The sequence below is a fragment of the Sphaerodactylus townsendi genome, linkage group LG08 (genome assembly GCF_021028975.2).
Source record: "Sphaerodactylus townsendi isolate TG3544 linkage group LG08, MPM_Stown_v2.3, whole genome shotgun sequence".
Taxonomy (NCBI): domain Eukaryota; kingdom Metazoa; phylum Chordata; class Lepidosauria; order Squamata; family Sphaerodactylidae; genus Sphaerodactylus; species Sphaerodactylus townsendi.
Genome location: NC_059432.1, coordinates 28,291,395 through 28,413,290, shown reverse-complemented (window position 1 = coordinate 28,413,290; position 121,896 = coordinate 28,291,395). Strand labels below are relative to the sequence as shown.

The 121,896-nt window shown below is 45.6% G+C and overlaps 1 protein-coding gene and 1 long non-coding RNA gene across 3 annotated transcripts; both read left to right on the top strand.

Annotated features, from left to right (window-relative positions):
* Nucleotides 1-413: 413 nt before the first annotated feature.
* LOC125437376 lies at nt 414-3,400 on the top strand. Its single transcript, XR_007245201.1, has 2 exons — nt 414-2,058; nt 2,109-3,400. It is a non-coding gene; the product is annotated as an uncharacterized LOC125437376 (long non-coding RNA).
* Nucleotides 3,401-10,843: 7,443 nt separating this feature from the next.
* Nucleotides 10,844-101,409, top strand: SPOCK2 (SPARC (osteonectin), cwcv and kazal like domains proteoglycan 2). 2 transcript variants are annotated; one of them, XM_048505011.1, is made up of 11 exons: nt 10,844-11,263; nt 65,705-65,713; nt 70,305-70,350; nt 72,773-72,887; nt 74,834-74,948; nt 81,987-82,101; nt 82,595-82,717; nt 90,006-90,224; nt 92,673-92,735; nt 93,717-93,854; nt 94,592-101,409. In XM_048505011.1, exons 1-11 carry the CDS (start codon nt 11,078-11,080, stop codon nt 94,735-94,737), a joined length of 1,275 nt encoding a protein of 424 aa, XP_048360968.1. In that variant the 5' UTR covers nt 10,844-11,077; the 3' UTR covers nt 94,738-101,409. The 2 variants fall into 2 exon arrangements, with proteins under 2 accessions (XP_048360968.1, XP_048360969.1); XM_048505012.1 differs by lacking the exon at nt 65,705-65,713.
* The last annotated feature ends 20,487 nt before the right edge of the window (nt 101,410-121,896 follow it).

Below are 121,896 nucleotides of genomic sequence, written 5' to 3'. Positions count from 1 at the left end.
CCCCCAACAGAAGGTACATCCTGAACATTTTTTTGCCACTATGTGCATCATTTTACATTTGATACTGAACTTTGTCACATGGTCATCTAGTCACCCAGTTTGGGGAGTTCTTTTGGAAAACACCGCAATCCCTTTTGTTCTCCCCATCTGGAATAATTGGGTTTCATCTACAAACTTGGCCACTTCACTGCTCACCCTCAATCCTAGATTCATGAAGGAGGAGGAAGAGAAGGAGGAGGAGGAGGAGTTTGGATTTATATCCCCCCTTTCTCTCCTGTAAAGAGACTCAAAGGGGCTTACAAACTCCTTTCCCTTCCCCCCTCACAACAAACACCCTGTGAGGTGGGTGGGGCTGAGAGAGCTCCAAAAAGCTGTGACTAGCCCAAGGTCACCCGGCTGGCATGTGTGGGAGTGCACAGGCTAATCTGAATTCCCCAGATAAGCCTCCACAGCTCAAACGACAGAGCGGGGAATCAAACCCGGTTCCTCCAGATTAGAATACCCCTGCTCTTAACCATTACGCCAATGCTGGTGCTAGCAATAGCACCAGTCCTGACAATGATCTTTATGGAACCCCACTGCTTATCATCCTCCATTGCGAGAACTGTCTGCCTGCTCTCTGCTTCCTATCCAGGTGCTAAACCACAAGAGGCCCCATCCTCCTATCCCATGACTATTGTTTCTTGAGGAGCCTTTGGTGAGGGAATCAAGTACATAGTGGCTACCGGATCACCACCATGTGATTTAAAACCTTCTCCAAGAACTTGATCAGCTTGTTGAGGTGAAACTTCCCCTTACAGAAGCGGTTCTCATTATTCCTCAGTAAGACTTGTTCTTCAGTGTGACTATTAGTTCCATCTGCCTCTTCATATGTAAAGTGAGTGTGTGTTTATTTTTAGTAGAAAAATAGTGTATAGGGTAAGGGAAGCTGCCCTCTCCTTATTTTACCTCCTGCTGTTAGCTGGAGCACTTTCTTTCCAACCCAGCAGATTTTCTACATTGGAACCAAGCAGGGAAAGAGCATACTTCAAGCGTGAACTTGGATCCAGTGGACTGGGGCTACAGTGTGCCGGAGATGGAGTTTAATCCTTCCCACCTCCATGTGGGTTTGCCCCGTATGGTTGCTATTTCCATTTGTAATGAGCTGGGATCTTCCTGTGACTCCTCGGGTCCAACCTTGAGTTTGCAAGAGGAACTGATGCTTACTGCAGAGCCTTTTAGACAAGCAGGACGAAATTCCTGTTTTGGTGGAAATCTGCACAAGAAAATAGCAAAGAACAAGCACACCAGACACAGTTTGGCCAGTCATTGGATATGCAATACAATGTAGTTTAAAAATCACTGCATTGACAAATAGTTCTTATTACTGAGTCATTGGGTTGGGGACTGTGATATTCCCTGGCTGAAGCCTTTGGAGCCCTACACAAAAGACTGACATGCCGAGCAATCTTGGGGCTAGAAATATTAAGATCAGCAGTTATCGGAGTGTGATTGCGACTCCATCTCTTACAAGTTGCTCCAAGCAGGCAGTCTAAGCCCACCTCTTCTTGTGACCCGTTCCTACTGAAATGTCAGTGTGAAACATTCTGCCCTAAGACTTTGTTTTCTTTTCCAATGGACAGCTTGACATTGTGTATGACAAAGCCAGCTTTTGCTGTGAAATACGGCTGAATTGATTCTGGTGTTCATGTTGCCCGGCATTATCCACCCCTCGAGATTCAAGCTGGAAATTACAGGGTTATTCTTACTGTAAAGGCTTTCATCTCGATCGCCACTTTGAAATTGCATCCTTGACTTGAAAATGATAGTGTGAAATGTTGGAAATGTAAAAAAGAAGATGGCTCATTTTACCATTTGTGGGGGACTTGTAGACATTTTTAAAAAAAATTGGAAAGAAATTCATGTAGAAATTCAGAAAAAAATCAAAATCAAATTTGCAGTGGATGTTTGCCCGCCATAAGGCTAGCCGTCATAGGCAGTATAACTTGTGAATTTACTAAGTCTACAATATATACACTTGTGGGATTCTGTCTCAGTAGTGCCCCAGTGCACCTTCAAGTATTTTATTTTGTCTTTTAGTTTTACTAGAACAGAATATCTATGTTTAGGTAGGCACTTGCTCATGTGTAGGTATTCAATTTCAGATTTTTGTATGAACACTCTTAAATGTGATTTATTGACCAACACTGAAAGTAAGCAGAATGGAAGCCCTTCCATACAATTTGGAACTGTAATATTAGTGTGAATAGTAATACACATATTTACAACACACTCATGAGCCTCCGAAGATTTGTCGAAGCCAGAACATATCCAGAAGCTGGCCACTCGCATTTAGTTTTCAATATAAAGTCAATAGCTATCCCTGTGAAGATTGTGGAAGCAATTGAAGAAGTGTTGACTAGTACTTATGAATACTATATAAGAGAGAGATACTTGAAGGTGCATTGGGGCACTGCTGAGACACAGCCCCACAAGTGTATATATTGTTGACTTAGTAAATTCACAAGTTATACAGTTCTATGACTGCTGGCTCAATTGTGTAAACAATTGCTTGCTTGAAGACTATGTTACTAGGCACATTGCCAAAAATATTCCAAAAATCTCAGATGAAATGTTTCAGGATTTGATAACAACAGCCGGAGTGATACTTGCAACAAAATGGAAGGTAGATTAATGTTGAAGCTGAATTAGGAAAATAAACTAGTAGAATATCCATAATGGCAAACTTAACAAACTTTGTGAATAAGCAACCAAAATATTTCAAGATAAATGGACAGCATATTATTTATTTTATTTCACACACACACACAAAAGAATAATGGCAAAATGTGAAGGGTATTGCTGAAATGATATCAGTAACCTTCATGATATATGTTATATTGAAAAGGGGTTAAAGGGAAATAGATAAATGATTCATCACACTATGTAACATGGTAATTATATGGCAATACAAATGTTATTTTGTGAGAAAAATTCTAGAAATGTATAATAGTAACCATTCATCAGAGCTTTTTAAAACCTATTTTGGATTACTAGAATTTAATCAACAATGGTCATTATTGATAATTGTTTTTTATTTTTAAATAATGCTATGCGTATAATTTTGTTTCCCTTCTTTGTCTACAGAAGTAATTGTAACAATGATGTCATTCCATCTTTTTCTGTCTGTTAATTTAATTCTTATCTATAATTTATTATTATAGTGTGAACCAGGCAGAGATCCAATTGGCTTTTGCTGATTTATTTCCTCTTAATTTTGCAAAAAAACCCAAACCCTACTTGCATACAATCCTCTTTGACTCATCTTTAGATACCAAAATATGGCTAGATTGATGTCTGGATGCTGGTACCATTGACATTTTTTTGCTGAATACATTGGGATCCTTTTGAGTCTTGCTGACATTTGAGTTTCAGTCTATAATCCGTGTTGCTTAAAAGAAGGCTGTGGGCCATGCCATCTGCACATAGCAAATAAATAAAATGGATGGAGTAGCTTTAGGGCGGGCTGGTTTTGATCAGCTTATGTGTGCCGTGCCTTTTAGTTGATCAAGTTCCTGAACGTCTCATAGGATGATGCAAATATGATTTGCAGGCATTAAATGTGTACCGTTGGATGGCTCCAAATGCGAAACCCAGTCTCAGCCTCCCAGGGGTGCTTTTTCAATCCGTAATATTAAAAAAAGGTCCTTTATTGTAATCACCATCCAAATTCCTAGAAAACTACAAAACCCAGGATATTTGGTCTGCTTGGAGACCACCACCACCCCTACCCCATGAGCACAACTTGCAATTAGTCATGATTTGTCAGAAATGAATTCCAACTGAGCTCCAAAAAGGCTTATTGTAAAGCAAATGTGCTCAGGATTTCTGACCCGTTTTCCCCAAAACAGTGACAGAGGAAAACAGGCCAGGAACCTTTTCTCTCCCACATTGATTTTGTCTTCTCTGCTGAACACTGCAGGTGTGTAAGTGTGAATAACAGTAACCTACAAGTGGAACTTGCAAGAAACCCGTGGGGAGGGTATATCCCAGGGGTAGGGAACCTGCGGCTCTCCAGATGTTCAGGAACTACAATTCCCATCAGCCTCTGTCAGCATGGCCAATTGGCCATGCTGGTAGGGGCTGATTATTATTATTATTATTATTATTTATTCCACTTTTATACCGCCCTCCCCCAGAGGGCTCAGGGCGGTTCACATCATAATACAACAAGTGGGTAACAAATAAAATACTAAAAATTCATCAGTTAAAAACAGCGCTCCTAATTCAGAAACAATTAAAACAGATGGCGTTCAGCTATTAGCTCCCCAACTCCTCTAAGAGGGGGACAGGGGATCTTAGTTGTTAATGTTAATGGGCACCTATCAGCAGCCGGCCTCCCCAAAAGCCCGGCGGAATAACTCAGTCTTACAGGCCCTGCGGAACTCTTGTAGGTCCCGCAGGGCCCGGACAGCTGGAGGAAGAGTATTCCACCAGGCAGGGGCCAGGGCCGTAAAAGCCCTGGCCCTGGTGGAGGCCAGCCGCATCATAGAGGGGGCGGGGATCTCCAGTAGATTGGCCTCTGCCGAACGCAGAGACCGACGTGGGACATATGGGGCCAGACGGTCCCTAAGGTACGAGGGTCCCAGACCGCGTAAGGCCTTAAAGGTTAACACCAATACCTTGAAGACGATTCGGAATTCAACTGGGAGCCAGTGCAGACGGTGCAGCACGGGCGTGATGTGATCTCTAGAGGCACCACCCGTGAGCAGACGAGCCGCCGCATGCTGGACCAGTTTCAATTTCCGGATCAGTCTCAAGGGTAGGCCCGCGTAGAGCGAGTTGCAATAGTCTAACCTGGAGGTGACCGTTGCATGAATCACTGTGGCCAGATCCGCCTGGGAGAGGAAGGGGGCCAGCCGCCGGGCCTGGCGAAGATGGAAAAACGCAACCCGGGTTACATGGGCCACCTGGGTCTCCATAGAAAGAGACGAATCCAGATGGACCCCCAGGCCATATCCCATCCCCCTCTGCATCCTTTCCCCTCTTCCCTTCTCTAACAACCTTCCCCCCCCTTTCTCATCCCTCCTGTCAATTTTTCCCTCCTGTCAATTTTTCCCTCCTGTCTTTCCCCTTCTCTGAGTCTTCCCACATCTATTTCTCCTACATCCCCCCCTCAATATCCCCCATCTCTCTTTCTCCTCCCTTGATTTCTCTCTTTCTCTCTTTCTCCTCCCTTGATTTCTACCCGTCCTCCTCTCCAAACCAAGACTTGCCAGAGGGGAATCCCATCTTCCCTGCCTCTGTTGCTGAGCCTGATGTGTCTCCAAGGTTCAGCAGTTGCCTCTGGGCCCGGCCACAGTAGCGGTGGTGTCTGGGAGCTGCCCTGGGGAAATTTGGGAGGGATGGATTTAATCTCCCTCCAATTAATTTTTTTAGATTTCAGATTTTGCTGCAAACCTGGGGATTCTCCAGGTCTGCAGGAAAATCTGCTTTGTGTCCACGTGGCCCTGATCCGCAGGATAGATATCCACAGAGGGAGGGCACGTGTTGCTATTATATATAGAGAGATGACTATGAATGAACTAGTAGTGTGAAATGATTCAGATCACATAAACTCTGATTCAATGGAAAACGTCCACATTCTGACTCATAATCCAGTATGCTAGGTAAATTACGTCAAAGAGTGGTAGTTTTGTTATAAACTTTATGGTTACAATAAGCTCCAGATCCATTTAAGACCCTCATCAGTTTCCTATCTGCAAGACTGTGGAGTGCAAATAGCAACATATTTGCATTGGTACAAGTATAAGTCACATGACACTTAATCATACCTCTTTTGCCAGAGGAACAGATGGCTGATGCATTTCTGTAATGAACATAAATGCCACACAGGCACTATCTGCAAACTTACAGCCACATGTGGCTTATTCATAAATCAAGGTTGAATGTGCCAGTGTATTAATTTTGTACTAATGGCATGGACCAAGATGTGGCAAACCTGTATTTTATTTGAGCACACTGCTGTGTGTTGCCTGTTAATGCTTCTCTTTATGAAGAATAACTCCACACAGAAAACCAGCACATCAGGGCTTGGATAGAATAACTGCTTTTCTGGATGCAGGGAATTACTTTTATGGAGCCCTCCAGAAGCAGTCAAAAGTAAGGCAACTTAAGACACTGGTTGGCCATTTCAAAAAGAGCTCTGCTTTCCTTACCTTTCATTGGGATGTATAGGGCATGCCAGACACCAGTTTTCAGATTCTGGATCCGGTCCCTTTCCCATGAGGAGTCTGCTGCCTTGGTGAGTGAATGTTACAAATGAGGGGTATACATGGAAGATATCGGTGCAGACTGTTGTGCCCCTGGGCTGTTCAATAACAAGAGTCTGTATTCAGTTGATTTCTTTATTATGAAACAACATCAGGAATAAGCATTTAGACTTCTATTGCCAGAACTAGCATAACCAGCAATGCGGCCTCCATTATACCCCTATGTCACGACACCCTATCCCCTGACTACCATTTCCCAAGGGGAGCTGGCACCCTTCAGTCTCACAGTCCAGAGATGAAAAAGCCTTCCTCGGGGCCAAAACAACCAATATTCCAGACTATTGACAGAGCTACAACAGCAGGTGTCTAATAAGCTGATATGGCATTGCCTGAGAAGCAAAGTGAAAAAAACATAAGCTCAAGAGGGAGGGGGAATGAAAAGAGAAAAGTTTCCACATCCTGAACAGGAGAAAGAAGACATGGCAGGATCAAACAGGGTCTGATCACGACACAGACTTGGTGAAAAGCACACCTAGCATTTTTAAAAAATATGATATTTATAGTCTGCCTTTCTTGTAGGGGCTCAAGGCAACCCAAATTGAGTCAGTCCAGTCAACAAAAATGGAACATCCAGTACATGCATTTGGATTTTAGAAGTCTGAAGCATAGCATAAGTATTAATGTGACACATTAAGCAGTACAGAAATTCCATAACAAGATCCTAAGATATGCACACCTGTATAGTCCAAATCTTTTTTCCAAGCAAGGTTGTGAACCATTTTGTAAGGGGCAGAAATGCTGTCTTGAATAGTTCAGTTTTGCACAGTTTGTGGAAAGCCAAGTGAGTGGGAACTTTCCTTATCACCTTGGGCAGATCAGTCGATGGAGCAGGAACCACAACTGAGAAAGCATGTGGACTGGAAGTTGTTGATCTTGCCCATTTGCAGGTTGTCACCTGCAGAAGACCCTGCAGATGTAAGCAAAGTTGTGGCATAGCATAGGGAGAGAGGTGGCCCCATAAATAAGGGAGGCCACGAAGTGCTTTATATATGATAGCCAGTATCTGCCTGATAACAAATGAGCAGCCGATGCAATGTCTGCAGAATGGGAGTAATGGAAGTAATGCTCCAGCCAGCTCCTGCTAATAGCCAAGTTGCAGTGTTTTGGACCAACTGGAGTTTCTGAGTTGATTTTGAGAGGAGACCTACGTACAGTGCATTACTGCAGTCTAGTCACAGTGTTACTGTGGTGTGGATCCAAGTGGCCAAATCAGTTGTATCAAGCTAAGGAGCCATTGTATGCGGTAGGCTGAGTTGGCAGGAGGCCTTTTTTTGCAGCTTGCTTCTCCAGTAATAAATTGGAACCAGTAATAAAGCTGAATTCAGTATGCCCCCAAAGCTTTCAACTGAGTCAGTGGAGAGAACAGTGTCCTTCAAGGCCTCCCCTTTCCCAATCAGCATTACCTCTGTTTTTTTGAGGTTCAGTTCCAATTTGCTCACTTTCAGCCAGTTAACCACTGCGGCCAGGTGATGATTCTACTGCATCACTAGGTGATTTAGACAAGGGTGTGTAGAGTCAAGTATCATCAACATATTGATGACAGCCAACCCCCAAACTACAAGTGATTTCTCCAAAGGGCTTTACATAAAGATGTAGTGATATGATGTCTTGGGATCAGGCTATAAAATCACAAAATGCACAAGAGCGAACTGTATTAGAATTGTGGCTATTGTACCGTGTGAGATTCCAAGGAATTAAAGTGATTAAGACACAACATTTAATACTGTGGGCCATTAAACACAAGCTAATTTACTTTCCATTTACATAACTCGACAAACTTTTCAATCTTAACAAAACACACTTAGCAGAGAAGATCAGACAGGTCCACAGATGGGTTACAAGTTTGCTGTTTGGCACCTCATGCTGAAAGGATCAGGCCACCACGGCAAGTATAGCATGGTCACTACAGGTCAAGAAAGTGAAGGGCCCACCCTGGCTCTGGATCGACTTCTCAGCTCCCCTGCACAATCTGGTTATTAAACATGATGATGCCCAGAAGCGGCTGCTGACAATTGTGATGCTGGACAGGACTCGCAAAAGTCTCATCTATCTTGTTTCAATGCTTGGCTAGGTAAAGGTGTCAGAGCATGGAAGGGCCTGTGTGCGTGCAATTGTGCGCTGTTCGGGAGAACATTCTCCAAAGAGACACCGTAGCGGCTCTCTGGCTTTTCTGTTCGGGCTGCTGTCAGCGTGACACCATGTTAGCAAAGTAAGATGTTTGAGTGGGAACATGCACTGTAGTTACTACTGTCCTTGTGGAAATAAACTGGTTATAGTTGTGAAGTTCTGAAGAAATAAACTGGTTACAGTTGTGAAGTTCTGAAGAAGGTATTTGATGAAAATGTGGTTGGAAGCCAGAGAACCATTGAAACCACAGAACACAACTTACAAAGGATTTGTTTTGCTTATGAATATATTTACTACATGAAATACTGGAGAATTGCTTTGGCAATCTTTATAATTATACACTGATCGCAGTAAACATGGTATGTTTCACACACTTGTGGTATTAACTGAGGAGCCCGTACAGAATTTCTCTTATTGTTTTGACTTTGATCTGCTTGCCCACTGTGACACTGAATTCCCACCCCACCACAAGAAACTCACTGAGTGACCTTGGGCCTGTCCCTCAACTTAGCCCACTTCATAGGATTGTTGTGAGAATAAAATGGAGGAGGGGAGAATGACGTTGTAAACCAGTTTGAGTTCCAAGTGCAGAGAAAAGTAGGATATATCTACAATAGAAATCTCCAAATATTAAACAGTGTGGGATAGAGTAGGGCTTGTGGGTTTCATTAAGAGTCCCTTTTTTGCCCTACCCACACAATCTGAGCTCAACCTGGAGAAAATATTTGAAAACACACTGAATTCATCTAGACCAGGGGCATCCAACTCTGGTCCTCCAGATGCTCATGGACTACAATTTCCATCAGCCCCTCCCAGCATGCTTTAAACCGAGGGCTCCTCAGTAAATACCACAAGTATGCAAAACATGCAATCAGTGAATAATTATAAATATCACCAAAGTGATTCTCTGGTATGCTGGCAGGGGCTGATGGGAATCGTAGTTCATTAACATCTGTATATTATACGATATATAGATTTAAGATATCATATTTTTTGTGTTTCTCTCCTTATATTTGTAACCATAAAAATCAATAAAGTTATAAAAACATCTGGAGAGCCAGAGTTGGACCCCGACCCCTGGTCTAGACACTTGCTGGGGAGGGATTCATAAGAACCACTGGAAAGATTCAGTATGGAAACATATGTGGCTGAAGGGGGGGCCTTGATTACAGTCATGGACAGGACTGGATTTGGACTCTGGGTTCTTCTGATGGGCAACCCTATGGGGTTTTTTCACCCTTAGAAGTGAATCCCACCGAGTTCAATAGGGCTTATTCCCAAAGCAAGTATGCAGCCCAAGACAGAGATAAATCTAAAGAATCCTGGCACAGTAGAAGGCAGGCTAGATTAGCTCAGTTGCGGCACATTTTTTTGCAGTCCGGCTTCACTGAACTGGTTGGCATTAGTGGAGCACTTGCAGAATTCAGCAAAAAGTGGTAAGAGTTTATATCTGACAGACTGTCAAGGAGTGTAATCGATCTTACTCCCTGCCTACCAGATTGTGATTCTGATTTTGTAGTGCCAAGATTTCACAGATTTTTGAAAATATTTTGGTATCAGCAAGTTGCTATGTAAGACCTTCTTGCAAGCCACGCCATGTGGATACATGGCAGGATTCAGGAGGAGGCCAGATTTTTTTTTGCCACAGGTGTCTTGCCTGGGTGGCTTCAATTGATAAACTGATTCATTAGGGCAGGCGGGAACCCCCCTCCCCCCAGGAACAATGGAAATCCTGCAAGGAGGTCCTGCTAAAAGCCACCCCACCCTGTGGGCACATTTGAATTCTGACCTGGCATGGTGAGCACAGTGACAAAAAGGCTGCCAAAAATGGCTGCCACAGGTGGCAGAGCCAGCCACAAAAGGACTGCCACCGCCTAACCTCAGTCACACAGTGCAGACCTTCGTGCCGGGGTGGCAGTCGATGCCAAACCAACTGCCCATCAAATCTCAAGGAGTCAATCCCTGCTGGACCAAAGCCCTACCTGGTGTTCCTAAAAAACACCTGGCAGGGGCTAGGAAAGGTGTTGGTGAACACCATGGCGCCCCCCGGGCACCAGGTTGGGGACCACAACAGCCCTTACCAGAGCTCGATGCTGCTCTGAAAGTTTGCGTGCCCCTCCACGCCCCAAGGGCTGCGCTCCAGTATAAGGACGAGCCTGGCCGGCTGTAGAGGTCAGCAAAGACCCCCCACCCGCCCCGTCCCAAGCGGCCGATCCCTGCCTGAGCAACACCCAGCCACCCTTCTTGGGCGCTGCACGCCAGGCACTGAAGGGACCCTTTGCAAAGCGAGCCCAGGGCCCCGCCCGGCCCCCTCCTCGGGGCGGCTTTCTTCTGCCTCTCCCAGGTGCGATGATGAGGATGATGTCAAAGGCGCCTCTGCCGAGGCTCCCGTGACTGAGCCGGCCTCTTTTGGCGCAGACTCCGTGCGGCCGCCGGTGCTGCCCGCCGCTGCCTTGCAGCCCAGCGCCTCTGCCGAGCCGGTCGCGTTTCAGCGGGGCTCCCTCCCAGCAGCCGCCCGGCTCTTCCCCGCCCAGGCAGCGGCAGCGGCAGCGGCAGCGGCCGTAGCGGCAGGGCAGCTCGGAAGGCGGCGGGTCGTCCCGATTTTGCAGCAAGCCACGAAGCGGAGCAGCAGGCCGACGATGCGAGCCGCGGGCGGGTGTCTGGTGCCGCCGCTGCTGCTGCTGCTGGCCCTGGCTTTGGCGGAGGGCGACGGCCGAGCGGGCAAAGAAGGCGAGAACCCGGGCAATTTCATGGAGGACGAGCAATGGCTGTCGTCCATCGCCCAGTACAGCGGCCAGATCAAGCACTGGAACCGCTTCCGAGACGTGAGTTTGCCCCGCCAGCCCCCCCCCCCCGATACTTAATGCCCCCCCTCCCACCAGGGTCCCGTCAGGGCTACGCCTGGGGGCGGGCGGGCGGGGGCCGGCGTGGTTGTTGCAGCGCGTTGCACCAGTTCAGCACGTGCCCCCCGCCGCCCGCTCCCGGGGTGGCCGCTTGCAGGCAGACTTGGCTGCCGCGCCTCGTGCCGGTGCCCCTTGCAAGACTGGCGACGCCCGCCCAGCCGCAGAGGCCGAAGCGGCCCGGGTCGCCGCTTGCAGTGCACCCCATTGCACCCGGGGCTGCGAAGGGAGGGAAGTCCGGGGCCGAATTTCGGGAGCGGGGGGGCGTATCCCAAACCTCCAGAGTTTGCAGGCTTGCAAGGGTCGGTTTGCAGGCGAGCGCGAGACGGATCCACCTTGCGAAGTCCCAGACGCTGGCGGGCGAAGGCTGCTGCACCAGCCGATTGCCTCGGGGGGCCCCGCTCGGCCCTCATTGCCTCCGGAATACCCAGTCGAAGTCCTCCCCACCCCCGCCAACATGTTTTGAAAAACTGTTAGCTTTTCCTAAAGGGAGGGACGGGTGTGTGTATATTTGTGTCTGTGCGAGTAGAGGGGTGCGGGGGGCGCAATAGTGCCACGTTTCCCCAAGTCTGGTTGCTTCAGAATTGGAGCCGGCGCGTTTGAAGCAGGATCTCTCTCTCTCTTTTTGCAACGGATGAATCAGCACACCGCAAAACCGGGTGTGTGTGTTGTGTGGGGGGGGGAGGGGGGGAGGACAATGGCGAGAGAGAAAAAGTCCCGGCAAGTGCAAAGCCGCGATGGCCAGGGGCAAAAGAGGGGAGCCTTCTGGCCTCTTCTCTCTCGGAAAGCGAGAGGGGGCAGATCCCCCGAGAGTGGCGATGCTCTGGGCCAGCCAGGCCGGGTAGGAGCAGAGGCAGGTCTGTTTCCCTTGGCTTCCAGCCCCGGGTGGTGGCTGGCCGGTGGATTAAAATGGAGGGCACCACTCGCAGGGAAGCGTGGAAGGGATTCGAGGAAAAATGGAGGGTGCTGCAGTCCCTTGAGAGAGAGAGAGTTCAGGCATGACTCCATTATGGGTTTTTGTTCATTGATGTGTATGGGAATGAGAATCCCTTTCAGCAGGTATGGCTGGCCGCTTCCTTGCCGTGCGGAGTGAGAAAAATGGCACCTGCCAAAGCCGTGGGCATGATGCGGGACAAGTTGCCCTCTCATTCTTTGCCCTCCGTTGCCCTCGGCTCAAGCCAGCCTGCAAGGGAGGCTCTCTGCCCAGGCAGCCCAATTCTAGGTGCTTTGGAAGCCGGCCCTAGTTGCAAAGTTAAAATGTATCCTGCAGATGTTTGGAGGTGGCCTCTTTTCTGTGGGTTTCTCTTCTCCCCCCCGGCATGCTCCGAGCCAGGATCTGCAACAAGCCTGGCAGAGAAGGGTGTTCAGTTTGAGGCGCTCTTCCCCCAGACTGGCAGCAAAGTGGTCTCTGGCACCCGCAATATATACCCAACAAATCTATCCAGTCTTTTTTGGTTTCACAAGATGCATTTTGTTCTTTCCCTGGCACTGCCTAGCACAGCTGAAATGTGTTTGTGGCCGCCTTAGGTTGTGAGTGTTTACTCAGGAGCAAATCGCTTGTGGTTACTCTCAAGTCAGGATTGCAGCCTCAGCCTTGAAGATGCCATAAAATAATCTGTAATGTTTTGTGCAGCTGGAGAGCAGAGCGTTTCTAAGCAGAATCATACCCTTCTTTGACTTCATTAGACTTAGTAGTTGCATCGGCTTGTATTATTACACAGTCGCTGCTCTGGAGCAAACGCCTCTTTCTTTGGAGATCTCCTCTTCTTGTTGCTGTTGGGATAATGGGTGGATGCTCATTATTGGGATTTTTTTTCTCCCTACCACCTGACCTCCCCTCAGAGATTTTTTCTATGGGGATCCACAGTAATTAAGATAGAAACCACACTTGAGAGACCTAAACCGGGGGAAAATCCTGGGAAATAGCAGTGTTGGTCTGTTGCAGCATAATTCAGCAAGCACCCAGCGACAGCTCGAAGATGAATGGAATTGGTTCCAGCGCGAGCTTTGGTGAGGCAGAGTTCATTTCATCAGATGCATGGAGTGTACATCTGTAAGTCAGATACGTTTATACTACAAATAACGTAGAGGCAGGATATTTTGCAAAGTGATGCTCTTGTCCAACAGCCTTTGATAAAGTTCTCTGACGTTTTCTTCTGTATTCAGACTAATTGCGGGAGATCAGGCCAAATCATCCATTCACTCCCCCGCTCCATTAGTTTGGGCTGTATTTTTCCGTTGACGCCTGATATTTACAGTTGTGCTAACAACAAAGCAGTGTCCATTTCAGTGAAAACTGGGGCTTCCGGGCAGGGGCTAGGTTTGCCATCCCTTGAAGCAGCCTTCCCTCTGTGCCCCATGCACGGAACTTTGGCAAAATGGCTCTGTTCTTGCCACCACACCTGGACAAGCTTCCCTTGTTTCATTTCTATATGTTGAGCTGCTGTTGAGCTGCACCGAAATGCAGCTGTTGAACCGGGGATGGTTATGGGGGGCGGGTCTCCATCCTCAGGCAGCACAAGGTATAAAGACCACACCTGTAGATCAAAGTGGAGAAGAATTCAAGGTCCTCTAAAACAGATTGGTTCCCTCAGACCCATTCCAACCCTCCCCTTTCTATGTAAGGTGGGAAATGGTGGGTTCTCCCCCATCAGTTGCTTTGAACCGATGTTAGTGATTTTGAATCTGTAATTGGGGAGGGAGAAGGGAGCCGACCCAGAGAAATTGGTCCCAAGGAAAAGGCTGTGAGCTTTTGGGGGGGGGGGGCACATCTGCTTTGATGCACCTAAAAAAAGTGCAGACAGGAAGGGGCATTAGGAAGCGGCTGTCCATTCAACCTAATGGCTGTTCCATCAGTAGGAAAAGTAATTTCATTAAGCAATAAAACTCCCGAGAGGCGGACTTTCACGTTCTTGACATTGTCTGAAGAGCCACTTAGTTCTGTCTACCTCCCCTTTGAAAGATTTACTGGCAAAGACATTAAGTAAAGAACAGGAGCTCCCCCCCCCCTAAAAAAACCCCCATCCCACCATCTGAGCAGATTGGCTGGCTCAGTGCAGGAACAGTGCACTCACAAAGGATTATGTTCTGCATGCTTGTTGCTGGAGTGAATAATGCAGAGGCCGCGAGTCTCCGCAAGTGTGGATTGTGTCTGTATATGTACCAACAGGAGAATTTGGGGCTCCCCAAATAATATTGATTGGCAGGTTGAAGGGAGACAAAAGGCGGTACTCCAAGCCCACTCATTCTTGCCTCAAGAGAATGTGGAGGATCACCAGGGCTTTAAATGCAGATTAGGAGATTTGTGGAGAACGGCTGCCAGTGATGATTAGGTGAGATAGCTAAGCGGAGCCTCTTTCGTATGGTGTTTGGGGGGGGAGGGGGCATTCCTGCATGCCCTGGTTGTGGGCATCTGACTCGCTGCGCTGGAGAACGGGGTGCCCACCCTGCAGGAGACGGTGGCCAGATTCAGCAGCGCTCTTCTTATGTTCTTGTACTCTACAGTGACTTGCATGAAAAATATATGCTATGGCAAAGTCTGGAACTGCTTTGAGTGCCGATTCTTTCTGGCATCCCTTCTGGGAGAGGCAGAATGCTAGTATGGAGAGTTTCTGTGACTGAGAGGCCAGAGTTGCAATCCTATATACGCTTACTTGGGAGTAAATCCTGTTAAGCTTAGTGGGAGTAACTTCAGCACAATAGGACAGTGTTGTGCAGTGAAAAGCATCTGTGGGTTTACAGTGGAGTGAATGTGCAATCAATTTACCAAGGAGGAAGTTCCATTGAACGTAGTGGGGCTTACATCTCTGGAGGCACGCGAAGGATTTCACTGGATCTCGGCATCAGATTGCGCTGTGATTGTGTACCAGATCAGTTTGTGAGAGGCGGCCTCAGGCATGGTGCCATCTCTCTCACACCCCCTCCCCCCAATAATACAGTGGAACTTTGGTTTTCATCGGTAATCAGTCCAAAAAGAATCGATGAAAACCGAAACGGATGAAAACCGAGGGAAACTTTTCCATAGGAATCAGTGTAAATCCAATTAATCCGTTCTAGGCACTCCAAAAAACATACCAAAAACACATTTTTGGTGAATAAACATAGTGTTTAATGCTGAAAACAGTAACAAACAATAACACTAGGACCAGCTTCAGAGCCAGTGGACCAATGTCGCACCAGAAAGCTGTCCAAAGAGGTCTGTTTCTGACCCCTCTTTAAGATTTGTCTGAAATGGGGCAAGACATTGTCATTTTAAAAGTTGCAGACACGGCCTGCAATAGCTTTGTCTGGGTGCTTTTTCTCCACAAACCCCTGCACCTTACTGCAAATCGATGAAAACCGAGGCAAATTTTTCACTGAAAAAATAGATGAAAACCAATGAAAACTGAAGACAATGAAAACCGAAGTTCTACTGTATAACTCTACCTTGCACAGTAGCAAGGTAAATTACAGAACTGTTGGCGTTATATTAATTCTAATTGAAAAAATTCACAATATATAAGACAATCCCGGAGAGTTACAAACCTTGGTCAAATCCTCAGTAGTATTCTAATGCCAGCAGCCTCAATTGGCTTATTTTTGCAGCATGTGGTTGTGTTACATTCTATGCCTTGAACATCTCTTTTTTTTTCTATACCTCCCTTTGCGCACATTCTTTTAGATGGATTTTACCGTTCAGTGCTTTGGGCAACCTGTGTTGTATTCCCCGCCCCATTTACTTTAATTTGAGTTTAAACAGAATCCATTGCTATTTTAATGAAACATTCAAAATGCACACAATTAGGGGTAGATGTGAAAGCTCCCAGAACAAGCAATGCCTTTTATTGCAGGGGAAAACAGGGACTGTGAAGCCAGCTGTGGAGGGTAGTAGACAGAAGTTTCACATTTTTTTTAAAAAAAAAGCTATTTGGTATCAATTACGACCCCCAAAGCAAAGCCAGATAAAGATGATTCAGATGTTATCCAGAGTCACGTTTAGATGCCTGCGTGTAGCAGCACCTGTAATTTGGATGATTGCTGTGACTCCAGGGAATGCATGCACACTCCCCATTGTGTGCCATGCTAACATAAGAGATGCTACTCTTGCTTTGCCATTAACTGGATGCAGTCTTTGGATTCAAGGATGCTGTCATTTTTGGTAGCTTGCCAGTAATTTTTTCACACTCTCAAAGGAATACAAAGGAAAATAGCCTTCTTTGAATATGAGCTCTGTGTCTCCGCCTTCTGCAGGATTGTAACAGTGGCACACATTTGAAGCAGCTACGTGTGTCTCTCTTTTCCTTTCGTAGGGAGCCCTGATAATCTGTGGCTCTACACTGCATATTACAGACAGGGAGATGTGCACACAGATGCTTGACATGCAACTGTTAACATATAGATGCATCTAAAAGCAGCCCTGAGGTGTGATAGATTTGGAAAGCAATTTTTTATATCAAAACTGGTAGAAAGTTTGTATTTTTTCTTCCAAACAAAGTGGGTAGGAAGAAATACTTTGAAAATACTTGAATGCCTGGAATGGAATGGTGGAAGGGTGACATTTGTAGCTGGCCAAATGAAAACTCCCAGCAACCAGATGAGTAATTCACATCCTATGTACTGTGAAAACAACTGCTAGAAGGCTATGACAAATCAGGACTCAAAGGCTACTGTAAGCACAGAAGGCCTGCCTACAGACTGCCCTGTGATTCTCTGTATGAGTTTGGGCTTAGCTTTTCCCTTCTGGACAGCCTCTGCTCAGAACCTCTTTTTTCTGTCCTAGGGACAGCAAAAACGCTGTCCCTAGGGAGCTGTTCGCATGGGAGGCGCTGCTGCAGTGCTGCCCTTGCTCCCCCCCAGCGGCGCAAAGACTGAGCGAGGTTTTTCGGAAGCAGCGTCTTCCAACCGCTGCCGTGCAAATGGCAGCGGTTGGAAGGCACCATTCCCCCCCTTTCCCAAATGCCTTACCATCCCCTCCAGCCTTTCGGTGCGTTGCACAGGCCAGGGGACACGCCTCCCCTGCCCTGCAACTCCAGAGCTGTTGCGCAGGGCAGGGGGGCGTGTCTCCTGGTCTGTGCGACGCGCCGGAAGGCCAGAGAGGACGGTAAGGCATTTGGGGGATGGCGCAGCCTCTGCGCAGGCTGTACCGTCTTCCTCACCCCTACCGGGACCGTCTGTGCGAACGGTCCCGAGGGGAGGGTTGCGTTGGCGTCGTTTATGCCGATGCACCCCCACAGTGTGGCCATACAGAAACGGCCTTGGAGACTGGATTATCCAGTCCTCCCCAATGCAAACACTCCCCCATTCTCAGAGGAGGCTTCCAGTAGTTAGTGGCTTTATCTTGGTTCATTTTTTAAAAAAAGAATTTGATTTTAATAAGGGATTGTTGTTTATATTATGTTTTAATTGCCTTTAAGATTTCTCAGGCTCCGTTGGTGGAGAGAGTGGGATAGAAATGATTAAAATCAATATATACATAAATACACTCTGCATGAGTCAGTGCTGTGGGCTTTTTTCCTTTATTTTAGTGAGCAGACTCATAACTTGCACAGAAAAACAAGGTTGAGATTCTCTGATAACATTTGCCTTCTCCTGCCTATTCCCTTTCCAGGATAAAGATGACAGGAGATTTGTGAATTCATCTGCCATTTCCTAGACTGTCCTTGTTCTAGAGTGCTCCGCTTGGATCCTCCTGCCTATCTAGTTCTATCCCCAAGGCACTGGGACCCAAGCAAAGCATTCTAGATGGTCCAGGAAATGGAGGATGAATTCACAAATCTCCCGTCGTCTTTATATTGAAAAGTGTATAAGCAGAAACTTTTTAATATGCCAAGCAAGATTCATAAGGTGGCTTACTGTGCAAATTAAAATTAAAGACAAATACATAACTGGTCATAAAACAGCTATACTCTGTTTCACATAAAGATGTTAGTTCTGTCATTGAAGTTCAGCGATATTGAGATAATAGTATGCTTTTACATTAGAATATAGTCCTGAACAAATATGAGAATTATAATGAACTGCCTTTGTCAAAACCATTATTGTGTGCATTATTGACCATAGTACTTTGATACAAGAGTATTTATGCCAAAATTTATTTTTGCTTTCAAACTGATGCAGCTAGGTAGTCACAAGAACTCAGGCGGAGCATTCTACAACAAAGAAGTTCCGGCATGCTTTGTTCTGTGTTGGAGGAGTATACAATCTACTGACGTCTTTATGTGAAGCAGAGTATAGCAGGAACAAAAAAAACCCTTAGGAAACAGCACATTTTAGAAGCAAGGAGTAAATCATCCCTCAAAGCACAAATGTTTTAAAACAGCAGGCTTTAGCAGCAAGAGTAGATAACAAGGGCAAGTATGTAAAACATCAAAGCCCAACTGAGTTCATCACGTCAGTGGAAAAATAAGAGCAGTGATTAAAAATTATCAAGTAAATAAAACATCTTCAGAAGGACCCACAACAGAGAACAGGGGACGAGGAAATGTAGGGGAGGAAGCAAGTACAAATTTGGAATGAGATGAGGTCTTCCCCAACAGATGCTGAGGGACCATCTCAGTTTCATCTGACTAAAGCACTGACAGGATTGCGATGAGACGTCTCTTACACCTGACACTGTGAATGGCACCTGGCTTGTCGTTTCGAAGGAAGGGGGCATCCCCTGTCAGCACAAATGTGGTCTCGAAAGAGTGAGGAATCGGCTTTCCAGATGGTTTTGTCATTTGCGTGGCATGAGGGCTACACTGGGGACCACTGGATTGATGTTACTTTTCCAGACATTTGGTGGGTGAAAAGGTTTGCTATCCGTGCCTGACTTCTTGGGCAGCTTCCTGCTCCCATCTGTCTGCTGCTATATTTATGAAACAGCAAAAGGACCTGGCAGCTCTGGAGTGGTCCGCACACCACTGCAGTAACTCTTCCTGCCTTCCAAGGCTTTCTGTTTTGTGTTCGCTGTCAAGAGCTTCTCTGCCTTTCGGGAAACCCTGTTGGTTCTGAGACAGGCACAGGCGAAAGCGAGCAGGTAACTGTCAGGTCTGGAGTCCAGAGTCTCTCCTGATTCGCCGCCTGAGGCTTTTCAGTGGTACAGGAACAAAGCTAGAAGAATTTCTTTGCGCCATGTTCTCAGAACACTGGAAAGCAGGCAGGTTTTAATTTTTTAAAAAAATACCATTTAGAGGTTCTTTTAAATGTACCACTCAAATGTACTTTGCCCTGGAAAGAAGACCTGATCTTTGATTGTAAATCTGATTGTTACCTCAACCAGCATTGGAGGAGTGAGCTCAGATGGTTTACACAACTCTCCTTTCCTCCATATTATCCTTACAGCAATCTTGTTAAAGTGAGAGAGAGAGAGAGAGAGAGAGAGAGAGGTGTCATCCAGTCAACTTCATAGGGTCACAGTGATTTGAATCTGGGCTTACCCAGTCCAGGTCTGATTCTTTTGTGAATATTTGGAAATCCAGTTTCAAGGTACCAGAATCTGGAATGTTCCAGACCAGGTTTTACTATTTAGGGCTGGGGTAAGGTGATTAGGCAAGCTGTTATGAAGGATTCTGTTAGGCTTTGAGTTCTATTATTCGTGTATTGTGAATAAAATCGTACTCTGTTTACTTAAGAAGACTGTTCACATATTTCTAAGTGATCTTCCACCAATGCCCACATCATTTCTTAATATTTGGGGACAGGCTGCTGTTCTTGACTGTTTGAGTAAAGGAACTCTGTGTATGCTCAGAGGAGTTTTTCTTTTGTTTATATGTGTGTGTGTATGTGTGTGTCTGTTCAAAGGAGGAACAGAGGGGTTGGCAGTATGCTAGCTGGCTGTGAGCTGAAGAAGGAGGCCTGTAAAACCAACATCGCTGAAAAGAGATTTCTTTTTCTTTTTACAATATACAGTGTTTGTTATGGAGGGAGATGGGGTTGTTGTACGCATTTAGACTGAGCATTGTGCTCCTACAAATACTGGTTTATAACAGACTCCGGAATAGATATGGACTATGTAGAAGTTTCGCATCAAAGCGGCTATTGGGGCATTTCTAACATTTCCGCAAAGGCAGCAGTCTGCAAAAGGTTAGTGAGTTCCTTCTGCCTCTGAAACAACTGAAATTGAATTTATTTAATGTCCATCGCCAGCTTAATTTATTCTCCTGCAGCTTAATCTTGAAAGCTGTCGGTGAATATACCAGTCTCCCGCCTCTCATTAGCTTGGTTCATGAAAGGGGTCTCAGGGCACACCCGGATGATTGCACAAATAAAACATCTCTAAGATGAAAACTCTACTTATTGAACCAGCATGACCTCAGTCAAAATAGTAATTTGTCATCCTATACTTCCTGTTGCACTTCTGTGACAGATCTAGGGTTGGGATCCAGAGATCACCTTCCATATTGCATCCATGTTATGGATCTTTTTATTCCCTATCACAGTGCTACAAGACAATACAGCAATTCATGAAATGGCACAGCCTTAAGTGACTATTGTTATTGTTTACATCACCTAGTGGAGAGGACCTTGGAAGATGAAACTTGGCTGGTGCATTGTCCTGAATTCAAGAAGCTGTCTTGTACCGACGCAAATCATTGGCCTGCTAGTGTGTCCAGTCTGCTGTGGTGGGTGGCAGCTCTCCAAGGTGTTACGTAGAAGTAGCTTTCCAAACCCTACTGGCTGATCCTTGTAACTGCTGAAGACTGAACCTTTTACATGCAAATCAGTAGCTCTGCCACTGAGCCACGACGCAACTCCTGTACTGCCATTGTCTCTGCTTCAGGGGCAGAGCGAGGGGGAACCATGCCCTGTGCCCCTGCCGCAGGACCGCCCACCCCAGAACACCCCAGCTACGCCCCCACCGTGGCGCGCACCTGGGGCATCACGCCCCACCCCGTTGGCGCTATGGCACTTCTCTGCTTCGCAGTACTGAAGAGACAGGCCACTTAACATTTCTCTTGAGAAGTATTCTACTTCTTTGGCATGTGGCAGACACTTCAAAGGGACCTCTAAGTCACCTGTGTTTCCTCCTCCTGGGTATTTTTCATTTTGTCTCAGCCTCCCTTCTCCCAGAAAGGCACCAGAAAAGGACCAATTGGTGGTTTTTGGACTTGAATTTAAGAACCACTGCTTTCTCAAGATCACAGCAGTGGGTTTCCAACACAGGCTGAGCATTGCTTCTTTCTTCCCTAGGATGATGTCTGCTGGCAGTCTGTCACTTTCCAAACAACAGCAGCGCTCACCAAAAAGTTTCCCTCTTCAAAAATGGGAAGGGAACTGAAACCTGCCACAGTTCCCAGCAGCCCAACGTGCTGCCACACCTCTCTGAAATATCCGTCCTGACAGCCAGCAGGCTCTGGGCTGGAGTGTGCCTTCATGAATATGGATGGACTGGAGCTGTCGAGAAGCTGCTGAGGGTGGGCTGTAATTCTTGCTGTTAAATAAACCAATTAGCTTAATAGATAAAGGGTGAGGATAAAAGCGAGAGGGATGGGGGAGTGGTCCTGTTTAATACTTCCCACTGGGGACCTATTATGAGTACCATAGAATGCCGACTTAGCAAATCTGGTTTGCGCTAAGAGTGCATCTTCTTTGCAGGGTTTCAGATGTTGATAGAAGTCCCAGTTGACTGGAAGGAAGAGAGAAAGAGCCGTAGCCCTTTCCGTAGCTGCGCGTGTGGGATTTTGGTGGGTGCTGCTGGCCGATTAAGAGGCAAGGAACTTCTCTCTCTGAGCAAGAGAGCCAGCCTTCTCTCTCCTCCTCACCTTAGGTTTGGCTGAACAGAATAGATAGTGAACAGAATAAATAGTATACATTGTGTCCTACTCCTGGGCAGTTCAGCCAAGGTTCATGTTCAGTACAAGGAAGATCAGGAACAAATACGAGAGGATTAGGATTTTTCTCTTCTTAGTGGAAAGGTGTGCTTTGGAGGAGCCAACCTTACTCTAGTTTGTTTATTTACAGTCCACTTTTCTCTCCAGGGGGAATCCTAAAGAGTTTTCATTGTTATATCTTCCTACATTTTACCCTCACAACAAGCATCCTGTGAGGTAGGTTTGGTCGAGAGACCAACTGGTCCAAAGTCACTCAGTGAATTACTGTGGCAAGATAGAGATTTGAAGCTGGGGCCGAATTCCCACTGAAAATTTAATCTAGATACAACCAAGTTTCAAAAGAATCGGCACCTTTTCATCCAGATTCCAACATCTTCACTGCAGCATGTTTCCAGTTAAGACATCTAGGTCTGCCCCTTGGGGGGCAGTGCCTGCTGTCAGGGGTGCAATTGTTAAGCTAGCAGCACCAAAATTTCAGAGTATCTTTAGAAGACCCTCCTGATGATACCACCCAGGTTTGGTGAAGTTTGGTTCATGGGGGCCAAAGCTATGGACCCTCAAATTTGTAGCTCCCATCTCCTATTAGCTCCCATTGGAAACATTTGGGGATGGGGGCACCTCCTTTGGGAGTCCATAGCTTTGGACCCCCTAGACCAAACTTTGCAAAACCTGGGTGGTATCAGTAGGAGATTCTCCTGATGATACCACCCAGACTTGGTGAAGTTTGGTTCATGGGGGTCAAAGTGTAGCCCTCATCTCCTATTAGCTCTTATTGGAAACAATGGGGGCACCCCCTTTGGGAGTCCATAGCTTTGGACCTCCTGGACCAAACTTCACAAAACTTGGATGGCATCAGTAGGAGACTCTGCTGATGATAACACCCAGGTTTGGTGAAGTTTGGTTCATGGGGACCAAAGTTATGGACCCTCAAATGTGTAGCCCCCATCTCCTATTAGCTCCCATTGGAGTGTTTTTTCAAAAAGGTGCATATACAAGCAGGTCCAGGAAAATCCTGTGATAAGGGAGGGGGGAGAGCCGGAAACGGGACTGATCTGTGTTCCGTGGTTTGGCAAAAGGGGAGATCGCGAGGAAACCTGGATATGTCGGGTGACTATCCCAGGATTAATCGCCAGATGGAAATCGCCCTGGGGCCCTTTCCGCACCGGCCATTTATGGTGCCCTGGGGACGGCAAAAACGCCATCCCCAGGGAGCCCGATTCATGCTTACACAGAAGCTGGCGCTGCTAAAACTGCAGCAAGCGCCAGAGCCTGGCTCCCTCTCCACCACTCCCCATGGCGGCATGCAGGCACGCTTCTCCCAAAAAACTCCTCCCTCCTGGAGGTTTTTTGGAAAAACAGTCCAATTCCCTTCAAGGGCGCTGCTGATGCGAACGGCACCGCCGGGAACATGCTGTTTTCCCCATCCCTTTCCCACTCACCTTGTCGCCTTCATCGCTCTGCAGGACTGCTGAGACCCTCCCTCGCTGTCCTCCGACCCCTGGAGGTCAGAGCGCAGCGTGGGCGGGTCTTAGGAGTCCGACAGGGCGACGAAAGCAACAAGGTGAGTGGGAGAGGGACGGGGAAGAGACGGCTCTGTGCGGAGCCGCCTCTCCCGCGCCGGCCTCACCAGGGGCCGCTCGCATGCTGCTGTGCGAACGGCCCCCTGGGTCTCCCAGATCTTAGTCTGACCTGAATCACTGCAGTACACTGATTCGCAGTGGGAACCCATTCAAAAGTGGAGCCTGTATCCTAACTCAGGGTTGCCAGCTTTTTAACAGGCCCTGGAATGTGTTCTTTCAGGCGCAGCCAGAGATGCAGCCAAGAAAAGTGTCACCCTTCACTGCCCCTGGAAGCTCATCCTGAGACATTTATTTGTGTCAAGCAGTTGCTGGAAGGCACAGGAACAGGCCTGTAAAAATACCCTGGCAGACTCCACTCTTCTGTTTCCCAAGCTGTGCTTCAGCTCCCCCCAGAAGCAGAGTCAAAACTTCGGGTGATTTATTGGCATGAAATAAATGTTTATGCAGGGGATGGACCTGGAGATGAGCGACATGATGATGTGTCAGGCAACACAAAAGTCAGATTGTCAGTTGGGACAAAGGGAGGGGTTTGACTGAGGGCCCCCCATGCCCCCGTCCACCTCCCTTTCCTAATGTCAGTGCAGTCTTTGAGCTGGCAGAAGGAGGGAAATCTGGTGGGAGCCGAGCCACATCCTGAAATGGGACTTACTAAATAGGAGCAGATTTTAGATATTTAGTAGGGTGTACTGGATTGGTTACTGAATTACTGAACTGGAGCAGAAAACGGAATAATAACAAAATGAGTCAAATGTCTGAGCAGATAAGTACAGCTTAACCCTGAGCCTGAAGCTGAGAGGGACGTGGCTTAACCCTGAGCCTGAAGCTGAGGGGGCGTGGCTTAACCCTGAGCCTGAAGCTGAGAAGTTCAGGCATCAAGCGAATACCTGAAGAAAGTCATTCCCCCACAGAGCAGGACCACTTGCTGGCAGGTACTGGCTAGGCTTCAGAAGATAGGATGGCAGTAGCAGGAGGAAAATGTAGTTTAAAGCGAAGCGTATTAAAAACTCTTTAGCTTGATGCTGTAAGAATTGGGTCTTATGGGAATAGGTTATGTGGATTTTTCTTGTCCAGTAATGTTTGTTGTGATTGGTAGCAGTTCTCCAAGGTTTCTCAGGTATTTGGGCAAATGCTTTGAACTGATCCTGGGTGTTCCACTGCTGTGCCCACTAAGAAAAGTCCCGTGAAGTCTATTCCTGTTGAGATAAGCTATTTTCACCCAGGCAGTTATTTAAAGTAAGAGATTTGGAGGTGGTTTTCCAAATTTTGCCATTGTCTATAATTTGCCATTGTCTATAAATAGGAAATTTTGCTATTTGTCTATAAACCATATTTATTTCTCAGGTCTTGACATAATTGAATTTATCTGGTGGGTTTTTAGAGCTGTAACTATCCTCAAAGTATAACTAATGATGTTGGAATAGCATGAGTGTTTATCCATTAGATATATTAGATAGTTTGTCCATTAGAATCCACTTGCAAACAATTGTGAAAGTGGATTGGAAGTGCATTATTCTGCATGTGCGGGAGGGGCCTAAGCCTGGGTAGAGCATATTATTTCATAAAGAAGGTTTTAGTTTCAATCATACATCAAGCTGCTTGCGACTGAACCGGACTCTGGGTCCATCCAGATTAGTATTGTCTACTCAGACTGGGGGCAGTCGCTCTCTGGGGTCGCTGGCAGAGTTCTTTCCCATCACCCGTTGGCTAGTGCTTTGAACTGGAGATGGTGAGGATTGAACCTGGGACTTTCTGCATGTGTTCTTATGGGACTGTCTTGTACGTTCACTCAAGAATGCTCAGATCTACAAACAATAACTTACTGGTGGTCCCTGGCCCAGAAGAAGTTTGGCTAGCCTCAGCCAGGGCTAGGGTAGAATGGTCTATCCCAGGGGTAGGGAACCTGCGGCTCTCCAGATGTTCAGGAACTATAATTCCCATCAGCCTCTGTCAGCATGGCCAATTGGCCATGCTGGTAGGGGCTGATGGGAATTGTAGTTCCTGAACATCTGGAGAGCCGCAGGTTCCCTACCCCTGGTCTATCCAATGAATGGTCTATCCAATGAAACCAGGGCTTTGTGGGAACTTAGAGGGTTCTGCAAGGCCTGTAAAACAGAGCTGTTCCACCAGGCATATAGTTGATGCAGCTATGATACCGTCTGGCCTCCCCTTTTCCCTCTTCCTTCTTTCTACCGTTTGCTATCAACAACTATATTGGATAGCATTTGTGACAAACAATACAATTCTCCTTTCCAGTGTCTGGAAATATGGTGGAACTGTTTTGAGCTCTGATATGTTTTCAGTATGTGAAAGGATGGGTGCATATTTCCATAGGCGATCCGGTATGCTGTTTTTTTTTTAGGAAGAGGGGGGAATTGATAAAGATACAAAGCCACAATACTCTGTCTCAGCAAGTCATTGCCGGTGAACATTTTTTTCCCCTAAGTTTCTGGTCCGGTGAAATGAATTAAACCAGAAGGGAGTCCATACCTGGCTTTGTGAATTTTGCATGCCTTTCATATCAGAACCAGTTGCAACTGGGAGTTTAGTACAGTGGTGCAAATAGAATGTCTCTCATCCTAACAGAGATTTCCTTCCACTGTATTTGTTCAGCAGCTAAAGGTGGATCAGAGCTATATCCAAAGTAGTAGAAAGTAGTAACCGGCTCACACCAAAATCATGATTTGTGTGCAGCCCGAACATAAAGCATTCATGCCTATTTTTATTTGTTAACTGTTGGACCTTCTTCAAATGCGAGCTGTTTTTCATTTTCCTCCTGGCAGCGTTTGCACTGCCCTGTCGCTTTCACAATGTGTTTGTGCTTCTCCCGCTGACAAGGGGAAAAGAAGTGAAATAATGCACCACTGCATCTCGTTTGATGTGTCAATTTTATGGCAGTCTGTTGCTATTGCAGCAGGTCAGAGAGCCCAGGAGGACCAGTCTGGCTCATCAGTTCTTCAGCGCATATGCGTGCCGGGGCGGGTGGGGGAGCATCGAATGTATCTGGTGTATACATTTCTGCCCCTTTTACGATCTCAGCAGCAGCAGGCTAAGCTCCTGCTGCAGCGTCAGGGCCTCAGGGCAGCCCCCGGAAACTCTCGCAGTAATGTGGGATTAATAAAGCAAGCCTTTTGGAACGTGTTTCTCCACTGAGAAGTGTACTGTGCTCAGTGAGTCACAATTAGCTGTGTCACCAAGAGCCATTTAAGTGGCATGGAAAAAAAATCCCAACTAAGCTGACTGGTGCTCTGAGCCCTTGTCCTCTGCAGTGCAGGATACGAATGCAGTGGGAGAAGAGGAATACACGAGCTCGGTCAGGGAACGCGGCGGCTCCAAAGCCCCTTCTTCCTTCCGCTCACTCGACATTCTGCTTACATGCCAATCCTGTTATTCCTGCAATTGCTGGGGTGGGGACATTTGTGTTTGTGTTGTTGTGTTAAGACAAAATCCAGAAACAAAACCAGGGGAGTATAAATTGCACTGATAGTGCAATTAATTAATTAATTAAATTTATAAGCCGCCTCATCCCCGAAGGGCTCGAGGCGGCTTACAACATGACTGTTTCCAGAACAGTAAATCAATATAACATAAAATCTAACTCATTAAAACTCAGCAGCAATTAATAACAATAAATACAGATTAACCAACAAAGGTTGTATAAAAACACACACACAGGCGCCCAGTCTAAAGGCCAAAGGAGAAGGGAGGAGAAGGCAGGGCCCAGGATGGAATTAGGGCCCTACCAAGATGGAAAAGGCAGCTTAGTTCCAGTTTCAATTATAAAGTGCAAAATTGTGCAAAAGTGCAAAGTTGATCTATGTACATACAAAATTCCTATATCATAATAATAATAATAGCAGCTCAGATAACATCCATATAAATTAGTCCACTTAAAGTATAAACAGAATACTTGTACTTTCAATCAGTGGCTGAGTGCAGTAGTGATACAGTATTAGTCATTGATGAAGGCTTCAGTTGAAAACACCAGCTTGTACCAGGGGGATTTTTTTGTGGATGGGGATTGGAATTCTTTGTTTTCATATAATCTGCTCTCAACTGAAGAGTCACTGCAAGAGTCTCCATTGAGAAGAACAGGTGCACCAGAATTGTGCTTTAGGAGACTCTACTGGTTGAATTAAAGGACAAGAGCAGTGGATATGTTGGAGAGGACTTCGCCACCGATTGAAAGAACACATATTCTGTTCATACCTTAAATGGACTAAATTATATATGTGTTAACTTTGCTGCGATTATTATTATGATATAGGATTTTTTTATGTATATATACCATCTTTTGCACAATTTTTGCACTTCATAATGATTTATTAAATTGCACTATCAACGCTTCAGTGCGTGGTTCAGACGCTTTAGTGTATGGCTTAGCAGTCAGAAGTACGGTGATTAGTCTTGTGGCTATGTTGGGCATCATACAGCTCTGACTCCACTCTTGCAGAGCCCCTCCCTTGATCTGGCTTGCTCTAAAAAGCTGCTGAGATGTCATACCATACCTTTCTGAAATGACCAAACACAGTACTGTGCCCCATTAGGGCTCTAGGGATGGGCAATATCTATTTGGTGGAAGGAGAAACTAAACTTGGTTCCATTGTCTGCAACCATCATTTTCTCTGCTTGGCTGCTCTGAATTTCCAGTCTCTCTGAATAGGCTTAGCTTATGATTCAGAAAGCGCTTAAGCTAGGATACTGATCCAGAAGCCACCTGTCTCTCATTGACTTTGGTAGGGCTAAATCTGATGCAGATTGGCGGAGGATCTGTGGCAGTCCTCTCCAAAGAGATGCAGAGTAAATTCTGGGATCTTGAAATAGGTGTACAGGGGAGGGAAATTTCAACAGGTGCAGCTTTTCTCAGTCTTTCCACATGCAAAAATGCATCTGCCAGGACTCCATCTTTTCGGCCATTGCTTAGTGCATGGGAGTCCCTGCCTCTATTGGATCCCTGAAATCAGATCTGTAACGACTTAAAACAGGGGTGTTCAACTCTGGCCCTCCAGATGTTTGTGGGCTACGATTCCCATCTGATGGGAATCGTAGACCACAAGCATCTGGAGGGCCAGGACTGAACACCCTTGACTTAAAGCCTTGCTGAGGAAGCCTGCAAGAAGAAAATCCACCCTGGGGTTTCTTAACACTTGAACTGATTGTGCAGTCCCTCTTGCAAGGCTGGACCAAGGTGTTGGCACTGTCCCAGAGTATGCTGACCAAAACGTCTCCTGAGGCTCCTGCCGTGCCACAGGGTCTCTTTGGCTTGAGCCTGGACCACAGCAACAGTAGTAACATAGAGCGGTCTTGCCCTGAGTACTGCAGTCTGGGGCTAAGCTGAGCAGACCCTGTGGCAGCAGCATCAAAGCAGGGATGCATGACAAAACTCCCTTCTGGATGCCAGGGGGCCTATAGGACTGCAACCTTTCCTGGTAAGTTAAAGGGTCAGCCCATCCCTACCTTTATGCACAGTGACATCTACAGTGTTCATGTTCTCTGTGCAGAGAAGGAGACATCTGAATCAGGAAATTGCCCTGTTTTCTACTGGAATGCACATTCACTCCTAACCCTCAATAGAATCTTCTAGATCAGGGGTAGGGAACCTGCGGCTCTCCAGATGTTCAGGAACTACAATTCCCATCAGCCTCTGTCAGCATGGCCAATTGGCCATGCTGGTAGGGGCTGATGGGAATTGTAGTTCCTGAACATCTGGAGAGCCGCAGGTTCCCTACCCCTGTTCTAGATAAAGGAACTTCAACAGCTAAGGTTGGAAGAGATCCTGGATTCATGTACCTCTGGAAGCTTTTGGTTTGGGAATTAGCTTCTATGTGTAGTGAAGGGAATGGGAGGAAATGCATGAGTTCAGGAACATCTCCCAATTTTGCAGTGTAAATGCAGGATGGATTAGCTGGTTGAAATGATAATGATGATGTTGGCAGTTGGGTTCGAATTCCTTGGGTCTAGAGCTCTGAGGGCAAACCCAGACAAGCTGCTGCACAGACCTAGCTGTGTCCATAAGCAAGAGCCAGGTGCATGTCACAGTTCATGTGCACTCACAGAGTTCTGCCTGCAGCCTCCCCATTTCTTTTCTTTTCCCTGCATCAACCCCAATACATGAATGTGCTGAGCTGATGCCAGAATCTTGTCATCATCACGTGTGCCAAAAAGTGCCAAATATTATTTTAAATCACCTGTTTCTCATGTCTGCAGCAGATGCTAAAATAGCTTTTGATTCCTCCTTCCACACATGTCCTCCAAAAACCAAAGTTTTTAGTGTAAAGTCAAGTGTCATAAAATCCTTTAAAATATACATTATTTTGTTCTTAGACATGATTGCGAGTTAACCTTCTTTTGAGGACAAATGCATCTTAAAAAAATTGATTCTTTGATAACAGTCCGGACATGGGTAAACAAGGCTTAATGGTGGTTTTAAAAGGCTAATTCCATTGTATAAATAACAAGAGCATCATTTTCAAGACCCAGCAAGCTGAATTCCACTTAGCACAATGTGACCTCATTTGAAGGACTGCGTTTAATGTTGCTTTCAGAAGGATGCTGGCAAGCTGCAACGAGTTAGAGTGGAGCCTTGAGTGTGATCCGTGCTCTAGAAGGACAATCATGCTGAGCTCTGTGGTATTTGAGTGTCACAGATAGGGTAATGTCACTTGCTGTGCCTTGTGTTACCTGGCCTGTCTTCATCTTGATTGTAAACATCTGTTGCTCACTCCGTTCTGTTTCAGCACAGTAGGCCAGATTGGGTTGTCCTTGATACCACTCTTGCCTGTAACGTTCCTTGGAGGATTTTATCGTTGGGTGCTGAGAGGGGAATAGCAGTGGCTTTAACCTTATAGTACTCTAGATACTCATGGATTACAATTGCTCCATCAGTCCCTGCCAGTATGTCCAATTGGCCATGCTGGCAGGGACTGATGGGAATTGTAGTCCGTGAACATCTGGAGTTCCATAGGTTCGCCACCACTAAAAAGTGGAAGAGGCAGAGAGGTCTGAGAAGGGAAGTGCCCACAGGAAGTGGTGGAGGCGAGATCAGAAAGAAGGGATGGAAGATGAGAAGGCTCCCTAGGAATGAGAGAAAGAGAACAAGGGCAGCAAAGGTGGGAGCCAGAGAGGGGACGTGCACCAGACCAGAAATGGTGAGATGGCTGGACTGGGATTTGAAATAATTTATGAGCCCTTCAGCTGAGGCCTCGAGCTCTCCTACTTTTGATGGATTCTGCATCCATAATCTTTTGCTGTTAGACCAGACTTTGCCCTCTAGTGCTGCGGTCCTTGACCTTTTTAAGCCTGTGGACACCTTTGGAATTCTGATGCAGGGTGGTGGGAGCAGCCGCAGAACAGATGAAGTCCCAAGTGCAGGGGAAGAACATCTCATGGCTAGCTGTGACATTCTCTGCCACCTGGTTGTGCATGGCTCCTGGTTTTAAAGGGCTGTAAAATGGAATGGGACAGGTTCCGGGACCCACAGTAGCAAAAGCTTGGCCTAAATCGGCTCTTTGTGTTCAGTGCTGTGGTGTGTTTTTCTTCTTTGTGGCATCTGTGACAGGAATACAGAAGCCAAAGTGCAGTGTAGGAGAAGTTGTGTCTCCATGTGAGGTGTTTTGGAGAATGACTGTTAGGTGTCCGCTGGTGGCTGAAAAGAGACATGTCAGCAGGAATGAATGTCTGTTGTTTTGTAGCCTGGGGCCTCAGAGTCCAGGCTCTGAAGAGGTTTGCCTTTGCAAATGTAATTTAACCGACCAAACAAGGAAGCCCGAGTTTTGCTGCCAGCATCTTGCTGGCACATTCCTGCTGTGAATGCGAAAAATTCTTCAGCAGGATTGAAAGGCGACTGCCCCTTTGTCCTCTCTTGTGAGGGCATCGTCCAGAGCTTCTGGAAGACGTCCAAAGCAGGCTGGATCTAATCCTGAGTTTCGCCATGGAGCAAAATCGCAACCTTGGAGTCTTTCTCCTCTGTTCCATACCTGCCACTGTGCTGTCAGTGTCTTCTGATGGTGGCCGTTTTTAGGTACCGATAATCCACTCTCCTGTGGTTTCCATGGGATAGAAGAGCAATAGAGGTCTTTATCTTTGTTTTGTATCTGAGGGGCATCCTTCGTCACTCCGGAGTCGCTCTCATTAAAGACAATGTTGACAACCAATGCCCTGTTTTCATCCATAAACTCTTATGTTTCTGGGAGAACTGTGAATGTGGTGCCAGGGTCATTAAAGCTGAAAGAGCCTCGGTCTACCAGTTCCCACCCCTAATTCCCAGGATTGTGTTTTCTTCCCCGAGACATTTGTGTCGCGGCTCTAAAAAAACGTAACGCAAAGACTTTGGAAGGGAACTTGTTTTTCACATGGTATACTCACTCGGCGGTTCATAACTCTCGCCTCTGCAGATCTGGGTAGATCATTAGAGATCCGATACTCCCTTCTGCTCAGTCATTACCAAAGATGCAAAGAGCAGGCCTCCCTCTGTCCTCCCTGACCCCTTTTTCTCTGCTTCCGTAATTCAATAGACTCCAATTTGCAGCCATTATTAACCTTTGTTTGTAGTTCTTTTCAGCGTGATGTAGGACTACTACATGTTTCTAAGTTGAGTATCACGCCAGTGAGTGCATGGCGAATATTACTAGCGGGGAAGGGAGAGTGCCAAAGTGAATCAGAGGGCAATTTTCCGTGGGATAGTTTCGGAAGGTGAAGAAATGTGTTTGCAACTGGGGGGCTGGATTAAAAATGAACTGTACTTTTTCCTGGGAGCTGAAGGTGATTTGAAGGCAAAAGAGCAGCTCCCACCTGTACACTCTATTCCGCTTTCCCTTCTGGTAAACAGGTGTTCAGGGTTATTGTACGGTTTCAAAAGCCTTTTGCAACCTGGTTGACCAGAGGCAACACTGATTCATAGAGTGGACTCCATAATGTTGCTAAAAACCCATTGCTCTTGTTTCCAGCCTGAGCCAGCAGTGTGCCTTTCTGAGAGCAGAGGGTGGGCTACGGGTCTTCATCCGTTTTGGCACTCCTGCCTTGAATCTGACTATGATACAGAGGCCTGGGAGAGATTTCTCTGCCGCTGGAGCTTTACTGTTGGTTCTAGTAAAAATGCTGTCAGGAACTTAGTCAACCATCCCTGGGGTTCACCAGGCATTGTTTTCCCTGGTGCAGAGGCCCTGCACATGGTCAGAAGGGAATAAACTGTGGTTTCCGTGCAGTGAAACAGTCTTTATTTGAAAGCACAGGGCAAGCAAGTAAGGCTAGCCCTGAAAGATGGTATTTTATACTAATTGGCTGCACTCTGGAAACAGGTATAAGCAGAGCAAAGTCGACTTTGCTCCTTCTCGAGTGCAGGTACAGCCTGTGAATCAGGTGATTGCCCCTCCCCCTTGCTTGTGGTGGGCTGTCCCATTTGTTTTGGTTTTCAAACACTTCTTGTGTTCATCTGCTCCAACACTCATTCAGCTCACCAGTCTTTTGCTAAAGTTATGCTCTGAAAATTGTTTTCAGGAGCGGGAGGTGGTTTTGGGATGGAAACAAGAAACAAATCCATCATTCATGCATCTTCCATAGTGCTGTCCTTCATGGAAATGTGTGGCAGTGCTATGAGAGCTACACGTATGGCTTATTCTTTCTTTTTCAGTCAAGGACTCAAAGCAACTGCATGGGAAGATTCCACATGGGGATCTCTTCCTCTGTCTTCATTCACCAGCTAGAAGGGAGAATGAGAGAGCATGTCGCCATCATACCATTCTGTATAAACAGTGCTCTGGCCGTTGCTCTGCCCCTGCGCCATCGGGCATGTGCTTGTTTGTCTGGACATTATTGTACCTCTCCAAAGGCATGAGATGAATGCTGTGTTACAAGTTTGTTTTATTAGCTCCCGTTTGCAGCCTGAGGCAAACTCTCTCTTCCTTTGCTGGCTGGACCCTAATGGACGGCTTCGGCATGGACTTGCTGGCAAGCAAGCTAACAAGAGGATTGGGGACCGGAATGCGTGCTTTCTTCCCTTCTGGAGATTAGCTTCAAAAGATCAACACTTGTCTGTGCCTTCTCCGGCCAAAGATAAATGCACAAACTTGACATCATCCTGGTAACCGTGAAATCGGCTCTCTTGAGCTTTGATTTGACACGCACACTAAAAAGGCTTCCTGTTGAGGTCTCCGGATCAAAAGGCTTCAAAAGGAAAGGGAATGCTTAAATGTAAGTTAATGAGGTGGCAGTTTTAAAAGAGTAATTGGATGGAGAAGCCTGAATTAAGATATTTGTGCCTTAAGCCCTGTGCAATAAGCCACTTCATGGCCAGTCCCGGAGTTGATAACGGTTAGGGAGCTTGTGATCCAGCAACCTTAGTGAACGCTCAGAGATTGAGACTGTGTAAGCCCCATAGGTTGAAACCAGTGATGGAGCTGCATTTGGGGCTGCACTAGGAGACAGAAAGCAAGGAAGGTGTGTTTGATGGGTGGAAATCCACCTGCTGGATCCATACCAAAACACAGCCCCTTAAGTTCCATGATGGAAGTGGGATATGAATGCAATTAGAATTTACAGGAAAATGCAGGACTAGGTTTTTTCATAGGTGAGCCATAAAACATAAGGTGTTGGAAGTGAGTTTTACAGGTATCATGGACTGGCAGAAAGACAAAGTGGGTTCTAGAACAGAGCAAGCCTGAACTCTCCCTGAGAGAAGTAATGTTTCAATTGGTTACTTGGCCTCTAATACAAAATCGTGTCAGTTGGAAGATAATATCAAGCCAGTTAGTGGGCAAAAGGTCCTTTTAAATCACCACCAAACTGTAGCTGAAGCTGATGGACATTCTTCTTGAAGAAGAAGTAGTTGCACAGAGTAAATCATATTATTTTATGTATTGGTCAGTATACAGCTCAGTGGAATAAATGCAGGAATGGTATTGGTATCAACTCTTTGAGTAAATTTTTACATATTGACTTTCAATCTGTAGATTTAATTGCTGTTAATTGACTACCAGCAGCGCCAGGATGCAAGAGATTGTATCCGACTTTTAGACAACCTGCTCTCCCGTTAATGTTGCTAAAAATGAACAAAAAATTACTCTCGTTCCACATTGTCCCTGTACGGGTGTTCCTGGATAAGTCTCTAAGCACTCATTGCGAGCAGAGCAGCAAAACAATCACCTGTGACAGGTAATAGAGATTATTGACTGACAGAGAAGTCTACTGTTGACTTTAATTTTATGGACAAGCCAATTTGGTCTAAAGATATGAATGACTCGGCACCATCTCGCAATGTGACTGCTGATTCCAACCCTACGGAGAAGCCAGCTTGCTCTAAAGATACAAATGAGTCTTCTGTATCTCTAAATGAGATGGTTGACTCCAATCCTATGGAAAACTCTATGGAGAATTCTACCTGCCTCATTGAAACAAATGATCACGTGGAGAAGTCATCCTGCTCCAATGGTATGAATTATTGTGCTTTGTGCAAAAATGTGATTATTACTAGAAAGATAAGAGTTCTCAGCAAAAAAAACTTCAAGAACTGATAGATGATTTGAGAAAAAGAAATAGAATGCCACTCAGTGGCAGTGGGGAAGACCAGATGCCCTTCCATTATGTGGCCCAGAGTCTTTAGCCACTGGAAATTGTGCAGTAGATTTGGTGTTTGTGGCCCATTTTCTGTTCTCCTTGGTTTTGATTTGATTATTGTGTTACATATGATGCAAGAAATCAGTAAAATCGTAGATGGCCATTTGTATCATATCTTGACAGGCAATAATTTTAAAAATGGAGTAAAAGCAAGATAGAAAGAGAACAGATTTTGAACTAAAAGCAAACACTCCCAACATTTATGCTGGGTTCACATTGTATTTACTCTGATTTTTTTTTCTGTTCTTCTACTCTTATCCCACTTTAAGCTTCTGTATTTTCGGGGATGGGTTGTTTTTTTGCTGGAATTGATTTTATGTTTAAAGCACTGGTTGTTTTTGGGTGTGCAGACCTTGGTTAAATGAATGTTCTTTTTGCCCTTTTTTAAAAAAAAATACTATCCCTCTATGTCTAGTGATTGTCTGTCTGTGATGGGTATGTACAACAGCTGCTTCCTTAAAAGATGTAGTATGATCCTGATTTTGTATAGTTTTTGTTTAGATATTAAAGTAATCATAGTTTCCAAGGGTCTTTATGTGTGTGCGCCAGATGGGATGAAAAGGAGCAGTGTGGTTGGGAAATGGGATTTGGGAGTTGCTGTCCACCTTCAATTTTGACATTCTCAGCTTCCCCAGTTTTGTGATGGACTTCAATTTTTAGAGGACCCTTCACCTTTGCTACTTTTAGATGGCTCATTAGTTCTGAATGTTAAGGTGGTAATGACTTTGTGTGGAGTTTTGTTGTGTTGTTTTGTGTTTTATACCCTCTTGTATTTTATTCCTTTGGCCCTAATAAACTTTATTTAAATATTTTTTTAAAAGAAACAAAACCCCTGAACTCTTCCTAGAAGCTAAAATAACCAAACTGAGGCTATTGTACTTTGATCACATTATAAGAAGACAAGAGTCACTGGAAAAGACAATAATGCAAGGAAAAAATTGAAGGCAGCAGGAAAAGAGGAAAGCCCAACATGGATGGATTGACTATAATGGAAGCCACAGCCTTCACTTTCCAAGACCTGAGTAAAGCTGTTAATCCCTATAAATAATTTTCTAAGGGTTTTGGAATGTCCGACAACAAACCCTCAACCAGTGGGTGCGTAGAACTCTCATTGGTTGGAAGTGTGTCCCTCTCATTCCAACTCTCCCCCCCCCACAAACAAACACCTCCCTTCCTAAGACATGCAGACCTTGGGAAGCAAGGTGTTGGGGGGGGGGAGAAGCACAAAGGATTCCCCCCCCCTACCTCCCTTCCCTGTTTTCCAAGCCACACAGGACTTGGAAAACAGTGAGTGGGGGTGGGGTGGGGTGGGAGGAAACAGCCCAATCCTCAGCTAGCGTTGGGGCCCCTTGCCTGTTTCCCATATTGCACAGGGCTTGGAAAAGAAGGAAGAGGACAACCGTCTCCTGCCCACCCTCCCCCCCCATCTAGAGCCCATTTTATTTCCTTTTAAAATGGGCTTTACTGCTAGTAATAGGATATTTTAGAAGTAATTGATTCATAGTGTTGCCATAAGTCAGAAGCGACTTGACAGCACTTAGTGTGCAGACCCAGGTGCCATTAAAAAGGGGGTTATCTTAAATTTGCATACAGCTTACACTTGTATCCAATACAGTCGGGTCCAATTTTGTGTGTGTGTGTATCATATTTTAAGGGAGTCATCTTACATTCAGGGTCTTCTTCCGTTCAAACAAATAGAGTATTATCAAAATGTCGGTATCAGCTTCTTTCAGGAATACATGCTCAGCTGAGCATACAGCTGCCTCATTCATTTGAGCAAAACCAGAATATAAACCTGGATGGCTGAAAGTAATCCTAACCCTCCTGTTTGTTTGTCTCACCACACCCCCAGACATTGTTTGCATTGCCAGTTATTCTAAGAACAAGTGGCACTGTGATTATTTCTATTGCTGCACTGGAGAGTCTATGTATTTGCTCTATTTATACCTTGGCTTTCTCGCCATCTAGGATCCACGGCAGCGTAAATTGTTTTCTTTTCCTCCATTTTATCCACTCAACAACCCTGTGAGGCTGAGGATAGGATGGGCTCAAAGCCATCCAGAGAGTTCTGGGCAAAGTGGGGGTTTGAGCCTGCGTCTCCTAGATCCCTGCCTGGCACTGTAGCTGCTACACTAATCACAAACCCACAAAGTTAGATTCATCTCATTCATACGTGGATGTACATCACTTGATTCCCCCATACTTGATGCCAGCCCTCAGACTATAGGTGACAGCCCAATATGCATATGGACAGCATTGAAAAGCCTTTTATGTTTGACGTGGTGTGTGGAGCTATGGAAAACCTGCTTGCTTCGTGACATCTGATTTATCCTGTTCATCACTTGGTGCTGCAGTCCGCAGATGTAGAACTCATGTATTTATAAATGAGCCTTAAAAACCAGCAGAGCTTGAACGGAGTCTTAAATTGTGGCTTGCGTTCCATTGACTTAAGCTTGCCTAATTTCTGCCGGGTGAAATGCGTTCCCTTAGTTTTCTAGGTGTGCTTATTTCCGACTCTTCAGGGTACTGTTCTGCCATGCCAAGTGAGGCCTCAACTCCTCTTGTTTAGTACTCCAGGGTTCTCTCAGTGTGATGGTGCAGAGTCTACTGGTGAGCATTGCATTCCCAAACATTACTGCTTTGTGTGTGTGAGAGAGTGAGAAAGAAAGAAAGAAAGAAAGAAAGAAAGAAAGAAAGAAAGAAAGAAAGAAAGAAAGAAAGAAAGAAAGAAAGAAAGAAAGAAAGCTTGTTCCTAAGGTGCCATTTTTGACATTATTGCTATGGCTGGCATAACTTTTGCTCTCGTTCCAGGAGTGGAACAAAACGGTGAGGGGGAGTGACTGAGTTATGTTCTGAACATAGCTTCTCTTTTTCAAGATGACCACACCTCTGCCTTTCTTCATCCTAATCTTGATTGTCACCCCAAGGTTATTTTATCCCTGACTATCAAGAACATTTGCGGTAGCAACATCTGCACAATTGGAAATCCATGTATATAGTGAAAACTGTTTCTTATAGCTGTGTCGCCTGGAATCCCAACCACAGACATGGTGGTTAGCCACAAGATCAAAGTACCGAGGCATTAAAAGGCTTTTGTCAACATTATGGCTTTAAGAAAAGTAGTCTGTTCCCAGAAAGGTCACACATGAACAGCCGTACTGAGTGAGACCAAGGAGCCAACCTCCTGTTTAAAAAAAAAAGACAGTCAGAAGCAGAGCATGGAAGTGAAGCCTTTCCCTACTGAATGCCCCAATCTGCCAGTATTCAAAGGTGTAATGAACATGGAGAATCAGTTTAGAGTCATTGCTAAGAGCTACGGGTGGCCTTCTCTCTCTGTGTGGGTTTGTTTATAAGATTAATTATGACAGTAGTGAGACTGTGTTCTAATCATGCAAGCAACCTGAATTCTGTTCAGAAAACATATAGCAAAGGCAAGTATCATATGTTGTACCCAGGTGTGCAAATGGAGGACAGCAGCTGACGTGCATAAGCTGAGAAAAATGCTGAAGTAATGTTGCTGAAGATGAGCAAGGGATTCATTTTTGGGCATCTCATGTCCATATTGCAGAGACTGCTGTTTTCCATTCGTAAGAAAATTGTTCTCAATAAACAATATTTGCATTTTTTGTTGACCATCAGGTTTGATGATAAAGAGCTTAAAGATTTCTGTTAAGCTCTTTATTATCAAACTTGATGGTCAGCCGCTCTACAGAGGTCTGCCCCAATCTTACTGTCATTTCACAGGAAATCAAATCTGGGGTTTTCAGGCTGCAAAGCTTATGGTCTACTGTTGAGTCACAACACCCTCCCCTTACTGTCCTGGGGACCAAAGGAACAAAGCTTATTGTAGTATTAAGCTTGTGCATATGCTGTACCACACTCCAGCTCTGTGGCAAGTCCTTTTCCCCAATTAAAGATGGTGAGTCAGCACATTACAGGGACTGGTGAAGGGCTGCCAGCCGAATATTTCATAGGTTGCCTAAGGCAGCTGAGGCCCTTTTGCAAAGCACAAAATCTCAGTTTTCATTATTTTTATAAAAGGGAACTCCTAGTCTTCATGGAAAGGAGAACTAGTACTTCAGCTGGTGGCTGAAAGGAGATGGTAAAAACAAGGAAACAGTTCAGAATAATTGTGGGGTTTTTTCAGGCCATGGGATTGAAGGTGGGTTGAAACAAGTATATAAAACCTAACTACATTTTTTCATGTTTATTTGTTGATCTGAATATACCCACTACTGGTGAAAGTGAAATATGACCCTGTCAATATAAACCTGTTGCTTTTTTCAAGAAACTTTTCTACTCCTATGGCTTCACTCCCACCACACAGGGAAACACTGGTAAGAGCAAATACCTTTTGGAGCAATGCAAGGAATTCTCACTTACAGTGAGAGCTGTACACACGCACACAAAAAAGTGTACAGAGTTTAGATAAGGTCCATCCAGAGGTGGGATCCAGCAGATTCTCACAGGTTCTCGCAGGTTCTCACATTAGTAGGTTACTAATTATTTGTGTGTGCCGAGAGGGGGTTACTAATTGGTGATTTTGCTATGTGATTTTTGCCTTAGTTGTGCCCCTCCTCTCAGCAGTAGCGCGCAGAACTTGAAGCAGTCTAGCAGGAGGTGCACCGGCGTGCGTGGCAGCCTGCGCCTGCGTGCATTCATTTCCCACCCAAGGACCGGCGCAATGGCTGCGTCCTTGCCACAGCCCTGCCCAGGAATGCCCCACCCGCAGAATGCCCGGCCACACCCCTGTTGTGCCCTGCCCAGCCCCATTGGTGCTACGCCACAGTTTGAATCCCCCCACCATGGGAACCTGTTACTAAAATTTTTGGATCCCACCACTGGGTCCATCTATTCACTGTTTGAAGGTGCCAATTTTTGGATCCCACCACTGGGTCCAGCCCATTCACTGTTTGAAGGTGCCAATTATGGAATACTAATTTTGGTGAATAAAGTCAACATGTCCATAATTTGTATCTGCTAGGCTTGTAAAGAACACATGCCAACTGTGTTGGTTGCATGAAATTAAACTGTAGTCCTCCCCAAATGATGCTGTACTTCTGGCTGTCCCTCATTCTGCCTTTTCCTCCCAACGCTGAAACCACCCAGACTGTGCAGCCATGAAACAAATGGATTAAAAATAGCAAGACCAGAAAGATTTTAATGCAGGCAGAGAATAGGAAAACAGAGCAAGGTAAAAGGGAGGGATTGTTATGGGTACAAACAATTATAGGAACAAAAATTAAATGAGAAGACAGTTTACAGCACATCCTACCTAGGAACAATCGTCTGGATTCTTTTAGCTTATTTAAACCGTTATTGTTCGTTCTCATATTTGTATTTCTTAAATGAGCTCAAAGAATTGAGGTGGTATCATGGTCTACTGTTTCAGTTTTGCACGAGTCCGTGAATGTCCAGACTTGTCAGCTGATAAATATTCCTTGAAGCAGGTCACAGTTAGGTGTGCCAGCATGTAATGACTTGATATCTATCAATCCCATTAGCTGTCTGCTGGCTAAAAGGTGAGTGTTACCAGTTCATTAAGCCCGAATGAGGATAATGAAAAGAATGTGACCCTGATCTGCTGAAGGTGGTTCAGCCCCACCTTACCTGGCTTCTCAGGTGAAGGATGGAAACTGACAGGAATCCTGTTATCTGTCCGTTCAGTCCCCAGCGGACTGAAAGGACCCAAGAAATGGAGCCCATTACATATACATCACACTTCTGTTCTTGTGTAGCTGATATTTCTGACTCTGGGTGTTACTTTTTCAGCCAGGTTGAGAGTTTGAATACAGGGAAAACCTACCTGAGATAGAGAAATTGGTGACAAAATCAGGTAATAAATAGCCCATCAGAACAGGGTACTGCAGTTCCCTGACACAGCAACAGTTAATCCAGAGCCCAGAAGGCCATTAAGCCACAATGGCTGCCAGAGAGCCACCCTTTAAGGGATGCAGCAAATCTGTTTTGGAGTGTGCTGTATAACCCCATTGAGTTTTGCCTTCTCCAACTGGAACATTTAGAGGAGTAAATAATCTCGGCTGGTGGTTGGATAAAGAGCCACCTGCCTGTTTCGGGTGTTGGAACCTACTTACTTGGAAGTGTCCCTGGAGAACTCTCCTGTGATATCTGTTAAGTGGTTTTGGGGGCTCAGAGACCCACAAGCGAAATGATTCTGGCTTGAGATAATTGTCATAGTGGAAAGATTTGGGGGCAATACTTTTGCAATACTTTTACTAGCACACCAGATCAAGTCATTCTGTTCCCCTAAGCCTGCCATTAAAATTGGAGATAAATCATCTCTGAGTGTTAGATTTCTTTTTAAATGGCTTATTTTTCCCCCAAGCCAATCTGTCAGTCATATTACAATCTCCTTATCCCATTTCCTCTTCATGGTGGCCACGTGAGGAAATAGGTTTGACATTCATGGGGTCCTCGGTCTCTTACCAAGTCAGCTACATTAAACTACAGAACTATAATGACTTGGCTATTCTGGACTGATGGAATCATTGGAAATATCTGTTACACAGAGATGGAATCCGGAGCTTTGCCCATGAGACTATTCATCTAGATACTTTAAAAGTTACAATTGAAAAAGCTGGGAAAATTCCCTGTCATTAGATTGGAAAAGGCAATATACCTTCTTTTTTGGGTGAGGGTGGGAGTGGTTCAGCATTTGCTCGCTTTGCCCCCAATTAAGTATGATTTCTTTGAGATTCACACTATCAGGCAAGCAACAGACCACTGCATAAGAGAAAGCAAACCCCAAAGGACATATGCAAGTATTTCCTCCCTTACTAGCACTGTTAGAGTGAAGGGCAGGTACCTTTCTCTTTGTGTTTTTGGTTTTATCCATGTTTTCTAGCATACAGGCCTGTGTACATATTTGTAGGCAGTTCTGATCACTGAGTGAGTAGGTAAAAAGCAGATTTGCCCATACGTGACCACCACTTAATCCTATTATATAAAAGGCTAGCTGTGGCGGCGGCTACTCACTTCTAGCCAATCACCACATGGCTTGGAGCAGGGATTATGCAGAATGGGTAAAAAAACCAAACACAAACAGTGGAATGTGGTGGTTACTCACTCTTTCGCACACTTGCCCTTCTCCTCCATTGCTGAATCATTGCAGTCACTGTGCTGTCTGCAGCTGCCTGAGGAGGAGCAGGTGCAGATGTCAGCCGCTCCCTGTAGGAGGGTTGCAACTGCTGGCAGCTGTAACTTTGCCATTAGCTGTTGCATGGCGATACAGGCGTTCAGGAAGAGGAGCAAGTGTCCAGGAGGAGAAGGAGGAGGGGATTGGTGACACCAGCTGAAGGGGAAGGGAAGGCAGAAGGGGTTGCCCCCCTTGGTGGGTACCGTTAACCCTTGCAGGCCAGGGCAGGTATCCAGGAAGAAGACAGGAAGGGAGCTGGTGATGTAGGGCCAACGGGGAGGACAGGGAGGAGGGATTGGCCTCCTTGCTAGGCGCCATTTACCCACCAACAATTTTCTAGATCCCATTGTATTTCTTTGTACAACAGGCTATTTCTGTTAATACATTAATAAGCCATTGCATTTCAAATGTCATAGTTGGTTTTATATAGAGCAAGAGCCTCAAAACAGTGGTCTTCAGCCCCTCAGTTGTAGCCCAGAGGTGGCTTGTGGACCAGTGCTTGCTGGTTCTGAAACCTATAAAGAGTCACCTCCCCCCCTTCTCTTTTTTGGTTTTGTTTTGTTGTTCTTTGGAACAGCCCTCTGTTTTAGTGTGCATGTGTTGAGCTGAAATTGCCATGCATGTTGAGAGGAGTGGCATGCTGGAGAGATGGGTTCAGAGACAAGTCCATCCCTGTTGAAAACTGTCCTTTGCCTTCTCTCTCTTCCTTCCAACCTCCCCCCCCCCCCCCAGTGCTCCACATGCACTTGTGGGGCGCAGCCCTCCTGGAAGGTCACAAGTCTGGTTCGCCTTATCCTATCACATGACTCTGATACCATGTGATTTCCTGTCATGTGATGATGATGGTCCTATGTGGGCCTGTCTTCTGCCCGCAAGCGAAGACTTTTTTTTTATTTTGCTAGGTGTTCTCTGGCCGACCTGTCTCCTGTTTGTTTGTTTTTAATTGTTGTTTTGCATATTTATGTATTGTTTATAAAGTTGGGTTTTGTATGTTTTTCAGTGGGTGGCTTCTTTACGGGCCCTACTTGGGTGGTTTAAAGGCAAGTTTAAAAGGTTTTAAATAACTAAATATGTCGCCACTTGAGGATTAAAGGAGCTTCCAAGCCTGGTATAAAGCAGGTAGCTTCCTATCCCCAGTCTGTGATCCAAACAGGTACAGCCAAGTGAAACTGCACCATGTGACACTTCTGATCGTGTGGTTTGGACATGTGAGCACCGCCCCTGGAAGTCCGACATGTGCATTAACCTCAGATTGAGGTCTAAAATCTCAGCCTTCAGCCACAGTCCTGGAGTAACCAAAAGGAGAGGGCTGTGCTGTTGGTAATGATCCACCTGCCAGCAGCCAAATAAATGCAGGGCTCTGACTCATCTTCGTGCCCCATTGTGCTCGAGAGACTGACAGAGCAGGGCTCATTTGTAAAAGCCATGGCTGTCATCTCTTCTGCACTGGGGAGACGGCTCCTATTCTCATGCAGCGAGCCGTGACATTTAATGGAGGCTGCTGCTGCGATCAGCCACCCCACCCTGGTTTGGCTGCCATTTTGGCTCTGCCTCCCCCTCTCTTCTCTTTGTTAATGGGAACGCTGAGCGCGAGGAAGAGGGAGGAGGTCCTCTGGAGACCCTTGTTGAGGAACCGATGAGTGATGGAGCTACACTCTGCTCTTTGCCCCACCCCCCTTGTCTGTCTCTCTCACACACACATAAACACCCTCTTTCTCTCTCAAAGTCAATGTATTCATGTTTCCTCTAATGTGCCTGGCAAAGCATGGTTGTAATGGATATGCAGAGTGGAATGACCTCTCTCCGGCGGAGCATGCTGGCGTGGATATATGCAGCACTCGTAACGGGGTTAATTGCTTTCCCTGAACTGAGATTGTCGACCGAAAGCTAATGCAGTGAGCCAGAGTGCCCTTGTTTGCAATCTCTTCCTCCATTATGATCCTCCCAAGACTTTGGGTATTGCGGTTTTTTGCTGCAGGAGTGGGTGCGGTTTGAGACAATTCCTCTTCTCTCTCTCTCTTTTTTGTGCTGTTTGAGAATCAAGCCTGGATCTTAAGGCAGAACAAACAATTCATGGGACAGTGAGGTCTGTTGCCCTATTTTTGTGATAAAAAGGGCACAGTTGTTTACTTAACTTTCCACGAGGAAACAAAGGATGAGAAGTTTTCCTGTGTTTTCTTTTCTCATTTGATGCTTGATTTAGTCAGCCCATCAGACCAATTTATGTCTGTTACTTCCCTTAATTTTGTAATCAATGTTCAGATAAAATGGACTGTGTCACTGTTTACAAGACAAATCAGTGGAGAGCCAGTACGGTGCAGACATAGAGGTTAGAGTGGTTAAGGCTGAAGCATAGGGGTTCAAATCTGATTCATAAATCTCACTGGAGGACCTTTGGCTGGTCAGCCTAATCCTTCGTATAGATAAAGGGAGAAAAGGAGAAAGAAGGATGCCACCAGGTTAGGGGCAGGTTAAGGTGACCATCTTTTTGGAGATGTAAGCATGGAAGCATAATGTTGACTAGACCCTGGTCCATCTTGTTCTGGTGATGTTTCTATAGTCTGTCTCATAAAAAGATGTTAGTTGGATTATATTCCTCCATCACGGAACTCAATGGGCCAGACATTTTTTGTTGTAGAATGCTCTACTTGGGTCCTATTGCCTACCTAGCCTTGCTCCGCCCCCCCCCCCGCCCCCCAGCATTTGTTTGAAAGTATGAATATAAATTATAAATGCTCTGGTATCAAAGTAATATGTTCAATAATGCACAAAATAATGGCAGCGCATAAAAATGAATGATAATTCTTATATTCATTTGGGACTATATTCTAACACGGAAGCATACAATTTTCTCAACCTCTGCGCCTCAACTGATCATACTAACATCTTTTTCTGACACACAGTATTGAAGCTCACAAGTTGAGTATGATGCTGAAAAGCATCGTTCACTCTTGGTGTCCAGCATCTCTTCAGTCAATGAGCTTCAACCTTTCCCAGCGTGCGATCCACATCTAATGTCCAGGTGGCAACCCTAGAAGCCTCTCAGCTGCAAAAAGTCACATGACATCAGAGTTGCATGATGGGAAGAGGAGGGCTAGAGTTATGACCTCATTGGTGGGGAGGGGACTGTGTAGGGCAAGGGTGCCCAGAGCATTGGAGGTTCAAGTGGGGTCTAGACAGGACCAGGTAAGCGGGAGAGAAGAGAGGCAAGGAAGAAGGGGGTCTTAGAACCTGCTAGTGCTCGGAATAATATTTTTCTACTGCTAAATTACTTCATCTTACTTTCTGGCTGCTTCTCTCAGCATGTATGTGAAGAGAATTGGAAAGGATTGTGACCTTGCCTTCAATACAAATTCCTTAGGACCAGGTCCTTCCAAAACTTGTTAAAATATGGCCACCTCTTGACCCAGCAGACAGAGTCCCATGGCCTCCCTGAGGATCTCACCGTGTGGACTGACTACCACTGTGATAACCAAAGGTAAAATGTCTCAGTATGTGGTGGTTTCATTCACCTCACATGGCCAGTATCCACTAATATCCCAGCACTCCTTGAATCTGTCCTTGTTTGGAACCAGCTAAGCTGGGGGACATCATCACGTCCCCTGGTAGCAGTCTCCTTAGCTACTGACAACACGCTGAAAGCCATAGCAGTGCGGCTGTGACATTGGACCAAGTACAAACTAATTTAGATTTATTAGCTGTGAGAGGGCAACTGCTCCAAGATGACAGTCACTCTTCTGTAATCTGACCCCAAAACCTCCTCTCCCCTTTTATTTTTCTGATCGTTACCCTTCTTGACAGCTCAGAACCCTTTCACGATAAAAATGTCCAAAGTCCGACATCGTATATATTTGGCTTAACTGCCCATCTAAGAAATAATGTATTAGGATGTTATGTTTGCAAGCTGATGTTTCTGCGTCTTTAGATTTTGCTTGAGGCAGCCTTCATCCTTTCTCTTTATGTAGGATGCCTATTCTAGGAAGGACAGCGATTTCTGTTCTATTCTTGAAATCATGTAAACAATGGGTCGAAATGGTAGTTTGGCACAAGAGAGTCAAGCCAGCTGCAGGTGTTTTGGTGCCTCTGAAGAAAGATTAAAACATTCATCCTGTGACCATATCTTGGAGGTGCTGAGGCTACTATCCTAAGAACACTTTCCTGGGAGTAAGCTTCCATGAATGAAATGGGTCTTCCTTCTTTCTCAGTAGACCTGCTTAGGGCCACAACTGGTCCTAATAGTTAACAACTGTTCTGCCTCCATTCTGCATCCCAGATCAGGCTCCTTCGTTGTCTGAAGTCCCCAGCTCAGTTTTCCTCTAATGTCTCTTAGCAAACTGTGGCTCATGAGTTTCAGAAGCTTGCTTGATCAGCCATGGCTCACATCTGGCTCCTGAGATACATCATTGTCGTCCTGCCCTTTCCACCTTTGCCAAATTCTTGTGTATGTGTGTGTGTGTGTGTTTTGTCACCCTCTAGCACCATGTTCCTCATCCTTAGTTGGTTATGTCTCTATCTTGCACTCCTCTTGGAGAGACTGGAGAGATCAGAGCAGTTAGGAAGGACTTCTACCAGTTGGGGAGCAAATTGAAGGGATAGCATCCTGAAGACTGGGGGAGCGAGGCTACAGATTCAGTAGCCCTTTCGTTGAGTGTAGCCTTGGGTCCCTTACTGTCTCTCAGGATAGTTGTGAGGATAAAATGAGGGTGAGGAAACACTGCTTACAGTCTCCGGAGTTCCCTTGGAGATAGAGGTGGGAGCGTAATTGTGAGGAATCGGGGGAGGGAATTTGTCACGTGTGCAGAGAAAATGGATGATTGGCTTACTTAGGCGAAGAGCAACTCAAGTGATTTATTTTCACATAATGTTTGGGTTTGAGGCACACAAGCGAAGGCCCTGACGGAATCTTTGTCTGGGACTTTGGTGGCTCTTGGCAGCTTGGATGACCTCTCCGTGTCTCCCCCCATCTGGGCTGTGACATTTCAGCAGTGCCACCATGTCCAGTAAACCCAGACCGTTCACTCTTTCTGCTGTTTCTGAGCAGCAGAATTGCTTTCTGCAAAAGGAATGGGGAAGAGATTCTCTGCCAGCAGTTTTTCTCACAATGTTGGAGTGGAGGGCCTGAAGGAGGAAGACGAGAGGAGACTGCTCTTGCTGCCATGAGCAAATTACGAGCCAACTCTTTCTTTTGGATGGCAGCTGCTGGCTCTGCCCTGTACCAGTTAGTGAACTGTGGCATCTCTGGAATGAGAGATAATAAGGCCGACCATAAAAGAGTAGCACTAATAAGCATCTTGCCGAGATGCTGCAGTGTGTCAACAAAACAGTCAGACACTCTGAAGAGCATCTCTTTCTTTTTGGCTTCTTTTGAAACTCAGTTGTATGACCGGAAGGTGAAAGTCTCGACTGTGTTTATCTGAAGTGCGGCGGGACGCTTAGTCCCATCAGCTCTTGGGGCCATCTTTCAGTAACATGTATTGTTTCTGCTATATACTTCTCAATGAATGGAAAGGCTTTTTAGCACTTGCACTACTAAGGGAAGTCCAAAGGATGGCTCCAGGGCACAGTATAGAACCCTGCTTGACTTGGTGCTTTGCCTCGAGGCTACTGAGCCAGGGAGCAAACAGAAGACCGGGACTGGGGCAGTAAGGTGGGGCAAGGCCTGGCTATATGCCATAGCAAGACCCACAGCCTTCCTGCTTCTCTCAGTGAGCAATACCTTGCAGAGCCTTGGCCTCTGGGTGCACAGGTTGGCCACCTGAGCGCTGATCTTTGCAGGTGTGCCTGCCGATTTATCTGTACCCAGTGCTAGCACGCTGCCATGTGGCCACCATTGATGTCACCTCAGTGGGATCTTATGGGCATGATGGCTAAATTCTGCCATTGTTTTAAAGCACGTGCATTGCTGTGTTTGGCTAAGCAAACAAGACAGCCGAGTTGGCTACATTAGGAGTGAGCCAGGGGTACTGGAAACAGAAAGAGCAAAATGGAGAAAGGATGGGCTAGTTAGAGGAACAGTCAACACATGTAAGAAGTCATTACCAGAATGTCCAGAACTGGAAGCCAGGAGTTACATTCAGAATATGTAATACACCGCTCGGAGCCCCTCAAGGATAGGGCAGTATAAAAATCAAATAAATAAATAAATAAATAAATATTTTTAGGCAATACTCCTGTTGTGATGCTAACATTTCAGGTTGTGGTTGGAGAGTTGCACGTGTATATATTCCCCAGTTTTATTGTACTTCATTTTGTTTGTTAATTCCGCGCTGTTTGCAAGTGAGTGAGTGAAGAACCTAGTTCTAAATTTCTAGGTGCAGACACTCTTTTTTTTAAACATTCAAGCACATAACTATCCACTTTAGCAACTTCATTGAGGCAAAGGTGGCCATGGAACATTCCGCACAACTTAGTGGAGCAACGTGTCTTTCTGATAGCTCTTTCCGTAACAAGGCAGTTTTGGGAAAGCCCCAATGGCCGCAGGTAAGTGCGATACCTCTGTCTGGAGACCACATAGGCGTTTTGAGCATATGGCAATATTATGGGTAATTTGTCTTAATTGACAGTTGCAGCCCATGGGTAGATACAATATTGATTTGGAAAGAAAATGATGAGACAGAGAAGAACAGAGCCTTGGATGGCATCCATTTGATCGTACAGAGATCATATATCTCAATTTTGGAAAGCTCGTGTTGGCATTAGGATTGCCTTCATGGAAGAGATCCCCCCCCCTTTTTTGTGTGTGTGTGTGAATGAACCATATGTCTGAACGCACAGTGCTTTCTCGAACAGCAGGATGCAGCAGCTGATTTCCTCTGCAGTCTTAGTCAGCATTTCCATCAACGAATCTTTTGATTTCAACTCCGAATGTAAATGTTGCCTCCCAAATCTCAACTATTTATCCTGACAGGGTTTAGGATTAGCTCCCTGCTGTTCACCGTGATTTTCCCTTACGCAGAAATGAAGATGAGAAAGACTTTTTAGAAAAGCCTTTGTTATCAGAAGAATGGCGACTGGTGATTAACAAGGGAGCCAGAACCATTTGCCAATACTGAACTTCCGTTTGCTGCTGCTCACTGAAAGTAGGATATGATTTTTTCCGTTATTGTACCAATGGCTACCCTTAATTCTGTGTGGCTATCAGGGGTAGTAGATTTGCTGCAGTTATAGAGGAAGGCTTCCCCCCTGCCCCACCCTCAAAATAAAAAATTAAAAGGACTCAGAAATAGCTTAGGATGTTGATTTCTCCCTCCCACTCTCATACAATAGTGAAATCTGGAGAAAAATTGGAATAATTGCAGCATTCATTCAAATATCAATAGCAGTTTTGGTTACATTCTCTAGGCTATAAAATACTGCCCAGAATAGACTTTCTCTGACATTGTCATGTGGGTATATAAAAGAAATTAGTGTTTGAAGAGAAACCATTGGAGGATTAATAATGCGTACTGATGTATATGTTCATGGCCCATTTTCCTAAAAATATCTCTCTTTTTTTCCGATTGTGCCGAGGAATTTGATAATTCCTGCTGAGGAATTGCACAAGAAGGAAGGGAGCACTTTCAAAAGCGTTTTTTTTCTGAATGTTTCCGGATCCTGCGATTTCTCCTCGCATCATTCCTTGCATCACTAGGCTGTTAGCAGATGCAAATCGCTTTGCACGTCTGCAGTCCAGAAACAAGTCGCACGAGCCTTTTTGACTAATAAAAATATCACAAAACAGTAAGTGAGCAATGCTGCTCAAGAACAGTGCACGTGTGCTTGTGTGTGTGTGTGTGTGTGTGTGTGTGTGTGTGTGTGTGTGTGTGTGTGTGTGTGTGTGTGTGTGTTCATAGTTATTGGGCTCAGAACTTTTATTTGCTGAAAGTGTATCTGCCCACTTGCTCACCTATGTGTTCTATAGGTGGCTTACAAGAGATTTACAAACTACAGTAGACTAACACAAAATCCAAAACAAAACCAACAAGCATTTGCTAAAATCAGCAAAAAGGTAGCAAAACATGTCAGCTCTTCCCCTGCCCCCCATCCCTCTCCCCACCTCAAGGGCTGTATAAAGTCACATGTTCACCTGGCACTTGAAGGTTATCAATGGATGGCCAAGCCAGATCCGTGGGGATGTTTCCCTTTTTTGCTACTCATTTGCACAGAATACTCCGCACGGAGCAGCCAAAATGGGCAAATAGCCCCCTCCAGCGCTGTTTTGTTGTGGAAAGCACCTGTGGGGCGGGGGAGGCAGGAGCCAAACCTCCCCCTGCAGTGGGGTTCTGAGCCCAAATGGGCTCTGCCTTCTTTGTTAACAGCCATTCCTTGCAGCAGCTGCTGTGTGGTGACAGCGAATTTGAACCCAGCTCTTTTAAAAAGTGAACCTCTAGTTTGGCTCACGCATATCAGGAAAGGGGGTGAGGCGGCAAGAATTTCAGAGCCCCTTGCCTCTGGTGGTCTCCATTCCATTGCCTCTTACCAGCGTGTGGCTTGGTAAGTAAATACTGCTTTCCTTATTGAGGAACAGAAGATTGTTGTCACGGTGTTGAAGGCACAAGCACAGAGTCAGAAATCAAAGTGAATATTTGTGTTTGCCTAATAATGAAAATTTAAAATTTAAGAGAGCAGCAGAGGCATAGTGGTTAAGAGCAGGTGCACTCTAATCTGGAGAACCGGGTTTAATTCCCTTCTCTGCCACTTGAGCTGTGGAAGCTTATCTGGGGAACCAGATTAGCCTGGGCACTCCAACATACGCCAGCTGGGTGACTTTGAGCTCTTCGGAGCTCTCTCAGCCTCACCCATCACACAGGGTGTTTGTTGAGAGGGGGGAAGGGAAAGGAGATTATAAACTCCTTTGAGTCTTCTTACAGGAGAGAAAGGTGGGATATAAATCCAAACTCCTCCTCCTCCTCCTCCTCCTCCTCTTCTGCTGCTGCTGCTGCTGCTGCTGCTGCTGCTGCTTCTTGTCTTTTGGGAAGAGGCAGGACTGAGAATGAGGAGAAGAATCCGATGGGAAGATGTGGCAAGAGGCATTTCATGGTGATGCATCTGTCTAGTTGCCTGTGGGGTCAAATGAGTCAAGAGATAGGGAGAAGCTTAGATCCAGGGATTGTAAGCATGATGTGGGATGCAGAGTGTTAATATTTCCCTTAGGGCCTACTGCTTGAGGCTGCTTGAGATTCCCTATCTCTGTCCTCAGCCTCACCCTTAATGCCTGCTAGAAACAGCTTCCTCTGCAGCAGAAGCGGTATGTTTCTGCCAAGCTCTTTGGTGGTGGAAGAAATACATGCCAAGAAATATTTCATGGTCCTGTGTAATCTCAGTAGAAATTTCAGGATGTTTTTATGGGAAGATGTGGCAAGAGGCATTTCATGGTGATTTACGCCTGTGGGTTTGCTGTTGTTTTTTCTGGCTTCTGATGCAGAAAAAGTGAGAGAGCAGAGAAAATGGTTGTTCTTTTTTTTAATTTCTAGTTTGGGAATTTGGGCAGTGGCCTAAAAAACAAGCGTCGGGGATCATCTCTGCTGAAGGGATTCTGCCTTCAGCATCACCTTTGATGTGGATGCTGTCCCCCACTACTTTCAAGGAGGGGGACTTGGGGTGGTAAGAGAAGGAGGTCTGCGCATGGTTGAAGGAAGGCTCCACTATTTCTTCACATCAGGCTTGTAAAAAGTAACTTTCCCACTTGCCTGTGTGAAGGACGCTTTGGGGCAATGAGGCAAGAAAGTTTTACAGATGTTTCTTCCTATCTTTTTCCAGAGGTTCGTGTAGGCAGGCATGGCATTAAAAAATCCTTGAGGACCAGTCGCTTTGGAGGCCTTCCTGACAAGGCTGCTGTTTCCATTTATGTTCTAAGCTGGGAAGTTGGAAGCAGGTGTTGGAGCCACGCCTGGCTTGAGCACGTTCTCAAAGTGCCTCTTCTTTGGGAATGTCCACTGTTTCTTCTATCACATTTTTATCCTGCCCTTCTTCTCCTTGGTGGTAGCAGGCCATCTGGTTGGGTTGTTTGCTGCTCTGCGGCGAGTAGGCAGGAAAAGGCTCTTTGGTGACTTCCTGTCAGGTGTCCGTGGTGGTGCCGCCCCAGTATCTTCCTGCCTCGGTCAGAGTAGGCAGCACTATCCACAGGCTCCTAGGCTGGATTTCAACAAACTTCTTTTCTCTTCCCTCGTGTTGTTTTTGGATTCCCTTGTGTGCTTGTGTGTTTCTAGTTCGTTTTCCCCCTCTTTTTTTCCGAGCGCTGTCTGAATTCCCTCTTTTCCTTCTGTTCCCGCCTTTTCTGGGCCTAAAGAAGGAGGAGTCATGGTGACGGCGCCATTTTCCCCACCAAGGGAGTCCTTCTACCGATCGGCGGTAGAAAACACCAGGTCCAGGAGGACTACTTCTTGGCGTTGGTTGGCCCCCGAGGGTAGCCTGCTTGCAATGGCAGGATGACACTGGAAGTCACAGCTGGCACAGAAGAAGCCTCACAACCCTTGGCTCCTTCTACTGTCTGCTCATCTCCTCCCTGGCAAGAGCACCCAACAATCTTGCCTCTCTGTGGGGTTCAGCCCCACGACCACCACCTTCTTTACTCACTTCCCATTTCTGCATGAGAATGCTGTTTCCCTTTCCCCCATCGCATAAACTCCTCCAGTTCTTAAGCACTGGAGTTTTTTGTTGCCTTTTTTCTGATTAGCTCATTCCTTCTCATTAGTTCATTCTTTCTTCAGTTTCATGCCCTTCCTCGTTCCTTATGTTCTATGGTTACATACCCTTCCTTCAGATTCCTCTTTCACAGCCCGTTGCCCACTGAACCGCTTCTTTCTATTTCCTTCCCTCTGTATTCCCTGTTCCTTAACTAAAAGGTAAATCTCTTCCCAGACCACAGCCATTTGAGACTTTAATCCCAGCCAAACTGACTACTATGTCCCCTTCCCTCACAAAGTCTAGACTGCACGCTGCTTTTAACTTTGAGCAGCTGAATAGTCTCCCACCTGCTCAGCTGATCTGGGGCAGAGGCAATGTCGTGTAGAGTCTTTCTTTGATGTGTTGCATTCGTCGGCCATCTGGCCTCCAAGGAACATCAGAGCACTGGCCAGGCCAAGACTTCTTAGATCCAGATCATTGCTGACCTGTCTTTCTGACTGGGGAATAACAGAAATATATCAAAGGAAATGACATAAACAAGCTTGGCTGGTTCAATCAGCAGGTGTTAACTGAGCTGTGTGTTTGCCAGCACCATAAGGAAGGATGTAAAAAAGTCCATCTACCCGACCTGCAGGTTGGGTATCAGTGTGCATTTTGACCCCAGATATGCATTGCAGTGTGAATAACCTGTAATGAATTTCTGCATCTGGGTGTGAATTATGTGCATGGGTCTCCGTTGCTGGGTTGGTCATTTTTCAAGGAGAGATTCATACCAAGGCTTGTGATCACATATAAAAAGTATTTCATCCGTCTGTGCTCACAGTATATCATTTTATTCTCTCCCTGTATGCCATTTTCCCCCTCTTCAAAATGCATTAGCTCCCTGCCTGCTCAAAGGATGGTATGAAGCCAACATTTTGCGTTCTCCTTATAATTAAAATTTCAGAACATTTTTGCTGTGCCTGGAATGGAATCACCACAAGGCGCTGTTCTGTACCTTTGTACTGAGTAAATGCAATGTGAAGAAAACGGACGTGGTCACCACTGATCTGCAGTTAACTGGGATCAATGGCAGAGATAAAAGGCTCTCTGACATCATGATCTGGCGTCCCCATTGTGCAGCCTTCATGCCTGTTCCCTAGGCAGATTCTTAACCATTTTAAACTGTATGTTTGGCCTCCAAGTCATACCACATGAAAGCTGATGAGGATGATGCTCAGAAGTTGTCTTAGGGGAAGTACCGTCAGGTAATTTGGAAGCTGTTCTTGGACAAAGGAGCTGATTAGTTCAATTGAAAGATATTGAATGCACTTTTCTAGCTCAGCTGAGGTGGTATTTGGAACTGACCGAGGCAGAATGTTGCTATTGGTTCAGTAAGAAAAAATCCTGAAGAAGAGTCTGGATTTGTACCCCACCTTTCTCTCCTGTAAGGAGATTCAAGGTGGCTTACAGTCTCCTTTCCCTCCCCCCCTCCCACAACAAATACCCTGTAAGGTGGGTGGGGCTGAGAGAGCTCCAAAGAACAGTGACTAGCCCAAGGTCACCCAGCTGGCATGTGTTGGAGTGCATAAGCTAATCTAGTTCACCAGATAAGCCTCCACAGCTCAAGTGGCAGAGCAAGGAATCAAACCCGGTTCCTCCAGATTACAGTGTACCTGCTCTTAACCACTTCTCCAAACAAAGGACATCTAGTAAGTAGTCCCTTCTTCCATATGGTAACTGCAGAGCTGCCGTGTTCCAGTACCTTGACCTCAGTCTACCTCATAATGAAATATGAAATCAGTTCAAAGATTCTATCTTTTTTGTTTCATCTTACACTAAAGATGTTGACATGTAAACTGTGAACATGGCAAACATGTATCAGTGATCACAGAGAGTTTTACAGTTGCATTGGTCCAAAGGTACGGTTTGAGGCACATCATTCCAGTTTTCTGAAGCTATTGAGGTCTAGATGTGGTCATATGGGCGGCTCCCTGGGGCACTGTCAATGATGCCTTGATATCTATGGTGTAGTTATACATGAAATGAATAAACTGACTTGCAAGAGAGGCCAGGATTGACTGCAGCTCCCCTCAAGCATATGCTTTTTCTGTGTAGTTCTCACAACTACATGGTAACCACACATGGGACTGATTCTTTTCTGACTGAGAGAAAATTTACTAAGTTCTGACTCTATGCAAAACTTAGTAGTATTTTGCATGGGGCTTCCCCATTAGGCTGACATGTTGAGGCTGTTGAAATAGTGATGCAAGGGAACCACTCAACTACAAGAGTCTCTCACATATTTGGGCCAATCAGTGTGTGTAGCGTGACTGCAGCTCATCATTTTCCAAGGATTATCAAGATGGCCAATAATTCATTATAAAGTCTGCTGCCTCTGACTGAGCATACCAAATACCTTTGAACTGAACAGAAGGATTGCCTAAGCTAGAGCTGACCAAGAATTCAGCCTTGTCCTACACAAAGAACTGTGATTCAGGAGGTCTTTGTGCTGGACAGCTCCTTGATTGTGCTATACTGAATGCCTGGAGTTTGTTGGGCAGGTTTGCTCACTATTGAACGCAGTGACCCTCTTTGCACAATTGAGCATGTACATTTCTCCACCCCCAACTGCATATAATGTCATGTGCAGAGTAGGCCTGTCCTTGTACCAACCCCATGATTCTTCCACCAAAGTGATCAACAGATCCTGGCAACTCAGCACATCATTAGATACACCAATTGGACCAACTCTCACAATCCCAGCACAAGACTTCTGCAATTGACTTTTGGAGATAGCCCATAGACTTCAGTGCTTTGGACAGCCCAGTGATGAGGACTGGTTCCATTTTCGGTCTGGTTCCATTTTCGATTCTTGGCATCATCTAAGGGACCACAGCCAGAACCAGGCATGATGAACTAAAGGAATTTCTGGCCTCGTGTTCTACAGCAATGCCTTTGTGAAGCCTTTTGGCCTGGTATAGATCCAACAGGGCAACATACTAACTATTACCTGCAAAAAAAATAATGTGTGAATTCCCATTTTCCTGCATTTTCCCATTTCCTCCTGGCATTGGCATAAACGTTTTTATAACTAATCAGGATTGTCCTTATAACCTTAGTTTGAAGTGGGTTTGAAAACAGGAGTTACCTTAGAATCCCACATGGCTGGTGGAGTATGAAACGGTAGTAAAAGCTAATTGTGGAAAGAAGATTAGGGAATTCCTCTGGGGGACAGGGTAAGGTGAGGGTATGTAAAGCTAGTATAGAGCAGTGGTTAATTTCTTTAATTGTTTGGATATTCATGCCCCCTCTAGTCTCCCTAATGGGGTCCCAAAGCAGCTTACAACATAGCTCTCCGCTCTGCTACTTTATCCTGCCGACAGCCAGCCTGTGAGGTAGGTTAGGCTGAGCCTGTGTGGTTGCCTCAAGGTCAGCCATGAGCTTCCTTGGTGGAGTGAGGATTCAGATCTAGGTCTTCCAGATCCTCATCTAGCAGTCTAACCTCTACACCAGGGGCGTCCAACTCTGTCCCTCCTGATGTCCATGAGCTACGATTCCCATCAGCCCCTGACAACATCTGCAGGGCTAGATTTGGATGCCCCAGCTCTACACCAGGCTGAGCTCACTCAGTGTGGAAAAGTTTAGAATCAGGGGTTCCAGTCCCCACACTGACATAAAGTTTGCTAGATGACCTTGGGCAGGTCACACTCTCAGAGATTTTGGGAGGATGAAGTGGTGAAAAGCAGCACGATGCTCGGAGCCTCAGACGAAGGGCAAGATAAAAATGTACTGGATAGAAATCACACGGTCTGGCAAGCTGCGATCTGGAAGTCACGCCATCAAGTTCGCTCTTGGTTTCAGAATGAATGACACCTTGGCTTTTTAAAGACAGCATTTCTTCTCACAGGTTTGGGTCTGAATTGCAGGAGCTGGTAGCAGCCATCCATTCTGATGGGGTTTTTTTTTCTTAATGAAGTAAAAGTAAATTCTGGGTGAAGTTGATCTCTTCTGTTCTTTTTGTGGGGCTCCTGCTTGCTTTTGGAATGGCCAGTCTGTATCACTGGCAAGCTGTCCTCTGGCAGCCTGATATGTTCAGTGTGTGGGTTTACCAGCCTCCTGGAGTTCCTGAGTTCCAGCTCATCTCCAGACGACCGAGATCAGTTCCTCTGGGGAAAATGGCCACTTCGGAAAGTGAACTTCATGGCCTTCTACCACACTGAAGTCCTTCCCTTTCCAAACCCCGCTCTCCTCAGGCTCCACCCCCATAATATCCAGGTCCTTCCCAGCCTGGAACTGGCAACCCTAATAGTTCTACAGCTGTCTTTGTCTTAAAGAAAACAAAACGTGTTGTGGGCATGGCTGACAGTGCTACAGTCCACCCTGAAGGAGACAGTCCAGAACAGTAGAATGAGTAGAAATCTTAACACCAAAGAGGTTCGCTCAGTACCCCTCAGTTCTTGCTGTCTTCCCAGTCACTTGCTATAGTAAAGCCTTGTAGCTGTCAGATTTTTGAGCTCAATTCTTCACTGTTTACGAAGGGACATTCTTTCTGGCCCTTCAGTTAATTGCCTTTTATTTATAGCAGCAGGGATATCAGCAGCATTTGCTGTTTGGTTTCTCGCAGTGAAAGAAATTAAGTGGTTTTATTTTTAGGGCGAGTCTACGTCAAAACATTTTTCAGAAAAATATGTGCATTTGAAACTTTAGTTTTTCAAAGTGTACATTAGTTCAGTAATTGTCACAACACCCTTGTAAAGTAGGTTGGCACAATTATTATCCCGTTGCAGAAGGGTGTGTTCTAAAGCTGGGAGAAAGTGCACTGGCTGATGTCACCTGGAGAGGGTAAATTATGACAGTGTTATTCTGACCGCAATTTTTCTGAGGCATTTATTTTCCAAGTGGAAAATAAATCCATACTTTCCAGTTTCCTCTGTAACATCTGGACAAATTCTGGTCACCTTAATGTTACATGAAATGATGATGGCATGAGTTTCTCCTCCACTGCTTTGCATCACTGGTGGGATTGGGAGGGGGAGTAGATAGAACGCTGTTTTCTGTTGCTCTGATACCTGCTTCGCCCCCCCCGCCCCCCCGCCTCAGCTCCCCAATACTGCTGAACAGGAACTTCAAGGTTCAGTCACGCATCTGCTGTTGGTGTGAGTTATTTTGAGGGCCTCATGTTTACTTAACCTTTGCCTTCACACCTCCGTTCCTCTCCTCTTTGATGTTATTGCGGTTCAGAAGCAGACAGGAGCATAAGGCTTGAAAAAGCGATTTTGCTTCTAGGATGCTCTCAGTAACTCTTGCTCAGCAAACAGGCTTCTCCTCAGTGCGTCAAGGTCGGCAGTCGTCTCCTTCAGTTGTTTGACCTCTCCAGGGAGCCGCTCTCTTGGGTGACCTATGCTGTCAACAGTCCTCTTCCCCCACCCTTTCTCTACCTCCTCCTTCCATTTAGAGCACGACAAGAGGAAGAAGTGCTGACTTAAATGGTTTATTAAATAAATTAGAGGGTACCAGTACTGGGTTGTATCTGACAGAGAGCTGGTGTGGTGTGTGGGTCAATATTTTCAGATAGGACGTGTGGGAAGCTTTATTCCAATCCCCACTTAGTCCTCAAGCTCGCTGGCTGACCCTGTGCCAGTCCCTGACTTGGCCTAATTTACCTCAGAGGGTTGCTGTGAGGAGTAAACGAAAGACTCTTGTGTGCCACTCTTGGAGAAAGACTGGAATGGAAATATAATGGAGACACACACACACACACACACCCGCGCCTTTGTAGCTGTGAGTTGGGACTGATTCCCACAGGCAGTGCCTCAGTCATGGACTTGCGAATAGTATAGTGCTGGAAGTGATCTGAGCAGAGGTGCAAAGGGGAGGGAACAATTGAGAGGGGGAAGAAATCTGAGGGGCACAAGATTCAAAAGAGCATTCTAGGATCTGTTTGACGATCAATTTCAATAACGCAATTTGTTCATTCCAATTATAGCTGTGCCGGTGGATAAGGCCGGGCCTTTCGGGGACACCAGAGCAGCGTGCAACGTGGCGGTGTGGGAACCTGAGAATGAGGATTCAGCACCATGCACTGCATTTCTTAGTGCAAAGGGCATTTGAATCCTAGAAAACATTTTTGTTTCCCGTAATAGACAGGAGTATCGGTTCTCCTGAAGAATACTCCTGTGTAAAACCTTGGTGTGGGTGTGTTTGCATGACACAGCTGTGCTTCCCATGAAGTCTTGACGGTCAGTTATGACAGTTTCACTCGAGGAAGTTGTGACTTGATGTTGCTGTCATAGGCAGATGGTTGTGCAACTTCATTTTTTTCAGTATAGTGATCGTATGATTGTGTGATGCAGTGATCACCGATGTTGGTTTTTATCATTTCTCAGTCTGGCTCCCCCTCTTGGTTGTATTTCTGAATTGCAGGTTAAGTGTGCATGTTGGCATCAAAACTGAATCCAATATATCCCCTTCATTCTGCCCCCCCCCCCCCCGCTCACTTTTTTACTACCAGTATAAATCTGAATCTACTGCATGACTTCTGGTGTTGTTACTGTCTCCAGCAGAGAGATAAGAATAGCTGTTTGCATGTGTTATTGACTTAAATGTATGCCATTTAAAAATTTCCTTTCCTTTTCATGGTGCCGGAATTTAAAGGAGAAAAAGAGCCCATTTAAAAAATGGCCATCTAGGACCAAGTATTTCCTAGCAGAGTAGTCTTCTCTTTACTTTCCTGGTGGTGTGTGTTTGCCCCAAGGGACCTGATCTGTAGCTTCAAAATAATTATATTTGTAATCCATATTTCATAGGGGAAGACAGCAGCATGGTATATAGTCCAATCTCATTAGTTCTTGGGATCGAAGCAGGGCTGGAACCAGGGACGACTCGGCAGAGGAAGGCAGTGGAAAACCACTTCTTGCTTACATTGAAACCCCCTCCCTGGGGTCGCTAGAAGTCACTTGATGGCATTTTAGAAGAAGTCCCTTGATGGTGCTGTGACTTGATGGCACTTTAGAAGAAGAAGAGTTTGAATTTATATGCCACCTTTCTCTCAAGGTGGCTTACAAGCTCCTTTCCCTTTTTCTCCCCACAACAGACACCTTGTGAGGTAGGTGGGGCTGAGAGAGTTCCGAAGAACTGTGACAAGCCTAAGGTCACCCAGCAGAAATGTAGGAGTGCGGAAACACATCTGGTTTACCAGATAAGCCTCTGCCACTCAGGTAGAAGACTGGGGAATCAAACCTGGTTCTCCAGACTAGAATCCACCTGCTCTTACCACTACACTACACTGGCTCTTTACACACACACACACACCCAGTTCTTAACCCAGCTTCCTTTCAGAAAGTGCAGGGCGGCACACCATGTTATGCCCCTAGGAAGTGGTATAGCACCTGCGTGTGTGTGTGTGTGTGTTGTCCTGGGTGGAACCGTGGCGGAGGCATGGCCAGGCTGTGATGGGGGTGTGGCGGGGGCATTCTGGGGCGTGGTGGGCGCCGCCGTGGCAGGGGTACAATGCATGCACGTGGCCCGGGCACAGTTTTCTCTTGTTCCACCTCTGCCTCTAGGATCCTGATAGGATACAATCACCTGAGTGAGGGCTCAAGATCATGCAGTGAATTGGGGGGGGGGTTTGAGCCAAAATTCCCCCCTTTCGAATCAACAGGCTTTCCAAACACAGTGAATGGGCCTTTTTCCAAGAAGCCTTCTCCCCACCTCTGCTTTCCCCCCCAAGCAATCCCACAGCGGCAGGTGGCTCCAGAGCACATCAGCGCCACCCTCTCCAATGTGACGCCTCATTTGCTCCCTTGGCAGAGCTGCTGCGGAGTGGCAGGGTGCCAACTCCGACAGCGTGTGCCGCTTCCTTTGAGTTGGGTTGGGGGAAAGAGGGAGGCATTGTTATGCTTTGTGTGATCCCTTTGGTTGGTGCTATTGAAAACAGCTCCCAGCGGGAGTGGAAGGGGCTGGAAGTCTTGAGCGGGCCTTCAGTGGAGAATAAATTGGCTTTGTTCTCCTGGCTCCAAATTGCCAGCCCCACTAAGTGGTGGTGGGGGGGGGGGAGGGTTGGCAGATGGGTATGCACGAAGCCTTTGACTTTGAACTGAGTTGTGCTGTGGCTTCTTCAACCTTCAGGGACCCTCATCTCATCACTTGAAGGTGCAGCTGTGCTGAAAGCTTACATGGGATTGGGGAGAGGCAACCAGGATATTTAAAAAGGGAGGGGGCGAGGAAGCTGTGATTGTGGCACAGAGAGAGAAAGAGAACGGCTTTGCCAAAGAATCACACCCAAGGAGGAGATGAGAGACAGGGATATCTGAATGTGGAATATTGTCACAGATAGAAAAACAGTTCTGTTGTTATGTGGTGTTTCCCAGAGAACGGTGGGGTGGTGGCAGCAGGCAAGTGGGTAGTAATGATTTTTATGTATTTAATCATTTAAGCCTTGACCTGGATAGTCCAGGCTAGACTGATCTCAGAAGTTAAGCAGGGCTGGTATTTGGATGGGAGCAGTGGTGGGATTCAAATAATTTAACAATCAGTTCCGGTGGTGGGATTTAAATAATTTAACAACAATGGTTGTTTACAAGCGCCATTTTAACAACCGGTTCTGCCGAAGCAGTGCGAACCGGCTGAATCCCACCACTGGATGGGAGACCTCAAAGGAGTTCCAGAGTGATGACACAGAGGCAGGCAATAGCAAACCTCCTCTGGACATCTCTTACCATAAAAACCTCACCAGGGGTCACCAGAGGTCAGATGTGATTTTAAGAGGGGGGGGAAACACCTTTATGGCAGGGACGGGCAACTGCTGGCCCTCAGGGCACATTCAACCCACATAGCAATAATCCAAGTATAATAAAAGATTAGCTGCCTGCTCAGACAACAGTGGTCTTTTAGGGGATGAGCTGTAGCTGTAGCCGTAGTGTATAGATTTTATGCTGTGCGTGCTCAAGGTGCCTTCCGAGAATCCTGGACTGGAGGTCCCACTGAAGGAGCTTCATATGTTCATAAGATGTCCCCTCCATTTCACTTGAGGGGAAAATTAAAAATACTTTTGAGTGATAAGCAGGATAGCTCACAGTTTTATATTCCCCTCCCACAACTGGAGCAATAATAATTGCCTCGCAGTTCTAGTGCAGCACTTGGCTACGTTTTCGTCTGTTCTGGGTTGGTGAAGTTCAAAAAAACTGAAGGACCTGAAAGAAGGTTCAAAAGGCAGGGCCTGGGCGGAACAGCTGGTGAGGCTAACTGAGGAAGAGGTATGTGGATGTAAAGGCCGACTTGAGGCAGTCTGAAGTGCTTAAAAGGACACCCACAGAAATAAGAGGAATAATTTCCCCTTGAAGATGGGGAATACATTAATATTAAAAGAAAGTAGATTTGAGTGAAAACGTAGGATGGGGAAACTTCTCTGCTGTGGGGCAGTTCACACAAACACGTCTATCAGTAAACAATTAATACGCAATCGGGTGGATGTGTCCATGTGAATAAGGCGTCACTGATATATGGGATGTTTGTGTCTTCTCTCATCCCTTGGCATATAAGCAGAATGGATTCACACAAGCTTCTTCTGATCACAAGGAGGACACTAGAGCCCACTCTGGTGGGCGGGGGCCGGCTTCACTTCTGCAGCCAGCACAGCCTTGCTCCTGTGGGGGTGCCCATCCCACTGGTGCAAAGGCCAACTGTGCCAGCGGAGGGACTAGATATGCAGGCACCCGGGAGCTACGTAGCTCTGAGTGCCTGACCCTGGAAGCAGCCACCATTTCCCAGCCCCATTGGCATAGGATGGTGCCCCAGCAAGACTGGACATTCCAGAGGCATGGCCAGGGGTGGAGCCAAACTTAGTTGGTTCCACCCCCGACTTTACCTTTTGGGACACTGGTGCCCAAGGCATGGACCAATGGATGGCATAAGCCCATTGAGCCCAATAGAGTGCTTTTCGGCAGCAGGGACGGGTTTCTTTTGTGTTTTGCCTCCCCACGCTGCCAGAAAGCCCCCTGGAAGCAGTGGGGTGGTGCCACAGTGGAGCTGTCCCTGGCCACCCCAAGGATTGGGCTGCCTGTGGTGTACCTTCATGTGTGAACCAGGTTTGATGCCCTATAGCTGAACACATGAACTGGCTCCACTGATAACGCATTACTTTTTGCAGCGAGGTGGCAGTGATGGGAAAAGCCTATCTGTTGTTGGATCTCCTCATGGCTTATTCACATGTGGATTTTAATGATCACTTGCAGCAAGGAAGAATTTCCTCCAGGCAGCAAGACAGCAGAGAAAATGGAAAGTACCATATATACTCGAGTATAAGTCGACTTTTTCAGCACATTTTTTAATGCTGAAAAATCCCCCCTTGGCTTATACTCGAGTATATACGGTAAGTGAGGAATTCCCCTCCATGTTCATCTGGTGATGCATCACAATTGACTTGCATTAGTATGGTTAAAAACAAAACAAAAAAGCAATTGGGGGGGGGGGGCTACTCAGTTGCTTTTAGGAACTTATTTGTAAGTTAGCTTGAACACCTGTTAGCTCAGCTCAGGCCATACCATGTTGTGAGCAGGGAGCTAACCCCTCAATGGGCTGATTGGCTGCCCACGAGGGACCCAGCAGTGTTCATTGTGCCATCCCTCTGCCCCACTGACCTTCTGCCACTATTCAGCAGCCCCCTTTTCCCTATTAGCAGGTGGACTCTAATCGGGAGAACCTGGTTTGATTGCCCACATGAACGGCAGAGTCTTATGTGGTGAACCAGATTTGCTTCTGCACTCCTACATGGCTTCTGGGTGACCTTGGGCTAGTCACAGTTCTTTGGAATGCTCTCAGCCCCACCCACTTCACAAGGGGTCTGTTGTGGGGAGAGGAAGGGAAAGGAGCTTGTAAGCCACTTTGAGTCTCCTCACAGGAAAGAAAAGTGGGTTATACCGCCAAACTCTTCTTCTTCTGTGCCTTTCCCCGAGACCCTCTGCTTATCATTCAGCATCTGCCAGATGTCAACTCCAAGCAAGGCAGAGAGATCCCAAACTTGGTCTGCAGGCAGTGACCCTAGGCTTGTCTTCCGAATCTACCTGTTGTGAGATCTGTAGCATCTCTACTTGTTTGCAAGATTAAGGCCCCTTCCACACACGCAGAATAATGCATTTTTAATCCACTTTCAAGGCACTTTGCAGCTGGGTTTTACTGTGCAGAATAGCAAAATCCACTTGCAAACAATTGTGAAAGTGGATTGAAAAATGCATGATTCTGTGTGTGCGGAAAGGGCCTGACACGAAACCTTTTTCTGGTTCGACGACTACCAGAGGATACACCTCTGCTTGGCTTAGCTCCTCATAACTCTCTCGATGCACGCTTGGGAAAACAAACTCGGCAAGGGTTTATGTGGGCAAGAAGAAATATGATTCTGTTCTCATTCTCTTACTGTCTATGTCACTTGGTTGGGTGGCTGGAGGCAGTGACAGCTGAAAAGCCTTTTGGAAAAGATTCGGGATGGAGTGGACTTCATCTGTGTTCTATCTGTGGACAGTGTTCCAGTCAGAATTAGTGAGCCTGTGCCCCTCATTTCCTTAGTCCAGTGATGGTGAACCTTTTTGAGACCGAGTGCCCAAATTGCAACCCAAACCCCACTTATTTATCGCAAAGTGCCAACCCGGCAATTTAACCTGAATGCTGAGGTTTTAGTTTAGAAAAAACTGGTTGGCTCCCTCTCCCTCCACCCCTCCTGCTCGAGAAGGGGTCAGCCTGCTGTAGCCTCCAGTAAGTCCCGCACACACCGCTCTGTGCCTCTCTAGCATCTCTGCCTCCTCTCCCCCCACCCCCGGGCAGCAGCCACCCAGAGCACTGGCACCAGGCCCGCCAGCCAAGTCCTCCCCAACTCATCATGCATGCGCGGCACATCGTGGCTTCCAGGTGGGCCCAGGCCAGCCTAGATGTGTGTGTGTGGGGGGGGGGGTGATTTTCCACCCCCCACATGACGAACTCTGCGTGTGCGTGTGCCCACAGAGAGGGCTCCAAGTGCCACCTCTGGCACCCGTGCCATAGGTTTGCCATCACTGCCTTAGTCCGTATTCTAATATAGTCCTTTTCAGTGCATTTGAAGGGAGCTGGCCTCGCGGCCTGCTGCCTTAATGACAACGGCCTACAAATAGTCTTAATCATGTTCTTGTTGCAGGTTTTATTTGCAAAGGCAAACAGAGCATAATCAAGTGTACCTCTTGCTGGGGATGTCAGGGCATGAAATATGATGTGGAGCCCCAGAATAGCCTGCTGAGACTCTGCTGTTCGTGCCCCATAGGCAAAAGAAACCTCTGGAGGGAGACGTCACTGCTTAATAAATGCTCTGAATTATCAGCCCTCCTCTTGATTTATTTTCCTCCCAGTCCGAATCTGCTGTTGCCGTTGTTACAGGCAAATAACTTTAATGGTTGCAAATTGGAAAAAAAAAAAAAGCATTTGCGGGATAGTTAATAAAACAGATCATTTCTTGGTAATGAATTCTGACATTACTGGGAATTTATACAACGGCTGTGCTAGCTTGTCATGATGCACTTTAGCTGCTCTGTGCTACCTCTTGATGTTTGGGGGTTATTTACTTCTCTTTCTCTCTCTCTCCTTGTTATTTCTGCTGCTCCCTTCTGCTCTGGTCTGCATTCTACAGGAGGTGGAGGTTAGTATTCTTTTTTTTTTTTAATCTGTTTTCATTTTCATGCTGACAAAGCATCCGTACCATAATCTTTGTGGCTCACTCTACCACAGTTCCTTCATCTTGGTTATGGTTTATTTATTTCAAAGAGCATTGAGTGGTTGAACATTCTAGATATGTTCCAGGTATCTGTGAACTGATGCTCCTTGGTGGTTCTATTTCAGGGAGAAATGTTGGCATTGCTTAGATCAGGGGTGTCCAGCTGTGGTGCCCCAGATGTTCATGGACTACGATTCCCATCAGCCCTTGCCAGCATGGCAGGGGCTGATGGGAATTGTAGTCCATGAACATCTGGAGGGCTAGAGTTGGACGCCCCAGCTCTACACCATGCTGAGCTCACTCAATGTGAAAAAGTCTAGTATTAGGGAGTCCTGGGTTCTAATCCCCACCCTGACATAAAGTTTGCTAACTGGCAATGATGGCAGAGGCTGATGGGAATCGTAGTCCATGAACATCTGGAGGGCTAATGTTGGACGCCCCAGCTCTACACCATGCTGAGCTCACTCGATGTGAAAAAGTCTAGTATTAGGGAGTCCTGGGTTCTAATCCCCACCCTGACATAAAGTTTGCTAGCTGGCCATGGTGGCAGGGGCTGATGGGAATCATAGTCCATGAACATCTGGAGGGCTAATGTTGGACGCCCCAGCTCTACACCATGCTGAGCTCACTCGATGTGAAAAAGTCTAGTATTAGGGAGTCCTGGGTTCTAATCCCCACCCTGACATAAAGTTTGCTAGCTGGCCATGGTGGCAGGGGCTGATGGGAATCATAGTCCATGAACATCTAGGGCGCCAGAGTTGGACACACACTGGCTAAACCCACTTCACTATAAAAAGCTGTTCATATTGACATCAGGAATGGAATAAGTCATCCCTGAATTAAGAGCCCAACCATGAAGGAATGTCAGTTTTGTATTGCAATAGTGGAGGAGGTGTTTGCACATTTGAATACTTCCTCATTAGAACACTTCCTACATATAGAAGTCGAGAGCAAACGCATAGGCTAGAAGCATTCTTTCTGACCTTTTTTGCATATGTGTACAAAAATCAAACCAAGACTGAACTCTCTCTAGAAGCTAAAATGTATCTGGTGGCCCACTGCAAGTAACAGAGTGCTGGACTAGATGGACTCTGGTCTGATCCAGCAGGCTCTTTCTTATGTTCTTATGACCAAACAAAAGCCATCATATTTTGGTCACATTATGAGAACACAAGAGTCACTGGAAAAGATAACAAAGAGAACCTGGAAAAGATAATAATAAAGGAAAAGATGCAGAAAGCAGGAAAAAAGGAAGACCCAAATGAGATGTATTGATTCAATCAAGGAAGCCATGACTCTCAATTTACAGAACCTGACAAGACTGTTAACAGTAGGATGTTTTGGGGTCATTTTTTGACAGCAGGCCACTGCTGACTTAGGGTGATGCCCGGTGGGGTTTTCAAGACAAGAGACCTTACAGTTGGTTTGCCATTGCCTGCCTCCCAAGTTACAACCCTGGTTTTCCTTGGAGGTCTCCTATCCAAATACTAGTCAGGGCCAATCCTGCTTAGCTTCTGAGATCTGATGAGGTCAGACTAGCCAGGGGCTATCCAGGTCAGGGCTACTAATTCATAGGGCTGCTGTAAGCCGTAAGTCACTTGATGATACTGACACACAGGGAGTTGTGGTTTGTTTTGTTGTTTAAGGGGGAAGCACTTGAACCTGTAGTTTCCCATCTGTAGTCTGAGGTACTGCCGCTCAGCAAGAATTCAGCTGTGTGATCTTTGTGATTATATAGCTTGGTTTTTAGTTAGGAACAACTTTTATAGAGTCATAAATCTGTATCCCATAGGGTACATATTTAGTAGTGTGCTGGAGAACTACCTTTAATAGAACTTTCAGTCTGTGACATCACTAAACATTGCCCATGACATCATCAGCCCCCACCCTGTGAGCATCAGACTTTACTATGGGGACCTGGCAACCCTAGCAACACCCCCACCCCGCCCCCTTCAGTATAATTCTCCCTGACCATAAAACCTCTGGCTGTGGTCCTGAAGAGATTTCAGATATCATGTTGTATATAATTTAAATCTTCATTCATTATGATTCCAAATTATCAGGCAATTTTTGATCACATAATGTTCACTTAGTTGCTTTTTAATTCAGGTATCTTATTTCATAGTGCAGCCCATGAGCATAAATTACAGGGTCTTTGTTAATTCTGTATCATAATTTTTCAGCACCACCCAGTCATTCTGTTAACCATACTAGACAGTTTGCATGATAATATAGTTTTATATTTAGAACGTTTAATCTTCTCTTTAGTCTATAATCCTGAAGCACTGTTTTTGCTCATTCTTGGCCTTTTCCCATTCTGAATAAATTTAGATATTAATTGCTGCCACAAAATTCATCTCTTTTTAATTGGTATTGTTTGAAACAAAGAGATTTAACTGTGAGCAGAAAGACATTCTTAATGGCTGCCCAGCAACTGTGAAAGATCCTTCGGGGGGGGGGGGGGGGGGGAGAGAACGGGAGCTGATCAAAATGACTTCCTGCAGACCTAGAGTTGCCAACTTTGGGCTGGGGTATTCCAGGAGATTTTGCAGGAGGAGCCCAGAAACGCCAGGATATGGGGAAGGGACAGACCTGGAGTCCACCTTCCAAGGCAGCCGTTACCTCTAGTCCAACTGATCTGTCATTTGGAGATCAGTTGTAATTCCAGGAGATCTACTGTGCCCACCTGGAAGGTTGCAACCCTGTGTGGAGCCCCTCAAGCATGTACATTTGCACACGAGCTCATCTCACACTCAGCAGTGGCGTAGTGGTTAAGACCAGGTGTACTCTAATTTGGAAGACTCGGGTTTGACTCCCCGCTCTGCCGCTTGAGCTGTGGAGGCTTATCTGGGGAATTCAGATTAGGCTGTACACTCTCAACACACGCCACCTGGGTGACCTTGGGCTAGTCACAGTTCTTCTGAGCTCTCTCAGCCCCACCTACCTCACAGGGTGTTTGTTGTGAGTGGGGAAGGGAGTTTGTAAACCCCTTTGAGTCTCCTGAAGGAGAGAAAGGGGGATATAAGTCCAACTCTCCTCCTCCTCCTCCCCAACAGCATCTTCCTGCTGGAGCTTGAAGGCGAACATGAGAATTGATTCCTTCCTTGTATACCCCTCCCAGCCAGAAATAGAGATCACCTCAAAGGTTAAGAAAGCTAAAGTGATCTACTCTGTGTTCCTCTAGGTCCTCTTCCTTAGCTGATCAAAAAAATGGTGCTGTACCCAGACAGATAGGAGTTGTTGTTGGGCTGCAGCTGCCTTACCTCCCTGACCTCTATTACTAGCCCTCCTACTGTCTTGCCATATCCAAGCCTTAGTACATTTGTGAAATCCTTGTGAAAGGGAAAAATAGGCCCATTCCCTGCTTGAGTGGCCTTTCCTGCTACCATCTGACAGACCAAAACAGAAAACACCATTCCCACCCTTGGCAAGATCACTACTTACTATATCCTAGAAAATGGGCAGTGTGAGGAGATGGTTATTTGCAATTTTACAAGGTGGTGTCATAAGACCACACAGAATCTGCATAAAAGCTGAGGGGAAGGGCCAAAGTAGCTGCATGAATGTTTTGGTATTCTTTTCCGAGAAGCAACAAAAACAAACTTTTGGGGGTTTTTTGGAATGGAAGATGGCCAAGGGTTGGGTAGTTTCCCCCTCATTTTGATAAAGCAGGACAGCCATCTTGTTTCCTGAGAACCTTAGCATCAAACTATGTTTGCTTTGTGTTTTTTTAATGTCTTCTAGGGTGTGTTTATTTATGTTTGCGTAATGCATGAAAGCAGAAAATGGTTCCATTGATTACTGTGTATTTCCAACTGTTGGTTGCTTGCCAGATTTGGAAACTCTCAAAAACAAGTCAGCATCAGGAGGAACTATCATTCCTAAATTAGCTTACTAATTCTTCCACTTAAATAAAGGACACATCTCTTAGAACCTGGGCCACTTTTTAATAGTTATATAGAAGAGGGAATTTTAATAGGTCAGGTAGTTTAGCAATCCAGTCATTCATTCAACTTCTGTACAGAGCAGACAATGGAGCTTTCCCCACTTACCATTTGCGGCTTCCCCACTTACCATTTGCGGAGTGATTTCAGCCGTGGGGTTGTGTTTCCCACTGCCCCGCGGTCTGCGCGGGGCAGTCAGAAGGTGCCCTTTCTTCAGCGCCAAAAATGACGCGCGCTGAAGGGACGGGAGAGCTGCAGCGTCGGGGTGGCTGTGTGGTTGCCGCCCTTGCAAATGGGGAGCGCCGCTGGATCCCGCGCTACTTTCCCGGAGTAGCGCGCAGCAAATGGTAAGTGGGGAAAGCCCCAATGAAGACAGAAAGAATTCCTACATTATTTGCAGCTCTTTTTCCTGGAATTTGGGCTGTCTGCTGCATTCTGCATATAATATGAATATAATATGTTAGAAGGATTGATTAGCCAAGATTTCTGAGCATCTGGGTATTTTTTTTTATAGCAGATATGTCCTTTGTCTAAGCTATTTATTTGTTTTATCTTTTTCTTCTTCACATTAGGATGACTACATTAAGAGCTGGGAGGATAACCAGCCAGTTGACGAAGGTAATTTTTTTGTTTTACTCTGCGTACCTTTTAAAGGGCTGCTACCCATTTCAAGAAGAGTCTTGTGCTGATCCAGAAGCTTTTTCTGCAAGTCCGTACAAGTAGGATCAAATCTGATACGCATGGCACATCCGTCTTTTGAAGTCCTGACTAGTCAGACTGTTGTGAGAGAGTGGGGGCAGTGGTAGCAAAGTTGGATGCTTAATTTGTTGATTTTAAATAGTCTAAAGGTCTTCAAGTTATTAAAGGTGTTTCCTTCTTAGTGTACATTTAAATTAATCTTTTTTGGGGGGGGGTACTGTATGGATTCTGTCCTCTCTCTCTAGTTGTCTACTTTTTTCAGCTTTGATGCAACTGCACATATGCAGCTGGGGATGCACATGAACACCCTGTCACATAAGCTGTCATTAAGATAATTGTGTTTTTTTGGGGGGGGGTGTGTGGAGTCTCAATCCAGCTCCCCTTAAGTCATAGGTGTCAAACTCACGGCCCTCCAGATGTTATGGACTACAGTTCCCATCATCCCCATGCCAGCATCATGCTGGCAGGGGATGATGGGAACTGTAGTCCATAACATCTGGAGGGCCGCAAGTTTGACACCTGTGCCTTAAGTGATCATGATGATTGACATGATTGCAGCAGGCTTGTCAGAAAGGTGTGTAGAAAAGGGTTTTTTGGAAAGGGGGGTTGATGCAGAAGAGAAAAATGAAACAATACTGGATGGGGGGAGTTGAGATCCAGGCATAAGACAAATCAAAGAAGACTGGGTAGAATTGTTTACAAGCAGTCCTGAATTGTACACTCTAGTCCTGTAAGCTCAACGGGATTTGGGCTTGCTCAGTGAAGCTGATGGTTGCCGCAGTTCCTGCATTATTGCTTTGTGTGTTGTGTGAGAATTGTTGATCACTCAAGAATACATCACATGCACACATTTTCCTGCTCTGAGACCCTTTGGGTGGAGGAGTTCATCAGTTACCAGTGTACAATCCTGACAACTTGACTTCCAATCATGGTCCACTCAAGAGACAGTTGATTTGGTTTTTACAGAACAGAACTCTTCTTTGCCCATAAAAATTGAAGAAGCAAGCACCGGTTCCCTCGCTTTGTTTTGCTGAACAAATTCAATTCCGTTTCAAGAATGCCTTGCCTTCTCAGGCTGGAGAAGAATACTGATATGTTGACCTTCAGAAAACAGTGCAAGAGCAATTTTTAGGCTGCCTTCCTGCATGCTGGATTTCCATAATGTTTACTAGCTACATAATGCGGCACAGAAACACTCTTAAGCTCCTTGAAATCAGGAGGCTCAAGATGCTCTAAACTCTTCGTTGGATTCTAGCCTGTGACCCCAACCCACCTATAATCTTAGGCAACCTCAGTAGTGGGATTCAGCCTATTCGCACCTATTTGGTAGAACCGGTAGCTAATAAGGTCTAGTTCAGAGAACTGGTTGTAATCCCACCACTGAGTCCTTTTGGAACCGGTTGTTAAATTATTTAAATCCTACCACTGGGCAACCTGTTATATGTACTTGATCGCCTTGGATGGCAACACACATTTTTACATCAGAAGATTTACCAAGCCTATGCAGTAGGTTTTGGAGAAGCATCAGAAATCCAGGTGTACAACTTTTTATCACAGTGTGCATGACAGGTGGTATCCACACAGATTTATCTGGCTACATTGAGGAGAGGGGGTATTACATTAAACTTTCGCTTTCTTCTAGATGTAGCATGGTAATTATTCAGCTAAATCTCACAAACCTCATTGTAAGCACAAATCTCATAGTTTTAGGTTTTAGATGGATAATAATAGATGCATAGATGTATAATTGAGCATAAAATTTCTATGGGAGGGCACCTGCAAGCCAAGGTGCTTTGGCTTAGTTTTAAGTAAGGGGAGCTGGTTAGCTCAGTTTGGGGAAATGATTGTAAAAAAAGGTAGAAAGAATTGTGATAAAAATCATTGTGTTAATAGCATTACACCCCATTGTCTTCAGTCAGCTGTTGGTTTGCCCACACAGTAAGTGCTTTACTTGTACTAAACAGTTATTTTGACATGAAAGCAAACCTTAGATTCTGTTATATTAAGGGGAAAGGACAGATCCAGAGAGCTTACTCTATATGTCAGTCAGCACTGATTGATGGGATACATAGGTCAACCTGAGCAGGTGTAGGTTTGAGGGATTTGGAGAGAAATAGATCCATGTGGCTGCGTATTCACGCATGCATATGACCATGACAATAGTGCCTCTAAGGCAGATACAAGTGCAGGTGGCCCTTTTATGTCACTGTGGATGGGCCTATATAGAATTGGATCGTGATGCATACCACTGCATGAGAAGGCAGGAAGCATTTTCCATGCAGGTGGAAATAACATTGTACTTACTTGCTCATTAGTTATGCTCCTTTACCATTGTCTTCAGGCGTGGACACTACTAAGGATCCCTGCCAGAAAGTCAAATGCAGCCGCCATAAAGTGTGCATTGCCCAGGGCTTCCAGCGGGCCATGTGTATTAGCCGCAAAAAACTGGAGCACAGGTAAGGAATGTTGGGGAGGGGCTTGAGGGCGTTGAGGTATTAGCTGTAGCTGGTAGTCTAGATGGTATTCTGGGGAGGGAGTGGCATTGTAAATCAGTGCAAAACAATAGCAAAGTTCCAAATTGCCAGATTTCCAGTTATGAGCCAACGTGATATAGTGGTTAAGAGCAAGTGGACTCTAATCTGGAGAACTGGGTTTGATTCTCCACTCCTCCACATGAGGGGTGGACTCTTTTATCTGGTGAACTGGATTTGTTTCCCCGCGCTCCTACATTCCTGCTGGGGGACCTTGGGCTAGTCACAGTTCATTCAGTACGCTGTCAGCCCCACTTACCTCACAAGGTGTCTGTTGTGGGGAACAGAAGGGAAAGGAGTTTGTAAGCCACCTTGAGCCTCCTTACAGAAGAGAAAGGTGGGTATAAATCCAAACTCCTCCTCCTCCTCTTCTTCTTCTTGTTCTTCTTCTTCTATCAAATCAACTGAAAAAGATCCACTGTTTGCTAGTCATCACTATGCCTTTGCGTTCATTGGTTAGAACACTGGAAACCATGACCAGGATTATTTCACACTATGGTCTGTGTATTTCTCCTTACATACTTGTGTTCCATCAAGTTGTAACCAACTTTAGGCAATTCCAGCAAGTGCCTTTCAAAGCAAATGAGAAGCAAAAGTGGTTTGCCATTGCATTCTTCTGCAGAGCCTTCTTTGGCAGTCTCCCATCAAAGTACCGACCCTGCTTAACTTCTGAGATCTGATGAGATTGGGTTGTACCATATGCTGCATTCCCTCCCCTATTGGGTAGCAGCTGGGAAACCCAGAGTCAAATACTCTCCAATTAACATAAGGCTTGAAGATAATGATCAACAATCTTATTCTCTTCTCAACTCCTTCATTCACTTCTCCTTTCATTTTAATCTATTATTATTTAAATAAAATGTTTTTTTAAAAACTCCCACTAGGCCTCAGTGACTTTCTAGACGAGCTTGCTTGAGGGAAGAGCCAAGTATAGTACCCTGAACTCCATGGAGGAATGACTGGAGAAAAGTATAGGCTGGTGATTCAACTGGTGGAGCTTTTCATCTCATTGAGACACCAAGAAGGAAAAGCCTCCCCTGTTGAATTCTGCTGCTTCTTACACAACTGCCAAAGGTGCAGAGTTTCTGTTTGTCAAATAGCGACAGCCTGGAGCCTAGCTGATAGGATATTTGTTCCTGGGAGAAAAGAGGGTGTCCCTTAGAGACTGAAAAACAAAGACAACGCACCACACAAGGAGGGACTGCACCATCTGTGGAAGGGAAAGAGGCCTGTAGCTTAAATGTCCACCTACCATTTATATTTTCTTCAAAGGCGTTCCTACATCAGGTTTTTTGAAGTTCCCTACTTCCCAGGTGCACGTGGGCCCATTTTGGACCAGGACAGTGGCATGTGAAGAGAGGGGCTTGAACCTTTTCCGCTTGTGCTCCTTTCTTGATCTGAAGCAGCCCCTGGGGGCCCTATTTTCCCTTTTATGAAAACTAATATGTAATTTGTTTGTACCTGTTCCGATCCCAGTGGGGCAAATGGCATGCTCCCGGGCTGTTTCCTGCTTGGGGAAGAACAGAGGGGAGGTCAGAGCCCCCTTTCTCCATCCAGCATGCTGGAAATGCCTGGGAAATGGAGAACTTGAGAACATGCCTTTGCCCCCACCAGAGGACATTCCTGGTAAAAATGTGGCCAATAACTAAACCCAAAGAAAAAGGGCAAGCTGCAGGGTGTTCATCTCTTCAGGAATGTTGTTTGTCTTTTCACTGATTTCAGGGTTTTTTTTAAACGGAAACTGAAAAATCAAGGGAAATGCCAGGATATTTTGCATCTTCTACTACCGAGGAGAAGAGCGCATTTTGTGGTTTGCTGTCAGCTTCGTTCCCTCTTTAACGCGTGCTCTTGTTTCTCCCTTCCTTACCCAGAATCAAGCAGCCGGCCCTGAAACTCCATGGAAACAAGGAGAGCTTTTGCAAGCCTTGTCACATGACCCAGCTCGCATCTGTGTGTGGCTCCGATGGACACACTTATAGCTCTGTGGTGAGGGAGAACAAAATAACAATAATTAACATTGAAAACAAGGTGGATGTTCAGGACTGCGTTCTGAGGGAAAGAAACAGAACCACCTGTTCTGGTTTCTGGCCAATCTGGCTCTGGCTTGCTGTTCATGGGGTGGGTAATGCAGAAAGAGACCCAGGCGAGGATCTGGATTGTTAGATTGGGTTCAAACCAGAGGTGGGATCCAGCAGGTTCTCACAGGTTCCCGAGGTAGGTTACTAATTATTTGTGCGTGCCAAGAGGGGGTTACTAATTGGTGATTTTGCCACGTGATTTTTGCCTTAGTTACGTCCTTCTCTCAGCAGTAGCGTGCAGAACTTGAAGCAGTCTAGCAGGAGGTGCACCGGCGTGCGTGGCAGCTCTCTGGCGCTCGCGTGCGGCATTCGCTTCAGCCAAGGACCGCAAGATGGCTGACTGCATCCTTGCCACAGCTCCCTCGCTTCTAGGAATGCCCCACCCCGGAATGCCCAGCCACGCCCCCATCGTGCCCCACCCAGCCCCATTGGCACAACGCCACAGTTTGAATCCCACCACCATGGGAACCTGTTACTAAAATTTTTGGATCCCACCACTGGTTCAAACCTCTCCATGGAGCTTGTGGGGGTGACTCTTTGGCCAGTCATTGAGTCTCAGCCTAACTGATCTCACAGGGTTGTTGTGAGGATTAAATGGATTGGGAAGCACCCTGTGCACTGCTCGGAGCTCCTTGGAACAAAGGATGGGAGAAAAGGTTTCTAGACAGGTGGGCCACCTGACAAGTGCAAGTCAAAACCAGTTTGTGGCTGCTTGAGGCACCTTGATGACTGGGAGTCACATGTTCACCAGTTTCCTCGACTGCTCCTTCCTTTGCCATCCGCAATGGCCCCTCAGCTTGAGATAGTGCAAACTGCCTCAGGAGAGCGCCTGATTCTGCGACCAGTCAGTCAGCAAGTAAGGTTGTTGTGGGTTTTCTGGGTTGTATGGCCATGTTCCAGTAGCATTTTCTCCTGACATTTCTCCTGCATCTGTGGCTGGCATCTTCAGAGATCCTCATACAAGCCATACAATCCGTATACGGCCATTCAACCTGGAAAACCCACAACACCCTAGTGATTCAGGCCGTGAAAGCCTTATACAATAATGTCAACAAGTTGGTAGCTAGTCAGAATTTCAACCTCCTGTCCAGCCGAGAAAGTAGGAGCATTTAAACTGAACTGTACTCAGTTGGCATTTTTTTTCCATTTTCTTTTTATGGGAGGAGCAATTCTGTACATGCTTTATGGCTATCTGTACTTTTTTAAAAAAGCTGCGCCTTGTCAAAAGGAGAAAGACTATCTGTATATGTTCAGATGCATTTCAGCCTCAGGTCCAACAAATACATACAGACACACATTTCTTCCTGTTTCTCCAGGTGGCAAGAAGTTCTGGGGGCAACCTTTTCTGGGTTTTATTCTCTTTACAAAAAAGAGCACTGGAGACTTAAGTCTTTTCGACTTAAAGAGGAAATAGTATGCTTCCGCATTAGAAAATAGTTTCAAATGAATATGCCTTTTAAAGGGTTTAGAAAACTGCCTCTGAAGCTCCTTCATATACTGGAGAAGGAAGCGCTGTCATCCCCACAGCTGAACTGGGAGAGGCATCAGTGGCAGTGAGGAAAGGCACACTGGTTCCCAATCCCCAGGGCAAGAATCCAGAGTTGCCGAACTAGGGGAGAAGACCCACTGGTTGACAGAAAGAAGCAGGGCAGGCAAAAGCAGAGCAGAGGCACAGCTCTTGGTGTGGGCAGGGGGTGATTTGAGCAATCCTTGGTTGGCTGGTCTCGGGCCTTCCCCCTGATGATTATCTGGCAGTTAGCATCCAAGTTGTCCATTGCCAAAGGAAACAAACGGGCAACAAGGAAAGTTTGCTCGCGATATTCATCCTTTTTTTTGCAAACTGCAGAGTGAGTAAGGGAAGGTGGGGGTGGGAGTGGAGAGGAGGAAGAGTGGCTGTGGATCTCCAATGGAGCCGAAAAACGTGAGACCCTGCAGGGCAGCAGAATTCCAGCTCCTCTCCTCTCTGATGCTTTATGAAGTTTCCAAAGCCGCAGTTCCATCAGGCAGGTTGTGGACACAGTCGCAGAGGCCAATCTGACTGCAGCTGCTCACCTCACATCTCATCTGGTTGCCCCTTGCTGGCTCTCAATGGCTTTTTAAAAAATGGGTTAATTTCTGCTCTCCCACCCCCTGCCCTGTTCGTGCCACTGCTTCTGCCACCACTTCTGCAACACTTAAAGGGGAACAGTGGTGGGGGGAAGCAAAACTAGGTAGGCACTAGAACCTAAGTGGAACATTCTACTACAAAGAAGGTCCGGCATGTGGCGGATGAATATCAAACTGTACTTTAATCTTTCAGTGGAAAATAGTATAGTATTTTTCCTAATTACAAATGCACAAGTAGAGCGCAGGTGAAAACAGAAGATGTGATACAACCTCAGATTCCCACTAGGGGAGAGAGAATCTGTAGAGTTCTTCCATTCACAGCCCTCTCTATCTCCTCCTTTCTCTGCACGCTCTGGAAATGCTGCTTCTCTCTTTTTTTGGTTTTGCCTCTCACACACAAAACCGACTTCTGTCCTCAGTTGGGGAGTTTTCATTATAACAGTGCCAGAAGGATAACCCTGTTAGGCTGTTGACAGCAAAAACAAAAGTGACTAACATTTTATTCCAGTGTTAATGTTCATGGATTATAGGCCAATTAATTGGCTCTTGTCCACAGAGGCTTATGCTAGAATAAAATGTCTGAGGTGCCACCAGACTCTTGTTTGTTTTCGCTACAATAGATTTAGTTGGGCTACCCATGGGCAGTTATTATTATACCTACTTTCATGGGTACTTTAACAGAGCATCAAGGGATCATCTGACAATTATAGCGAATGAAGTGACGTAAGCCCACCATTCTGGGACATTAACCTAATAAAAGTGTTGGTCAGCCATTTTGAATCAGCATCAGAGTTAACAGCTCCTGGTGAACGTCGCCCCTGAGAGATTACTTGTGAACTGGGGCTTGTTCTTCATGCGTTGAGGGAGCTGAAGCAGCAGAGGTTGCCTTTCACAGGATCCAGGCCTGCAGTTGTCTGCCCTCTGGTTTACTTGTGGTAGGGCTAAGGTGGCCAGTTTCTTTTTACTGATCCATCTCCTGTGTCTGTCACAACTGCCTGTTACAGAAGAAGCATAGTCAGTTATGGGATTCAAATAATTTAACAACTGGTTGTTTACAAGCACCATTTTAACAACCAGTTCTGCCGAAGTGGTGTGAACCTGCTGAATCCCACCACTGGGGGTAGTGCATGGAAGTAGTTCAGTAAAAGTGTGGAAACTATTGTTAAGTGACTCTACACTGCTACTTGAAATGGACTTGTCCAGTTGGTGTTGAACCCGCAGTAGCTCCAGAATCATACCCTGGGCACACAAACATTTGGTACGCCACTGACAGGGCCGACTGTGTAAGGAGATTACCTGAAATAGCAGCCTCAGCTGGCAGATTTTGCGGAGCCAAAATTTCCTGTCCTTCAACCAGCCAGCTGCCACCTTCCCATCAGAGCCAGAGCCTGCCTTATTTCTTTGCTCTCCTAGGCCTCTTTTAAAAGCGGCATGGCAGGCTGGGCATGCCAAGTTTCCAGACTCTTACAAACTGCCTTCTTCCCATGAGTTTGGCTGCTGCCAAGACAACCAAAATGGTGGCCCAGCTCTTTTGAGATGAATGATGAGACGAGGCGATCTCATGAGAGTTCAGGAAGCCCAAGGAAGGCATGCATGGCTCACTATCCTATTTTTAGAGAAAACAGACAGCAAAGGAGTAAGGAGAGTAATCTCCTTTTACCAGTAGCAGCAGTGGTTCAGGATCGTGGCTCCACCTCAGGTGGCCAAACACCTTAAGATGCCACTGAACCCTGAACTTCTGTAGCTAGACAGCTGTGCATTTGTCCAAAAATAGCAATCCTGAATTGCACCCAAACTGATGGAGCACTTTACACATCAACAGTGTTAAGTAAATGACCACTTATGTCTTAGTGGAAGCAACACAGGTGATGTTACTGAGTGATATCAAAGATAATCAGCCAACACTCACACCTTAAGTATTCCTGCTAATGTTTAACCAAAGCATGGATTTATATAGAAATTGTGTAATTATATTCAGCCAATTAGTTGAAACACTAGAGGAAGTATAATTGGATGATTTTTAAAGATAAAATCAGGTAATTATGAGCTGGTACTTTTAATCTTTCAAGAACAGCTGTAATGTTCGCAGATAGGCATTAGAAATCTGTCAATCTTCCACTAATGTTGCTGTGGTTAAAATAAAATAAAAATATTAAGATCATCAAACAAGGTAAAGCTGAAGACAGACTGTAATTTTGAAAAGCCCTGGAAATGGCCTAAAGGCCTCCATTCCAATAGAAGGGATTGTTTTGTCTCTCTGCTATTATTAGTAAAACAGAGTTTGCAGGTTTTTGAAACAGTGTGAGAGCCTGCAGTACCTGTTTGTTAGAGGTGAGAGTGGGATAAATGTTTACACATGGACTGCAATCCTTCTTTCAGATCACTTTTTGAAATTATTCTTTCTCTCTCGCCTTGATTATATGTGTCAATATATTAATGTGAAGGTGGTGGGCATAGTATATATTTTTTATAAAATGCCATTGACTCTGACATTGTGAATGTGCTTGAAATCAGTAAAAAATAGCTGACGGTAGTAATAAAAAGTTAAGTTAGAGGTCTGCTGACTTTCCTTCTGGGCAAAATGAAACTCCCAAAGGCCTCTGGGTGATGATGGAGTGCTATAATGATTAAATGTGGGTGTCGTATGTGTTACATTACACATAGTACAGTGAAGCTCTACAGGGTAGTGTGACTCATTGGTGTAGCCCCTGTTGAGCTGTGCTGACCTACTTTTTTCTGCCTTCTGGCTATTGGAATCAGGGAGCCCATTTCAACTCAGCCTCTTGCCTTTTCACACATGCGGTTGCATTTAACTCATTCAAAATAGCTAGTGAACTCTGTGAAGAAATGCCTTCTCCTCCCGCCCCGGGTAAAGCGATTCAGAGACTTACCTCAAGCTTCTTGCATAGTATTGAGTCCCCTGTTGAACATTAAATGCAGTTTCGTACAGCCCCAAAGTCAGCTGGGAGCATGCGAGGAATTTAGAGCTCACTCAGAGCTGGCCAGGAGGCAGAGTAATTGTCATGTTGCCCTGTGTTAGGGGCCGGGAGAGATTTCATTAGGCAGGGAAGATCGTGCTAACTTAGACTTGCCTCCATTGCATACTGAAGTCTGATCTGGAGCATTCACGCCAGACCAGGTTTTGAATTCATTGAATTTGGTCTGTTCAGGGTCCTGTGACTCTGCAATTCACTTTCACGCCAAGGAAACACATACCATTCTCTCTTTCCTAAGCCCTATATGATGTTTCTTTAGGATTCTCTTCCCATGGCTGACCCCTCCCCCCCAATCAGTTATTATAATGCTCATGTGTATCCTGTGAAATCACAGCAGGTCAGCCAATGGCTGGGAAGCATTCATAGCCTGCAGGATGTAGGCAGCCGCTCTGCAGCCTATTATGTATCTAATCATGTTGGGAAGTCTAGCCTGATTAGTTTAAAATCAGGACACAGCAGGAAATTTCATTCAGGGAGATTAGCACTAAGAAGATTCATTGTTATTGGTTTCGTTCCTCATTGACTGGAGAGTTAAAGTTTAAAAACAAACCACCGTTAACAGGCTCAAAATGCTGACCTGCTGCAAAATCCCTCTGCTGCGATCTGCTCTTGAAATTTGTGAGGGTAAGCAGAAGAGACTCTTGTTGCTGGGACGTAGATCCATTCGGTGAGTGTGTCGAATCAAGGGGCAGGTTTCAGTTTGTGAGAAGGAAGCAGGAAGTAGTATTATTGTATGTGGGGTCAATCGCACTTGATGTCAGTCACCGAGGGACAGTGTTCATAATGAGTTAAAACCCAAGGTTGTGCAATCTCTGTGCTGAAAGAGAGCCTGTCCGATGTAGCAGTAGATTGTGTGGTGTAGCCATAAAGGATGGCTAAGGTTTGGGACTCAATCAAGAAGGTGATGGGGCCAGTCACTCCCTGGCATCCCAAGCTACCTCAGAGGGTTATTGTGAAGATAAAGTGAATACCACAATGAGCTCCTTCAACAGAAGAGTGGGATAAAAATCATATCAGGGTCAGGGGCGTGACTCTTTATTTGTGTGGGATGTCAATATATGCTATTGTTGGTTCCCTTGATTAAGGTACTCTTCTGATCCTAGTTGGTGGATCAGGCTGCTGTCAAGGAGCCATTAGGAAACATTGTTCATGACATTTGGAATGGTTAAAGCTATTCTATACAAGCATGTAAATATTCATGTCACATTGAATTTCAGATGAGTCTTTTTCTGTGTTCATAGTGTAAGTGGTGGCCCACTCACCCTGGGGGAAGGACAGGGAGAATTCCCGTCATTTTGTCGTGGCCTACTTACCCTGGGGATTAGGGAGGGGAAGGGGGGCTGCCATCTAATGTCCCACCCACCCTAGGGGAAGGGAAGGGGGCCGTCATCTGGTCGAGGCCCACCCACCCTGGGGGGAAGGGGATGGAAGGGGGCGTCATCTGGTTGAGGCCCACCCACCCTGGGGAGAAAGGGAGGGAGGAGGGAGGGGGCCTGTCATTTGGTTGAGGTCCACCCACCGAGGGGGAGGGGACCCATCATCTGGTCTAGCCCTTCACCTTGGGGTGAAGGGTAGGGAGGGGATATCACAATGTCACTTTGAATTTCAGATGGATTTTTTTCTATCTTCATAGTTTAGGGGTGGTACCCCAGGACTTATTCCCTTTATGGGGCAGGTTAGATGAGGCTAATAAATGAGGAGGGGCATATTCAGGACGCTGAGAAGAGCAAGCAAGATGAGTACAGAGCCAGCAGAGATGTGTTGAATTTGATTGACGGGTGCTTAGGGTGGGCTTCTTGTACCGTTCTCTAACATCCTCTCCAATTTCTTTTTTTGTCTTGCAGTGTAAACTAGAGCAGCAGGCCTGCCTGACCAGCAAGCTGCTGACAGTCAAGTGTGAGGGGCAGTGTCCGTGCGCAACTGAGCATAGCCCAACCTCAGCCACAGATGCAAAGCAAGGTCAGTGAGAACTTTTTTCCAATTTGGTCTGTATCCGACTAATAGCGTAGTGCTGGGAAGGTCGACAGCAGGTTGCATCTCCCAAGAGCTGCCAGCATGGCCGCTGCCGTCCATATCATGTCTTTAGGAACAGCCATTTGTGTTCTGAACGACAGAAAATGTTAAAGTGGAAAGATCAAAGTTCTCCGTTTTTGGTTCAATTCCAGAGCAGATTCCGTGGTGACTGAAATTCAGTTCCCGGTCCAGAAGCAACAGTTCAGGAATTGGTTTAGCATAATTTCTGAATTGGTTGAGTTCTGGTGTATCCCCTCATGCCAGATCTACCTCAAATGCATGAAATGTTGTGGGAAACCCCTCGGATGCATGCTTTGTGTATCCATGCACAGGGGGCACACACTTCCAGCAATGGCCATGCTTTCCATCCCCTCTCACCTCTGTTCCTTCCGCTCGTGTGTCTTGGCTCTTGCTCAGTTGACAGCATTTGACTTTTCAGAGACCTGCACTGGACAAGACCTGGCCGACTTGGGGGATCGGCTGCGCGACTGGTTCCAGCTGCTCCATGAGAACGCCAAGCAGAACAGCTCTGGAAGCCCAGGGGCAGCCAGTCCAGTGAATGGTAGGCAGACTGCTTTCCTTGTTGTATACATGTGCATATATGTCAGTGCCACATCTGTTGCACAGTCACAGAAAGACTGGCACGGAACTGTGTAATCTCCAGGATTAGTCTCTGCACAGTCAGTTTACTGATGCTTGTACTCTCCCCGCCCCCTCAGCTTCATTCTTCCTAAGGGAATGGAAGCTAGGAGGCACACTGTGCATTTAGGGGTATCATGTGACCCTGCCCTGTACCGTTTCACAGTGCAGGGGGTAAATGCACCTCATGTAGGTTTTAAATTGGGGTTTTGGACGCCTCTTGACTATTTATGTATTAACTGTATTCGCTGTTTTATGAGTTTTAGGTTATTTTATTGATCATGGGATGGAGCTTATATATTTATATTTTGTGTATGACCGCTCCTGCTTAATGTTTGTATTGTGTTGTTCACCACCCGGAGCCCTTCGGGGATCGGGCGGTATAAAAATCGAATGAATGAATGAATGAATGAATGAATGAATGAATGAATGAATGAATGAATGAAATGTCAGAAACTGCCCTTCTGTGGAATGCTGGAGTGTCAGGGAGAAGAGTTCTAGCCCAGATTTCTCCCTGAGATACTCGTTTTCCACATGTGGCAGAACAGTCAAACATGTGATCCCTAAACCTCCGTCCTGATCTGTAGAGTTTCTTTCTTTGAAGTATTTACATCCATGTCCTGACTCAAAGGTCTGAAGCTACTCACAAACACAGGGCTGAAAAACATTATCAACCAACACAAGAACCACCCAATGAAACCATTTAGACAGCCAGCCAGTGAAACCAAGCTATCAAAGGCCGAATCCCCACTGAAAATTAAATACAGATACAACCAGGTTTCAAAAGAAACGGCACCTTTTCATCGAGGTTTCACTCTCCCCACTGCAGCGTGTGTGTGATGAGGACATCCATCTCAGTCATGCTTTCAAACAGTGCAGCGATCTGCTCAGGGGCTCCTCCTTCCTCGTCCTGATTGGCTGTTGTGCCGTGTTGGGGTGGGAACTTTTTTTGCGTGAAAAAAATGCTAACGTTTAAGCGAGTAATGTTCTCTTGTGCACATGTTACAATGATACATTCAGCCCGTACCAAAAAAAAGGCTGCATGCGCATCACGCACAGCCCGCCATGCTCTGATTGGCAGGAAGGCATTTGCATCACTCTCTACGGCGGGAAATTTGAAACCACATTAGACCTCCCCACCCATCTGGATTGGTTTTTAAAAGGTTCACATTCAAACAGGTTCGGGAAAAACACATGATGTGCCGGGGGGGGGGGGGGGGGCAGAACCGGGATGAATCTGTGTTTGGAGGCTCAGCTATGGGGAGTTCATCGTGAAACCTGGATATTTCAGGTGAGTATCCCGGGATTAATCAGCAGTGGGGATATCGCCAAAGAGTGTATAAAAAGGCAGTACAATTTAAACACCTGGACCAGAATATTAAAACTTAACAATAAAAAGGGGAAGGCAATATGCACATCAGCAAAATGCCTGAGAAAACAAGTTTTACTTGGTACCTAAAGCTCAACAAGCTTGGCACCAGGCATGCAGTTGTGAAGAGAGAGATTGAGGGATAGAGGTGCTGCTCCAAAGAAGGCCCTGCCTCTGATTGGCATTCATTCACCTGTGGAAGTGACAGTCCAGAGAACAGGACTCCCAGACATGATCTTGGTTGATGAGCCAGTTTGTACTGGAGCATCCAGAACTTCAAATATTTGATATTTTTGGCTGTGTGGTTTGATTTATGGACAAATCCCAAGGAAAGGCCAAATCCACCTATGGAGGCAGCGTGGGACTGTGTTGGCAGATTTGCTGGCAGATTTGCCCTACCCAGCAGAAGAGCAAATCCGCCAGTGGGTGACCGCCATGGCACAGAGCACTGCATCAGCACTCCTCTGCCAACATAGCAGGGGCATTCTAGAGACGTGGCCAAGGGTGGAGCCAACATTAGTCAGTTTCTATGTGGCCTTTGATTGCCAGAATGCCGATGCCCAGGGGTTGGATGTACAGCACCCTTTTGGGTGGTGTAATTCCATGAACCCCGTGGATGGCCTTTCGGTGGTGGGGAGGTGGTCTTTTGGTCTTTTTTGCCTTCCCAAGCTGCCAAGGAGCCCTCTTGGAAGTGGCGGGGCGGCATTGCAGCAGTGCTGTGTCCCACTGCCAGGGGCTCTGGATTGGGCTGCCTGCCTCTCCTTTCCCCCCCAAATAAACCAGGAGGATCAGGGCATTTGATACAGATCAAAATCACAAGGGATAGTAATGTGTGATTTCAACAGCAAAGGACAATTCCTCCATGTTCCCCTGAATGTTGAGAAGTCGATGGGGACTTGCCTTTTCTTGACTGATGGTGAGAGAGTTCATCCGGACAGTTTGTCCTGTATGTGACATCACCACTGTGAGTGTAGTTTTTGGCGTGGCTGCAAGTTTGGAAACATGCTGAGGTCATAAATCAGTTGCTTTCAGTGAATTCACAGGGACTCGCGGTTTCTTATTTTGAAGCCCATAAATATATGGCGGCCGTTCCTGGTGTGAATTGGTTTTCATTGCAGGGACTGCCAAAGAGATATGAACTTGGATCGTTGAACATAAAAACAGAATTAGGCGGGCAAAGTTCAAGCACCCCTGTGGGAGAGTGATATTTGGATTCATAGGATGGAGGGCAGTAAGGCAAATTGGGACTATTCTGCTGTCAAGAATCTGAGATTTATCCATCACTTTCAGCCAAGAGGTTTTTCTAGGAGTTAGTGAACTTCAGAAACAAATTTCATAAGGCCATTTGCAGGGGTGGGGCTTGCCATCAGGTCACTGCTGACAGTGACCCCATGGGGTTTTCCAGACAAAGGACATTCAGAAGTGGTTTACATTCGCCTGCCTCCTTGTAGTGGCCCTGATATTCCTTGGAGCTCTCCCATCCAAGTACTTGCCAGTGCCAAGGCTGAGAATATATGAGCCAGCAAACTTCTGTGGCGTGAGTTGGGATTCAAACCTGGGTTTCCCAAGTCCTAGTCCAACACCTTAACCACTGTACCATGCTGGCTTTCAGTGATTAGGCTAGAAAAAAACTTGCGCCAGCTGACTTTACCCTGCAACCACCATGTCTAATGCTGTTTCTGCATAGAGATGATTCTGTTTTTTCTTTCCTCACTGTTGCAAATGCAGAAGCAGGTACATTGGCAGTGGGGTGTCCACACAGCTGTTTTCTTTGCATTCTCCTGCAGCTGCCATTTCCCCTCCATTTTTCCTAGCCACACCATCAGAGGACTTTTGGGGGGTTGGGGTTGCTAATTACTAATCACATTTTTAAAAGCCCTCAAAAAGTCCTCCAGTGATAAGGAAAATGGCAGCTGTGGGGGACTTATGGGTAGGAAAATGATGCCAATGTAGGCAGGACCTTTACAGCCAAGAAAATGCATCCCTTTCTCTCCAGGTGTCATAATAATGTACTTAGATTGAGCAATTTTGGAAAAGATCAGAGCAAAACAAGTTGGTAAAAGAGCATTCCAAGGACAAGGAAAGGACGATTGCAACATAAGGTTATGTGGGTGCTTCCCCACCCCCACCCCAAAACACTGCTGTACTTCAGGAACCAAAGTGTGGAAGCAGCCTAAAATATTCATTTTGGTTGGCCTTTCGTTTTTTCCCATCCGCTGAAAGACTGGCCCAAAGTTGTGGGCTTTATAGTGATATGGCTATTGCTCTGTTTTTGAGGGTGGGGCTTGTACCTGAGTATGGTTCTCTGGTTACTGGAATTCTCTCATTTGAGTTTGTGGAGGAGATCTAGGTACGTCCCTTCTCCCAGTCTCACCCTCCTGACTTGGGGTGTCTCAAGGCCTGAAAGGGTAATGAAATCCAACCCCTTGCTGCATGGCAGGATTGTTTATATGATGTGGTCATTATCTGATGTAGCAGCAGAGCCTCAACTCAAGAGAGAGGCCACTGTCCCAGAGAACACGGCCTGAGGGTCAGGAAGGTTTTGGAAGGATGGGGTGATTCAGAGAAATGTCACGAAAAAAACATCATGACCCACACTCAGGCCCCTTCCGCATGTGCAGAATAATGCACTTTCAATCCACTTTCAATGCACTTTGCAGCTGGATTTTACTGTGCAGAATAGCAAAATCCACTTGCAAACAATTGTGAAAGTGGATTGAAAGTGCATTACTGCACATGCGGAAGGGGCCCAAGTCCTCACCCCAACTGAGACAAAGTTTGCAGAGTTAAGCAACGGCGTTTTTGGAAAGGAATATGGTATCAGAGCTAGAGCAAGGGAGTGCTGTCAGGATCCTCTACTCTCAATGTGCCTGTGCAGACGAGCCCATAGGATTCTCCGGAGAGGGCGGTCACAGGTGTGAGAGGAATACCTGAGACGTCCTCGGTCAGAGGCGTATGAAGGATAAGAATTGGTTTGGGGTTAAAACAGACTGAAATCCAAACAGCAGTGTGTGATGAGCGACATATTTTGCATGCTAAGTGAGGAACCCTAACTCAGCAGCTTATTCTGACAAGTCTCTTAGAGACAGACAGCCCTGTTGAAATGAACCGGAGTGCGCAGGAGCCTAGCTGGTCTCTCAAACGAGATTCATTTATCTCAATGGAGCATGCACAGCTTGTGCCCAGTCTGTCAATCTTCATTCCGGCTTTTATTTTCCCTTCCGAGTCTTGAACTGTTGCGCTTTGGCTCAGGGGCGCCTTCCGAGTTCCGACCCCGGAAGCAGCTGCATTTGGGCACTTCTTGAACTGTCATGTGATTGTGTTTCTTTACATGGCGTTACAGAATTGGTGAGCCACAGTTGCTTTAATCCACTGGGACCAACTGCATTAAATTAGATCTCGTAAGTACTATTTGCTGTGCTCTCATGGGCTTTGGAGACAAAGTGGTGTGTTTCAGCCCAGTGGAGAGAAGTTGTGAAACGTTTTGGAAAGCATCATCACAGGACTGTGACTGATAGGACATTTTCCCATCGAGGCAGGCAGGCACATTCTTATTCATGAGTCGGTGGAATGAGAGCCATCCGCTTGACTGGTTGTGGTGTGAGTGCGTGCAAGGCAAACATTTTTGCTCACTTATTAAAAATAAGTCCCCAGTCCCTGCACAGAGTTGGCAGATTAGACCCAAGTGCGATTGGTCAGAAAGAAGATCATTAGTGTAAATGTCAGTGAACAGAAACCTCTGAGCCAAATGTTCTTTCAGAAGGGTTGCAGTGGGTGAAATCAGCAGCACTTGAGTTCCTCTGCCACCTTTCTCTGTGAGGTTTTTCCCCTCAGCTTCCATAAGTAGAGCAGAGGCCGGGCCATGATGCTTTTCTCCCTAGATGTCAGACTGTTTCACCTGTGGGGTGCTGTGTGGTTTCTGGGCTGTATGGCCGTGTTCTAGCAGCATTCTCTCCTGACGTTTCGCCTGCATCTGTGGCTGGCATCTTCAGAGGATCTGATGGTGGGAATGGAAAGCAAGTGGAGTATATATACTGTGAGGTGAAAAGGTGAGGCCATCTGAATAGAGTGGCCTGGCATGTGAGTCACAGAGAAGTCTGTAGCATGGGAGTAACAATGAAGCTAGCAAGGTCAATAGTTGAATGGATCTGAATAGAAGTATCTTGGTCTTTGTTCCCTTAGAGTGCTATAGTCTATAGTTGTCCTGTGTTTGTGTGGAGCTGATCAGTCCCACTGTCCTTGAGTTCTAGAAGTTTTTCAAAAATGGCAGCCAATTTCTGTTCGTTTTCATTGTATCTTCCTTAATGTTGAAATTGTGCTTGTGCTTGTGAATTTCATTAGCTTCTCTGTGTATATGGTCTGACGTAGTGGTTGTCCAGAGTGGTCCAGAATTTCTGTGTTTTCAAATAATATTCTGTGTCCAGGCTGGTTTATAAAGTGTTCTGCTATTGCTGATTTTTCTGGCTGAAATAGTCTGCAGTGCCTTTCGTGTTCTTTAATTCGTGTCTGAGCGCTGCGTTTGGTGGTTCCTATGTAGACTTGTCCACAGCTATATGGTATGCGGTAGACTCCTGCAGTAGCTAGAGGACCCTTCTTATCCTTTGCTGAACGTAGCATTTGTTGAATTTTCTTAGTGGGTCTGTAGATTGTTTGTAGGTTATGTTTCTTCATCAGTTTTCCTATACGGTCAGTGTTTCACCTCTGCAGGGAGCATCAGGAACTTCAGAGATTCTTTTCTCCTAATATATCCACAATGAAAGGGGATAGTGATTATTTTTTTTTTATGAAAGCTGGAAATTCAGAGAACCTTATATAAAATTTGTTTTCATTTTATAATGTACTATTAATCCACTTTCAATGCACTTTGCAGCTGGATTTTACTGTGCAGAATAGCAAAATCTACTTGCCATTGTGAAAGTGGATTGAAAGTGCATTATTTTGTATGTGCAGATGGGGCCTTAGTGATGCTGAGGGTGGGTCGGGGCAGTCACTCCTAATGGACTGAGGCATGGAAATTGCGATAAACTGCTTTGTGGAAGCCCTGTTGTCGCTGAACTGTTTCAGCAGTTGCAGTGGCAACAGGGAAATAGTCCCTGTGTGGAAAATATGTGGGTTGCTAACAGAAGGGGAAGATGCTGTATTCCTGAAAGGAAACCTGATTTGGCTGAGGCCTCCACTTATTGACTTCAAACTCCAGTGACATGACTAATGCATTCTGGTTGCAGGACTCTGGTGGCAGATTTCTGAGCCATGTTCGTTATGTCTGAATCCTGATGCGGTTGGTATCAGTAGTCAAATTTTCCAGTGGATTATACTCTGAACTGTTACATAGGCTGCATTTTTTTTTAACTGCACTAACCAAATCCGGTAACCTGTATGAATTAAGCAAATGTGTATGGCTTCTTGTTATAGGCTCCATCCACATTTAACTTATCTCAGTCATTTGCAAACAGATTTTTCCTGTGTGGATAAGACAGTCCAGTTGCCAATGACTGCTATTAGCGCAATATCCAACACTGTGTGAATGTAGCCACAATGAACAGCAAGGTCTCTAAAGAAGTCAAATTTCTGCTCATCCCTCCCGTTCAGCGTCTCAAAGATCAGTGTGCATTTTGCCCGTTTCTTTTGAGGCTTATCTTCATCTAGATTTGAAGACTATTATTTAGACTGCTTCTTTCCTAGAATGAAGGCTGGGGTTGCATGGGTCTGAATTTTTTAACTTCTACAATAATGACATTTCAGAATGTGGCAGCCCTTATTATCCTTGCTGGAAAAAAACAACAAAGGCACCCTTTTGATGTCTTTCCTTTTTCTTTCCCTTTATTATGCCATCTGTTTGCAGTGCTGGACAAGAGCCTGGTTGCCAGTTGCAAAGACTCCATTGGTTGGATGTTTTCCAAACTGGACACCAACAGTGACCTTTTCCTGGACCAGACGGAGCTGGCAGCCATCAACCTGGACAAGTATGAGATTTGCATCCGGCCTTTCTTCAACTCCTGCGACACCTATAAGGACGGACGTGTCTCCACTGCAGAGTGGTGCTTCTGCTTCTGGAGAGAAAGTGCGTCGCCACAAGGTTTCCTAGCGAGTCACCGTTGTCTTATGTTAGCTCCTCTCAGTCAGTGGTGCTGCATGCCTTTTGGGGGGCTAATAATTATCAGAGGCGTGCGCTGACAAGTAATCTGAGTGCTTCTCCCACTCAGTGAATCTTGGCACTACGGCTGCCACCTTTCAGGGAACTAAACAAAGATCTTCTTAGCCAGTGTGATCATGTTCAGTCAAAGTTGATTTATGAAAGTGAGAATAGAACCTGATGCCTGGCGTATGTATAGTACATATTCCCATTTCCCCAGAGCTCTAGGCATACAGTAGTAACCCTTGTGATAACTCTGGGCTTCTATTTGTTTGAATGTGGATAATGTTTATGGTGGTTTTTGCCTTTTCTGCTTTATGATATTTTGATGCTTTGGGGGAATGACCCGGGAAATGTTTGGGTAATGAAAGACAGGGTAAGAACAGTTTTAAATAAGTAATCCTTGGATTAAAGGTGGGGAAGAGAGGGAAGTATGTGTGAGATAGATAGAAAGAGCCTTGAGTTGGGGTCCCCCCCCTGGCGGTTTTCTTTCACATGAACAGTGGGAAGCCCCCTTGGTAAAAAGGAGCATCCAGATGACATGCCCAACTTTGTCTGGCTCCTATTTTTCCATTTTACTGTAGGAAAAAAACTCTCCATGGTAAAGACACTGCAGCATGTATAGCTGGAGGCGTAGCCATTACAGAGAATGGGGGATGCACATCAATATGCAAAATGCACACAGGTGTTTGCGCATATTATAGAGCAGTGGTTCTCAACCTTCCTAATGCCGCGACCCTTTAATACAGTTCCTCACGTTGTGGTGACCCCCAACCATAAAATTGGTATATATAAAATATAAAAAGACCGTTTTCAGATGGTCTTAGGCGACCCCTGTGAAAGGGTCATTCCACCCCCAAAGGGGTCGCGACCCACAGGTTGAGAACCGTTGTTATAGAGCAGTGGTGGCGAACCTATGGCACGGGTGCCAGAGGTGGCACTCAGAGCCTTCTCTGTGGGCATGTGCAAACAGAGTCCCCCCCCCCCACACACACACACACATCTAGGCTGGCCTGGGCCACTGGGCTCGATTATTAGCATTAAACCGAAGACCTAGTTTTGGGGAAGCAGTGTAGGTAACCCTGTCAAGCGCTGTTAAACCCCACTGATTTTCATGCGAAGAACTAAAGCACGATCCTTTACCTGGGAGTAAGCTCGGTTGCTGGCAATGGGGCTTGCTTCTGAGTAAACCCTCCTAGGGGCGTGATTCACCTGTTGGAAGAGTTGCACGGTTGCTTCAAAGCAAAGCCACCGACTACCACCACGCTTACTCCCGAGTAACAGCAAGCCTCAGAGCCAACCGTTTTTTCTAAACTAAAACCTCAGTGTTCAGGTTAAATTGCCGTGTTGGCGCTTTGTGATAGATAAGTGGGTTTTGGGTTGCGATTTGGGCACTCGGTCTCAAAAAGGTTCGCCACCATGGTTATAGAGGGTCCCTCTTCACATCCTGACTTTACAGCCCAGTGTAATGGATCAGTGCTCCATCCCAGACCCATCGAATTGAGCACGAAGATCCTCTTGAATGCTCTGCTTTCCCACTGGTGCGGGGCTGTATGCTGCCTCGGGCCATTTCCCTCCTTCATAAGAACATAAGAACATAAGAACAAGCCAGCTGGATCAGACCAGAGTCCATCTAGTCCAGCTCTCTGCTACTCACAGTGGCCCACCAGGTGCCTTTGGGAGCTCACATGCAGGATGTGAAAGCAATGGCCTTCTGCGGCTGTTGCTCCCGATCACCTGGTCTGTTAAGACATTTGCAATCTCAGATCAAGGAGGATCAAGATTGGTAGCCATAGATCGACTTCTCCTCCATAAATCTGTCCAAGCCCCTTTTAAAGCTATCCAGGTTAGTGGCCATCACCACCTCCTGTGGCAGCATATTCCAAACACCAATCACACGTTGCGTGAAGAAGTGTTTCCTTTTATTAGTCCTAATTCTTCCCCCCAGCATTTTCAATGAATGCCCCCTGGTTCTAGTATTGTGAGAAAGAGAGAAAAATTTCTCTCTGTCAACATTTCCTACCCCATGCATAATTTTGTAGACTTCAATCATATCCCCCCTCAGCCGCCTCCTCTCCAAACTAAAGAGTCCCAAACGCTGCATCCTCTCCTCATAGGGAACTGGTTAAAGAGCTTTCCCCTGTTGAACCACACTGCAGCATTGCAGCACAGCTGGGTACCGAGGTGGGGGAGGGAGGTCAGGCCCCAGAGATCCTGGCCAAAATCACCTGGTGAGGTTAGCAGCCGCCAGCCATGTGGGGATGGGTGAAGGTGCCACTCTTGGGGCATGTTTTCTCACCCCTGTTTGGTTGCAGCCAGAGAGAGCTTTGCAGTAGTTGAACAAATGCTGGACTGAATGCTCTGCCTGTATTACAGAGCCTCCCTGTCTCGTGGAGCTGGAAAGGATTCAGATCCAGGAAGCAGCAAAAAAGAAACCCGGTGAGTCATGAAATATGAAGAGGGGAGATAAATATTTGGCGTGTTTTTTTCTTTAAAGAAAGGGAAGGAGTCCTTAATTCCCTGTGACATTTTGAAGGGTTGCAGCAGGTCTTAGCCCTGCAGTTGCCTCCCCAGGCGAAAAACCTGGGGTTATGAAATAACGGTCCAATGTGACTGTTGTTTTTGTGGTATGTTTCAGATGTTCATACTAAGTCATAATCCTTGTGTAACTTTCCTGTAACACAGCCCAGTATAATTTTTCCCATATTGCAGATGGGGGGCTGAAAGTGAACAGCAGCAGCTGACCTAAATTGGTGACAGAGGACCAGTGGACATATTACTGAGGGGAATCTCTGATCGAGATCCTCAGTGACTCTGGTGCTGCATAGGGAGCGGGTATTAAACCCTTCCCTATGCAGCTGACTTGAAGCACCCCTAGTGCAACCACTCATTCTTCCAGGGAAGCAGAGAGGGAGAAGGAGGCTGAATTGGAAGTTTGCATGTATGTCAACCAATTATACCAATTAAATATTGTTGAGTGTTTATGCAGTTAGTGGCGTAGGAGGTTAAGAGCTCGAATATCTAATCTGGAGGAACCGGGTTTGATTCCCAGCTCTGCCGCCTGAGCTGTGGAGGCTTACCTGGGGAATTCAGATTAGCCTGTACACTCCCACACACGCCAGCTGGGTGACCTTGGGCTAGTCACAGCTTCTCAGAGCTCTCTCAGCCCCACCTACCTCACAGGGTGTTTGTTGTGAGGGGGGAAGGGCAAGGAGATTGTAAGCCCCTTTGAGCCTCCTGCAGGAAAGGGGGGATATAAATCCAAACTCTTCTTTTTCTTATTTGCCTTTCTTTAAACACTCCATTATGGTGTAGCTCGTTTTCCTAAGTCAGATAGCTGTTGCTGTGTTCCCTCTAAATAGATCTCTCTTGGCCCTGGCTCTGGCGGCATCCTGTTTGTGATGGTGTTTTTTCCCACAGGGGGTTTCATTCCCAGCTGTGATGAGGACGGCTACTTCCGGAAGATGCAGTGTGATCCAGGAAGTGGGGAGTGTTGGTGTGTTGATCATCTTGGCATGGAGCTAACAGGAACACGGATGCATGGGACCCCAGACTGCGGTAAGGAAAATACAGAGAGGAGGAGGGGATAACAGGTGCAAGGAGGGGCATTCTGTTACGTACTTCCTTTAGAAATTAGTATGCCATGGCTTTCAGAGGCCATGAGGGAAAGCAAAACAAGACCTTGGAGGGAAAGCATAGGAGAGATCAGTTCTTTTTTGCTTTACATTTAGCCGCAGGAGTTTGCTGTATCAACCAGTCACTGTCATGCTCCCCCTATGGGGTAGGGTTATAGTTTAGTTGGAGAATATTTGCTTTGCATGGGGAAGGTTCAGGTTCAAACAGGTGGTATGTGACTTGAAAGACTCTGGAGAGCCACTGCCAGTCAGAGTTGACAATATTGACCATGGCAGACCACAGATCTGACTCAATGTAGGGCAGTTTCACTCATTCTGGGTTCAGCAGGAGATTCAAAGCAACCTTACAGCTTTAGAAGAGGGAGCTCTGGAGACTCTTCAGCATCTTTGTAACTTCCTTATTTCAAAGTAAAGGATGAGCAGAGGTACCTGCATCAGTACACAGGCAGGCATTGCTAGCTGCAAGAGAATCTCCACCTTGGAGATTCAGCAAAGCTCTTCCCTCCCCTAACCATCAGCTATATTAGGCAAAACTTAGTTCCATCCTGGAACGGGGTGGGTGGGGTGAGGAGTGTGGCTGGAAAAAAAAATTCAAGTCAAGTGAATATTTTCCTAGCAGTGATACTCTCTCTTTCTCTCTTTCCCCCTTTATTGCTGCAGATGACATAGTTGGGTTCTCAGGGGACTTTGGGAGTGGTGTTGGATGGGAAGACGAGGAGGAGAAAGAGGTGGAGGAAACTGGTGAGGAAGCCGAGGAAGAGGAAGGAGAGGCAGGAGAGGCCGATGACGGAGGCTACATCTGGTAGAAGCAGCGATAAGCACCGTTTGGTCGGGATGCTGGCTGAAGGGCTGGGAGACGGCATTCAAAATTCAAAGGAGAGGAACAGCTTAACAGGATGATCAGGAAACACAGTTGAATGTAACTCAGTGTGGCAGAACATGTTGCTTGAGAGGGATGTGTCTGTGTGTGTGTGTCTCTGTGTGTGTGTGTGGCTGGATGAGTCAGTGCTCTTTACGTGGCCATGGGGATGATCTGCTTTCTCCCAGCTTATAAGAGATCAGAGCTTTTGCAAAGCAAAATTGGGAAAGAGGAGGCCGTATTTCTGCACTCCAGGTCAGGTGGTCTTTCAGTTCATTTTATTTTTGAATCATTGATGGCAGGTTTCAGCTCCTAGCCAGATGCGAGAAACACGTACCTGCCTTTCTTGTATCTCTAGCTGTGGTACCTTAGCAATATCCTCCCATAGTTGATGCACTGTTAGATATAAATACCCTGGTGTGACAAACATCCCCTGGCATTTTGCAGTCACACTGTGCAAGCAGCTAGGAGATCTGCTGGGAGTTTCTGATCTTTCATTATAGCACAAGAGGCAAGATCACCAGGAATTGACTAATAAGGCCAGGAACAACCCTCATCTCTTTGGTTTAAGTGTTGGATCAAGGACTTCATTGGCCAGATTGCACATCGCGGGCTTCACATTTACCTGAACATCTAAAATATCAAAGGCTTTTTAAGAAACATGGAGGGAATTTCAAAATCTTGGTCCTCCTGGCAAACTTCATGAGCATCCTAATGCGGAGTTAATAGCTGGCTCATGATCTTCGTTGGTGAGCTGTCACGCTTACTGATGAGAGTGCTCCAAGGAAGGACTTTTGATCTTCTCTCAAACTTCTCCTCCACTGCTTGTTCATTTAACTGATATGCCCGTCTGCAGCTGTGGAATGAAGGGTCCTTTTGTCACCTCCAAACGCACATTTTGCTGACAGAGAGATTGAGGAGTTCTGACACAGGACTGGCTACAGTCATTAGTTAAATGAAGAAGATCACTGGTGGTGGAAGACAGATCAGCCGAGCAGATGGGTGACTGAACGTAAAAGCTGTCCCTAACCAGAGATGATGCTGCAGTAATAAAATCAAAGCCGTCACCCCGCAGACAGGACAGTAGCAGTAGCCATCCCAGAATTGTCCTGTGTGTCTGCAATTGGTTGCTTAGTTTCTCATTAGAGATACCTGGGCAGACGCGATGCTCCCTTTTGCCATTTGCTTTCAGTAAAATTGGGGCTGTTCCCTTGAGCAGCTGTTTCGTTTGAGCCACCTGGACAAACTCTCATTCGGGGGGGACTGCTTCCGCACTTCCGCCACATTCCGATACACTCGCTGCTTTGCGGAGAAGCGTGTTGTCACAAGCGTATGACTGCAACCATTTGTGTGCGTGCGAGGGCGTGTGTGTGTGCGTGCTGCTGATATGTATGCCCTAGTGTGGCGTGTGCTTTTGTGCACATGTTTGTAGGTGTGCGGAGAATGGGGATAAGCCAGCTTGGCATACATTGAGCATTCCAAAGCTTAACAAAATCCAAGGTGCCGTTGTGGCTGTTGAGGCTGGTGGGCCGCTGCATCTTGAAGTCAACAAAATACTAATTTCTTCCAAGCAAGCTGATCTCCCAGTAAGCCCAGCCACTAGCTTGCAGTGGGACCATAACAGAGAACGCCATGTAGCCCAGCTGTGATAATAAATGCGCCTTGCTGTGTTAAAGTCTCTACCTGCCTTCTTGTCCAGGCTTACGCTTTCTATAGGTCTCTGTTTAAAGACATACACACTCACACAGGGACACTCTGCCTCCCTCCTTTATTCAGCTACTTCTCCTGCAGACGGAATAATAGATTGTGTTCAAGAAATACTCAGATGTGTCGCTGCTGGAAACTAGTGACCTTCTCAGTCTGCACCCTGTGGGACACCCCCCCCCCTTCCCGAGGGACTGTGGTTTTATATCATTCTTCTCTTACCTTTTTCCTGTTAAGAGCCAGTTAGCATCCTTTTACTGTGTACTCAGCCTTTGATTTCTGGAATTCCCTCTTGGAGATCACTGTCTCTTTTCTTTTTGTGTTGCCTTTGGGCTTTTCCTCTTTGGTCTGCATCATGCCTGTGTAGCTGGTACTGGGTTTGGTTTCCCAGTTATGCATGTTTTAATAACCTGTAAATACACTTTCAAATCGAAGAACCAAATTTTGCCCTGTTTGGAACAGCATCCCAAAATTAGCGCGAAGGAAGAGACTTGACTACTAGGCCTGGAACATATGGGCATGAGTGTTTGTTTTGACTGCATTCTTTTAAAAAAATCCTCTTACTGCATTGAAAGACACTGAAACAGATATATATTCAATGCATTCAGTTTTGACAAAGCTTCAGATATATAAAACGATATTGCTGCTTTGAATCGCAGAAATTCAAACCTTATCAAACCCTCTCTCATTTTTTAGTTTAGTTAGGTTGTCCATCCAGTCGATTTTATGCAAGTTTTTCCATCTTTCTATCCAGTCCCTCTTCAATGGTGCCGACTTTTTCCCCGCAATATCACACAAAGGCCAATGGCGCAGCTATATAATAGCATTTAAAACCAATTAATGTAACTTCTTTGGTACAAAGTCTGCATAATCAAGGGTTAATGTACTTGGAAGTATGTGACCTCTCTGTAAAGTAATTGTTTGTGACCCCATATCCCAATATTTTTGAGCACAGCCACCACACGTGTCGCTTTTTCATCTTTGCAATGCAACAGTGTATTCTTTGCGCTGCATTGACAAGTCCTGTGATTGCCACTTGCTTTTCCTCCCTTCTGCTTCATTGACGCTGGGCCTGGAGATGAACAATCTCCCCCCACCCCACCAGAGATGGAGTTGGTGTAAGCAGTGGTGGCGAACCTATGGCACTCCAGATGTTCATGGACTAAAAATCCCATCAGCCCCTGCCAGCATGGCCAATTGGGAATTGTAGTCCATGAACATCTGGGGTGCCATAGGTTTGCCACCACTGGATGGGATTCCTTGTGACCCATCATCCCACTCTTCTCACAAATTGGGCCGGCATTTTTAGGCAAAATAGGATCAACCCTGGGGGGAAAGAAAACACTCAGGATCAAAAGAATGGACACATCACAGGCGGAATTGTTTCTGCCATACTATGTCCAACTCGTTCAAAAACAAACTTCTGCCTGTGGCTTGAGGCAGTAGCTTTGAGGGAGGTTTTGAGGGGCTTACTTTGAGGGACTCACTTCCCACCATTTCGTCTCATCAAACAGGTTTTTGAAACTTATATCAAGGCGATGGTAGGTCAGAAGAAATGCCGGTACGTAGAAGGAACCGGAACCGCTCCAAAGCGTTTAGCTGCCTCTGCCTTAGCCACAATTAAGGCTGTAATATCTGTTCCACTTACAGATACTTCTCTATAACATGTTCCTTTTTCTTCTTTGGTGGCCAGAGAGTTCATCCTAAATAAGCTCCGTGGGAGAAACTCTAGTTTATCCCTGTGGGGTTCCCTTTAACAAGGGGGCTCAGCTTTCCTACTAGAGATATTCTGCCCTTTATCCTGGTTGCCAACCAGTTTCTAGCAGAGGCATGAAGAATTCTATAGGCATCCCCATCACTAAGCAAGCAGTCTATAGTCTTATTCTGCCTCCTTCCCCCATCATACGTTTGTCAACAGGCCCAGGAGAAAGATTTGAGCTAGAACCAGAGCTTATCAAGTATCAGCCTTCCCGAACCTTTTTGCTTAGGCTTAGTCAAGGAACATATGGCATGAGACCCAGAGGGTCTTTGAGCATGAGCAGAATGTGCCTCTTGCTACCGAACAACCGGAGCAGTGGTGAGATTCAAAACATTTAACAACCGGTGGTGGGATTCAAATAATTTAACAACTGGTTGTTTACAAGCACTGTTTTAACAACCGGTTCTGCCGAAGTGGTGCGAACCCTGCTGAATCCCACCACTGGACCAGAGGCAGGTCTTCCACATATCAGGGATGATGCCATCAGCCTTTCTGGTCAGAAGGCTGACTTTGGAGGCCAGCTGGGATTCCAGGGCTTTCTCATTCCAGAAACATTGTTTCTGAAGGGCTTCGGTGAGGAGAAAAGTCGGCAACTTGGATCTTGACTAGGATTGAACGAAGGTTGATTTAGATAACGCAGCTTTTAAAATCTTCCTCCTTTTTTTTTCTGGGCCAGAAAACTAGTTTTAATCCATAAGGAAGCTGTGTTTAAGACGCTCCTGCTCCCTTTCCCCAGCTTTGCATTGCACTGCAGATTCCTCCTCCAACGCTGTGTCTTCCTTAAACTCTCTGACAAGCCTGGAAATTCCATGCTATGAACATGACTTGAATCAAGCTCTCCTTCCTCAAGGGAACAGGCCACAATATCATCTCCCCTCACTGTCTCCATATCAAGCATCAGTTTCCATCACCGTAGCTGCACGTATCAGACATCTGTGACAGCCGCACCTGCCTCATCTTCTTTGTGCTGGCAGAGAGGAAGGAGAGATAGGGCAGGATGCCTCTTATCGTCCTATTAGCATCCGTCAGAAAAGAGGAAGCTGACCATTGGGCTCCTGATTACATTGGTACAAAACATAATAGATGCTCTGTCTTAAATGCGACGTGTGCATTTAAATGAGCATTGTACGCACAAGGAGCAGCGGTTCCTTTTTTTTTAAACCATTGCCAGCCGTTCCAACTGGCAGACCTAAATGGCACTCTTCATTGCTTATCTTCATGCACTCGTTTGTCGGTGTCCCCATGAAAGTATGAATGCGGTATGTGCCTATGGGCACCTGTGCAAGCTGCACTTTTTGTGCCGGCAAATTGATCTTGGAGCTGTGATTGGCTGCAACTCGCTGTTGGCTTGCATCTGTGTAATATGTGAACTGGCTGTCTGGATCAGAGCCTTGTAGAGTTCTAGCAGAGCATTTCCCACTCACTTCATTTGGATTCTGATGATCGGAATCACCTGATTCTGTTATCTACTCTTTTGTTTGGCAAGAACGGGAAAACAGCTTGCTCAGACCCGAAAAGGCGATATTTTGCTCTGGATTTTGCTCACTTCATAAACAGCGAGAAGAGAAAGAGAGGTTAGATTGGCAGCTGTATTTTTTAAAAAAATATTCATGGCGCATGCAAGGATTTCCCTTCGCTGGTCTCCATTCTTTCCAAATTTAGTCCAAGAAAATAGACCATCCCTCCTTGCTAAAGGACACCCAGAAAGGTTTCAGGGGAGGAATATCCTTGTATGAGGGTGGGGATTAATTGTTGATAGTTTCTGTAGTGTGGTCCTAAAACTACAGCAAATCATCCTCAGTGCTGTGTTCCCCCAACGTGCAGAATCCCATGTTCAGAAATGACTCAAGCCTGTTTTAAAATGTAAATGTTCTTGAACCTGTTTCTCAGAAGTTGACGTTGACACTAGCTCCGTTAAATGGCTTCGCAGGGATGCTTCTACCAACTTCGGTGCAGCTATTCCAGGACAGGTGGTTTTGTGAATCACAAGCAAACTACTAAAGTTGTCAATTCTAAACATGCTCTATATGGATCAGCTTAGGCATGCGTGCCCTAACCCAGCACTGGTCGCTGAGGCATCAGGGTAAGGGTTCACATGCTAACCTGTGACAAGTGATGGGATCTTAGCAGTTCAGAAAGGCCCAGAGAAACACTGCAATATGGATGCAAGTGGAGATCTGCATTGACAGCACCGGGAAACCATCTTCTGCACGCCTGTTTTCCTTCTCTGGATCAGGGTGTTTGTATTTTCAACTGTGATGCTTTTAACCAATGTGATGCTTTTGAAATCTGCCCATATACAAACATGTATGCCCCTATTCTTCATTTTGTACACTGAAGTCTCAAACAAATAGTTTTTGTATGCTTCATGACAGGCTTCCAGATCTGCCTGTGTCTAAATAAATACACGTAGATCTGCGATCTCTGCCCTTTTAGCTCTTCTGTCCTGGATCTTGGCTCAATTTTGATGGAAAGACCATGTATATTAAAAAGTACACAAGTACATAAGTATTTTAAAGGTGTTGAAATAAGTTGTTTGATTTTTTAAAAAACAACAACCAACAACAGCAGAATAATATGCTTAATAAATCAGAACTGAGAGAGAAGCAAACACTTGCCTATAGCCTGAAAACATATTTAAAGAGTCTTATGTGCAATAATAACTTTGGAACTTTAGAATTAAAAATCGTGTTCAAGTGCTTCGATTTCAGTTTGTATATTTAAGTGCTGCAATTGTATCTCAGTGATTCTTAGATGTTTAAAACAAAACCAAGTGTTAGAATGTATGTGTGCATTTGACGGGCTCTAGAGCACCAAGGGTGCAGTCCAGCCAAAGTTAAGCACTTAAAAGAGAAGTCCCATTGGTTTCAGTGAGCATGTTTCGCACCTGTCACAGATGGGCCCTCCGAAATCAGTGTGATGCTCAACTTTGCTTGGAACTTGCTCCTTGTGCCCCTGTTCCTAGGGCTCTTCTTTCCCAGCTGTGACACTCCTATATTGCTTCCCTATGGCTCCCTGGAAAACCTGTTTCACATTGTCAGTCTCTGCCTAACACTTACTTACTTAACCTAAGGAAATAAGTACACACATACACCATTCCAAGAAATGAAAGACAACGTTATTTTTAAAAAAAGAAATAAAAATTTATAAACACTCTTCTATGTTCTCTCTCTCATCTTTCAGTTGTGGTTTTGTATACTTATGGGGCTTTTGGGGTTGCATAGGATGTTGGGGGCTTAGGTTGGAATTCTGCCACCCGGAGGCTGTTTCTCAGTTGGCCCTTGCTCCAAGATAACACTGGCCGACAATGCATAGCAAGCTTCTTGTGACCCCCAAAGAGAATTTGCCACGGAGTCTTTGTTTCAGGGCATGTTTAATATTTTTACCCATTACCCTGTTTGCAGCAGGGCCGGCTTTTTGCTTGCGTCTAGGGGGAGGTGATCTCCGCAATCTCTGCTTGTTTTTGTGGGTTCTCTATCTCACATGCGTGCTTTAATTTTAAATTTAGTTTTAAAATTCTCACATCCAAATAGCGATATGAAAAGGCAAACTGTTGCAGAAAAGTCTTGAATGCGGCATCTACACGCTTTACCCGACCACTGATTGCCTTCTATGGCAGGAAGTGATGCAGGAGTAATGGAGGCGTGCAAACCATAAAAAGAATAATGTGAACCACCTTTTGTTGAGGTCCCCAGGTTCCTGATCATCCCTCTCCCGATGTGCTGTAAACGCCCGGCGTCAAGACCAATGGCCTTTTCCCTGTTTGGTCTCAAATCACTGACTGCTTATGTGTAAAACTGTTGATCAATGAGAAGGAATAGGGACAATGGGAGACAAATCAGGGGGTTGGCGGGATCAATTAGTGTCATTGTTTTTATATCAATATGAGAAATGGAACATTTAAAAAAATCTGAAGATATACAGGAGGGGGAGTTCATGGGCTCTAAAAATGATCCAGCAGGACAAGAAGTGGGAAGGAGTCAGCAACAGGGAGTCGGGTGATGAGGAAGGCATGCGTAGTAACGTGATGGTGTGGGAGGGATGAGGCTAGCCAGGCTGGCTGTGGGCGGAGGGAAGATGTCAGGGGCAAAGCTGGCTCACTGGCAAATCTGTCCCGTTAATGGAGATGAAGAAAATTAAAGTCATGCTACAAGTGGTCTCATTTGTCGCAGATAGAATGGAAAGTGAAAACAGGACTTGAAGAAATACATTCATACAAGAAATCTTGCTGCAATAAACATTTGACCCCATCGTGCAGCAGACCCCTTGTGCATAATCAGCCACTGAGTTCTTTCTGTCTGAAAGATCAGGAAGAGTGTGCATTAGATAGATAGATAAACCTTTATTAGGCATAGAATCCATATAACAGCCAACATCGTCCAAACAAGTATCCCATACATGAGAACCATCGCAGGTAATCATTTCAAAGTTTCTATAAGGAACCTAGCTACAAAAGTTAAAATCTTGGAGGCAGAATTGTTTAGTAGAAACGTAATCTTCCCCACAGCAGAGTATTCATTAAAGATTACAGGACAAAGAGCAAAAAGTCTGGTCCTAGATCCCTCGTATTTGGGGCAGTCAAGCAATATATGTTCCATAGTTTGTATTGCTGTGATACAATGAGGACATTTCCGCTCTTGCAGGTCGATTCTTTGGAACCTTCCTTGTAGCATAGAGCAAGGGAAGGAGTTACAACGAGCCCTAGTGATTATCCATCTATGCTTGGGTTCCTGGAGTAAACTCAAATAATCTGCCATGTGATTGATTTTAAATTTGATGTTAAAAAAGAGGGGGGAGCAATTGCTTCTTGCCTTGTCCTGCAGAACTTGAAACTCTTGATCTAGCAGTCGCCTTTTTAATTGAGAGAAGATTTCAGAAGCCGGCAGCATTTGCAAGGCATCCCAGGGAAAGTATTTTAGTTTCCACTGTCCGCCACCACTTGGATTCATGAAGCTGGGGGAGGATAAGATAGATAAGACTGTCAGTATCTGAGTTGAAGCACAGGCGGACCCAAAACTTCAAGGTAACCAGCCAGGCTTTCATAGCCAGGAGATGTTGTCCTGCTTCCAGACAGAGTGCGGTATATGGAATACAATGTGGCACTCCAAATATTTTATATAGGAAAGCTGACTGAATCCTCTCAAGTTTATGATTCCAAGCACTGATCCATACAACAATTGAGGAATAACTTTCATATTGAAAACTTTCACTGCGGCAGGAATAAACCTGTTACCTTTTGTAAAAAAGAAATTCTCCACTCCCGCCACAGTAGCTCTACAAGCTTTCATAGCTAGGTCTCTATGTTTGGCCCAATGGGCTTTGTGGTGAAAAACAACTCCCAAGTATTTACAGAACTTGACTTGTTCGACAGATGCACCATTAAGTATCCATCTGCTGGGTTTATAGGTGTTAGAAAACACAATCACTTTAGATTTGGCAGGGTTAATAAGTAATGAATTCCGTGTGCAATAGTTGTTGCATTTAGACAGCAATCTATTTAGGCCCGACTTCGTTCTCGAGAGTAATAGTGCATCATCTGCAAATAAGAGCAGTGGTAGAGTCACGTTACCAAAGCTGGGGCAAGGTGCATTGACCGATCTCAGGTCGAGGGACAAATCATTAATAAACAAATTAAATAGAAGAGGGGCCAACACGCAACCTTGTTTGACGCCTTTGGAAGATTGAATTTTTGGTGTTAATTTTCCCGATGGATCACATCTCACTTGAAAGGTGGTGTTAGTATACAAGGCTTTAACAAGGGCAAGCAGCCTGCCATCTATGGCCATTTTCGTAAGTTTTTCCCATAGAAGTTCCCTGCTCACCGAGTCAAATGCCCCTTTTAGGTCTAAAAAGGCAACATACAAGTTGGATTTGCCCCTTGTGACATACTTAGATCATCATATTTAGAAGAATGACATGGTCTAATGTAGATTTCCCTTTAGTAAACCCAATTTGTTCCGGGCCAATAATCTTATTTCCATTGGCCCATAAGGTTAGTTTGTTTGAGAGATATTTAGCGTATAGTTGAGTGTGCATTAAAGGGACGTCATTTGAACTGAAAGACAGCCACAGAAGTCTTCTCAATGTCAGAAAATTTCAACTGGGAAAGAATCCATATGGATAATGGTGGGATTTCTCCTTCCCTAGAAGCTCTTAGTCGGATGGCCCAGACCAGCCCAATCTCTGAAGCAAAGAAGGATTAGGTCTGGCTAGTAGTTCCAATAGGAGACACCAAGAAAGTCCAGGGTTGCTAAGCAGAGGCAAGGGCAAACCACCTCTGTCTGTCTCTTGCCTTAGAAACCTTGAGGGGTCACCATTAGTCAGCCCTACCTTGCAGGCACTTTCCAGCACTGCCAGAAATCCTTCTCAAAAATTCATAATCTCAAGTTTGGAATGAGGACCTCAGAGCTGTTATCGCTTGCTTCCAATTGGCATCTTTTACAGTGCTGCTCAGTCTGAGAAGCGGAACCTCAGAAAGACCCTGTTTGTCTGCTTGCCTTGTTCTGCAGAACAGGAACGGAAAAGGCAGACCTGCTTTGCCCAAGAGACTGCTTTTCTCCAGTCACAGAGGGAAGAGAGCCCTGCCAATGGGGAGTGGGAGGAATGGAGCCTCTGCGAACTGCCAACGTTGTCTTCCTGTTGTGACATAGATACTGCACACTGTTACTCTGTGATGGTAGTTCACTGACTGAGCCAACGATTCACAGAGATTATACTTTCCTCCTTTCCCATTATTGTCAGAGCATCCCTGTGGGATGGGCATTTGCCAAGACTTTGCGAGCTCCAGCTGTCCCTTCAGCTGCCTGCATTTCTAGGCTCCCTTCCAGAGCTTGACTATAGTAGGCCTATTCATGAAGGCTTTATATGCACAACACCTGCTGAGAGATTTAATTTTCCTTATTCTTAGGATCTCTTCTCACTTTACACTTGGCACTGGGATACCAATGATACTCAGCTACAGAGTAGGTGTACTTCCTGTGTATTTCACTGAGTGCATGCATGTGCTATTCCTAATTGGCGCCGGGGGCAGTTGACCTTCGGCGCTTGCCCACTAGAAGGCACAGCGGCTGGGAGGAGGCCGCTTCAGCTTCCTGGCCACAGCCAGTCTTCTGCCTCTGTTACAGAAAGTTCTAGAGCCTCAGGAGGCCACCTCAGACAATCAATTTCAGATGCCGCTGAAAGTTAGAAACCAAACTGTGGCCCATGGAATGCTGAATGCCCTGCCCCTTGAAGTAGAACAGGAGCTGGGTGAGGACATGGCATCTTAATGGGACCTGTGAGGAAAAGCTGCCAAGGAGCATGGAACCCTGGTGTTATTAACAAGGATGTGGTATATCCCATGGATTTTCCATCTAAGAATATCTTGTGTCACTCTTGGTGGTGGAAAGGGCTGTCAAGTCAGAGCCAACTTATGGCAACCCTGTGGAGTTTTCAACACAAGAAATTAACACAGGTGGTTCACCTTTGCCAGCCTCGGCGTACCAACCCTGGGCTTCCTTGGTGGTCACCCATCCAAATACTAGGCAGGATCAACACTCTTTAGCATTTGCGTGAGCCTACGCCAGGGCTGGAATGTTCCAACTACAGCAGCAAATTTAGAACAAGAAGCTTGTGCATAGGATACATCCCAGCAAACCTTGTGGGCCACTTGCTTATCAAAGTTTGTTTCATTTTTAGGGGCTGCCTTGTGGTTCCTCCTCTCAAAGTCATGTGACTAGCAAAACTTTCCAGGTGGGAATGAGAGGTGAAGTTTGTCCCTGCTTTCCCTAACAGCCATGCTTCCAATGGAAACCTGGTGCCAGATCTTATTTTTCTGGTATCATTTGTCAGCACTCTAAAACACCCAAGGTGCTGGATAGCAACAATTGCCAAAGAAAATATTAAACAAAGAATAAGCATTACCAACAATCAGGCAAAGCTCTCAAGAACCAATCCCAAAAGACATGCTTTTCCATTCTGTGCAAAGATCAGAAAACTTGGGCGTGCTGAGGCTGACCCTTTACAGGCTGGGGTCAACCACCACAAAGGCCCTGCTTCTCCCTAAATACTTCCTTACTTCAGGTAAGAGCAGCCCAGCTGAATCAGACTAGAGGTTTATGAGTTCAGCATCCCGTTTCATACAATAACCAAGCAGTTCTCCTGGAGGGCCAACAAACAGGGCAACAAATGTTGAGCATAGAGTAGAGACCAAAGTCTTCCCAGAGGTGTCTCCTGGCATTGGAACTCGGAGATTTGCTGCCTCTGTGTATGAAGGTTCCCTTAAGTAAAGAAAACACCCAACCCGGGAGTGGCAAGTACAAATGAAATGCAAATGCAATTCACTCCCTTAATTCACCATAGCTGGTAGCCACTGATGAATCTCTCTTCCATGAACCTGGCCAAGCCCATGTAAAAGTCATGTTACCAAGCAAATTTCACAATTTAATATTACTTCCCTGATTGTGAGGACTCAGCAGACCCTATGCGGAAGAACTTAAAAAATGTGTATTTGTTATGCAAAAGAGGGTTTCATTTTCAATTTTAAAAATACGAATGGGCAGATTCAATTGTTGCTTTATCTAGACGTTGGTAGCTTGCATTTCTCCCCAGTGGAAACCCAAAGCAGCTTACATTGTTCTCCCCTTAATTGTATCATCGCAACAACCCTATGAGGTAGGTTAGGACAAAAGAGCAAGTGACTGGCTCAAGGTCACCCAGCAAGCTTCTACAAACCTGGGTTTCCCAGATCCTAGTCTTGCCTGCGAACCTCTACAACATCATGCAATCTGTATTGTCTGACATCTGGATATCACTGGAGATGGATGCTTACATAGTTTTTTTCCATTTTTTATTGTATCATTTGAATATTCCATTTTATATTAATATTCTTCATTCGTTTTCAAACAATACATTTCCCCCTTTTTTCCCTTCCCCCCTGTATTTTCTTCATAATTTTTTCAAACAGCAGTAAGTTCATTCTTTGTAATGTCTTCTCCCATATCTCCTCATTGACTCCAGCTTCTTTCATCCAGTCCGCATATATTGACCGTATCTTCAAAATTTTGCTCTGTTTATCTTGCCACAGTTTATTTTTTGTTATTATTTCGAAAATGTCCGGTGTCACTTGTTCCCAGATATATTCCAACCATTTCTGGATTGTCCATTTTTTCTTTTCTTTCCAGCCTAAAGCTATTGTTGCATGTGCTGCTTTGATCATTATTTTATACATATAGCTATATTTTTAATCTACCCTCCTATCCTCCATTACACCCAGATGCTTACATAGTTTTGCATTTCTTTCAGAGGAGGAGGAAAATGTAATGCACATAAATGTGTATTTGGTGTTTTTAAAAGAAATTTTAAAGCCGTGTTTTGGTGGTCCTGCAGGCGTCAGGTTTGCTTGCTGCCCGGCCATGTAGACGTGAGCGAGGGCTTCACATTGTTCCAGAGGGAACATTATTGGACACTGGTGACTTCATGGCATTCAAAGGCAAATGACGCCAGCCACTGGCCAGCTGCACACTTTGCTCTCTTGGGGCTTCTCTGCAGAGTACCCAGCCAGAGAGTCTTTAGGACCTTGCAGAACAGCTGCCATCCCCCAGCCAGCTTCCAAACATTCTTTTTTTGCCTGGTCATGACAGTAGTGAGAAAGGAATGTGCTAGAGACAACAAAACACTGCAAAAATCGAAGAGGCTGTATGTGGGGGTCTGGTCCTGCCTCTACATTAGACCTTTCCCCAGTTCTGCAGCCAAACTGATCTTAGAATGTTCTTGTAAGAATGTGACATGGTATTACAAGTAGGCCTCACCATGGTAGCCAGTTCTATCTTTAACAACCATATGGTGTCCTGCCAGGAGAGCCCAGGGGCCAATCTGAGCCACCGTCAGCCTTTTGCTTCACCAATCGCAGTGCTGAAGTCTGCAGCCAAATGGAGAGATCTGAGACGAGCACGTTTCACTCAGTGGCTCTGGCGGTTTTCACAGCTCTTCAGAAGAAACTTTTGCAGCACCTCCTACAGGAACATACTTTTATTTTTGAATAGTTCACAAGCCATGGGGGAAACACCACAAATGTTCTGAGCCTTTTAACATGGCAGTAAGAAAGTGTTTCAGATTCTGACAGGTGGCAACTGGGAATCAGAGGCCCTTTCCAATAATAAGGGACATCCCATTGACCTTGCTCTAGTTGAGACTTCCGCGTTGCATTTACAGCATTGGGGAAATTGACACGAAAGAGGTTTTGAAACTTTTAACTGGTTGAACACCGCAACAACCTTTTCTTTCTGGTGTGGGTTCAAAGGGAGAGTAGCCAAGTCTGCCTATAGGGAGCCCTTCCCCAAAAGATAACTCTTATGAGTCCCACAGACAGAAACTTCTGGCATCATCCAGTTATCGTAAATAACTCCCCTGTTCATTTTTGCTATTTCTATCCCGCTTTTCTTCTTCATCGTGAAATCAAAATGGCTTTTTGCATCATTTTCTCCCTCTGTTTAATCTTCACAACAACTTTGGTGATTTCCTCACGGGCGATTAATCCTGGGATAGTCACCCAAAATATCCAGGTTCCCTCAAGATCTCCTCACAGCCGAACCGTGGAACACAGATCAGTCCTGTTTCTGGCACCCCACCCCCCCTTATCATGAGATTTTCCTGAACCTGCTTGTATATGCACCTTTTTGAAAAAAACACTCCAATGGGAGCTAATAAGAGATGGGGGCTACACATTTGAGGGTCCATAACTTTGGCCCCCATGAACCAAACTTCACCAAACCTCGGTGGTATCATCAGGGGAGTCTCCTACTGATACCACCCAGGTTTTGTGAAGTTTGGTCGAGGGGGTCCAAAGCTATGGACTCCCAAAGGGGGTGCCCCATCCCCCATTGTTTCAACTGGGAGCTAATAGTAGATGGGGGCTACACATTTGAGGGTCCATAGCTTTGGCCCCCATGAGCCAAACTTCACCAAACCTGGGTAGTATCATCAGGAGGGTCTCCTAAAGATATTCTGAAATTTTGGTGCTGCTAGCTTAACAATTGCACCCCTGACAGCAGGCACATACCCCTTCAAGGGGCAGGGCTAGATGTCTTCACTAGAAACATGCTGAAGTGAAGATGTTGGAACCTGGGTGAAAAGGTGCTGATTCTTTTGAAACTTGGTTGTATCTAGATTAAATTTTCAGTGGGAGTTCAGCCTTTGTGTGGGTACATTCAGCTGAGAGACTGTGATGGACCCAAGGTCACCTGACAGTGTTGGGGATTCAAACTGGGGTCCTTATCGAACACCATAACTGCTACACCACACTGGCCATTAATCTGACAGCAGACTGGATTGACAAAGAAGAGTCTGGATTTATACTCCACTTTTCTCTCCTGTAAGGAGTCTCAAGCTGGCTTATAAACTCCTTTTCCCTTCCTCTCCCCACAACAGACACCTTGTGAGGTAGGTGGGGCTGAGAGAGTTCTGAACAAACTGTGACTAGCCAAAGGTCACCCAGCAGGTTTCATGTGCAGGAGCAGGGAAACAAATTCAGTTCATCACATAAAAGTCTGCCACTCATGTGGAGGAGTGGGGAATCAAATGCAGTTCTCCAGATTGGAGCCCACCTGCTCCGAACTGCCATGCCATTCTTTGGGCCCTAGTGAGGAAAAGCAAGGGCTGTGTGGGACTGAACCTGTTTCACTGCTTCTCCTCCAGAAGAGCAGGCACTTAAAGGGCCACTTGGCTCCACCTGTGCTTGGCCATTAGGGCCCTCCAGAATCTTCCCCACTAAATCAAACAGCCAGTCCACCCTTGCAGCTGTGCATAGTTTGCACTGTTAACTGTTTTTGTGATATACCTCCCTTTCTTATTTCAGATAAGCTCCTATCCCATATCAAGTTCACATTATCTCTCTCTTGGTATTCTGGTTATGGCTTTCCTTTGTTGACTGGGCGAACCCCATCTTGAGCTTTTCAGCCCGCATAATTTTCTCAAATTCTCAGAAGGCAATCTATAGGGCAGAAACCAAACATGGCTTTCCTCCGTGAAAGCGTGGGATTCATCAGTCCTAATACCAAGAGCATTCTTTACACATTCCCAGCTGTTATCTAGAAATGTGGGGACACCTTTAGTAGCTTACTGCTCAAAGGATTCTGGGCTTTTTTTTCTTCATCGTCCTTCCTGCCATAATAACTTTACATCCTATTGAACATCAAATGCCAAACATATTCTCCTGACAGCACAGCCTTTAATGCCTATTCCACAACCAGTTCCTAATCTTTAACAAAAAGAGACATACTGGCCACAACCCAAGGAATTAGCTTCACCAGCATGGAATTTGTGATAGTTGACAGATATGGAGCTGTGGGTGATTTGGCAGTGAATTCAGGACAGAGGAGCACAGAGAAGTGTTTGTAAGGGCAGCCACACCTCCTTCAAACATTCAGACTCAATCTATCATCTATCCTTCATGCACATCCTTGCAAGAAACTGATTGATCACACTGTGTCGTCAAACTTAATCGAGAAGCAGGCCTCCTCTGTTCATATTTCCACTGAAAGAAGTCCAATTGCCATCAGGTGTAGACAAAAGATTGGAAAAGACAAATCTTCATCTGGATGGATTAGTTATAAAAGGCTGGTTCTGATGTTGACTGGCCCTGAAATAGCCACATGTACTAAAAATCACGAGATGGGGTCAAAAGCACCGAAAACAGGTGTCCAACTCTAGCCCTCCAGATGTTTGTGGACTACGATTCCCATCAGCTGCTACGCTGGCAGAGATTGATGGGAATTGTAGTCCACGAACATCTAGAGGGCCAGAGTTGGACGCTCCTGACCTAAAATGTACACACAACATGCTCTTTAAAAAAATTTTTTTTAAAGATTAGAAACAGATATATACAATAAAAATAAGATTTACAATTGTCTCCCTATGTCTCTTACAGAAAAGATTGCTAATGTTTTACAATCCCAAAAGCTATTCAAACATATTAAGAGCGTTTCAACAAATATATGATATCATCGTTCGTGTAGAAAGTAACTGACCTGTCAGGTTTGTGAGACATAAGAAAGTTTTCATAAATACATGACTATAAGAAAGAAGTTGAGCATGTGAGAGTAGTAGGGAGGAGGAGAGAAAGAGTGTGAACTAGGAGAGAAGATCAGAAGGTAAGTGAAAGAGAAAAGAAAAGGTCAATAAAGGAGAGTGAAAGTAAAAGAAAATAGAGGAGAAAAAAGAGTTTGGACTTCCTCTTAGCTTTAAATTATAAATATATAAGCCATATCTACTTAAGTACAAATCATTATAGTATAAATTTATCAACATTGCAGGTACAAAGATAGTTTGTTATATTCTTGGTTTATTTGCAAAAATTTTACTAATGGTTGCCATATATCTAAGAAATTTTCTATTGTAATGTAATAAACTTGAAAGTTTATCATAAGCCACAAATTCGACTAGTTGTGTCATCCAGTCATCTTCAGAGGGAGTTGTGGACATCTTCCATTTTTTGGCGAATTGTATTCTTGCCGCCACTATCATATACAAAAGTAAATTTTCCGTTTTTTCCCTTATTTTAAACTCGATTATTTTTAATAAAAATAGTTCTGGTGTGAACATAAATTCTATATCTAGAATTTCCTTCATGAGACAATATACATTACGCCAAAAATTTTGGCTAACTTTACATGGCCACCAGAGATGAATAAAGGTCCCAGCTTGAGTTTGACATTTCCAAAATTTATCCGAATGGTTTTTATACATTCTAGCTAATTTAATGTACACACAACATGCTCTGGCTTCTTAAGTAGAGCAGGAAAAAACATTCAGCCTTTAGTGTGTATTCACCAGCATCTCACAATACTTTCTCAAGGCACTGGGGTGCAAATTTGCAAGATCCACTGCTGTATTCAACCACATTCATAACAAATCTGGATACAAGAATATATGGCCTCACTCAAACATGACAGGTTGTCGACAATTACACATTTCACAGAATGATTTTAAGCCTGGTCTATGGATGCAAGAGAATAAGGTGCGGAAATGGACTCTATCCCTTCAAGCTGCAAGTGTTGCCTGCTATTTCTAATACCCTCCATGTTTAAAAAAACAACCCAACAAACCTCCCTGCAAGTAGGAAACCAGAACATCTGGCAGGGAGGTTCTAGCCTAACCCGCTCTCTTGCTGTGCATGTTTTCTACTGGCACATAGTCTTTTCACATTGAAGATGATACACCCCTGCAGTAAAATTTCAAAATTCTACCCCTCTTTTCCAGGTCTATGCTCTTTTCTAGCCTCTTTTTTGTAATGCCTCAAAGATCTGGAGTAAAGCGGCAAAAAGTAGGTTTGTCTGCTCACTAGTTGTTGTTACACCAAGAGACACGGTGCGGATTTCTCAAGATACCTACTAGAAATTCTGTTGCTAATTACTGGCCGGAGATAATTTGTTTGCTTGAGATAAGTATAGAACTGTCAGGGGGATTACTGTATGCTGCATTTAGTCAAAACATCTGAAGTACAAAATGAGAGAAAGCACCCCAGGCAAATGCAATAGGAACAAAACAAAACAGCAAGCCACAAGGCCAGAGAACGAAGCAAGCTAAATCGGGACCTTTCACCGTGTCAGCGTCACCAAGGAATCGTTCTGGTGCCTTGCAGTTTTAAAGCACCAGAGTTATGTTTAGCCTTCACTCTCACCCCCAGGGAAGGGCTGAGGCTAATTCCAGCTCAGTACATTAATGTGTGAGAAGTCACAGGTGTGCCGAAGCCTCTGGCAATTTGCCTGTTTGCCAGAGTCCTGCTATTCTCCAGGGCAAGAGCTGCTAACACCTTGACTGCAATGGCAGCTCCTTGGCAAAGGCCCTTGTTTACATCCATATCTGTAGGAGAGGAAGAGCCAAAGGAGCAGCAGGAAAGGTTGTAAAGCCATTGGAGGGTGGTCTGCTCTATCAAGAGCGGTGGTTGCGAGCAGGGGGGAATGCACAGGTATGGATGCTGGGATGGAGAAGGCAGACAGCAGCGTGGGACGAAGGCAACAAGAAGTAATGCAGTCTAAAGAGCCCTTCAACAGTTGAGCAGACATGGTTTAGGTAGGTACAGCTTTCCCACCTTTTGCAGAGGTGCACCTTTGCTCACCTTAATTTAAGGAACAGGATCCCTGTCTTTAATTGCACCTGTCTGGTCCTACTTTGGGTTAAGCAACAAGGCAGTAAAAGGGACACACACACCCCCCCGCACCCGGGTTCAGTTGGCTCACTATTCTGGATAGCTGAGATTTAATCCTCATCACCTTTTTATATCCACAGCCCTGGCCACTCAGGGAACAGTTGTCCTGACTCTTGCAAACACTGCTTTCCCCCAAACGGGTGCCTGATGTGCAGATAAGCTGTCAGATAGGGTTAGCCTTAGCTAAGAGGATGCCTATGACAGGTCTTGTGGAGCCCTGATACAAACAGATGAGCATCTATCAACAGGCCGGACAGAGGGGGCAGTGGTGGCTTATAAGAACATAAGAAAGAGCCTGATGGATCAGACCAGAGTCCATCTAGTCCAGCACTCTGCTACTCGCAGTGGCCCACCAGATGCCTTTGGGAGCTCACATGCAGGAGGTGAAAGCAATGGCCTTCTGCTGCTGCTGCTCCCGAGCACCTGGTATGCTCAGGCATTTGCAATCTCAGATCAAAGAGGATGAAGATTGGTAGCCATAGATCGATTTCTCCTCCATAAATCTGTCCAAGCCCTTTTTAAAGCTATCCAGGTTAGTGGCCATCACCACCTACTGTGGCAGCATATTCCAAACACCAATCACATGTTGCGTGAAGAAGTGTTTCCTTTTATTAGTCCTTATCCACCACCACCCCCAGCATTTTCAATGTATGCCCCCTGGTTCTAGTATTGTGAGAGAGAAAAATTTCTCTCTGTCAACATTTTTTACCCCATGCATAATTTTATAGACTCCAATCATAAACCCCTCCCCCCCCGACGTATCCTCTCCAAACTAAAGAGTCCCAAATGCCGCAGCCTCTCCTCATAAGGAAGGTGCTCCAGTCCCTCAATCATCCTTGTTGCCCTTCTCTGCACTTTTTCTATCTCTTCGATATCCTTTTTGAGATGTGGTGACTAGAACTGAACACACTACTCCAAGTGCGGTCACACCACTGCTTTATATAAGGACATGACAATCTTTGCAGTTTTATTATCAATTCCTTTCCTAATTATCCCCAGCATAGAGTTTGCCTTTTTCACTGCTGCCATGCATTGAGTTGACATTCCCATGGAACTATCAACTAAGATGCCCAAATCCCTTTCCTGGTCTGTGACTGATAGCACTGACCCCTGTAGCGTGTATGTTTGCTTTCAATCTTCATGGTTCTCTATGCAGCCTCTCCAGCTACAGAATTTCAGGCATTCGTCAAAAGATCCAAGGCCTTTGAAAATTGCAAGAAGTCCAAACTGCATTAGACTGCATTGATTCATGGATCTCACTCTAGCCTTCATGGATCTTACTCATGGAGATTTCACTCTAGCCTTGAACTGCAGCAATCGATTGCAACCAGATGGGCTGGTTGGCAAGTGAAAATCTGGTTGTGAATGTTTGCATCCTAGCTCGATTCAGTACAAGCCAGTTGCTTCTGTTCGGACTGAAAACCAGAGCATCGTAAATGGTAAAAAGGCATCTCAAATGCAAAGATACATGGTGACAAATTACTAATGACACTATCTACAAAGAAAGGCACTTTTAGTTTTGTCAAAGGCTTTCACAACTGGAATCAACTGGCTGTTGTGGGTTGCAGGCTCTGTGGCCGTGGTCTGGTGGTTTTTGCTGCTAGCGTTTTGTCCGCATCTATGACTGGCATCTTCGGAGATATGTCACAGCAAGCTGTGTTTCTCTCCAGAGAAACACATTTCACCCTGTCATACCTCTGAAGATGGCGGCTATAGATGTGAGCAAAACGCTAGCAGCAAAACCCACCAGCCACATAGGCTATAGCCCAGAAAACCCACAACAGCCAAAGGTGTTGTTGCTAGTTGGCTGTCTGACGATAACATTGTGATGGTAACACACACACCCCACGCCCAAAACTGTTAGACAGAGTTCAGGATCCATGCCATTCCTCTATGAAACTGCAACATAAGCTTCTGAATATGCTCCCTGGGAAACCAGCTGGACAAGATGAGAGCTAGCTGGGAGCAGCATCCAAATCTCTCGAGCAATGACAGACTGTCACTCTTGGAAATTTCCACCTGGCTGACTCAAGGCCAGCCCTCTCCCCTCCTAACACTGAGTTGGCCAGGTGAGAGCCCCAAATAGCTCCACTCCTCACCCTGGACAACTGCCCAGACAACACAAAACATTTTTTTAAATCAACCCTAATACAGATCAAACATTAATTAGCACCCAGGATTCTTTGTGCAACATGGGCATGGACGAGGATAAAAAATGTCTTTGTCATTAATGGAGACAATCAATAGCATTACACAGCTTGTTCTTCTGTATCTCGGCTGGAATAAACTGAACAGTTCTGGAGTACAAGTTTGCAGAGCTGCAGAAAAATGGTGACATCCTGATGCCAGCCTGGCGTAGTGGTGAAGAGTGAGCAGATGATGATCTGGAGAACCAGTGTGATTCCCTGCTCCTCCACAAGAAACCTGCTGGGTGACCTTGGGCCAGTCACAGTTCTCTCAGAACTCTCTCGGCTCCACCCACCTCACAAGGTGTCTGTTGTGGGGAGAAGAAGGGAAGGAGTTTTGGAAGCCGCTTTGAGACTGCATTTGCTGGGTTCACAAAGTTATAAGGTTTCAGTTAGCAAGATAGGAATGCAGATAGCAGCCATTAGCCAGGCTTTGATTCCTGAGGTGAATCTCCTCCCCCTCCCCAACTTTAGGAACCTCAGTTTATAAGAGTGAGTTCCTTCTAGGAATTCCAGTAATTTAGCCTGCTGCCCCTGAAAATCAGATTCTCTAAGCATATCCTGAAATTAACTTGTTTTATCCCAAAAGCCAGACTCACAAAGATACACAAAGTCTGAAAACTTGTTTGTTTTCAGACACAAAGACACACAAAGTCTCCTGAGAAAGGACATCTTCCTGACTACTCTTCTGGAGTCACAAACCCTACCTGTAAAACATTCATTGTTTTCCTTGTTTACTCTCAAACAAGACTCTGAGACATACAAAGTCTCATAAGACAACCCAATACTTGGAGATGCAAACCCTACCTGAAAACTTTTCCGTTCTAACCCCTCTATGCTGAAACCGGGCTTGAGGCAGGTCCTGTCCACCATCACCTACTGGAGGCTCAGCCCCTATCTGGCGAGAGGTGACAGGGTCATATTTTCTCTCACTCCCCCTCTCACCTGGCTTCCTAAGCCATCCATGGGCTCTGATTGGCTGTTACCAGCTCTGCACACACACCAGACAGGCATACAGGGGACTGGTGACTGAAAGGACAAGAACTTTGCCCATCCATCATGCCAGCCATATGAGCTGAGGACAGTAAAGAATCTGTTCCCTGTTTGACCAGTCAGACTGGGGGTGGCACATGGTGTTGCAACCTAAGCAATAATGATCTCAGTTGGGTCTCCAAACATGAGCCAGTGCTTGTTTACTCAGAAAAATTTGTGTTTATTTATTGAGTTCAATTGGGTTTATTTCAATTTCCACCTTCAAAGCAGGTGGTAGGAAGTCACCGTTTAAGGGAGGAGATTGCTTATGATGTCACTACTTAGAAAGCGTGCCAAATGAAGCACCCTGAGATTTATGAACAGTGGCATGATTTGGCTGAGAAATCCAAACTCAAAGAAAGTAAAAAGCTCAGTCCAAACCTGCCTGGCTCTGACAGTCTCCCATTCAAGTGGTCAGCTGTTCCCCAGTGTTCTGCCATCTTTTGGAATGGTCATAGCCAGGGGATAGGCTCTACTTTCTCAACAAATGTACTAGAGCAGTGGTGGCGAACCTTTGGCACTCCAGATGTTATGGACTACAATTCCCATCAGCCCTTGCCAGCATGGCCAATTGGCCATGCTGGCAGGGGCTGATGGGAATTGTAGTCCATAACTTCTGGAGTGCCAAAGGTTCGCCATCACGGTACTAGAGTTTAGACCTGCACGGAAGCCCCTTTCTTTCCATCCAAGCCTGACAACAGGGGTAGTAAGCAAGAATAGGCAGTGTGTTCATGCCTGAGGTTTGTAGGTTCACTATAGGAAGTTGTACATGGAGGTCCACAAAACTGATGGGGGATCACCTCCCCCCACCCCAGTGGCTCCAGGCCTCTTGCCTGCCACAACCCTGCTCTGTTGCCGGCTGCACTCTGGTGGCACCAGCTAAAGACAGTTGTTAGTACATGTGCAGACAATGCTTTTAAAAAGAAAAAGGTTGAAGGAATGTAAGCCTCTGCTTTTTTTGCTTGTTTGTTTTCAGATTTTTCTGCAAACTTGTGAAGTATCCCAAGTTGGAAGAAATATCTGTTGGAGGTGTTGCCCCTATCTGGCAATTCCCAAGCAGGGGCACATGTAACAATTAGATTTATAGATTTCATGCTTGCCTGGGCCATTATGAATCTAAATAAAGGGCAAGTAGTTAACATAAATAAAGGGCAAATAACATAACACTGGAAGAGTCCAGCTAGATTAGACCAGTAGCCCATCTAAGTTCCGCATCCTGTCTCATACAGTGGTCAACCTGTTCCTCAAAAGGGCCAACCCAGAGGGCATAGAGGCTGAGGGCTACCCCTGATGTTGCCTTCTGGCACTAGCATCAACAGGTTTCCTATCTCTGAATGTAGAGGTTCCCTTTAGTCACCTCATTTAGCACCTACTGGTACAGATATCCTTCATGGATCTGTCCAATTCCTGTTTAAAGATGTCTAAACCTGTGGCCATCACCGCATCCTCTGGCCCAGCATGAATTTGGGTACGGTACAGAAAATACATGACATTTTCAAGCTCCACTCAGCACTGCCAACCCCCTCCCCCCACCCCCACCCCCGGTAGTAGTTATGGGCTGGTCACATAATCACCTCCTACAACCTACATTCATTTGTCCCTCAAGGCCAGACTGTTCCATGTGGCTTTCTGTGCAGGGGTAGGCTTATTATCTGCTTCCAAATGATACACACCATGTCATTCCTCACTATCTCTTGTCAGTAGCCAGGTTTTAATTTCTTGCATCATTAATAAGAAACCATGAGGAGAGCATGTGGAATCAATTCACCAAACAGCATCCCTCTTTGACCCCAAAACTAGGCCTTCTTTCCAGTGGTGGGATTCAAAAATTTTAGTAACAGGTTCCGATGGTGGTGGGATTCAAACAGTGGCATAGCGCCAATGGGGCTGGGAGTGGCACGACAGGGGCGTGGCCATGCATTCTGGGGGCGGGGCATTCCTAAGCGGGGTTGTGGCAAGGACACAGGGCGTGCGCGCCCCAGGTGCAGTTTCCCTTCACCCCGCCTCCAGATTCAAATAATGACTGTTTAAAGTATTAAAAAAGGAATATACCAAAAGGTAGTTTCTCACAATACTAGAACCAGGGGGCATTCATTGAAAATGCTGGGGGGAAGAATTAGGACTAATAAAAGGAAACACTTCTTCACGCAACGTGTGATTGGTGTTTGGAATATGCTGCCACAGGAGGTGGTGCTGGCCACTAACCTGGATAGCTTTAAAAGGGGCTTGGACAGATTTATGGAGGAGAAGTCGATTTATGGCTACCAATCGATCCTCCTTGATCTGAGATTGCAAATGCCTTAACAGACCAGGTGATCGGGAGCAACAGCCGCAGAAGGCCATTGCGTTCACATCCTACATGTGAGCTCCCAAAGGCACCTGGTGGGCCACTGCGAGTAGCAGAGAGCTGGACTAGATGGACTTTGGTCTGATCCAGCTGGCTTGTTCTTATGTTCTTATGTAGTGTATTATTTCTTTTTTATATAATTATATTGATTGATTTTAAATAATAACATAAGGAGAGAAACCAAAAATTGTTTACAATTGTTAACATATTACAAACATATCTAATTGTCTATCTCTCTCAACCCTCCAACTAAAACATCCTATATTGCCTCCCTCCCCATATTTCCCTCCCTCCCTACTTTCTACTTCCCCTTCAGATTCCTATAACTACTTTATCTATTCCACTTGAAAGAAAACTAAACAGAGGGAGAGAGCCAAAATCCTTAATCTAAAAGAGTACCTTAAAATCCTCTCTTTCCAATATAAATTTCAAGGGGGAAAAAGAAAATGAAAAATCTTTACCTATAATACTTTCCCAATCTTTATACCAATGAACAAAAAAAATAATAGAAGTACTATATATTGTACTATTTCATACAGTTCATACACACGTGGGGGGGGGGTGCCATGGGGGGCCGCAGGGGGCCCTGGGGGGGGCGATTTTGCATCCCCCACTTGAGGAGATTTGTTGTACCCAGGGACAGAGATTACCCCCTTATCCCTAGTGGAGTTAATCATTAATAACCGGTTCTCCAAACTGAGAAAATTTTAGTAACCGGTTCTACCGAATAGGTGCGAATAGGCTGCATCCCACCTCTGCTTCTTTCCTTCTTTTCCTTCTGCCTTGGGTGGCAGGAAGGAAACATGCCAAGCAACACAGTCGTTTCTTGAGTGTGTTTGACAGTCACAAGTCCTTTTGACAGGAAATTCTTGCAAACATATCAGACAGAATAACATCTACACTAACAAGTGGTAAATTCACTTGCAGACCTAAACGTAGAATGGCACCCTGTCAGGCAAAAAAATACTATCATCCCTCTTGGCTCCGAGCATAATTTGGCCTCTTCCCTCCCCTCCACACACACACTGTATGAGCCACTCAGGCATGAAATATGGCTCATAAGGATGAGAAAGGGACGCTCAGAGGCGAGCTGGCACGGGCGGAGAAACCCCATCTGGGCCATAAATCCAGGGACAGCAAGAAAGGTGGACGGGCCCCAGGATTTCATAACAGCAGAAGTGATACATCTTTGTTAGGTATGGGAAGACACGGAAACAGGGATTGAACTAAAAAAGCTCTGTGGTAAAGTGGTCTGGCAAAGGCAGAAATCAGCTTCGAGTCACTCTAGTCTTTTCTCCCGCTGATCAAAGGTGATTTCCTGCTGCTGCTGAAGGGAAAGATGCAGGTTCCCAATCTTGTTTCCATGGTAACACCTTCCTTACAGAGGTCAGACCTTGTCTTCCTAGAAACCCAGCCAGAGCCTGCCCTGCCCTGAGCTCCTGATCACAGGCTGATCTGCAGAAGAATCTTTTCCAGTCAGAGACTTGATCCCCTGCTCGTGTCTGTGAGATGCTGGTGAAAGGTTTGTATCCTCTCCTTCTTCCTTGATGGCAAAAAATCACATTCACATGCATCAAAACGACTGGCAATTAATACCTTGGACAAGGCAGCAGAGAGGCGCCCAGTCCTGGATTAAGCGTCAAGCATAATAAGCACATGCTTAGAGCACAAAGGGAAAAGGCGGCACCGCAGAAAGTGAAAAAAACCCACCACCATCGCAATTTTCTTTTTACCATGGCTAAAAAAAAAAAGGTGTGTGAAAAAGGAGCACCACCACCACAAAAAAGGTTAGTTCGACCTCAGGTAAAATAGGGTCCCACAATAAAGGACTCTGTGACATACATGTATATCTTGTAGATAGAAACACAGCCAAAACCCTTAATTAAAATGCATAAAGATCAACATGTCTCTATCCCGTCTTAGTGTCGCCACCATGGGAATGGGAATTCTGGCAGCTAAAGTTACTGGCTATAAGCACCCTCACTGATACTGTAGCAACCACTGTTTGTTTATGGTTGTAATAATGGCCGATATCTATATATTTGTGTGCGCGCCTATCTGTGCCCTGCCAGCGAGGTTCGGGAAAATGTTCTAACTTGAAACGTTTGAAATGATAAGTTTTAACGTTTTTATTTGCATTGTTCTCTTATGGCAGTTGCAGCCCTCGTTATAAGCAAATAAATTGCTTTCTGCTACAAAACGTTTAAAAAATGAAATAAAGAACAGGCTATATTGTGACTATAAATTGTGAAATCTGTTCCAACTGTCCTGCAAGTAAACAGAATTATGAATCTTGCAAATGGAAGGGCTGGGGCACCGCGGTGGGACTGAGCTTATGGAATCAGTCAGACTTCATTCAGCTCTGGAGGCATCCCTCAATCAGGAGAAAGAGGCAGCTGAATCAAGGATGATGCCGAAGAGGGATGTGCATGTTTGTTCATTCTCAGCATCTGATCAGCATCACTTTCAGCGCACAGCCCAGGTGAAAATTATGGGCACTTATAGCATCCTTATCTCACACCTGCTTTCCTCCAACGACTCACTGCTAAAGGCTCTTTCTCGCCTGCTGTATGTTGGTTTGTCCTGCATTGGTTGCTTTGTCTCAGATTTAAAGGCACGCTAGAATAAAATCACGCTAATAGTAAGCTAGTGGTCCCTGTATGGATAATGGGGCTAACCACAAGCAACCTTTTTGGGGTCTCTGCCTTTGGGTTCTCTGCCTCCATAGAGGACTCTCTTGATAAGCAGTAAAATCGAATTTGGTAAATTAACATTTTACGAAAAAACTCAAAAGACTCATAATGATCCAGAAGGGAAGGGAAGTTGACAGCACTTAAAAGTTAGTTCACCATAATAGCCCAATCCCAAAGTGGCGGGGAGGAAAGCACAAGTTC

Coding starts and splice junctions, on each gene's coding strand:
- SPOCK2 (XM_048505011.1), top strand. CDS start 11,078: ATGCGAGCCGCGGGCGGGTGTCTGGTGCCGCCGCTGCTGCTGCTGCTG. Junction 92,736..93,716: donor AGCAGCAAAAAAGAAACCCG/GTGAGTCATGAA, acceptor TTTTTCCCACAG/GGGGTTTCATTCCCAGCTGT. Junction 93,855..94,591: donor GCATGGGACCCCAGACTGCG/GTAAGGAAAATA, acceptor TTATTGCTGCAG/ATGACATAGTTGGGTTCTCA.